General features: G+C 47.3%; 2 protein-coding genes across 2 annotated transcripts in view; one reads left to right on the top strand and one right to left on the bottom strand.

Annotated features, from left to right (window-relative positions):
* Positions 1–3,299, bottom strand: part of LOC122926205 — a 23,147-nt gene extending 19,848 nt beyond the window's left edge. Inside the window, exons 1-2 of the mRNA XM_044277586.1 lie at positions 2,832–3,299; positions 1,060–1,191 (exon numbers count right to left, since the gene is read on the bottom strand). Of these exons, the coding sequence (XP_044133521.1) occupies positions 1,060–1,191; positions 2,832–3,171 (472 nt within the window). The 5' untranslated portion in view covers positions 3,172–3,299. The remainder of the gene's footprint in view (positions 1–1,059; positions 1,192–2,831) is intronic.
* Positions 3,300–24,420: 21,121 nt separating this feature from the next.
* LOC122928839 (nicotinamide N-methyltransferase-like) lies at positions 24,421–77,304 on the top strand. The gene is made up of 3 exons (XM_044282106.1): positions 24,421–24,626; positions 41,617–41,824; positions 74,461–77,304. Exons 1-3 carry the CDS (start codon positions 24,476–24,478, stop codon positions 74,882–74,884), a joined length of 783 nt encoding a protein of 260 aa, XP_044138041.1. The 5' UTR covers positions 24,421–24,475; the 3' UTR covers positions 74,885–77,304.
* The last annotated feature ends 66,875 nt before the right edge of the window (positions 77,305–144,179 follow it).

The raw sequence follows: 144,179 nt of genomic DNA, 5'->3' as shown, positions 1-144,179 counted from the left end.
GAGCTCTGCTACTTTCAGCACGCAGAGGTCATTACCCCCAGCATGGATCACCAGAATCACAGGGGAGCGTGCAAACGTGCTGAGGTGAACCGTTTCCAGCAAAACCTGCGACCAGCGAAGGCCACGCCAAATGACTTCCACATTCCGTAAACCCAGGCACCGACCGCCGGGTCTTGATTCAGTTCTCTGACAAGCCCAGAACAGGTACGAATGCCCCACAAAACAGACCGTGGGTCGAGGGGAATCTGCAAGAAAATTAAAGCAAGTCAGGGCGGACATAAGACACAAAACAATTAGACTTCCAGCGACCAATACGTTGCACTTCAGCATCAGGTAACCCCGCCCTGGCAGCCTCCGTCGCCGCGCCAATCCTGAAAGAATGTGACCCATAATCCCCCGGCAGGCAACCGAGGACAGTTAAGCAGCGCCGAAAAACCGAGCAAAATTGAAAGCGGGTGAGAGGGGAGGACGTTGCATGGCATAAAAACGAGGGGCATGGAGGGCGAGATGCCGCAAATTCCGAGGTCGCCGCGACTGGGCCAGCAGGGCCGGGAATGCGATATAACGACACGCTAGAAACCCGGCCAAAATATCAGTTTTTTTGACCGGCGGAGGCGAATGCGCACCAAGGAATCCGTAATAAGGACATCCTCTTGTAAAACACCCCCTGGCCGGAACTTGGACGGGGGGGGAGGAGCTCGCTTATCCGAAAAGCTCAGAAAAAAATGCTTCCTGCGGGGAAGGGCAAGCTTGTTGCGAGGCCTGAAGCAGTTGGACCAGTAGATGAAATGTAACCGGGCGCCGATGCTCTTTCCGCACAGCCCCCTTTCCGCCAGCCAATAAGGGCCTGGCGGACTAAGAAAAATTTGGTGACGTACGCCCAACCCAATAACCTAAAATAAAAGCTAACCCCGGCTAAGCGGCGATGGATAACGGACGCGGAAACGCCGGCTTTCCTTTCCCTGCAAAATAAGTCGATGGTTACGCTCAGACGATCCGACACAGAGGAATGGACCAGATGGGTCCCTGCTAGCGCTACCCAGCCAGCCCAGGCCTTACCATAACCCGTCCAGGGACTAGGAGCCACTGAGGCTCTGATGAAAGGAGTCACTCGCTCAGCGGGATGTCCCAGAGATGGGCCGGGCACATGGAGCCCTCCGGTGAAGCTGCTGGCACTAGGGTCCGGAACTCCTGCCAATGAAACGAGAAAGCGCATCAGCAGCGCTGTTAATGATACCTGGAACACGAGAGGCACGAAAATAAATATTATCCTGTAAACATCTTAACACCAGGTGCCGAACAAAGCCCAAACCGGGGGGGATGAGGAAGACAACCGGTTAACGCAATGAACCACATATATGTTATCCGTGCAAAAACATACCCTCCTATTTTGTAGCGAAGGTCCCCATAATTCGATGGCCACTATAATGGGAAAAAGTTCCAACAAAGTAATATTGGAACAAAGGCCCGCCGTGCGCCACTCCTGAGGCCAGGGAGATGCGCACCACTGCGTACCTAGGATGGCACCAAAACCGACAGAACCTGCCGAGTCAGTAAACAGGGACAGGTCGGGCTGGAAATATCCGGGAGCTGCCAGCACGTATGGCCGTTGTAAGAAAGCAGAAAACTGCGCCACCTGAAAGTCCCATTTAAGCTGTAAAGAGACTGCCCTGTCAAAGGAAACACAGGAGACTGTAGCGTCCTCCTTAGAAATCCCGTCATTGACAGAATCGCCTTTGGGGAAGGACAAATGATGTCTAAAAACTGCCCAATGGAGAAACCCGGATATTATCAAAAGGAGGGATGAAAAAGGGGCCAACTATTCTACTTAACTCAACCTCCTTCCGAATTTTAGACCGCAAAACCTCCGAATACCGGGAGGCACACGGAAGGTTGCCCGCCCAGCTAGGGCGACAGGATAACCGAAAAGGGATGGAAAAACCGAAGGAAAAACCAAACCTAAGCTCAGCGGAAGCCCTTTTATTGGGGTACAGCTCTAGCCACGGGGACATCTCTGCTACGCTCACTGGGCTCTTTTGCGGTAGAGGATGCGTTGGATCTGGCCGGCTGCTGTTTAGGGCATCGAATGGCCGCATGAGATCCCCCGCAGACGGAACACTCATGTTTGAATTTACATAGAGAGAAGAACCTACAGTGGCCTTCGTTATACATCCAGCAGGATCCTGGCCTGCGGATTGACACAGGCCCCTGACCGCTGGAAGTGAGGCCGGGTGCCGCTGACAGAAAGGGCACAGATTTTTGTGACAGCATCAGCCGCAACCAGAGGTCTGTGGATTTGACACCCCAACCGATATGCGGTTGAAGCGCCAATCGCCTACGGAACTCCTCGTCGTAGCGCCACCAGGCGGAACCGCCGTGAGACTTATAGGCGCTATAAACGGATTCCAAATACAGAAATAATTCACTGCAGCGCTCCGGGTGCTTCTGTGCCATGACATAACCCAAGACCGAGAAGGCCTGTAGCCAATTACCCATGGTGCGCTCCACCTTGGGCCGGCGATCGATGAACCTGTCTGAATTGGGGGGGCGCTCTTTATCGACAGTATGCTGGTCTACAGTAACTAATGACCAGATGTCTATGTATTGGTTAGCCCAAAGTTTCTCCATAGTGTCCATGTCCAAGTGCGCCCCCAGAGGAGACAGGCCACAGAATAGCGATTCTTTATGATCACCTGCCCTAGGCGGGGCAGAAGGAGGGGGCTTACCTGCAGCAGCATTACTCCCGTCCAAGTGCGACAATAAATATTTAAGTACCGGGACCAACTGAGGACCCAAAGAGGCCCCCCAAGCCCCCGTAAAATTCAACTCACCAGTAGTAGAAGGACCTGGAGGTTCGACTGGAGCGATTGGAGGATTCGGATCCTGAACCGCGCTGGCCCGGCTGGCCCCGCGAGAAGACCGTGCAGCTGATGCATGGGCACCCCTTCTGCGTCGTGAATGAGACCTGCCAGCGATATCGCTGCAGGAGCTGACCTCCGATGATGAAGGTGACCGCCAACGAGACGATCTGGAGCGGGCACTTCTGTGGGACCGCCGCGCAGACCGTGAACGATGACGGGAACAACGTGGATGACAAGCTGCCGACCTGCGCCGGTAACGGCGGTCGGATACATCAGATGAGCACCTTCTGGAATTGGGGCGTTCCCCCATATGCGCAATAGGGGCAGAGACCCCAGTAGGGGGCCCTAAATGTGCCAAAAGCGATGAGGAAGTGGTGGGATTGGCTACAATAAAGTCAGGCAGGGTGGCCTGAGTGGAATTGGGGGGTAGGGGGGGTGGGTTGGAAGGAGCATTAGTGCAACTGTTGGCACTCCCAGGAGCCTGTGCCTCGGTAGAGGGGGCATCCCTGGGCTCATCTGCAGATGACACATTGGAATTTCTATTGCCCAATAATACTGGGCTGACAGTCTGCAGCAGGGAGCTGAGGAGAGAGGAGCTTGCCTGCCAGGGAGCGGGAAACTGCTGAGGACTGGAGGGGGGCGGAGCCACAGACCACGCTGCCGGAAGCACTGACTGCACTCCGGCCAGCTCTCTGGAAACATCGCTACCCCGCTCATTAACACAGGTGAGCGCAGCTGTATGCTGCCCTCCAGGGACCTGGGATGCCTGGGCACTTAGTGCCAGAGTGGGGGCAGAGATCACAGCAGATGTGTGCACACTAGCCCTGTTACTAGGCACTAGCTCAGGCAAGGGGACAGAGGAAGCTCGGGGGTTAATGAAAGAAGCAGGGGGCGGGAGACCAGAACGTGCTGCAGGCTGAGCTGATAACACTCCTGCACACACGCTGGAGGCTGAGCACCCCCGCTTTGAACCTCTCCCACGTGGAGGAGGGAGGGAGGGAGAGCTGAGTCTGGCTGGGGCTCTAGTACGCCGTTTAGGGCGGCCAGAAACTAAAGAGTCCCCTGCAGGCATAGCAGGAGGGGGCTCCTGCAAGCCAGCAATGAGGGATGTTAGGAAAGCTGGGTTTTCCTGGACTCTAGCAGCTAGGGCTGCCAGGAGGGCTCTGTCGTCGGCCATACCTTGTTAGGAAGCTTCCTTCCAGAGGTGCCGGAGACTAAGAGGCAGGACACAGGGATGACCCTCCTTTTTATTAACTCTAAGGGTGGTATCTTCACCCATTACCCCGCCCCCCCCAAGGGAGGGGGGGAGCGAACACCAACAACCAGCTATGTAGCTTTAGCAGGAAGACAGTGGGATTTTAACTCCCAAACTGCCAGCAGTGTCTGCAGTCCGGCGCGCCTGCGTTATACACTGTGGCGCTAGTATTCTTGTGATTCTAGCGATCACTATTGATTGAGGCATAACAATGGATAAGGAGCTGGGATTATAGTTTGTAGTGGAAGTTATTTATTATAGCTGCTGCCTAAGCATGTGATCATATAGCACAACTGCTATTTCTACGTAATCACAGGTTGGGTGCTAAGAAAAGGCTTTTAGTGCTGTATAGTTAGGGGAGGCCATGAGTGTTGGTGGTGTGTGGTATTGAGGGGTTAAATAAAATTTTTTTTGCTATGTGACAGAATTTAAATGTTTACTTCGCTGTTTGTCATTCATCTGTTTTTCTGGTTGTCATGTGCATTCATTGTTTGATGATGATTTATATAAACAGAAACCTTCTTCCTCTTAATTAAAAAAGAAATCACCAGATCTTTGTGATATTGTTTCATCTATTTTTAATATAAGTCTACAAACAAAGAAGCTCTTGGTATAAATTTCCCATTTAAAAGGACCCTTACAGCACTTAAACTTTGATGGCTTATTCTTTTTATTACATTTTTATTTCCAATTTTAAAAGGAAAATAAAAAACATGAAGGTACCCAGGGTCTTAGTAAAGTAATATGAACATAGTGAACATGAAAGGCACTGCACTTTAACAACAAGTAATATCAGGCCATGATTTTTCAACAATATTTAAGCTTTGTCTAAGGGAACTCTTTCTCATTATGTGTGTGCAGAAGCCCCTCTGAGTTTCTGGGAAAGATATTAAAGTTAACTTTCTTATCAGGTGGTACAGGACAGCCAATTGAGACATTTCAGCACATGGACATACCCCCTACCTTAGAAATAAACCTGATCTGGCCGCCATTTTATATTCAGTCTTTTGCCAGTGTAAGGTGAGGTTGCTGTGTGGAGCAGGGACAGACTGTTAGGGGCACAAAAAGCTAGCTAATAGGGCCACAAAAGTCCTTTTAAGGACTGATATAGGCGTGCTACCGATAGGTGTGACTTACTGAGGGGTGTAATATATTTATAACATACTTTCTAACATAAAAAGTATATTATAGTGCATTTGTATTGTACATCAGTTGTGTGCGGTTCTGCTGCGATACTGCAGCTACACAGAGTGCCAAACGCTATTGGAACAAATAATTTCTACTGGTGTGATATACCAGTTACCAATGATTGAAACAGGGGTGCTATATACAAATAATATACTTTCTATATAGTGCATTTAGGTAGTGCAGCATTTGTTTGCAGTTTTGCTGTTTTACCGCAGATACACAGCGTGACAAACACTATTGGAACAAATAATTTCTACTGGTGTGATATACCAGTTGCCCCCCAAAAAATTTGATTGAAGCTGTGGTGTTATATACCAATAATATACTTTCTATATAGTGCATTTGGGTAGTGCAACATTTGTTTGCAATTTTGCTGCATTACCGCAGCTACACAGAGTGACAAACGCTATTAGAACTGTGGGCATTCGCTCTGGTAGGCAGGTTAGTGGACGCAGTCACAAAGTCTTTAACTTAAATAGTTCACTGTTTTATTCACACAGAAGGCAAAACAAAATAACAGTTCACAGTCTTGGTGTTTGTTCACACAATGGAAAGTCCACAGAACGCAAACATTCACCTTGTTAGCAGTTTTTCATCATGCGGCTCTCAGCCCTTTTGCACGGCACATATCTTAAGATCCCAAACCACAGAGACTCTACAGCTTCACTGTGAGATGGAGGATAATCCACACCACCTGCTTAATGGTGACTGCATTTTTTATAAGCCTCCCAAGACGGGGCCTGGAACGTGGGGAGTAGTCACCCACCCAGCACTTTGGCTACTCCCAGTAAGAGCCATCCCGGATCGGCTTTACAGCCATACTAAACAGCTGAAGTGTCAGACTGCAAAGCAATAATAACACTTCAGGAAAAAAAACGGCTCTTACCTCACCGAGGCCAGGAACCATTGATGACACGTACCGACCATCAAGGATGGCCCTACATACCTCCCCCCTTTGTTTAACCCTGAGGGGGTGGACACACATTAAACAGTGTACCCGGGACAAAGCATCCGCTTTTCCTAGTAACCAGCTTGCACTGTGTTCCACCAAAAATTGTAAATTTTGCAAAGACAGAACAGAAACCACCCATTTAAGTCCTTGGCCTGGCTCATCCATTTGAGAGGGGAGTGGTCAGTCACCAGACAAAACTTTCTCCCCAACAAATAATAGTGGAGAGACTTGAGTGCCCACCTGATAGCACGGCACCCTCTCGCCACTATACTATACCTGGTCTCGGCTGCGGTAAGCTTCCAGCTAAAGAAGACAATGGTATGCTCCTTCCCTTTGCCTCCTGAGACAGTACAGCACCGAGACCCACCTCAAAGGCATCAGTCTGTACTAAAAACTCCCTTCTGAAATTGGGCATCACCAAAACCGGGGACTCACACAGGGTCGACTCATTATAGTGGACCATCACTAAATTGTGTCCCTTCAAAAGACCTGTCAATGGTGCGGCCATTGTGGCAAATTGGGGGACAAACCTAATATAGTATCCCACCATTCCCAGGAATAACTTTACTTGCCAAGAAGTGACAGGTCAGGCCAATTCCAAATTGCCTTAATTTTGTTCACCTGAGGTTTGATAACTTTGCATCCAATTACATACCCCAGGTACTTGGTCCCTTCTAACCCTATTGCACACTTTTTTGGGTTAGCGGTCAAGCCAGCCTTCCTAAGGGTGTCCACTTCAGCCTGTACTTTATGTAGGTGATTTTCCCAGTTGGTGCTGTGGATAATGATATTGTCCAGGTACGCCAAAGCGTACCGACGATGTGGACTGAGTCTAATGACCATTAACCTTTGAAACGTGGCTGGAGCGCCATGTAGACCAAAGGGTAATACCTTGTACTGATAAAGCCCCTCTGGTGTGATGAAAGTAGTTTTTTCTTTGGCAGCTTCCATCAGGTGAGGTCCAGCACAGAAAAATACCAGGCTTGGCCTAACTTCCCAATAAGCTCATCCACTCGGGGCATGGGATATGCGTCAAACTTGGAAACCTCATTAAGTTTGCAGAAGTCGTTACAGAATCGTAATGTCCCATCCGGCTTGGGTATTAAGACTATCAGACTGGCCGATTCACTTTTTGACTCCTCGATGACACCTAGCTGTAACATCAGCTGCACTTCTTCCGAGATGGCTTGTTGCCGCGACTTAGGTACCCGGTATGGTTTCAACCAGATTCTGGCCTGAGGCTCAGTGACAATGTCATGCTGGATGATAGAAGTGCCTCCAGGGAGTTCCAAAAACACATCTCTGTTTCTGCTGACAAACTCCCTGGCCTCCTGAGTCTGTTTAGAGGAAAGGTTGTCAGCAATCTTTACTGTGGCAACTGCTTCCCTCGTATCAGACCGCGGGACTGGAAACTCTACCCCCAGAAAACCCGGCCGGGGGCTGTTGTCCGTACTGGTCTCCCTATCTTTCCACGGTTTCAACAAGTTTACATGGTACACCTGCTCCAGCCTTCTCCACCCGGGTTGGTGTACCTTGTAGGTTACCTCCCCAACTTTTTAGAGCACTTCGTAGGGACCCTGCCACCTAGCCAGGAACTTACTGTCCACTGTCGGCACCAGAACCAAAACCCGATCTCCCGAGTTAAAATTCCGAACTCGAGCCTGGCGATTATAAACCCTACTCCGGGCTCGCTGGGCTGCCTCCATATGTTTCCTAACCAGCGGAAACACTGTCTCCATCCAATCTTGCATTTGAGTGACATAATCACACTTTTATGCTGTGTGGGTTGATGTTCCCACGCCTCTTTAGCCACGTCCAACAACCCCCTGGTCAGTCAGAATTTCTTTAGGTAGGCCCACTTGGGAAAACATCTCCACTAACTCTTTGGCCTTGAGTTTGGCCGAGGTATCGAGTGGCATAGTCCAGGACTACCACAATGTGTTGGTGCCCTCTAGTGGACTTCGGTACTGGGCCTATGAGATCCATAGCGATCCACTTCAATGGAACCTCAATAATTGGGAGAGGAACCAGGGGACTATGGAAATGTGGCTGTGGGCTAGTTATCTGGCAGGTTGGGCAAGACTTGCAATACTCTTCCACCTCTCTGAACACACTGGGCCAGTAGAACCACTGTAGAATTCGGTCCTGCATTTTCTGGTGGCCCAGGTGTCCCCTAAGAACATGTTGGTGGACTAACTCCTAGATAAGCTTGGGATATGCCTTGGGCACCACCAACTGTTTAATATGCTCACCCCGTAGTTGATTTACCTGATACAGCATCTCCTGTTGAACCACAAAACGGGAGAACATACTCGGCCCCCGGTTGTTGCGGCTCACCCTCAACTACTGCCACATTTTCCCAGGCTTGAGATAGAGTTGGGTCCTGATACTGTGCTGTACCAAAATTATCTCTGGAGACGTTGAGGTCTGCCAACTCTGGACCCGGCATCAAGTCCTTCATGTCTCCCACCATCACACTTAGCGGGGTTGTCTCCTCCTCTTCCACCAAAGTTGCGGTCACACCTACCGCTGGCCCTTCAGTCTCAGTTTCCCAGGGTTCTGGTCTCCCCCCTGAGCCGGGCCACTCTCTCATATATTGGTGACTCTCCCCTGAGGCCACAGTGACGGGACACTGGGGAAGTCTCTCCCAATTATTAGTTCACACTGTAATTTTGTGGCGACGGCCTCCTCATGAGTCCACCTGCCGGCCACTGTTGACAGAGAGACCAGGGCGGTGGGTAGTCCTTTAAGTCTCCATGAAAGCACACTACACCGACTTTTCGGCCACAATACTTTGCAGGCCACAACAGGGCAGCTCTTACTAGGGACACCAGGCTCCCTGAATCCAGGAGTGCCACCGCCAGAGTGTCCCCCACTTCCACCTGGTACAGGTGGCTATTGTCTATAGTCTTGGAGGTACTTGTGGCACACAGCTTCCTGGCATACAATGAGTGGCAGTAGCCATAGTTGGTATCCATGGGTTCAGTCGGCCCTTATGTGTCCAGGGTCCTCACACCGCCAGCAGACCACCGGGGCTGGATCTGCAGGGGGTAAGTCCCGGGCAGCCGCCGGGTCTGGGGTGGAGATTCCCGGGGTTTGACGAGCACCCTCCCAAAAGAACCCCACTGTAGTTTTCTGGTGGCCTTGTAGAGGTCCACCAGGTCGACCATCTCTAAGGCATTGCCAGGAGACACCTGGCCGATCCAGTGCTGGAGAGGGTATGACAAAGCCCTCCAGAACACATCTGCCAACAGACGGTCCAGCATAGCAGTGGGAGTCAATACGTCAGGCTGCAGCCATTTTTGCAACCGGTGTAGGAGGTCATAATATTGTGGTCTGGCGGGTTCAGCCGGGTTAAATTCCCACTGATTCACCCGCTGGGCCAGGACCAATACATTCACCCCAGTCTTGCCAGGATCTCACCTTTTATGGTCGGGTAGTCGGTCGCTTGACCGCTTGGCTGCTTTTATAAGCCTCACAAGGAACCTCGGTGACACGTACCGACCATCAATGATGGCCCCTTGTTATTTTCTACAGAACAAATAATTTCTACTTGTGCGATATACCAGTTGCCCCCGCCCAAAAAAATGATTAAAGCAGGGGGTTATATACCAATAATATTCTTTCTATATAGTGCATTTAGGTAGTGCAGCATTTGTTTGCGGTTTTGCTGCGTTACCGCAGCTATACAGAGTGACAAACGCTATTGTAACAAATAATTTCTACTGGTGTGATATACCAGTTGCCCCCCCCAAAAACTGATTGAAGCAGGGATGTTGTATACCAATAATATACTTCCTATATAGTGCATTTAGGTAGTGCAGCATTTGTTTGCGGTTTTGCTGAGTTACCGCAACTACACAGAGTGACAAACGCTATTGGAACAAATAATAGTTGTCCCCCAAAAAAACTGATTGAGGCCGGGGTGTGATATACCTTCTTCAACAAATACTGCTCTTCTATAGGGACTTTTGTCACAGGGTTATTTTGAAAAAGACAGGCAGAGGAAGAGGCAAGCCATTCTGCAGGGGTGGTAGGGGTCGGGCAGGTGCACCAGGCCGGAGCCTAAGTGGGAAGTTGCAGAAGGTGCGTGCGATTACGTCAAAGGACGCTCCAGATTTGGTTGAGTGGCTCACTCAGCCTTCCACTCTTGCACCCTCCCCATCCTTTCTATCTGCACCCTCTTGACTCTCTGCTGTGTGCACCCCCAAAGACACCACCACCATATCCCCTCCGCTCGAGTCAAGAGGAATTATTTGCCCATCCATTACAAGACCATACCAATGCACAGCCATTCTTGGCATCGGATCAGGAAGAGGAGGTAACCACGGTCACCATCCAGCAGTCTGACGACAGTACCCAGATCAGCCCAAGGAGGGTGGTCCCCGCTGTTACTGCTTACTCTGAGATCTCTAATGTCAGTGGTGGTGAAGGTGACAAGTCCGATGATGATGTGTTAATGGACGTCACGTGGGTGCCCACAAGAGAGGAAGAGGAGGGGAGTTCAGAGGGAGAGATGAAGCAGCAGATAGGGAGGAGAAGCAGTCAGAACTTACAGTGGACAGGAGGGAAAAAGTAGACTGCTAATGTATCTGGAACGAGCCCTCCACCATGCACGGTCACATCTGGCGCTCCCAGGACGCCGGCACACGGGCTCCACAGTGTGGGCTTTTTTTACCATGTCCGCTGCTCACAATAGTGTTGCATCTGCAGCCTGTTCTGTCAACGCATAAGTCGCGGTAAGCCCAACAATCACCTAGGGATGACAGCCTTAAGAAGGCACCTGGCATCCCATCATCGAGCCCAGTGGGAGCAACACCGTCAAAACCCACAAAGCCACACTCCCGGCGCTCCAAGTCTTGCCTTTGCTCCTTCTCCTCTCTCCTCCCATTTGTCCTTCACTCCACCTTCCACCGTGCCGTGTTTATCTGGCAAAAGGCAGGCTTCCATGGCTCAAATGTTCGAGAGTAAAAAGATGATGATGCAGGATAACCCTCTTGCCTAATGACTAACCACTGGCTTGTCAGAACTGCTAGCCTGCCAACTACTGCCATATAAACTGGTGGACTCGGAGGCCTTTAGAAAATTTGTAGCTATTGGCACCCCACAATGGAAGGTACCCGGAAGGATATATTTCTCTCAGAAGGGCAAACCGGAGCTATATGGCCACATTCAGTGGCAAGTGAATGTATCTGTGTGTAGTGTCGGTGCCAAGACACATCTGACCACAGTCATGTGGTCTAGCGAACACAGGCAGGGAAGGTACATAACTTTTACTGCCCACTGGGTGACCCTTCTGACGGCCGTCAAGCATGCAACCCGTGGCACCCGTGTGGATTTGGTGCTACCGCCACGGATTGCATGCAGGCCTGCCTCTTCTTCTCCTCCACCTACTCCATCCTCCGTCTCCTCCTCGGCTGACTCCTACTTTTCCACTGCTACTACCTCTTCCGCTGCGCCCCCCAAGCTCCCCAGAACCTATTCGACATGCCAGGTGAGACATTGCCATGCTGAGCTGTGGTTATTGTGCCTGGAAGCCAAGAGCCACACCAGTCCTGCATTCCTTTCAGATTTGCGGTCATAGGCTGATCAGTGGCTAACCCCGCTCAATTTGACAGTTGGTAAAGTGGTGTGCAACAATGGTGCCAATCTGCTGAGCACGCTGAAACAGGGCAAATTGACACACGTGCCGTGCATGGCACATGTCCTAAACTTAGTCGTGCAGCGATTCGTTACCAAATACTAGGGGATCCATGACATCCCGTGGCAGGCCAGGAAAATCTCTGGCCATTTTAGAAGATCTTACACGGCCATGGCTCGCCTTGCTGATGTTCAGCGGCGACACCACCTGCCCGTCAGATGACTGCGCAACGCACTGGAACTCCACCTTGTATATGCTGCATGGGCTGCTCCAGCATAAACGTGCAGTTAACGACTACTTGTATACTTCTGTGGCCATTTGATGAGATCACCAAACTGGTCAGTTGCAGCCAGGGAGCCATCAGTGACATTGTACGCCTTCTTTCTGGAGCCTACATTGCAAACAAAAAATGGCGGAAATGTTACCACCATCACAGAGGGCTGTCAGAATGCAGCACTTACAGGCCTTGCTTCGAGAAATGGTGCATTCTGGTTTTGTGGGCGCTGGCAGAGGAATTTCCACTCAAAGAGAAACAGTTGCGGATACCAATCCAACAGCGCCTGGAAGAAGAGGGCGGTTTGAAGATGTATTGGTCACTTCGGATATGAGATCAGTTTTTCAGCCAACCCATTGACAGCCGCCATCCATATCCAGCATCAGGGAACGCCTAGACCGACAGGTGTCCTACAACATAGGGTTAACAGCCAATGTGGACACTCTGAGAAACAAGGAACCCCTGGACTACTGGGTGTGCAGGCTTGTCCTGTTGCCATAGCTGGCACAATTTGCCATGGAACTCTTGGGCTGCCTCTTGTCCAGTGTCCTGTCCGAAAGGACATTCAGCGCAGCAGGGGGGTTCGTGACCAATAAGTGCACTCACCTAGCTCAGGACTAGTGAGGACTACCTTACATTTCTAAAAATGAATGAGGTATGGATCTTGGAGGAATACAACACATTTGATGACCATGTTTAATTGAATTTCCTCATGACAGCCCACAAATATCCGCCACCACCCAGAACAAAAAATGGTCCCTAAATACAACGGCATAAAAGGCCTTTTCTGTTTGTTGAATGTCTAATGTTTTGGGCCTCAGAGGAATTCAACACTGTGACAACCACGTGTTTCAACTATTATCATTAGGGTTTTTTTTCAAGAGGGGGGATTTCATTAGTCATGTTTTTAATCCAATTTTATATTTTTTAGTTCTTTTAAATATATGTATTTGACTTGCATTTGTACTGGCCTTCAGTACAATTGATATCCATTGACCGTCTAATAGACCTCCAGCCACATACTTACTTGATATTTTCTGTACACTGAATGCATAATTTCTGGGGCCTGTAGTCTAATGTCCTGCTGTAAAATTGATATCCAATGAAAGTGTAATCTACCTCCAGCCTCATACTTACTTGTTCTTTTCTGTCCACTAAATGCATAATTTTTGGGGTCTGTAGTCCACTGGCCTGCTGTAAAATAAATATCCAATGACCGTGTCATCTACCTCCAGCAACATACTTAGTTGTTCTTTTATGTACACTGAATGCATAATTTTTGGGGCCTGTAGTCCACTGGCCCACTGTAAAATTGATATCCAATGAAAGTGTAATCTACCGCCAGCCACATACTTACTTGTCTTTTCCTTTCTGCTGAATGCATAATTTTTGGGGCCTGTAGTCCACTGGCCTGCTATAAAATTGATATCCAAATTACCGTGTAATCAACCTCCAGCCACATACTTACTTGTTATTTTCTTTCTGCTGAATGCATAATTGTTGGGGCCTTGGAGGAATTCAACTCCAGTGATGACCAGGTGCTATCGAATTTCAACTGTTATCATTAGTTTTTTTTTTTCAAGAGGGGGGATTTCAATAGCCATGTTTTTAATCCAGTTTTATATTTTTAGTTCTTTTAAACATATGTTTTTGACCTGTATTTGTACTGACCTGCAGTAAAATTGATATCCATTGACGGTGTAATATTCTTCCGGCCACATAATCACTTGATCTTTTCTGTCCGGTGAATGCCTAATGTTTGAGGCCTGTAGTCCAGTGGCCTACAGTAAAATTTGTATCCATTGACCGCATAATGTACCTCGAGCCACATAAGCTGAATTTATTTTTTGTCAGGTGAATACCTAATTTTTAAGACCCGTACTCCCGTGGCTCCAACAGGTCACATTTCAGAAAATTTCCCTTAAAGACGCATAAAAATGCCAATTTTGTTGGCATTTTTGTCATTGATCCCTCACTAGTATGTCACTGTCTTAGTGATGAGCGGCAGGGGTAATATTCCAATTCGTGATATTTCGCAAATATTTTGTAGAATATTCGTAGAATATTCGCGAATTAGAATATTCGTTATATTCTACATTCTTTTTTTTGCTTGAAAATCGGCACGGTAATGATCGCGTAATATGCGAATATTAGGCGATGAGTACAGGCGTGGGTCACAAACTCATATATAGCACTATAGAAAATAGTGCTATATATTCGTTTTTAGAACATTCTTTTATAGAATATATTCATTTTTTTAGAATATTCATCATTTTTTCCATCTGAAGTGAATTAGTGATTTTTTTTTATATTTCTACTAGGTATAGCAGTGATAATTCACCCCCAAAAATTTGTGAATTTCACCCGAAAATGTGACAGACCAATTAGTGAAATGACATCAAATAAAATATGTACAAATAAAAATAAAAAAAACTTCGATTTATTAGGTGGATGTCCATATGGAGTAGGAGTTTGAGGAGGGAGTGGATGTAGCGGTGTAGGTGGAAGCGGCGATGGAGGAGGACGAGGTAGCCAACACTGGTTTTTGATTTTTATTATTTTTTTTTTATTTTGTTAGGGTACACCCCAAAATACAACAATGAGCAATTGCGCTGTAGTATAATAATGGCTGGGAAAGGCCGGTATACATGTCTAATCTGCACAAGGTACAGAGAATTCCTGTGGGATCCATGCCTGGTTCATTTTAATGAACGTGAGCTTGTCCACATTGGCTCTGGACAGGCGGCTGCGCTTGTCTGTGATGATGCCCCCTGCCATGCGAAACACACGTTCACATAATACACTGGCTGCAGGGCAGGCCAGCACCTCCAAAGCGTAAAGGGCAAGCTCAGGCCATGTGCCCAATTTGGAGACCCAGAAGTTGAAGGGGTCAGACCCGTCATTCAGTACGTGTAGGCGTGTGCACACATACTCCTCTACCATGTTGATGAAAAGCTGCATCCTGCTAAGATGTTCCATAACAGCTGGTGGTGCTGGTTGTTGTGGCGTGATGACAAAGATTCTCCACATTTCGGCCATGCTAACCCTACCTTCTGAGGTGCTGGCGGTGCCCCAGCTGCATTGGCGTCCTCTTCCTCGTCCTCTGCCTTCGCCTTGTGCTTCCACTGTGCCCCCGCTGTCAGGTGGGAATGCCACGAGCAGTGCGTCTACCAGCGTGCGCTTGTACTCGTGCCTCTTACGATCAAGCTCCAGTGAGGGAATTAAGGACTGTACGTTGTCCATGTAACGGGGATCCAGCGGCGTCGCCATCCAGTAATCAGCACAAGTTAGAATGTGGGCAACTCGGCGGTCATTGCGGAGACACTGCAGCATGTATTCGCTCATGTGTGCTAGGCTGCCCAGAGGCAACAAAAATCTGTCCTCTGTGGGAGGTGTATCGTCTGTGTCCTCTATATCCCCCCAGCCTCGCACCAGTGATGGCCATGAGCTTGTCTGGGTGATACCCTGCTGTCAACATGGTTCCTCCATCTCCTTCTCCTCATCCTCCACCTCGTCATCCTCCAGAACTGTGCCCTGGCTGAACAATTGTGTACCTGGCGTTCGTGGGTGCGGGAACCCACCCTTGGAGCCACTTGTGAATGACTGGCCGGTAACCCTATGATATGATCCCTCTTCCTCATTTTGTGCCACATCCTCTTCCATCATCGCCAGCAGCATTTTTTTCAAGGAGGCATAGAAGTGGAATATGGTGTTGGTGGAGTACTCGAAACAACGCAACAAGGAACCCAGGTCTCACATGGAGGCCCAGTCATTGGTGGTGAAGTGGTGCTGTTCCGCAGAGCTACTCACCCGTGCGTGCTGCAGGAGAAACTCCACTATCACCTGCTCGCACAGGTGATAGTGGAATTCCACCTTGTGGGCATGTCGCATATGAGGTGGTGAGTGGGCCAAAGTTACGCTGCAGCGCTTACAGGCGAGCAGCAGCAGAGTGAGAACGCCAAAAGCGCGCACAGACAGCCCGCACTTTATGCAACAGCTCTGACATATCGGGGTAATTTTTAAGGTATCTATGCACCACTAAATTCAGCATATGCGCCAGGCAAGGGATGTGCGTCAAACCGGTTAGTCCCAGAGCTGCTACGAGATTTCGCCCATTATCGCACACACCACCAGGCCGGGCTTGAGGCTCACTGGCACCAACCACTCATCGGTCTGTTGTTCAAGGCCTGTCTACAGCTCCTGCGCAGTGTGGTGTTTGTCCCCCAAACAGATGCGTTTTAAAACTGCCTGATATTGTTTACCCCTGGCTGTGCTGAAGTTGGTGGTGAAGGTGTTACGCTGACCGGATGAGGAGCCGGTAGAGGATGAGGAAGTGGAGTAGGAAGCAACAGGAGGCAAACTGAAGTGCCCTGCAATTCTCGGTGGTGGAAGGACATGCGGCAAACGGCTATCCGCCTCAGGCCCAGCCGCCACTGCATTTACCCAGTGTGCTGTTATGGAGATATAACATCCCTGACCGTGCTTAGTGGTCCAAATATCTGTAGTGAGGTGCATCTTGATACAAATGGCGTTGCGCAATGCACACCTGATTTAGTCCTCCACTTGGTTGTGCAGTGAAGGGATGGCACACCTGGAAAAATGGTGGCGGCTGGGCACTACATACTGTGGGACTGCCACCGCCATAAGGCTGTTAAAACTCTCCGTCTACACCAGACGGAATGCCAGCATGTCAAAGGCCAGTCATTTTGAAATGCTCGCATTCAGGTCAAGGGATCGCAGCTGGGTCGGGGGTACTTCCTCTTCCGCTCCAGTGTTTGGGAGATTGAGAGCTGAAAGGGTAATACCCCAGTAAACTATCCAGCCAGCTATATCAGGGCTTTCTATTTAATTTCCACTATTGACGATCTTGATTAAAACTGAACCGGATGTAGTACACTTGACCTTTGTACTCCATGTGCGTTTCACTTACAGGAAGTGGACGGCAACATGTCTATTTTGTAGATCATAGAATCTTTATTTTCGATATTATTGACCATAACCTCAACCTGTATTTAATATACATTGTTTATATTGATATTCCTCCATATTTTGATCATCTTTGGACATTTTTGGTAAACACTCACAGGAAGTGACATCACCATTCAGTTCCTCCCCACCATGTGCAAGACTCAAACCATGGACTACTATAAATACCTGCATGTATGTATACCCTTTATGTTTGTCTAATGTTATTGCTCCTGAAGAAGGGGGTGCACTGTATAGCCCCCGAAAAGCGTTGAGCCTAGATTCCAATAAAAGGGAAGTTTCCTGACGTACCCACTTGTTGACTGCTGCCTCTTCCTGTGATTATACATGCGATCCCCTTGTGAAGTGAGTCATAACACAGATTTTCTTGTTTTTACCTTTTGATATGTTTTAAGGTGTTATCTGATAAACTCTATGTATTTGGATTCTTATTAGACAATACTATTTTCTCCAATTTAGTTTTATTCATATAGTACGTTACAGGGTTGGCGCCCTCGAGTCTGGCTGGGCCTACTTTTTTTCTCTTTTTCCAAGTATACTCTGTTTCATGTTAGGCTGCCTTTCCCTCGACCCGTGCTTTATATGCATTTTAAACAACACGGATTACTGGTTGTTCACCCTTCTCAACCCCCGCTACAAAGGGAACTTCTCATTTCTCATTCCTCTGGTGGAGAGGATGAGCAAAATGGTGCAATACCAGAAGATCCTTGTTGGAAAATTGCTTCAAAATTTTCCATCTGACAACACTAGAGGCAAAGTTTTTTTTGGCCAACTGAGAAGGGGAAACAAGGGGAACATAAAGCAGTTTCAACAGAGGCAGGGCAACACTCTCCAAAGCCTGGGACAGTTTCATGACCCCCCGCCAACACTTTCACCCTGATGTGCAGCCTACTGCCACAAGGAGCGAAAATTTTTGGAAGATGGTTAAGGAGTACATAGCAGACCGTGTCAGTGTCCTCAATGATCCCTCAGTGCCTTACAACTACAGGGTGTTTAAGCTGGACACTTGGCACAAACTTGCGCTCTACGCTTTGGAGGTGCTGGCCTGCCCTGCCGCCAGCGTTTTTTTCTGAGCGGGTATTTAGTGCTGCTGGTGGCATTATAACAGATAAGCTTATCCGTCTGTCAACTGAAAATGCTGACAGGTTGACTGATATAAAAATGAACAAGGCCTCGATTGACCATGACTTCTCGACTTCTTGACCATGACTTCTTGACCAGAGGAATGCTGATGAACATAAAGGCACTTTACATGTGGTGTTTTTAATCTAGTTAATAGACTGTATTCCCATGCACCCCTTCCACCACAAACAAGGGTATATGGTTAAATCTTCCTGTTCTCATACTCCTCCTCTTCTTCAGTCATATCAACATGCATTGCTTATTCGTCACATATAATGCCCTCACATATATGGCCTTTGAATATAATTCTTTATAGGGTCCGCTTACTAGCAGGCCCTCACATATAATTTTTTAGAGGGTCCGCTCACCAGCAGGCCCTCACATCTAATTTTTACATCGTCCGTTTACCTACAGGCTGCAACTCAAATCTTTTACAGGGTCAGCTTACCTACAGGCCCGCAAATCAAATCTTTTACAGGATCAGCTCACTTGCAGGCCTGCAAATCAAATTTTTTACAGGGTAAGCTCATCTGCAGGCCCGTGACTCAATGTGAATGAAGCCCTCCTTTATGTGATATACAGGTTGTATCGGAGTGCCTCTTCCTTGTAATTTTTGGCAGCACTTGCACTTTATATACAAGTAAAGATACAGGAAAGAATGTTTTCAATCACTTTTTGCTATAAAATCGATTTTTTTTTACTTTGGTTTTGTGCGTAAAACCTTAATTAGATTGTGAACCTGGTGATCAGTTTAAGGTCTTTTAAGCAGCATCAGCAGCAGCATGTGATAAAAATGAGTGGCAAGGTGACATGGAGTGGAGATGGCAGCATGAGGAGGCCACATAGTGGCACAATGACAGAGTCTGGATAAAAGACTGAGGCCACAGATTGTTGAGAAATATGCAGATGGAAACAAATCTGTAGAGCTGTATGACGGTCACCTGCAGATTAATGCAGCCATCAAAATCAAGTTGGGTTTGTTGGTTCCACCTCAGCTCACCAGCAGGCCCACACCTAAACTCTTTTACTGGGTCAGCTCACCTGCAGGCCCGCAACTCAAATCTTTTACTGGGTCAGCTTACATGCAGGCCCGCTACTCAAATCTTTTACAGTGTCAGCTCACATACAGGCCCTCGCATAAAATTTTTAGGTGATCAGCTTAGCTGCAGGCCCTTGCATATAATGTTTTACAGGGTCAGCTCACCCACGGGCACTCGCATATAATGTTTTATAGGGTCAGTTCATCAGCAGGCCCGCAACTAAAATCTTTTACAGGGTCAGCTCACCTGTAGGCCCACAACTAATGCTGCCTTGCTTTGATGTAGTAACCATAGCCGTTTATCAGGCTCCCTCTCCGAATTGTTAGGCGCATAAAAGAACATCGAAAGTTTATATAAAAATGGATCGTGGATGTCACAGTGACGTGCGATCAGGCAGAAATTATCTAGAGTCAAAGTGGCAGCAGGGCCTCTCCTGTATAACATTTCCTCATCCGAAATACCACAGTGACATTCCCTGTAATTTTGTATTACTTATTCCAATAACAGGGCATCTTAACCACTTTAACCCCCTTAATGACCAGGCCACTTTTTACACTTCTGCACTACACTACTTTCACAGTTTATTGCTCGGTCATGCAACTTACCACCCAAATGAATTTTACCTCCTTTTCTTCTCACTAATAGAGCTTTCATTTGGTGGTATTTTATTGCTGCTGACATTTTTACTTTTTTTGTTATTAATCGAAATTTAACGTTTTTTTTGCAAAAAAATGACATTTTTCACTTTCAGCTGTAAAATTTTGCAAAAAAAACGACATCCATATATAAATTTTTCGCTAAATTTATTGTTCTACATGTCTTTGATTAAAAAAAAATGTTTGGGCAAAAAAAAAAAAAATGGTTTGGGTAAAAGTTATAGCGTTTACAAACTAAGGTACAAAAATGTGAATTTCCGCTTTTTGAAGCAGCTCTGACTTTCTGAGCACCTGTCATGTTTCCTGAGGTTCTACAATGCTCAGACAGTAGAAAAACCCCACAAATGACCCCATTTCGGAAATTAGACACCCTAAGGTATTCGCTGATGGGCATAGTGAGTTCATAGAACTTTTTATTTTTTGTCACAAGTTAGCGGAAAATGATGATTTATTATTTTTTTATTTTTTTTCTTACAAAGTCTCATATTCCACTAACTTGCGACAAAAAATAAAAAATTCTAGGAACTCGCCATTCCCCTCACGAAATACCTTGGGGTGTCTTCTTTCCAAAATGGGGTCACTGGTGGCGTAGTTATACTGCCCTGGAAATTTAGGGGCCCATATGTGTGAGAAGTACTTTGCAATCAAAATGTGTAAAAAATGGCCTGCGAAATCCGAAAGGTGCTCTTTGGAATGTGTGCCCCTTTGCCCACCTAGGCTGCAAAAAAGTGTCACACATCTGGTATCGCCGTACTCAGGAGAAGTTGGGGAATGTGTTTTGGGGTGTCATTTTACATATACCCATGCTGGGTGAGAGAAATATCTTGGCAAAAGACAACTTTTTTCAATTTTTTTATACAAAGTTGGCATTTGACCAAGATATTTATCTCACCCAGCATGGGTATATGTAAAATGACACCCCAAAACACATTCCCCAACTTCTCCTGAGTACGGCAATACCAGATGTGTGACACTTTTTTGGAGCCTAGGTGGGCAAAGGGGCACACATTCCAAAGAGCACCTTTCGGATTTCGCAGGCCATTTTTTACACATTTTGATTGCAAAGTACTTCTCACACATTTGGGCCCCTAAATTGCCAGGGCAGTATAACTACGCCACAAGTGACCCCATTTTGGAAAGAAGACACCCCAAGGTATTCCGTGAGGGGCACGGCGAGTTCCTAGAATTTTTTATTTTTTGTCACAAGTTAGCGGAAATTGATGATTTTATTTTTTTTCCTTACAAAGTCTCATATTCCACTAACTTGCGACAAAAAATAAAAAATTCTAGGAACTCGCCATGCCCCTCACGGAATACCTTGGGGTGTCTTCTTTCCAAAATGGGGTCACTTGTGGGGTAGTTATACTGCCCTGGCAATTTAGGGGGCCATATGTGTGAGAAGTACTTTGCAATCAAAATGTGTAAAAAATGACCTGTGATATCCGAAAGGTGCTCTTTGAAATGTGGGCCCCTTTGCCCACCTAGGCTGCAATAAAGTGTCACACATCTGGTATCGCCGTACTCAGGAGAAGTTGGGGAATGTGTTTTGGGGTGTCATTTTACATATACGCATGCTGGGTGAGAGCAATATCTTGGCAAAAGACAACTTTTCAATTTTTTTTATACAAAGTTGGCATTTGACCAAGATATTTATCTCACCCAGCATGGGTATATGTAAAATGACACCCCAAAACACATTCCCCAACTTCTCCTGAGTACGGCGATACCACATGTGTGACACTTTTTTGCAGCCTAGATGCGCAAAGGTGCCCAAATTCCTTTTAGGAGGGCATTTTTAGACATTTGGATCCCAGACTTCTTCTCACGCTTTCGGGCCCCTAACATGCCAGGGCAGTATAAATACCCCACATGTGACCCCATTTTGGAAAGAAGACACCCCAAGGTATTCCGTGAGGGGCATGGCAAGTTCCTAGAATTTTTTATTTTTTTTGGCACAAGTTAGCGGAAATTGATTTTTTTTTGTATTTTCTCACAAAGTCTCCCTTTCCGCTAACTTGGGACAAAAATTTTAATCTTTCATGGACTCAATATGCCCCTCACGGAATACCTTGGGGTGTCTTCTTTCCGAAATGGGGTCACATGTGGGGTATTTATACTGCCCTGGCATTTTAGGGCCCTAAAGCGTGAGAAGAAGTCTGGAATATAAATGTCTAAAAAAAATTACGCATTTGGATTCCGTGAGGGGTATGGTGAGTTCATGTGAGATTTTATTTTTTGACACAAGTTAGTGGAATATGAGACTTAGTAAGAAAAAACAAAAACAAAAACAAACAAAAAATTTCCGCTAACTTGGGCCCAAAAAAATGTCTGAATGGAGCCTTACAGGGGTGATCAATGACAGGGGGGTGATCACCCATATAGACTCCCTGATCACCCCCCTGTCATTGATTACCCCCCTGTCATTGATCACCCCCCTGTAGGGCTCCATTCAGACGTCCGTATGATTTTTTTACGGATCCACGGATACATGGATCGGATCCGCAAAACACATGCTGACCTTTGAATGGAGCCTTACAGGGGGGTGATCAGCGACAAGGGGGTAATCACGCATATAGACTTCCTGATCACTTCCCTGTCATTGATCACCCCCCTGTCATTGATCACCCCCCTGTAAGGCTCCATTTAGACGTCCGTATGATTTTTACGGATCCACTGATACATGGATCGGATCCGCAAAACACATGCGGACCTCTGAATGGAGCCTTACAGGGGGGTGATCAATGACAGAGGGGTGATCACCCATATAGACTCCCTGATCACCCCCCTGTAAGGCTCCATTCAGACGTCCGTATGATTTTTACGGATCCACTGATACATGGATCGGATCCGCAAAACACATGCGGACCTCTGAATGAAGCCTTAGAAGGGGGTGATCAATGACAGAGGGGTGATCACCCATATAGACTCCCTGATCACCTCCGTCATTGATCACCCCCCTGTAAGGCTCCATTCAGACGTCCGTATGATTTTTACGGATCCACTGATACATGGATCGGATCCGCAAAACACATGCGGACCTCTGAATGGAGCCTTACAGGGGGGTGATCAATGACAGGGGGGTGATCAATGACAGGGGGGTGATCAGGGAGTCTATATGGGGTGATCAGGGGTGATCAGTGGTTCATAAAGGGTTAATAAGTGACGGGGGGGTGTAGTGTAGTGTAGTGTTTTGTGGTACTTTACAGAGCTGCCTGTGTCCTCTGGTGGTCGATCCAAACAAAAGGGACCACCAGAGGACCAGGTAGCAGGTATATTAGACGCTGTTATCAAAACAGCGTCTAATATACCTGTTAGGGGTTAAAAAAATCACATCTCCAGCCTGCCAGCGAGCGATCGCCGCTGGCAGGCTGGAGATCCACTCGCTTACCTTCCGTTCCTGTGAGCGCGCGCGCCTGTGTGCGCGCGTTCACAGGAAATCTCGGCTATCGCGAGATGACGCATGGATGCGTCCAGGAGGAGTAGATCAACCACCTTCCGGACGCATCCGTGCGTTAGGCGGTCCGAAGGTGGTTAAGAGTCCTGAATTGTTATTTATCGTCACTACCTCCACGAGTCGGGAGTGTGTGATTTGCACAACACCCGCTTGCCTTCCTTGGAAGTGTTAGCTGTTTCTCAGGCTCCCTCTCTGGAATCAAACACCGATTCCCCGTTACCCGTAGTTTACAATGGTTTTGATCTGACAATTACATTGAAAGTTGATAGGCCAGACATCCGAATGGATCGTCGCCGTCACCAGGACGTGCCATCGGCCCCCAGTTAACTAGAGTCCCCAAAGCGGCAGCAGGCCACCGCCCATAATTTTTTAAATGGTCAGATCAGCAGACCCTTGTGCCTAATGTTTTTGAGGGTCTCCAGCAGGCCATCAATCATAATTTTTCAAGGGTGTGTATGATGCCCTCCTTTATGTGTAACAAAGGGTGCACTTTATATACAAGTAAATATTTAGGAAATAATGTTTTCTATCAATTTTTCCTCTAAAATTGATTTTTTCCCCCTTGGTTTTGTGCGTATTATTGTCATTATTTAAAAGTGGAGTACTATTTGGACAACATAGTTCCCAGCAGTGACCAGCGAGACCAAGATGCATCCATACATCCTCCCCATGCTGTTACAGAACCATTTCGGTGGTGTTACCAACTATTTCTGACATTTTCTTTTGAACCAGTCACCCTTCCCTCTTCAGAGCAGGGGGTACCTGGTTTAATGCTAGGGTTCTCCCATTAACTTCCATTATACTCGGGTACGCGGTCGAGCACCCGAATATCACAATGTGTTAAGCCCGAGCCCCCGAGCACCCGAGCACTATGGTGCTCGATCAACACTAATCATTAAAATTTATGTAAATTTTCAGGTTACACAGTCGCATGACTGCCTCATGGAGAAAACAACTCATGATCTGATAAGTAATTCTATTATAGAAGGACTTTATAAACACCACCGCTGTGGAGAGAGTCACCATCTGTGACACAAGAGTTGACAATGGATTCCAGTACCCACAAGCTCTATCACAAAGACTGCTTTGATTCCAGAGACCATCTGAACGTTTACTTCTCAGATGAAGATGAAATGGTCTTTCGGGAGGATACCTTGTTATTTCCTATTGAAAATCTTAGAAAAACTTTTGCATTGGGTATGTATTTTTTGTGTTTATTTGGATTTGTTGCTATACTTTTACTATAAAACAGTGCTCATCTCTACCACGCAGTATCTCCCTATTAATATAAACCCAGTACCCTACTGTCCATGAAGAGACATGTACCTACAGCTTCAGAGGAATTTTAAGAATATCATATACCGTATGTGTATATGATTATACTATTATATAGTATTTTGAGCATTATTTTTAGTGATAAGCGAATCGAAGCTGACGAAGTGAAATTCGATCCGAATTTAAGGAAAAATTTGATTCGCACTGAAGTCGAATTTCCTTACGCTTCATGGAAACTAATCATATTTTTTCCTAAGATGGCTGCTGCACGTGTGAGGACATGGAGCAAAGAACTCTGGGAAAGCGGGATCACCAATAATGCCATGCATACAGCCAATCAGCAGCCAGCCCTGTGATGTCACAGCCCTATAAATAGCCTCAGCCATCTTTGATTCAGCCATTTTCCAGTGTACTTAGTGCAGGGAGAGATGTCAGTAGGCGCTAGGGACAGTGTTAGAAAAAACGTCATTGTGCTAAAATAAAAAGATTTGCAAGTGCAGAGAAAGGATAGGGAGCAATCATTCCACAGCATTTCTGTTAAACAGGGTTCAGTAGGGGAGGATACAGCCTGGGTTATAGGAACAATCCTATCACAGCATGCTGCATTGACTGGGCACCCAAATTGCCATTATACATCTCTGTAATTCCAGCAAATCGTTCTTATTACGGTGCAAGTGCTGTTTGGTACACAAATTAACAGGGTTTATTACAAGGAAATATTTCTACATCTTAGGGTACTTTCACACTAGCGTTATTATTTTCCGGCATTGAGTTCCGTCCTAGGGGCTCAATACCGGAAAAGAACTGATCAGTTTTATCCTAATGTATTCTGAATGGAGATCAATCCGTTCAGGATGCATCAGGATGTCTTCAGATCAGTCTTTTTGCCTTTTCAGGACGAAGATAATACCGCAGCATGCTACGGTTTTATCTCCGTCCAAAATTCCGGAACACTTGCTGGAATGCCGGTTCCTGCATTTTTTCCCATTGAAATGCATTAATGCCGGATCCGTCCCCAAGTGTTTCAGAAAAACGGCCCCGGCATTGCTGTCTGCGCATGCTCAGACTGCAAAAAATGGGGGAAAAAATAAATGCCGGATCCGTTTTTCCGAATGACACCGGAGAGACGCATCCGGTATTTCAATGCTTTTGTCAGACGGATCAGGATCCTGATCCGTCTGACAAATGCCATAAGTTTGCATACATTTTGACAGATCCTCTGCCGCAAGTGTGAAAGTACCCTTATTTCCCCCTGTGCGGTGCAGATATATGTTCTAAAGCATTTTTTGTCTTGTATTAGTGGGGAAAAAAGGGCTTATTAGCCGTTGTGTGGTGAAGTGTTAAAATTACAGCCCTTTTTGTTGTGTATTAGTGGTAAAAGTAAAATATATTTGCCGTTCAGCAGTGTAGTTATATTTTCAGAATCCTTTTGTGGCTTGTATTAGTGGAAAAATAAAAAAATATATTTGCCAGTCAGTGGTGCAGTTATATGTTCTAAAGCCCTTTTTCTTGTGTATCAAAGGAGAAAATAAATATTCCGGTCAGCGGTGCAGTTACTTGTTCTAAAGCCTTTTGTGGCGCGTATTTATGGAAAAAGAAAAAATATATTTGCTGGTCAGCAGTGCAGTTACTTGTTCTAAAGCCTTTTGTGGTGTTTATTAGTGGAAAAAGAAAAAAATATATTTGCCTGTCAGCAGTGCAGCTCTATGTTCTAAAGCCCTTTTTCTCGTGTATTAGTGGAAAAATAAAAAATATATTTGCTGGTCAGCGGTGCAGTTATATGTTCTAAAGCCTTTTTGTCATGTATTAGTGGAAAAAGAAAAAAATCTATTTGCCGGTCAGCAGTGCAGGGGAGTGGCAGAGGCCTAAATGTTTCTGGCGCAAGCACAGGTCGCAGAAGAGAAAGGGGGCGCGGCAGCAGGAGTCGCAGCGAGAGGCCTGAGCTCCCGGTGTCATCTAGCAGTCGTGTCTTGACCAGCGACCCAGAAGTTCTCTAATGGTTGACTCGGTCATCTCTGTTTTGGATCCACTCCTGTTTTTTTTGGCATTAGCAATACTGATGGATTACTGACCAAATGCAGATGCTCAACAGAGAATTTGTTTTTTGTGACGGATCAGAGGAAGGGCAAAATAATCAGTGACATTGACACAATCTTACTGCTGACACCCTCTCCACTCTGTCGGGTGCTCTACTTGTATAAGCGTTTAATAGAACAGGTTCTGTAGGCATCTTTGTGGAATAAGCTTACGATGGTGTAAAAGGAGTGTGCTTCTTCTTGATGCTAACATCAACCTGTAAGCCTGAGTTCATACTTGAGTTATTTGGTCAGTTTTGGCCCCGTGACTGCCCAAATAAGTGAAGTGTGCAGTGATTCTAAGAGCAACGCCTGTCATCTGCCTGTCATACTGACTCACAGTATCATTTCACTACCACAGCAGACTCCCTATGCATGTTACTGCAAGGCACATTGTTCTACACCACCATAAAGGCTTTCTGCAGCCAAGAAATAGCAGTTTAAAAAAAAAAAATAATTGGCGTACCGGACAAATCGAATTTTTTAAAAGTTTGCTCATCTCTAATTATATTACTTGTATCCTGCATGTGTAGCAGTTTTCACCTTTTTCTAGCACTCCACCCTTTCCTAATTCTCAGTTGTTCCTGAGATAATTTGTGGAGACTAGCTGCCATAAGGTCTCCCAATCACAGCCCACAGAAGCTAGAGGACATTCTGCTTCACTTTTATTATCTTTATTAGGCAAAGAAGAAGAGGCATATGGAAAACATTATAGAGAATTAATTCTTAAGTAGAGTTGAGCGGACACCTGGATGTTCGGGTTCGAGAAGTTCGGCCGAACTTCCCGGAAATGTTCGGGTTCGGGATCCGAACCCGATCCGAACTTTGTCCCGAACCCGAACCCCATTGAAGTCAATGGGGACCCAAACTTTTCGGCACTAAAAAGGTTGTAAAACAGCCCAGGAAAGAGCTAGAAGGCTGCAAAAGGCAGCAACATGTAGGTAAATCCCCTGCAAACAAATGTGGATAGGGAAATGAATAAAAATAAAAATAAAATAAATAAAAATTAACCAATATCAATTGGAGAGAGGTCCCATAGCAGAGAATCAGGCTTCACGTCAGCCACCACTGCAAAAGTCCACTGTCAGATATTTAGGCCCAGCACCCAGGCAGAGGAGAGAGGTCCCGTAACAGAATCTGGCTTCATGTCAGCAGAGAATCAGTCTGCATGTCATAGCAGAGAATCAGGCTTCACGTCAGCCACCACTGCAACAGTCCATTGTCATATATTTAGGCCCAGGCACCCAGGCAGAGGAGAGAGGTCCCGTAACAGAGAATCTGGCTTCATGTCAGCAGAGAATCAGTCTTCATATCATAGCAGAGAATCATGCTTCACGTCACCCAACACTGGAACAGTCCATTGTCAGATATTTAGGCCCAGGCACCCAGGCAGAGGAGAGAGGTCCCGTAACAGAGAATCTGGCTTCATGTCAGCAGAGAATCAGTCTTCATATCATAGCAGAGAATCATGCTTCACGTCACCCACCACTGTAACAGTCCATTGTCATAAATTTAGGCCCAGGCACCCAGGCAGAGGAGAGAGGTCCCGTAACAGAGAATCTGGCTTCATGTCAGCAGAGAATCAGTCTTCATGTCGTAGCAGAGAATCATGCTTCACGTCACCCAACACTGGAACAGTCCATTGTCAGATATTTAGGCCCAGGCACCCAGGCAGAGGACAGAGGTCCCGTAACAGAGAATCTGGCTTCATGTCAGCAGAGAATCAGTCTTCATATCACAGCAGAGAATCATACTTCACGTCACCCAACACTGGAACAGTCCATTGTCAGATATTTAGGCCCAGGCACCCAGGCAGAGGAGTGAGGTCCCGTAACAGAGAATCTGGCTTCATGTCAGCAGAGAATCAGTCTTCATATCATAGCAGAGAATCATGCTTCACGTCACCCACCACTGTAACAGTCCATTGTCATAAATTTAGGCCCCGGGACCCAGGCAGAGGAGAGAGGTCCCGTAACAGAGAATTTGGCTTCATGTCAGCAGAGAATCAGTCTTCATATCATAGCAGAGAATCATGCTTCACGTCACCCAAAACTGGAACAGTCCATTGTCAGATATTTAGGGCCAGGCACTCAGGCAGAGGAGAGAGGTCCCGTAACAGAGAATCTGGCCTCATGTCAGCAGAGAATCAGTCTTTATATCATAGCAGAGAATCATGCTTCACGTCACCCACCACTGTAACAGTCCATTGTCATAAATTTAGTCCCCGGCACCCAGGCAGAGGAGAGAGGTCCCGTAACAGAGATTCTGTCTTCATGTCAGCAGAGAATCAGTCTTCATATCATAGCAGAGAATCATGCTTCACGTCACCCAACACTGGAACAGTCCATTGTCAGATATTTAGGCCCAGGCACCCAGGCAGAGGAGAGAGGTCCCGTAACAGAGAATCTGGCTTCATGTCAGCAGAGAATCAGTCTTCATATCATAGCAGAGAATCATGGTTCACGTCACCCACCACTGTAACAGTCCATTGTCATAAATTTAGGCCCCGGGACCCAGGCAGAGGAGAGAGGTCCCGTAACAGAGAATCTGGCTTCATGTCAGCAGAGAATCAGTCTTCATATCATAGCAGAGAATCATGCTTCACGTCACCCAACACTGGAACAGTCCATTGTCAGATATTTAGGCCCAGGCACTCAGGCAGAGGAGAGAGGTCCCGTAACAGAGAATCTGGCTTCATGTCAGCAGAGAATCAGTCTTCATATCATAGCAGAGAATCATGCTTCACGTCACCCACTACTGTAACAGTCCATTGTCATAAATTTAGTCCCCGGCACCCAGGCAGAGGAGAGAGGTCCCGTAACAGAGAATCTGGCTTCATGTCAGCAGAGAATCAGTCTTCATATCATAGCAGAGAATCATGCTTCACGTCACCCAACACTGGAACAGTCCATTGTCAGATATTTAGGCCCAGGCACTCAGGCAGAGGAGAGAGGTCCCGTAACAGAGAATCTGGCCTCATGTCAGCAGAGAATCAGTCTTTATATCATAGCAGAGAATCATGCTTCACGTCACCCACCACTGTAACAGTCCATTGTCATAAATTTAGTCCCCGGCACCCAGGCAGAGGAGAGAGGTCCCGTAACAGAGAATCTGGCTTCATGTCAGCAGAGAATCAGTCTTCATATCATAGCAGAGAATCATGCTTCATGTCACCCAACACTGGAACAGTCCATTGTCAGATATTTAGGCCCAGGCACCCAGGCAGAGGAGAGAGGTCCCGTAACAGAGAATCTGGCTTCATTTCAGCAGAGAATGAGTCTTCATATCATAGCAGAGAATCATGCTTCACGTCACCCACCACTGTAACAGTCCATTGTCATAAATTTAGGTCCCGGGACCCAGGCAGAGGAGAGAGGTCCCGTAACAGAGAATCTGGCTTCATGTCAGCAGAGAATCAGTCTTCATATCATAGCAGAGAATCATGCCTCACGTCACCCAACACTGGAACAGTCCATTGTCAGATATTTAGGCCCAGGCACTCAGGTAGAGGAGAGAGGTCCCGTAACAGAGAATCTGGCCTCATGTCAGCAGAGAATCAGTCTTTATATCATAGCAGAGAATCATGCTTCACGTCACCCACCACTGTAACAGTCCATTGTCATAAATTTAGTCCCCGGCACCCAGGCAGAGGAGAGAGGTCCCGTAACAGAGAATCTGGCTTCATGTCAGCAGAGAATCAGTCTTCATATCATAGCAGAGAATCATGCTTCATGTCACCCAACACTGGAACAGTCCATTGTCAGATATTTAGGCCCAGGCACCCAGGCAGAGGAGAGAGGTCCCGTAACAGAGAATCTGGCTTCATTTCAGCAGAGAATGAGTCTTCATATCATAGCAGAGAATCATGCTTCACGTCACCCACCACTGTAACAGTCCATTGTCATAAATTTAGGCCCCGGGACCCAGGCAGAGGAGAGAGGTCCCGTAACAGAGAATCTGGCTTCATGTCAGCAGAGAATCAGTCTTCATATCATAGCAGAGAATCATGCCTCACGTCACCCAGCACTGGAACAGTCCATTGTCAGATATTTAGGCCCAGGCACTCAGGCAGAGGAGAGAGGTCCCGTAACAGAGAATCTGGCTTCATGTCAGCAGAGAATCAGTCTTCATATCATAGCAGAGAATCAAGCTTCACGTCACCCACTACTGTAACAGTCCATTGTCATAAATTTAGTCCCAGGCACCCAGGCAGAGGAGAGAGGTCCCGTAACAGAGAATCTGGCTTCATGTCAGCAGAGAATCAGTCTCAATATCATAGCAGAGAATCATGCTTCACGTCACCCAACACTGGAACAGTCCATTGTCAGATATTTAGGCCCAGGCAAGCAGGCAGAGGAGAGAGGTCCCGTAACAGAGAATCTGGCTTCATGTCAGCAGAGAATCAGTCTTCGTATCATAGCAGAGAATCAGGCTTCACGTCACCCAACACTGGAACAGTCCATTGTCATATATTTAGGCCCCGGCACCCAGACAGAGGAGAGGTTCATTCAACTTTGGGTTGCCCCGCAGTATAATGGTAAAATGAAAATAAAAATAGGATTGAATGAGGAAGTGCCCTGGAGTACAATAATATATGGTTAAGGGGAGGTAGTTAATGTCTAAACTGCACAAGGGATGGACAGGTCCTGTGGGATCCATGCCTGGTTCATTTTTATGAACGTCAGCTTGTCCACATTGGCTGTAGACAGGCTGCTGCGTTTGTCTGTAATGACGCCCCCTGCCATGCTGAATACACGTTCAGACAAAACGCTGGCCGCCGGGCAGGCCAGCACCTCCAAGGCATAAACAGCTAGCTCTGGCCACGTGAACAATTTAGAGACCCAGAAGTTGAATGGGGCCGAACCAGGGGAGGGCTGGGAAGGGGGGCAGGGAGGCAATTGCCCCCCAGGCCGCCCTAAAGCATGTTAAAAAGTTCCGCTGGGCCGTCTTTAACAAATAATATTTTTTATTCCTTAAGAGCCGCACCGCCGATTATTACAGGCGGCGCGGCCCTGGTTCTAGTTGCCGGCGGCGGTGGGGGGACAGTGAGAGATGTGTGCTACCATTGTAGAAGCGCTCATCTCCATATTCATCTGTATCGCCGTCCTCATCGCATCACTGCTGATGGAGGTAAGTAATAGTGTTTTTTGTTTTAGTTTTTTTTCTTTGCAGGGGGCATCTGGCATTTCTTACAGCCCCATTTTTTTTGGGGGTGGCACTCTGGGGGCATTTTTTTTTTGCCCATTTTTGGGGGGGAGGCACTATGGGGGCATTTCTTACTGGCACATTATGGGGGCACCATGGGGAGAGGAGCACTAAGGGGCATCTGGGGGCCCTAAAGGGGCTTTTTTTATTGGCACATTATAGGGGGCACTATAGGGGAGAGCGGCACTATGGGGCATCTGTTGGCACTATAAAGGCATTATTTGGGGGCACTATGGGGAAATGGGGCTCTAAAGGGTCCTTTTTTATTGGCACATTATGGGGGGCACTATGGCATCTGGTGGCACTAAGGGGGCATTTTTTACTGGCACATTATGAGAGGCACTATAGGGGAGAGCGGCACTATGTGGCATTATTTGGGGGCACTATGGGGGAGTGGAGCATTATTGGAGCATCTGGTGGCACTCAGAAGGGGCATTTTTTACTGGCACATTATGGGGGAGAGGAGCACTATAGAAGCATCTGCTGGGGGCACTAAGAAGGGGCATTTTTTACTGGCATATTATGAGGGATACTATGGTGAAGTGGGAGAGGAGCACTATGAGGGCTTTACTGGGGCACTATATAGGAGTATTTTATACTGGCATACATTATGGGGACATTAGCTCAACTGCAGGCACTAAGCGGGAGTAATTCATGTACTGTCATATTATAGGGAAAATTATTACTATAAGGAGGTATTATGCGGAGCTTTACTACTACTGGGGGGCTATGAGGAACATGATTACTAGGGCACTATAGGGGCATTATTACATTAAGTGTGCTCTGGCAGAGAATAATTTCTATTGGTGGGATTTTTGGGGGCACCCTGGCACAGTATCAGCTTAGCACAATTATTTTTGGGGGACATTATCTTTATACTATTAGTGTCTGGGTGCAGTTATTGTTTAGAGCACTGTGTGCCAATAATTGTTAAAGGGGGCACTATCTGTGTGGTAGTAGTATTTACAGGGGGACTGTTTCTCCAGTATAGTATTGGGGGTGGCAGGAAAGGGTGTTCAGAAGATGTGAAGATGATGGAAATGGGGGAAACTAATGTCTGTTTGTCAATCTCTGCAGAGACGGGAGATGGCTGAAAAATTATCATGGCTGCCTGGTCTGAATGGAGAAGATGAGGAAAGAGAACGTCTACAACAAAGGTGACATCACTGCATGTAAGAGGTATGTGGCGCTATGAAGGGGAGGAGATGCTCCATCTCCTCCCCCTGCCATTTGCAAAAGGAGGATTCAGAGCTAGGTGAGGAGGGCCAAAGGGGGCAGCAGGCCACGGGCGGGTGGCAGATGGTGGGGGGAACCACAAGCCTTAAGCAGGATCTGGGGAGGGAGGAGATTCCTGGCTGTAGTCTACTGTTTATTGTATAATGTGAAGCAGGCAGTGCAGCCAGGACAGGCCTCCCCTCTCTGTATGATATGTAGAGACAGGCCTCAACAATAGAATTTCAGCTGTGCAGTGTTTGTTGGGAGTGGCCTATTATACGTAGGAGTGGCTTTTAATAATGGGAGGGCTAGAAATAGGCCACTTGAATGGATTTGCCCCCCAGGACTAAGGCTGCCAGCCCTCCCCTGGGCCGAACCTTCAGTCAGTACGTGGAGGGGTGTGCACACGTACTGTTCCACCATGTTAGTGAAATGTTGCCTCCTGCTAACACGTTGCGTATCAGGTGGTGGGGCAGTTAGCTGTGACGTGTTGACAAAACTTTTCCACATCTCTGCCATGCTAAGCCTGCCCTCAGAGGAGCTGGCCGTGACACAGCTGCCTTGGCGACCTCTTGCTCCTACTCTACCAACGTGCGCTTGTACTCGCGCATCTTCCTATCACGCTCCAGTGCAGGAAGTAAGGTGGGCACATTGTCTTTGTACCGTGGATCCAGCAGGGTGGCAACCCAATAGTTCGCACACGTTAAAATGTGGGCAACTCTGCTGTCGTTGCGCAGGCACTGCAGCATGTAGTCGCTCATGTGTGCCAGGCTGCCCAGGGGTAAGGACAAGCTGTCCTCTGTGGGAGGCGTATCGTCATCGTCCTGCGTTTCCCCCCAGCCACGCACCAGTGATGGGCCCGAGCTGCATTGGGTGCCACCCCACTGTGACCATGCTTCATCCTCATCCTCCTCCACCTCCTCCTCATCCTCGTCCCCCTCGTCCTCCAGTAGTGGGCCCTGGCTGGCCACATTTGTACCTGGCCTCTGCTGTTGCAAAAAACCTCCCTCTGAGTCACTTCGAAGAGACTGGCCTGAAAGTGCTAAAAATGACTCCTCTTCCTCCTCCGGGGCCACCTCCTCTTCCATCATCGCCCTAAGTGTTTTCTCAAGGAGACATAGAAGTGGTATTGTAACGCTGATAACGGCGTCATCGCCACTGGCCATGTTGGTGGAGTACTCGAAACAGCGCAACAGGGCACACAGGTCTCGCATGGAGGCCCAGTCATTGGTGGTGAAGTGGTGCTGTTCTGCAGTGCGACTGACCCGTGCGTGCTGCAGCTGAAACTCCACTATGGCCTGCTGCTGCTCGCACAGTCTGTCCAGCATGTGCAAGGTGGAGTTCCACCTGGTGGGCACGTCGCATATGAGGCGGTGAGCGGGAAGGCCGAAGTTACGCTGTAGCGCAGACAGGCGAGCAGCGGCAGGATGTGAACGCCGGAAGCGCGAACAGACGGCCCGCACTTTATGCAGCAGCTCTGACATGTCGGGGGAGTTGTGAATAAACTTCTGCACCACCAAATTCAGCACATGCGCCAGGCAAGGGATGTGGGTCAAACCGGCTATTCCCAGAGCTGCAACGAGATTTCGCCCATTATCGCACACCACCAGGCCAGGCTTGAGGCTCACCGGCAGCAACCACTCGTCGGTCTGTTGTTCTATACCCCCCCACAACTCCTGTGCGGTGTGGGGCCTGTCCCCCAAACATATGAGTTTCAGAATGGCCTGCTGACGTTTACCCCGGGCTGTGCTGAAGTTGGTGGTGAAGGTGTGTGGCTGACTGGATGAGCAGGTGGAAGAAGAGGAGGAGGAAGCTGAGTAGGAGGAGGTGGCAACAGGAGGCAAAGAATGTTGCCCTGGGGATCCTTGGCGGCGGAAGGACGTGCGCCAAACAGCTCTCCGCCTGGGGTCCAGCCACCACTACTTTTACCCAGTGTGCAGTTAGGGAGATATAGCGTCCCTGGCCGTGCTTACTGGTCCACGTATCTGTGGTTAGGTGGACCTTGCCACAGATGGCGTTGCGCAGTGCACACTTGATTTTATCGGATACTTGGTTGTGCAGGGAAGGCACGGCTCTCTTGGAGAAGTAGTGCCGGCTGGGAACAACATACTGTGGGACAGCAAGCGACATGAGCTGTTTGAAGCTGTCTGTGTCCACCAGCCTAAATGACAGCATTTCATAGGCCAGTAGTTTAGAAATGCTGGCATTCAGGGCCAGGGATTGAGGGTGGCTAGGTGGGAATTTACGCTTTCTCTCAAATGTTTGTGAGATGGAGAGCTGAACGCTGCCGTGTGAAATGGTTGAGATGCTTGGTGACGCAGGTGGTGGTGTTGGTGGTACATCCCATGTTTGCTGGGCGGCAGGTGCCAACGTTCCTCCAGAGGCGGAGAAGAGGCCGAGGCGGCTGCAGCAGCAGAAGAGGCCGAGGCGGCAGCAGCAGAAGAGGCCGAGGCGGCAGCAGCAGAAGAGGTAGCAGGGGGAGCCTGAGTGAATTCCTTGTTTTTAAGGTGTTTACTCCACTGCAGTTCATGCTTTGCATGCAGGTGCCTGGTCATGCAGGTTGTGCTAAGGTTCAGAACGTTAATGCCTCGCTTCAGGCACTGATGGCACAGCGTGCAAACCACTCGGGTCTTGTCGTCAGCACATTGTTTGAAGAAGTGCCATGCCAGGGAACTCCTTGAAGCTGCCTTTGGGGTGCTCGGTCCCAGATAGCGGCGGTCAGTAGCAGGCGGAGTCTCTTGGCGGCGGGTGTTCTGCTTTTGCCCACTGCTCCCTCTTTTGCTACGCTGTTGGCTCGGTCTCACCACTGCCTCTTCCTCCGAACTGTGAAAGTCAGTGGCACGACCTTCATTCCATGTGGGGTCTAGGACCTCATCGTCCCCTGCATCGTCTTCCACCCAGTCTTGATCCCGGACCTCCTGTTCAGTCTGCATACTGTAGAAAGACGCAGCAGTTGGCACCTGTGTTTTGTCATCATCAGAGACGTGCTGAGGTGGTATTTCCATGTCCTCATCATCAGGAAACATAAGTGGTTGTGCGTCAGTGCATTCTATGTCTTCCATCAATGGGGAAGGGCTAGGTGGATGCCCTTGGAAAACCCTGCAAGCGGAGTCTTCAAACAGCATAAGAGACTGCTGCATAACTTGAGGCTCAGACAGTTTCCCTGGTATGCATGGGGGTGATGTGACAGACTGATGGGCTTGGTTTTCAGGCGCCATCTGTGCGCTTTCTGCAGAAGACTGGGTGGGAGATAATGTGAACGTGCTGGATCCACTGTCGGCTACCCAATTGACTAATGCCTGTACCTGCTCAGGCCTTACCATCCTTAGAACGGCATTGGGCCCCACCAAATATCGCTGTAAATTTTGGCGGCTACTGGGACCTGAGGTAGTTGGTACACTAGGACGTGTGGCTGTGGCAGAACGGTCACGTCCTCTCCCAGAACCAGAGGGTCCACTAACACCACCACGACCATGTCCGCGTCCGCGTCCCTTACTAGATGTTTTCCTCATTGTTTGGCCCAATGTATTGAATTCAAATTCAGGCCTTTTTGTACAGACACCTAACACTATCTGGCTATCTATTTAGGTACCGTATTACACTAATAAAGGCACAGCAGTAACAACAGATTTAGCTGAATATAAGTTTGAGCCCTATTGTTTAGGCGCTGGGTGACAGGTATACGTTTACACGCAGAATTAGACTTGGAATTGCACAGTAGCGTGTGTGTGAAGTTATTGAGAATGACCCTATCTGCACCTTGAAACTAATATACCCTTTTAGGGATAGATTTAAAGTAGGCCTGATACAGCAGAAACCACTAATTTAGAGAATTGCTAAATTGGGAATTGTATTTCAACCCAGAACAAAAACTGTGCTTTGACGGACACTAAATAACTTGACCAGCTACAGCAGTAACGACAGATTTAGATGAATATAAATTTGAGGCCTAGTATTTAGGCGCTGGGTGACAGGTATACGTTTACACACAGAATTAGACTTGGAATTGCACAGTAGCGTGTGTGTGAACTTATTGAGAATGACCCTATCTGCACCTTGAAACTAATATACCCTTTTAGGGATAGATTTAAAGTAGGCCTGATACAGCAGAAACCACTAATTTAGAGAATTGCAAAATTGGGAATTGTATTTCAACCCAGAACAAAAACTGTGCTTTGACGGACACTAAATAACTTGACTAGCCTCAGCAATAATGACAGATTTAGATGAATATAAATTTGAGGCCTAGTATTTAGGCGCTGGGTGACAGGTATACGTTTACACACAGAATTAGACTTAGAATTGCACAGTAGTGTGTGTGTGAAGTTATTGAGAATGACCCTATCTGCACCTTGAATCTTATATACCCTTTTAATGAATAGATTTAAAGTAGCCCTGATACAGCAGAAACCACTAATTTAGGAAATTGCTAAGTTGGGAATTGTATTTCAACCCTGAACAAAAATATATCCTTTGCCAGACAGCAGACAGTATTACAATTGGCTGGCCACAGCTGAAACACCGGATTTAGGGTACTGCTATTTTGGCAATTGTATTTCACCCCTCAATAAAATAGCAAGCACAGCCAAGCCCCTGATGTAGGATATAGCCAAAAAATAACCACACTATTGATGGTTAAATGCACTTGGTGACAGCTTGACCCTGATGTAGGATATAGCCAAAAAATAACCACACTATTGATGGTTAAATGCACTTGGTGACAGCTTGAACCTGATGTAGGATATAGCCAAAAAATAACCACACTATTGATGGTTAAATGCACTTGGTGACAGCTTGCCCCATATGTAGGCTATAGCCAAAAAATAACCACACTATTGAGGGTTAAAAGCACTTGGTGACAGCTTGCCCCTGATGTAGTATATGGCCAAAAAATAACCACACTATTGATTGTTAAATGCACTTGGTGACAGCTTGACCCTGATGTAGGATATAGCCAAAAAACAACCACACTATTGATGGTTAAATGTACTTGGTGGCAGCTTGTGCTGGCGCACCACAAGACACAAAATGGCCACCGATCACCCCAGAAAAAAGTGAATGAAAAACGCTCTGGGCAGCCTAAAAACAGTGAGCAATTGAATAGCAGCAGTTCAATGATCCACAGCTGTAGATCGATCACTGAATTAAGTCTTTTGGAGGAGTTAATCACTGCCTAATCTCGCCCTAATGTCGCAGCTGCAACCTCTCCCTACACTGATCAGAGTAGAGTGACGTGCGGCGCTACGTGACTCCAGCTTAAATAGAGGCTGGGTCACATGCTGCACTGGCCAATCACAGCCATGCCAATAGTAGGCATGGCTGAGACGGCCTCTTGGGGCAAGTAGTATGATGTTTGTTGATTGGCTGCTTTGCAGCCTTTCAAAAAGCGCCAAGAAAGCGACGAACACCGAACCCGAACCCGGACTTTTACTAAAATGTAGTATACAGTTTGGGTTCGCTCATCCCTAATGATGACAAAACACTGATGCCAACTGCTGCTGCTTTCTGCGGTATGCAGACCGACAAGGAGGGCAGGGGTAAAGAGTGGGTGGAAGATGGTGTGGAGGATGATGAGATACTCGACGAGTGACCTATCTAGTTCGGAGGAAGAGGCAGTGGTCGCACAGAGGCACCAGCACAGCAAAAGAGGGAGCCGGGTGCAAAAGCGTCTGTTACATTCTTGGGTGACATTTTACTATTTTTGCCGTGAATAATCTCCTGCTCTGCATAGGTGACAGGGACATAAATTTGAAAAAATTGTCAGTTACCTTGTCAGGTGACATTTTAAAAATGTTGCCGTATACAAACCCGTGCTCTGCATAGGTGACAATGACCTAATTTTTGTAAAATCGTCTGTTCAATAGGTGGGTGACATGAACCCAGTTTTGCCGTGAATAAACCCCTGCTCTGCATAGTTGACAGGGGCCGAAATTTAATAAAATCGTGTGTTCCATTGGTAGGTGACATTAACCCATTTTTAGAGATGTAAAACCCTTGATCTGCATAGGTGACAGGGAATTAAATTTCAAAAATGTAACTTTAATTGACGTGCGCCCCCTCCTTTCATTTGATATTTCAACTTTAACAACTTGTCCCACATTTCCGCTCGATCACATTTCATACATTGACCTCCCTTCGATGTGGTATCTCTTTCTCACGCTCCCTCTCCGGTGTGGAACCCTGATTTGCCGTTAACCGTGGTCAACACGGTAGGTGCAGAAAAGAACATTGAAAGTTGATAGAGAAGTTATCCAAATGGATCGTGGACATCACAGGGACGTGCGATCAGGCAGAAGTTATCTAGAGTCAACAAAGCGGCAGCAGGGCCTCTCCTGGCTAACGTTTCCAAATCCAAAATACCCCAGTGACATTCCCTATAATTTTTTATTAATCATTCCAATAAAGTGGTGTAAAGCAGAACAGGCTTAGGAGCCAATAGCAACCAATCAGATTCCACCTTTCATTTTCCAAAGGAGCTATGAAAAATGAAAGGAAGAATCTGATTTGTTGCTATGGGCAACTAAGCCAAGTCGACTTTACACCACTTTGATAAATCTTCCCCACTGACTGAATTTGAACTGAAACAGAGTAGCAGTGCAATAATAAAGTACCAGTAGATAAAAATATACTGCCTAAACATTTTCTAAATCTGCTTCATATCTTTTGTACACTAGAAATTATGAGAATGACAGTAGGTTTCCCTCAATATGTGGACAAATCCTTTACCTGTTTTAAAAAAATAAAATAAAATTGAAATGTAATTCCCTGTCACCTATGCAGAGCAAGGGTTTTACATCGCCAAAAATGGGTTAATGTCACCTGCCAATGGAACAGACGATTTTAAAAAATTTCGGTCCCTGTCAACTATGCAGAGCAGGGGTTTATTCACGGCAAAACTGGGTTTATGTCACCCACCAAATGAAAGACAGGACTGTCGTATATCTGCAGCAGAGGTCCGGAAAAGGTTAACACTCAGCGCAGTAACAGTACGGTGCAGTGATAATACAGTACAGGCTTAAGAGCAAGGAGTACAGCATTGCTTGCTAGGTGTATTATACAGCTTAGAATCTTTGTTTCTCTTCTGTTATGGTCCGCTAGTCCACTCTTTAATATGGCTTCCTAAACTGCTTTAGGAAACCTTAAAGTGTGGATGTACCTTTTGCGTGGGTTTTCAGGTTTCTTTTGAAGGATTCCACTGTATGTGAGAGTCTGATATGTTGGGGTAGTGAGTTCCATAGTATGGGGGATGCATGGGAGAAATCTTGGAGTCGATTGTGGGAAGAGGCGATAAGAGGAGAGGAGAGAAGGAGGTCTTGTGAGGATCGGAGAGTGCATGTGGGGGTGTATCGGGAAAGTAGCTCAGAGATGTAGGGAGGGGACAGATGATGGACAGCCTTTTATGTATTTGTTAGAACTTTGAAGTGAATTCGCTGGGCAATGGGAGCCAGTGAAGGGATTGGCAAAGGGGAGAGGCAGAGGAATAATAGGGTGAGAGGTGGATTAGTCGGGCAGCAGAGTTAAGGATAGATTGGAGGGGTGCGAGTGTGCTAGATGGAAGACCACAGAGGAGAGTGTTACAGTAGTCTAGGCGGGAGATGATGAGGGCATGCACAAGCATTTTCGCAGATTCAAAGTTAAGGAAAGCACAAATGCGGGAGATGTTTTTGAGTTGGAGGCGGAAGGTGGTGGAAAGGGCTTGGATGTGCGGTCTGAAGGAGAGGGAAGAATCCAAGGTCACTCCAAGGCAGCGGACTTTGTTGACCAGGTAAAGTGTGCAGCCATTGATCAAGAAGGGGGAAATAGGATGAATTCTGTTTTATCCATGTTAAGTTTTAGAAAGCAAGAGGAGAAGAAGGATGATATAGAAGATAGACATTGTGGGATTCTTGATAGTAAAGTGGTGATATCTGGACCAGAGAGGTAGATTTGTGTGTCGTCAGCATAGGAGTGATACTGAAAGCCATGGCACTCTAGGAGCTGTCCCAGGCCAAAAGTGTAGATAGAGAAAAGCAGGGGTCCTAGGACAGAGCCTTGCGGGACACCAACAGAGAGGGAATGAGACGAGGAGGTGTTACGGGAGTGGGAGACGCTAAACGTCCGGTCTGTGAGGTATGATGTGATCCAGGAGAGGGACAGGTCAGTGATGCCAAGAGAAGAGAGAGTTTGCAACAGAAGGGAGTGATAGTTAAGTGTCCCCGCAAAAGGTAACTTTGTGATCTGTGTATTTTTCAAGGGTGCCAAATGTGGAAAAATTTTAATACCACCAAATCTACAAGAACATTTGAAGATTTTGCTGCTGTCCTTATTTTTGGACATTTGGAAATTCATGTTTGTATATTTTTCTGGAATATAGATGTAATGTAGACAGGTTTTACAGATATGTTAGACATTTCCATATTTAGAATTTTTTTTTGCAGGTCATATTAAAGGAGAGATCTTGATTGACCTCAGCATTGGTTCTATACCTCATCATCTGTATTCATGCTGTGAGTTTTTCAAAGACATCATAGTGCTCAAGGCCAGTGACCGATGCATCATGGAGCTGAAAAGATGGGTGGACGCACGTACAGGAGCATTTGATTGGAGCCATGCAGCAAAACTTCATGTAGACACAGAAGGAAACAGGTAAAGGATTTGTCCACATATTGGGGGAAACCTACTGTCATTCTCGTAATTTCTAGTGTACAAAAGATATAAAGCAGATTTAGAAAATGTTTAGGCAGTATATCTTTATCTACCGGTACTTTATTCTTGCACTGCTACTCTGTTTCAGTTCAAATTTAGTCAGTGGGGAAGATTTATCAAAGTGGTCTAAAGTAGACTTGGCTTAGTTGCCCATAGCAACCAACCAGATTCTTCCTTTCATTTTTCATAGCTCCTTTGGAAAATGAAAGGTGGAATCTGATTGGTTGCTATTGGCAACTAAGCCAGTTCTGCTTTATACCACTTTAAAAAATCTCAGTATTCTCACCCATAAGTAGCAGCATACCAATAGGTTCTGCTGAAGGGAAGCAATATAACTAGTGTTGAGAGAATAAAAGCATCCGAAGTGAAATTCAATCCGAAGTTTAGGAAAAATTTGATTCGCCATGAATCCAAATTTCCTCTTGCTTCGTGGTAAAAAATGTTTTTTTTCTAAAATGGTGGCTGCGGCCAGGATGCTACTGTTGGCCTGACGGTCCTGCGCCAACACATGTAGGAATTTTACACACAACTAGGTGGTTTATCTGCCCAAACACCAGGAGGGAAGCAGGAGGAGCTGAAGGGTGATAATGAAAACGACACAGATGACCATGACAGACCATGGCAGTATGCAGTACAGATGGAGGCAGGGAGGTCCTGCGAGTCTCTCTCACAAGTGGCCAGATGCAGTGGCGGGAAGTAAGGGCCCCATAGCAAGGATTAAACCAGGCCCCCACACTAGACCGAAGGGTTTCTGCCTAAACTGTTTTCAATGACCCTTGAGCCATTTTTCTGTCATTTGCTAAAAGTTGTTCCTTTAGAGGGTAGAGTCCTGACCAAGTTTTCACCTCCAGTAGAAGAGGAGATAATCCCAAGTACGACTCTTGCCCTGGGCCCCATAGCAGTCACCTGGTCTGCTGCTATGGTAGTTAAGCCCCTGGCCAGATGGATGCTTTCATGTTTATGTAGTGACATCCACATTGTCAGGACTCGTCAGAGGGATGACTACTGGCTGTCCACATTGCTAGACCCTCGCTACTGGTCAAAAATGGGGGCATTTAGTAGAGTTGAGCGAACACCTGGATGTTCGGGTTCGAGAAGTTCGGCCGAACATCCCGGAAATGTTCGGGTTCGGGATCCGAACCCGATCCGAACTTCGTCCCGAACCCGAACCCCATTGAAGTCAATGGGGACCCGAACTTTTCGGCACTAAAAAGGCTGTAAAACAGCCCAGGAAAGAGCTAGAGGGCTGCAAAAGGCAGCAACATGTAGGTAAATCCCCTGCAAACAAATGTGGATAGGGAAATGAATTAAAATAAAAATTAAATAAATAAAAATTAACCAAAATCAATTGGAGAGAGGTTCCATAGCAGAGAATCTGGCTTCCCGTCACCCACCACTGGAACAGTCCATTCTCAGATATTTAGGCCCCGGCACCCAGGCAGAGGAGAGAGGTCCCGTAACAGAGAATCTGTCTTCATGTCAGCAGAGAATTAGTCTGCATGTCATAGCAGAGAATGAGGCTTCACGTCAGCCACCACTGCAACAGTCCATTGGCATATATTTAGGCCCAGCACACACACAGGCAGAGGAGAGAGGTCCCGTAACAGAGAATCTGGCTTCATGTCAGCAGAGAATCAGTCTGCATGTCATAGCAGAGAATCAGGCTTCACGTCAGCCACCACTGCAACAGTCCATTGTCATAAATTTAGGCCCAGCACCCAGGCAGAGGAGAGAGGTCCCGTAACAGAGAATCTGGCTTCATGTCAGCAGAGAATCAGTCTTCATATCATAGCAGAGAATCAGGCTTCACGTCACCCACCACTGTAAGAGTCAATTTTCATAAATTTAGGCCCAGAACCCAGGCAGAGGAGAAAGGTCCCGTAACAGACAATCTGGCTTCATGTCAGCAGAGAATCAGTCTTCATATCATAGCAGAGAATCAGGCTTCACGTCACCCACCACTGTAAGAGTCAATTTTCATAAATTTAGGCCCAGAACCCAGGCAGAGGAGAAAGGTCCCGTAACAGACAATCTGGCTTCATGTCAGCAGAGAATCAGTCTTCATATCATAGCAGAGAATCAGGCTTCACGTCACCCACCACTGTAAGAGTCAATTTTCATAAATTTAGGCCCAGAACCCAGGCAGAGGAGAAAGGTCCCGTAACAGACAATCTGGCTTCATGTCAGCAGAGAATCAGTCTTCATATCATAGCAGAGAATCAGGCTTCACGTCACCCACCACTGTAAGAGTCAATTTTCATAAATTTAGGCCCAGAACCCAGGTAGAGGAGAAAGGTCCCGTAACAGACAATCTGGCTTCATGACAGCAGAGAATCAGTCTGCATGTCATAGCAGAGAATCAGGCTTCACGTCAGCCACCACTGCAACAGTCCATTGTCATAAATTTAGGCCCAGGACCCAGGCAGAGGAGAGAGGTCCCGTAAAAGAGGATCTGGCTTCATGTCAGCAGAGAATCAGTCTGCATGTCATAGCAGAGAATCAGGCTTCACGTCAGCCACCACTGCAACAGTCCATTGTCATAAATTTAGGCCCAGCACCCAGGCAGAGGAGAGAGGTCCCGTAACAGAGGATCTGGCTTCATGTCAGCAGAGAATCAGTCTGCATGTCATAGCAGAGAATCAGGCTTCACGTCAGCCACCACTGCAACAGTCCATTGTCATAAATTTAGGCCCAGCACCCAGGCAGAGGAGAGAGGTCCCGTAACAGACAATCTGGCTTCATGTCAGCAGAGAATTAGTCTGCATGTCATAGCAGAGAATCAGGCTTCATGTCAGCCACCACTGCAACAGTCCATTGGCATATATTTAGGCCTAGCACACAGGCAGAGGAGAGGTTCATTCAACTTTGGGTAGCATCGCAATATAATGGTAAAATGAAAATAAAAATAGGATTGAATGAGGAAGTGCCCTGGAGTCCAATAATATATGGTTATGGGGAGGTAGTTAATGTCTAATCTGGACAAGGGACGGACAGGTCCTGTGGGATCCATGCCTGGTTCATTTTTATGAACGTCAGCTTGTCCACATTGGCTGTAGACAGGCGGCTGCGTTTGTCTGTAATGACGCCCCCTGCCGTGCTGAATACACGTTCAGACAAAACGCTGGCTGCCGGGCAGGCCAGCACCTCCAAGGCATAAAAGGCTAGCTCTGGCCACGTGGACAATTTAGAGACCCAGAAGTTGAATGGGGCCGAACCATCAGTCAGTACGTGGAGGGGTGTGCACACGTACTGTTCCACCATGTTAGTGAAATGTTGCCTCCTGCTAACACGTTGCGTATCAGGTGGTGGTGCAGTTAGCTGTGGCGTGTTGACAAAAGTTTTCCACATCTCTGCCATGCTAACCCTGCCCTCAGAGGAGCTGGCCGTGACACAGCTGCCTTGGCGACCTCTTGCTCCTCCTCTGCCTTGGCCTTGGGCTTCCACTTGTTCCCCTGTGACATTTGGGAATGCTCTCAGTAGCGCGTCTACCAACGTGCGCTTGTACTCGCGCATCTTCCTATCACGCTCCAGTGCAGGAAGTAAGGTGGGCACATTGTCTTTGTAGCGTGGATCCAGCAGGGTGGCAACCCAGTAGTCCGCACAGGTTAAAATGTGGGCAACTCTGCTGTCGTTGCGCAGGCACTGCAGCATGTAGTCGCTCATGTGTGCCAGGCTGCCCAGGGGTAAGGACAAGCTGTCCTCTGTGGGAGGCGTATCGTCATCGTCCTGCCTTTCCCCCCAGCCACGCACCAGTGATGGACCCGAGCTGCGTTGGGTGCCACCCCGCTGTGACCATGCTTCATCCTCATCCTCCTCCACCTCCTCCTCATCCTCGTCCTCCTCGTCCTCCAGTAGTGGGCCCTGGCTGGCCACATTTGTACCTGGCCTCTGCTGTTGCAAAAAACCTCCCTCTGAGTCACTTCGAAGAGACTGGCCTGAAAGTGCTAAAAATGACCCCTCTTCCTCATCCTCCTCCTCCTCCTCCTGGGCCACCTCCTGTTCCATCATCGCCCTAAGTGTTTTCTCAAGGAGACATAGAAGTGGTATTGTAACGCTGATAACGGTGTCATCGCCACTGGCCATGTTGGTGGAGTACTCGAAACAGCGCAACAGGGCACACAGGTCTCGCATGGAGGCCCAGTCATTGGTGGTGAAGTGGTGCTGTTCTGTAGTGCGACTGACCCGTGCGTGCTGCAGCTGAAACTCCACTATGGCCTGCTGCTGCTCGCACAGTCTGTCCAGCATGTGCAAGGTGGAGTTCCACCTGGTGGGCACGTCGCATATGAGGCGGTGAGCGGGAAGGCCGAAGTTACGCTGTAGCGCAGACAGGCGAGCAGCGGCAGGATGTGAACGCCGGAAGCGCGAACAGACGGCCCGCACTTTATGCAGCAGCTCTGACATGTCGGGGTAGTTGTGAATGAACTTCTGCACCACCAAATTCAGCACATGCGCCAAGCAAGGGATGTGCGTCAAATTGGCTAGTCCCAGAGCTGCAACGAGATTTCGCCCATTATCACACACCACCAGGCCGGGCTTGAGGCTCACCGGCAGCAACCACTCGTCGGTCTGTTGTTCAATACTCCGCCACAACTCCTGTGCGGTGTGGGGCCTGTCCCCCAAACATATGAGTTTCAGAATGGCCTGCTGACGTTTACCCCGGGCTGTGCTGAAGTTGGTGGTGAAGGTGTGTGGCTGACTGGATGAGCAGGTGGAAGAAGAGGAGGAGGAAGCCGAGAAGGAGGAGGTGGCAACAGGAGGCAAAGAATGTTGCCCTGCGATCCTTGGCGGCGGCAGGACGTGCGCCAAACAGCTCTCCGCCTGGGGCCCAGCTGCCACTACATTTACCCAGTGTGCAGTTAGGGAGATATAGCGTCCCTGGCCGTGCTTACTGGTCCACGTATCTGTGGTTAGGTGGACCTTGCTACAGATGGCGTTGCGCAGTGCACACTTGATTTTATCGGATACTTGGTTGTGCAGGGAAGGCACGGCTCTCTTGGAGAAGTAGTGCCGGCTGGGAACAACATACTGTGGGACAGCAAGCGACATGAGCTGTTTGAAGCTGTCTGTGTCCACCAGCCTAAATGACAGCATTTCATAGGCCAGTAGTTTAGAAATGCTGGCATTCAGGGCCAGGGATCGAGGGTGGCTAGGTGGGAATTTACGCTTTCTATCAAATGTTTGTGAGATGGAGAGCTGAACGCTGGCGTGTGACATGGTTGAGACGCTTGGTGACGGAGGTGGTGGTGGTGGTGTTGGTGGTACATCCCCTGTTTGCTGGGCGGCAGGTGCCAACGTTCCTCCAGAGGCGGAGGAAGAGGCCGAGGCGGCAGCAGCAGAATAGGCCGAGGCGGCAGCAGCAGAAGAGGTAGCAGGGGGAGCCTGAGTGACTTCCTTGGTTTTAAGGTGTTTACTCCACTGCAGTTCATGCTTTGCATGCAGGTGCCTGGTCATGCAGGTTGTGCTCAGGTTCAGAACGTTAATGCCTCGCTTCAGGCTCTGATGGCACAGCGTGCAAACCACTCGGGTCTTGTCGTCAGCACATTGTTTGAAGAAGTGCCATGCCAGGGAACTCCTTGAAGCTGCCTTTGGGGTGCTCGGTCCCAGATGGCGGCGGTCAGTAGCAGGCGGAGTCTCTTGGCGGCGGGTGTTCTGCTTTTGCCCACTGCTCCCTCTTTTGCTACGCTGTTGGCTCGGTCTCACCACTGCCTCTTCCTCCGAACTGTGAAAGTCAGTGGCACGACCTTCATTCCATGTGGGGTCTAGGACCTCATCGTCCCCTGCATCGTCTTCCACCCAGTCTTGATCCCTGACCTCCTGTTCAGTCTGCACACTGCAGAAAGACGCAGCAGTTGGCACCTGTGTTTCGTCATCATCAGAGACATGCTGAGGTGGTATTCCCATGTCCTCATCATCAGGAAACATAAGTGGTTGTGCGTCAGTGCATTCTATGTCTTTCACCGCTGGGGAAGGGCTAGGTGGATGCCCTTGGGAAACCCTGCCAGCGGAGTCTTCAAACAGCATAAGAGACTGCTGCATAACTTGAGGCTGAGACAGTTTCCCTGGTATGCATGGGGGTGATGTGACAGACTGATGGGGTTGGTTTTCAGGCGCCATCTGTGCGCTTTCTGCAGAAGACTGGGTGGGAGATAATGTGAACGTGCTGGATCCACTGTCGGCCACCCAATTGACTAATGCCTGTACCTGCTCAGGCCTTACCATCCTTAGAACGGCATTGGGCCCCACCATATATCGCTGTAAATTCTGGCGGCTACTGGGACCTGAGGTAGTTGGTACACTAGGACGTGTGGATGTGGCAGAACGGCCACGTCCTCTCCCAGCACCAGAGGGTCCACTAACACCACCACGACCATGTCCACGTCCGCGTCCCTTACTAGATGTTTTTCTCATTGTTATGGTTCACCACAACAACAAATATATTATTTGGCCCAATGTATTGTATTCAAATTCAGCGGGATATAAATTTGAGGCCTAGTATTTAGGCGCTGGGTGACCGGTATGGATTTAGTGACAGAATTAGACTTGGAAATGCACAGAAGCGTGTGTGTGAAGTTATTCTGAATGACCCTATGTGCACCTTCAATATGATCTACCCTTTTAGGGATAGATTTCAAATAGCTCTGATATAGCAGAAACGACTAAATTATGAAATTGCTAAATTGGGAATTGTATTTCAACCCAGAACAAAAAATGTGCTTTGACGGACACTAAATATCTTGCCCAGCAACAACAGGACAGCGGTAACGAGAGATTTAGAGGGATTTAAATTTGAGGCCTAGTATTTAGGCGCTGGGTGACAGGTATGGGTTTAGTGACAGAATTAGACTTGGAAATACACAGTAGCGGGTGTGTGTGAAGTTATTCTGAATGACCCAATGTGCACCTTCAATATTATATACCCTTTTTGGGATAGATTTCAAATAGCTCTGATATAGCAGGAACCACTAAATTATGAAATTGCTAAATTGGGAATTGTACTTCAACCCAGAACAAAAAATGTGCTTTGACGGACACTAAATATCTTGCCCAGCAACAACAGTACAGCGGTAACGAGAGATTTAGCGGGATATAAATTTGAGGCCTAGTATTTAGGCGCTGGGTCACCGGTATGGATTTAGTGACAGAATTAGACTTGGAAATGCACAGAAGCGTGTGTGTGAAGTTATTCTGAATGACCCTATGTGCACCTTCAATATTATATACCCTTTTAGGGATAGATTTCAAATAGCTCTGATATAGCAGAAACCACTAAATTATGAAATTGCTAAATTGGGAATTGTACTTCAACCCAGAACAAAAAATGTGCTTTGACGGACACTAAATATCTTGCCCAGCAACAACAGTACAGCGGTGGGTAACGAGAGATTTAGAGGGATTTAAATTTGAGGCCTAGTATTTAGGCGCTGGGTCACCGGTATGGATTTAGTGACAGAATTAGACTTGGAAATGCACAGAAGCGTGTGTGTGAAGTTATTCTGAATGACCCTATGTGCACCTTCAATATTATATACCCTTTTAGGGATAGATTTCAAATAGCTCTGATATAGCAGAAACCACTAAATTATGAAATTGCTAAATTGGGAATTGTACTTCAACCCAGAACAAAAAATGTGCTTTGACGGACACTAAATATCTTGCCCAGCAACAACAGTACAGCGGTGGGTAACGAGAGATTTAGAGGGATTTAAATTTGAGGCCTAGTATTTAGGCGCTGGGTCACCGGTATGGATTTAGTGACAGAATTAGACTTGGAAATGCACAGAAGCGTGTGTGTGAAGTTATTCTGAATGACCCAATGTGCACCTTCAATATTATATACCCTTTTAGGGATAGATTTCAAATAGCTCTGATATAGCAGAAACCACTAAATTATGAAATTGCTAAATTGGGAATTGTACTTCAACCCAGAACAAAAAATGTGCTTTGACGGACACTAAATATCTTGCCCAGCAACAACAGTACAGCGGGTAACGAGAGATTTAGAGGGATTTAAATTTGAGGCCTAGTATTTAGGCGCTGGGTGACAGGTATGGGTTTAGTGACAGAATTAGACTTGGAAATACACAGTAGCGGGTGTGTGTGAAGTTATTCTGAATGACCCTATGTGCACCTTCAATATTATATACCCTTTTAGGGATAGATTTCAAATAGCTCTGATATAGCAGAAACCACTAAATTATGAAATTGCTAAATTGGGAATTGTACTTCAACCCAGAACAAAAAATGTGCTTTGACGGACACTAAATATCTTGCCCAGCAACAACAGTACAGCGGGTAACGAGAGATTTAGAGGGATTTAAATTTGAGGCCTAGTATTTAGGCGCTGGGTGACAGGTATGGGTTTAGTGACAGAATTAGACTTGGAAATACACAGTAGCGGGTGTGTGTGAAGTTATTCTGAATGACCCTATGTGCACCTTCAATATTATATACCCTTTTAGGGATAGATTTCAAATAGCTCTGATATAGCAGAAACCACTAAATTATGAAATTGCTAAATTGGGAATTGTACTTCAACCCAGAACAAAAAATGTGCTTTGACGGACACTAAATATCTTGCCCAGCAACAACAGTACAGCGGTGGGTAACGAGAGATTTAGAGGGATTTAAATTTGAGGCCTAGTATTTAGGCGCTGGGTCACCGGTATGGATTTAGTGACAGAATTAGACTTGGAAATGCACAGAAGCGTGTGTGTGAAGTTATTCTGAATGACCCAATGTGCACCTTCAATATTATATACCCTTTTAGGGATAGATTTCAAATAGCTCTGATATAGCAGAAACCACTAAATTATGAAATTGCTAAATTGGGAATTGTACTTCAACCCAGAACAAAAAATGTGCTTTGACGGACACTAAATATCTTGCCCAGCAACAACAGTACAGCGGTAACGAGAGATTTAGAGGGATTTAAATTTGAGGCCTAGTATTTAGGCGCTGGGTGACAGGTATGGGTTTAGTGACAGAATTAGACTTGGAAATACACAGTAGCGGGTGTGTGTGAAGTTATTCTGAATGACCCAATGTGCACCTTCAATATTATATACCCTTTTAGGGATAGATTCCAAATAGCTCTGATATAGCAGGAACCACTAAATTATGAAATTGCTAAATTGGGAATTGTACTTCAACCCAGAACAAAAAATGTGCTTTGACGGACACTAAATATCTTGCCCAGCAACAACAGTACAGCGGTAACGAGAGATTTAGAGGGATTTAAATTTGAGGCCTAGTATTTAGGCGCTGGGTGACAGGTATGGGTTTAGTGACAGAATTAGACTTGGAAATACACAGTAGCGGGTGTGTGTGAAGTTATTCTGAATGACCCAATGTGCACCTTCAATATTATATACCCTTTTAGGGATAGATTCCAAATAGCTCTGATATAGCAGGAACCACTAAATTATGAAATTGCTAAATTGGGAATTGTACTTCAACCCAGAACAAAAAATGTGCTTTGACGGACACTAAATATCTTGCCCAGCAACAACAGTACAGCGGTAACGAGAGATTTAGAGGGATTTAAATTTGAGGCCTAGTATTTAGGCGCTGGGTGACAGGTATGGGTTTAGTGACAGAATTAGACTTGGAAATACACAGTAGCGGGTGTGTGTGAAGTTATTCTGAATGACCCAATGTGCACCTTCAATATTATATACCCTTTTTGGGATAGATTTCAAATAGCTCTGATATAGCAGGAACCACTAAATTATGAAATTGCTAAATTGGGAATTGTATTTCAACCCAGAACAAGAAATGTGCTTGAACGGACACTAAATAACTCGCCCAGCTACAGCACTAGGGACAGATTTAGCTGGATATAAATTTGAGGCCTAGTATTTAGGCGCTGGGTGACCGGTATGGATTTAGTGACAGAATTAGACTGGGATATGGCCAAAAAATAAACAGACTATTGCTGGTTAAATGCACTTGGTGTGACAGCTTCACCCTGATGTAGGCTTTAGCCAAAAAACAACCACACCATTGAGGGTTAAATGCACTTGGTGACAGGCGCAGCTTGCCCCTGATTTTGTATATGGCCAAAAAATGAACAGACTATTGCTGGTTAAATGCACTTGGTGTGACAGCTTCACCCTGATGTAGGCTTTAGCCAAAAAACAACCACACCATTGAGGGTTAAATGCACTTGGTGACAGGCGCAGCTTGCCCCTGATTTTGTATATGGCCAAAAAATGAACAGACTATTGCTGGTTAAATGCACTTGGTGTCACAGCTTCACCCTGATGTAGGCTTTAGCCAAAAAACAACCACACCATTGAGGGTTAAATGCACTTGGTGACAGGCGCAGCTTGCCCCTGATTTTGTATATGGCCAAAAAATGAACAGACTATTGCTGGTTAAATGCACTTGGTGTGACAGCTTCACCCTGATGTAGGCTTTAGCCAAAAAACAACCACACCATTGAGGGTTAAATGCACTTGGTCGCAGCTTGTGCTGGCGCACCACAAGACACAAAATGGCCGCCGATCACCCCAGAAAAATGAGACTGACAAACGGTCTGTGCAGCCTAAAAACAGTGAGCAATTGAGGATCAGCAGCTCAATGATCCACAGCTGCAGATCGATCAGTTAATCAAGTCCTTTGGAGGAGTTAATCTGCCTAATCTCGCCCTACTGTCGCAGCCGCAACCTCTCCCTACGCTAATCAGAGCAGAGTGACGGGCGGCGCTATGTGACTCCAGCTTAAATAGAGGCTGGGTCACATGGTGCTCTGGCCAATCACAGCCATGCCAATAGTAGGCATGGCTGTGATGGCCTCTTGGGGCAAGTAGTATGACGCTTGTTGATTGGCTGCTTTGCAGCCTTTCAAAAAGCGCCAAGAAAGCGTCACAAAAGCGCCAAGAAAGCGACGAACACCGAACCCGAACCCGGACTTTTACGAAAATGTCCGGGTTCGGGTCCGTGTCACGGACACCCCAAAATTCGGTACGAACCCGAACTATACAGTTCGAGTTCGCTCATCCCTAGCATTTAGACCTTCTGAGAGGGATGCAAAAATGGACTACTATAGAAACATGCTGTGTAGTCAGTTGGTTGATGCCTACTAGTTTTGATCGTGAAAATTCTAATTGTGAATTTTTATCGCGAATATCAGCACTTTGAGAATTGGCATAGAATATAGTGCTATATCTTTGTAATCACGAATATTCTAGATATTTTGCTCTTGCTTGTGGGCCAATGAGAAGGCTGCAATATCTTTGTCAGAGCTTAGCAACATCCCTAGCAACCAATAGGAAAGTTGCCTACCCCTTTACTATATAAGAACCTCCCCAGCAGCCATTTTCTGCAGTTTTTTTGCAGTTCTGAGAGAGACAGCAGTGACATTGCTGAGCTCTGTGCTTTCATCTGGCTCATATTCCTTATCTAATTACATTAGATAGTTAGTTAGCTCATATATATAATACAGATAGTTAGTGGGAGATAGTCAGTGTAGGTTAGATAGTAATATAGTGTAGATGATAATGTGATGGGAATTACAGTTTCTCTGCTGTCCATACATACATGCTACAGACATAGTGCTGTGATGTCACAACAATACTTAGTGCACCAATAATCAGTAATCTCTACTCAGACCTGATAAAATGTGAAGTTGCATCTATTGCGCATCATTAGTGCCGATTTGCGCAATTGCGAAAATAATGAGTGGAATTCTAGAATTCGCGAATTTATAATATTGCCTATGCCGCTCATCACTAATGCCTACAAGCACCATAACCTGTCCTCATGAAGGTCTAACTGGAGGGACCCTCTGCACTCATACTCCAATGTCAGGACGGGGGAGGGGGGCGGCAGCCATACCAGCTCCATACGCAGCGACTTCAGTCTGAATTCTATGATGAGACATTTTCTTCAGCCGCCCACTGAAGAACCCTCCCAGCAGCAACAGGAGATGCAGCAGATCCTCAACCAGCAGGTGGCGGTATACTTGGACTGCACTCTGTCACCCATAATTCAAGATGTCATGTAAATGAAAACTTAAAGTGTGGCCGCAACTGGCCAAGATTGCTATGGACGTGCTTTCCTGCCCGGCCAGGAGTGTGGCATGAGAGCAGGTGTTCAGTGCTGCAGGGGGATGAATCAGGCGTGGATCCACCATGATTTCCAGACGCTGGTGCCTGATGCAACAGAGTAAATCATTCTTTGATGACTAATGATCATACTGTAGTGTGCTGCCACACTGTTATAGTCTGCAATATGGGCCATCGCTACTGGTCACATCCTGCAGCCACTATTCTGAAGCTGCCACCCGCCTGATACTACCCGCCTGATACCTCTACTGCCATTCTTACAATTGGGCTTCTTGGCCTACTAATATGTACATGTTAATTTTTTTTAAAGGATAAGCATGCCAATGGGCCTTGTTATCTCGCAGCTTTTTTTTTTGTTTTCCTACTACAGTGATCTGCCACCATCTTGTGCTGTATGCTACTGCTGCTGCTCCTCCTCCCCAATCTGGTATGGGGCCACTATTGTCCCTGTTACTGCCACTGCTGTTGGCCCCCATCCCCAATCGGTTATGGTGCTGCTATTGTCCCTGTACCTGTCACTGCTGTTGGCCCTCACCCCCACTCTGTTATGGGGTCACTATTGTCCCCGTTACTGCCACTGCTGTTATTCCCACTCTGTTATGTGGCCGCTATTGTCCCAGTTACTGCCACTGCTGTTGGCCCTCATCCCCACTCTGTTACGGGGCCACTATTGTCCCAGTTACTGCCACTGCTGTTGGCCCTCATCCCCACTCGGTTATGGGGTCACTATTGTTCTGGTTACTGCCACTGCTGTTGGCCCTCATCTCCACTCCACGGTTATGTGGCCACTATTGTCCCTGTCTGTCCATGTTACATTGCCGTTTATTTTTCTGCTCTTCTTAGGCTATTTTCACACTATCGTTTTTAGTGGATAACACTTCCGTTACTGATAATACAACCATCTGTATCCGTTTATGAATGGATCCAGTTGTATAACATTTTAAGACGGATCCATCATGAACTTAATTGAAAGTCAATGGAGGACAGATCCGTTTTCTATTGTGGCAGAGAAAACAAATCCATCCCCATTGACTTGCATTGGGGGTCATGCCGGATTAATCTTGCTCCACATCCCAGGAACTACAACATGTTGCGGTTTGCTGTCCGTTATGGGAAAGCAACTAAACGGAACGGAATGCATGTTGGTGCATTTTATTCTGTTCAGTTCAGTTTTGTCCCCATTGACAATAAATGGAGACAAAACTGAAGCGCTTTTTTTCCGGTATCGAGCCCCTATGATGGATCTCAATACCGGAAAACTAAAATACTAGTGTAAAAGTAGCCTTATCTGTCTGAAGAGCAGAAAAAAAAAAATTATGAAAGGATCCTGCATTTTGAGCATCTGTACGTCCTCTTTCACACAGTCAGTATTTTGTATCAGCATTTGATCAGAATTTTACAGGCCAAAAGCAGGAGTGGGTTCAAGACACAGATGAGATGCAAATATTTCCATTACATTTGTTTTGGCTTAAAAATATTGATGCAAAATACTGACTAAATAGCGGCCACTTGAAAGAGGCCATTAAAGTCCTGCATGCATTTCAGACATAAATGGTCAAAGCTGATACAAATTCAGCTTAAGGCCTCTTTCACATGATCAATATTTTACAACACTATTTGATCAGTATTTGCTACCCAAAAGCAGGAGTGGGTCCAAAACACAGAAGAGATGCAAACATTTCTATTACATTTTATCTCTGCTTTGGACCCACTCCTGGTTTTGGCCTACAATTACTTCTCAAATACTGAATTTCTGAAAGAGGCTTTATGGATGCTCAAAATATAGGATTCTTTTTTTCAATTTTCAGCTCTTCTGACAGATCTGAAGAACGGAAAAATAAACAGTGATGTGAACACAGCCTCACTGCCATTGCCACCCCTCCCCCCCCACACACGCTTTCATGGGGCCACTATTGTCACTGTTACTGCCATTGCTGCTGCTGCCACTCTCCCCACTCTCTTATGGGGCCACAATTGTCACTGACACTGCTGCTGCTGTCACCCTACCCTCTCTGTCCATGGCGATAAATTAGACCTGACACAAACATTGACCTGTAATACTGATGCACAGTAAATCTACAGCTAACAGAAGGGATTAAAAGCATGTGTTTGGACTGCCACAACATGGACAAAGCTACTGCAGGGGCGCACATGGGTTTTTGGCTCTACTGAAGGGATTAGCTATGAATTTTGCTGCACTGCACAGTGATGTAGATGGCAATAAATTACACCTGCCAGTGATACTGATGGCAAAGTACCTACAGAACGAATTAACTATGAATGTGGGTGCACCAGAACTTAATGCAGATGGCAATATACTATCCCTGCAATTTATGTTCACACTGAGATTGGGCCACAAAGTGGGATGAATATGATTAGGCATGGTTATACCTGATTTATCGATTTATGCCAAATTAGGCTACTTTCACACTAGCGCTTGATCGGATCCGTCTGCATTAATAACTTAGAAAAATTTCTAAGTGTGCAAGATGCCTGAGCGGATCCGTTCAGACCTTCAATGTAAAGTCAATGGGGGACGGATCCGCTTGAAGATTGAGCCATATGGTGTCATCTTCAAGCGGATCCGTTCCCATTGACTTACATTGTAAGTCTGAACGGATCCGCTCACCTCCGCACGGCCAGGCGGACAGCTGAACGCTGCAAGCAGCGTTCAGCTGTCCGCCTGGCCGTGCGGAGGCGAGTGGAGCGGAGGCTGAACGCCGCCAGACTGATGCAGTCTGAGTGGATCCGCTCCATTCAGACTGCATCAGGGCTGGACGGAGGCGTTCGGGTCCGCTCGTGAGCTCCTTCAAACGGAGCTCACGAGCGGACCGACGAACGCTAGTGTGAAAGTAGCCTTAATTTGTTGAAGTTCGTTAAATCAGCTGAATCAACATTTTCTAAACTTTGCTCATCTCTAAGGCGTCTTTCAGACGGGCGAGATTTCCGTGCGGGTGCAATGCGTGAGGTGAGCGCATTGCACCCGCACTGAATCCAGACCCATTCATTTCTATGGGGCTGTGCACATGAGCAGTGATTTTCACGCATCACTTGTGCGTTGCGTGAAAATCACAGCATGCTCTACTTTGTGTTTTTTTTCACGCAACGCAGGCCCCATAGATATTAATGGGGCTGTGTGAAAATCTCAAGCATCCGCAAGCAAGTGAGGATGCAGTGTGATTTTCACGCACGGTTGCTAGGAGACGATCGGGATGGGGCCCCGATCATTATTATTTTCCCTTATAACATGGTTATAAGGGAAAATAATATCATTCTTAAAAGTAAAAGTAAAATAGGGCTGGAGGAGTTTAAAAAAAATAATAATCACAGTGATGGATCATGTGATGGACCATGTGATGAGCGCAGTGACGTCACCACAGGTCCTTTTCCTCACAGATGAAGACAGAAGAGAAGCCGGGCTGCGCAAACAAGTGGATTAAGGGGAGTTCAATTATTTTAGAATCTTTTTAACCCCTCCAGTCCTAATTTACTAAGCATTCTGTATTAAGAATGCTATTCTTTTCCCTTATAACCATGCTATAAAGGGAAAATAATTACATCTACACAACCTTTAACCCAAACCTGAACTTCAGTGAAGAATTCGGGTCTGGGTACCACAGTCAGTTTTTTTATCACGCGCGTGCAAAACACATTGCACCAGCGCGATAAAAACTAATTAACGGAACGCAATCGCAGTCACAACTGACTCCAATTGCGTACCAACTCGGCGGGTTTGCCGCAATGCACCCGGGACGCATCCGGGAGCCAAAATGTAACGCGTTTTTACTTTCCAGTATTGGGTTCCATCACAGGGGCTCAATACCGGAAAAAAACTGATCAGTTTTATCCTAATGCATTCTGAATGAAGAGCATTCCGTTCAGTATGCATCAGTTCAGTCCCTCTTAAGTTTTTGGCCAGAGAAATTACCGCTGCATACTGCATTTTTCTGTCCGGCCAAAAATCCTTGTCGGAATGCCGTCATTAATTTCCATTAAAATGTATTAGTGCCGGATCCGCCATTAAAATTGCCGCATTGACGGATCCATTCTTACGGTCCACGCATGCACAGACCTTTAAATTTGTGGAAAATAAAATACTGGATCCATTTTTCCGGATGACACCGGAGAGAAAGATCCGCTATTTTAATGCATTTGTCAAATGGATCCGCATTCGGATCAGTCTAAAAAATGCCATCCGTTTGCGTCCAGATTTCCGGATCCGGCAGGGAGTTCCGGCGACAGAGCTGCCTGCCGGAATCCTCTATGAGAAAGTAACCTAACTTAGTGTATAAGCCATGCATGTATTCAAGTCTTTACCTTGGACTAGAAAACAATAATTCATATTTAAAAGGGTTGACTCATCTGGACATTTATTGCATATCCACAAGATATGCCTTAAATGTTTAGCTCCTATCTCAAGAATAGTGTTGAGTGCAAATATTTGAATCGCGAATATTAATCGCGAATATTGGCACTTTGAGAATTTGTGAATTTTCAAATATTCTAGATTTTTTTTTTCATAAGTAACCTCCCTTCTTGCTTTGTGGCCAATGAGAAGGCTGCAATGTCTTTGGCTGAGGTTAGCAACATCCCTAGCAACCAATAGGAAAGTTGCCTACCCCTTTAGTATATAAAAACCTCCCCAGCAGCCCTTGTTTGCTGTATTTTTCAGATCTGAGAGAGACAGCAATGTTATTGCTGTGCTCTCTGCTTTTTCTGTGTCATTACAGTAGATAGTTAGCTTATATATATATATATATATATATATTTATATATAACTAGCAGCAGAACCCGGCTTGGAATGGTTATATTTAATTTCATGTTTACGTGTGGCGTAAAAAGATATAAACTGTTTACCCAATAACAGTGACCTCTACAGTACCCACCCGTTAAGCAGTGACCTCCACAGTGAACCCTTTAACAGTGTCCGCATCTTTAACAGTGACCTCAACAGTGCGTGCCTCTTTAACAGAGACCGCCCCTTTAACAGTGACCTTCACAGTGCCCGCTCCTTTAACAGTGACCTCCACAGTGCCCACCTCTTTAAGAGTGAATGCATCTTTAACAGTAACCCACAGAGTGCCTTCCCCTTTAATAATGACCTCCACAGTACCCACCTCTTTAACAGTAATTTCCACAGTGCCTGCCCCTTTAACAGTGACCTCTGCACTGCCTGCCCCTTTAACAGTGACCTCCACAGTGTCGCCCCTTTAACATTGACCACCCCTTTAAGAGTGACCTTCATAGTGGCCCCCCTTTAACAATGACCTCCACAGTACCCGCCTCTTTAACAGTGACTGCCACAGTCCCTGCCCCTTTAACAGTGACCTCCGCACTGCCTGCCCCTTTAGCAGTGACCTCCACAGTGTCTGCCCCTTTAGCAATGATCTCCATAATGCCCGCCCCTTTAACAGTGACCTGCAAAGTGCCGGCCCCTTTAACCTTGACCACCCCTTTAACAGTGACATTCACAGTGCCCACCCCTTTACAGTGACTCTCACGGTGCCCACCCTTTTAACAGTGACCCCCACAGTGCCCGCCATTTTAACAGTGACCAACCTTTTTAACAGTGACCTCCACAGTGCCTGCCCCTTTAATAGTGACCTCCACAATGGCTGCCCCTTTAAGAGTGACCGCCCCTTTAACAGTGACCTCCACAATGCCCGCCCCTTTAACAGTTACCGCCCCTTTTAACAGTGACCTCCACAGTGCATGCCCCTTTAACAGTAACCTCCACAGTGCCTGCCCATTTAATAGTGACCTACACAGCGCCTACCCCTCTAACAGTAACCTCCACAATGCCCGCCCCTTTAACAGTGACCTCCACAGTATCTGCTCCTTTAACAGTGAACTCCACAGTGCAAGCCCCTTTAACATTGACCACCCCTTTAACAGTGACCTTCATAGTGGCCGCCTCTTTAACAATGACGTCCACAGTACAAGCCCCTTTAACAGTGACTTCCACAGTGTCTGCTCCATTAACAGCGACCTACAGAGTGCCTGCCCCTTTAACAGTGACCTCCACAGTGCCCACCTCTTGAACAGTGACATCCACAGTGACCGCCCCTTTAACAATGACCTTCACAGTGTCTGCCTTTTTAACAGTGACTTTCACAGTGCCTGCTCCTTTAAAAGTGACCTCCACAGTGCCCGCCTCTTTAAAGGTGACCACATATTTAACAGTGATGTACAGAGTGCCTGCTTCTTTAACAGAGACCTTCACAGTGCCCGCCCGTTTACAGTGGCCTCCACATTGCCTGCCCCCTTAACAGTGACCACCCTGTTAACAGTGACCTCCACAGTGCTAGCCCCTTTAACAGTGATCTCCACATTGCACGTCCCTTTAATAGTGCCCACCCCTTTAACAGTGACTTCCACAGTGCCCGCCCTTTTAATAGTGACCTCTACAATGCCCGCCCCTTTAACAGTGACCTCCACAGTACCTGCCCCTTTAACAGTGACCTCCACAGTTCAAGCCCCTTTAACATTGACCACCCCTTTAAAAGTGATCTTCATAGTGGCCACCCCTTTAACAATGACCTCCACAGTACCCACCTCTTTAAAAGTAACTTTCACAGTGCCTGACCCTTAAACAGTGACCTCCAAACTGCCTGCCCCTTTAAGAGTGACATCCACAATGCCCACCCCCTTAACAATGACCACCACAGTACAAGCCCCTTTAACAGTGACAGTCCCTTTGGCTACTTAAAGGGACACTGACAGGCCCAATAACCATAATTAGCTGTACATATGCATGCACAGGTCTTCTAATGTGCATTAAAAACATATAAGTATCCCCCCTGTCCACATTATGAATACAGTTAACTCGCGTTTTATAACCTGATCTAATCGCTGTTCTTTCTGCCCAAGGGGCGTGGTTTCAGCTTCTCTTGCGCCCAGCCAGCATTAGCCCAACCGCCGTTTTTGAAGCGCCGCCCAGCTCATCAATATTCACTTAGCTGGGCAGCTTCTGCAGTCCCCGACCTTCCGAGATCCGGCGCATGCCCAATAGAAAGCTATGGGCATTGGACTCGCTTTCAGCTTCTGCGCATGCGCCCGGCACCCATAGCTTTCTATTGGGCATGCGCCGGATCTCGGAAGGTCGGGGACTGCAGAAGCTGCCCAGCTAAGTGAATATTGATGAGCTGGGCGGCGCTTCAAAATGGCGGTTGGGCTGATGCTGGCTGGGCGCAAGTAGAGCTGAAACCCCGCCCCTTGGGCAGAAAGAACAGCGATTAGTTCAGGTTATAAAACGTGAGTTAACTGTATTCATAATGTGGACAGGGGGGATACTTATATGTTTTTAATGCACATTAGAAGACCTGTACATGCATATGTACAGCTAATTATGGTTATCCTTATACTGCGATATATCAATATATAATGCTCTTACTCATTTTCGTTCTTGCTGGTAGCAGCCGCATCCTCCTTTCATAAAGACGCCCCCTCCTCATGTTGATTGACAGGGCCAGTGAACTCGCTTGTCCTCTGGCTAGCCCTGTCTGCGTTCAAAATCTGGCGCCTGCACCATACCAGTCTTCAGTCGGCGCAGGCGCACTCAGAGGAGGACGCTCGCTCGGTCGCTCCTTCCTCAGTGCGCCTGCGCCGGGTGTAGATGTGACGTCATCGGCACACGCGCATTGAGGATGGAGTGGCCGAGCGAGCATCCTCCTCTCAGTGCGTCTGCGCCGACTGAAGATCAAATTTGGTGAAGATTGGTCAAGTCGTTTGGTCGCGCATGAAGAAAAGACAGAGACAGACAGACAGAAACTTATTTCTTATATATATAAAAATGAGTTTCTGTCTGTTCTTTATGCGCGACCAAACGACTCGACCGATCTTCACCAAATTTGGCACACAGGTACATCAGGTGTCCGGGAAGGTTTTAGACCGGGTCTCGGCTTTCTAGGATGTACCGTTCCTGAGATATTCCCAAAAAATGAGCCCCCCCCAAATACAAGCATGCAAGTCTTTCTCTTCAAATCCCAAATGTCATAAACACAGTTTTACTTTAGGTTTCCATAACAACCCAGCCATTTTTCTTTACTGCTTAAAGGAGCGGGTACTGCGGAGGTCACTGTTTTTAAAGGGGTGGGCACAGTGAAGGTCACTGTTTTTAGAGGGGCGGTCACAGTGGAGGTCAAGGTTATTTAAGGGGCGGGCACACTGAAGGTCACGATTATTAAATGAACGGACACTGTGGAGGTCAGTGTTATTAAAGGGTTGAGCTCTATTAAGGTTCCTGTTAAAGGGGCGGTCACTGTTAAAGTCACTGTTAAAGGGGCGGTCACTGTGAAAGTCTCTGTTAAAGGGGCGGTCACTGTGAAAGTCCCTGTTAAAGGGGCAATGACTGTGAAAGTCACTTTTAAAGGGGCTGCCACTGTAAAAGTCACTGTTAAAAGGGGCGGTCACTGTGAAAGTCACTGATAAAGGGGCGGTAACTAAGAAATTCACTGTTAAAGGGGCGGCCACTGTGAAAGTCACTGTTAAAGAAGTGGTCACTGTTAAATGGGCGATGACTGTGAAAGTCACTGTTAAAGGGGCGGTCAATATGAAAGTCACTGTTAAAGGGGCGGTCACTGTGAAAGTCACTGTTAAAGGGGCGGTCACTATGAAAGTCACTGTTAAAGGGGCAGTCACTGTTAAAGGGGCGGCCACTGTGAAAGTCACTGGTAAAGGGGCGGCCACTGTGAAAGGGACGGTAACTGTAATGGGGCGGTCACTGTTAAAGGGGCAATGACTGTGAATGTCACTTTTAAAGGGGCTGCCACTGTAAAAGTCACTGTTAAAAGGGGCGGTCACTGTGAAAGTCACTGATAAAGGGGCGGTCACTAAGAAATTCACTGTTAAAGGGGCGGCCACTGTGAAAGTCACTGTTAAAGAAGTGGTCACTGTTAAATGGGCGATGACTGTGAAAGTCACTGTTAAAGGGGCGGTCAATATGAAAGTCACTGTTAAAGGGGCGGTCACTATGAAAGTCACTGTTAAAGGGGCGGCCACTGTGAAAGTCACTGGTAAAGGGGCGGCCACTGTGAAAGGGACGGTAACTGTAATGGGGCGGTCACTGTTAAAGGGGCAGTCACTGTTAAAGTCACTGTTACAGGAGCAGTAACAGTGAGAGTCACTGTTAAAGGGGCGGGCACCGTGGAGGTCATTGTTAAAGAGGCGGGTACTGTAGAGGTCATTGTTATGGGGAAACTGTCAATATCTTTTTGCGACACACCGAAACATAAAATGAAATAGATGAAATATACCTGTGCAAAGGCGGGTCCTTCTGCTAGTTTTTATATATAAGAGACTAGCAGAAGGACCCGGCTTCGCACGGGTATATTTTATCTATTTCATATTATGTTTTCATGTGTCCTAAAAGATATCAACAGTATCCCCCATAACAGTGACCTCTACAGTACCCGCCTGTAAAGGGGGAATATTAATCACCAATATTTATGCAAATATCGATAATTATTAATAAATAGGGAGAGCCGTCTATTGATGACTCCGCCTATTTATGCCTTTATATAATAATTACAATACCTTCGCTATGCTTTACACTGATCGCTACACTAGCTGCATGCGCATTACTGAACTAACTATCGCCAATAACTACACGCTACACAGATAGTTACAAGTAATACAGTATTTATTACTTACAATACACTACGCACACAATATACTAACAATACAGCACTAAATATACAATCCTAAACTACACTACACGTTCCCAAATTCTACCCATAAACTAACTATACAGTTCACACATACAAGTAATAACAACAACCCACCCATCTAGTTCTATACTATCCCTATGGGGTACGCAGAGGGTTAACAGTGGTCTTACAGGGGTGTAAGCCGACCACAAACACAAAGGGTTTACAATGGGGATAATATCAGAACTGTACAGCAATGCAGGGGTTAAATACCCTGCAAGTGTACAGTGGGGGGGGGGGGGTGGCAGGGTTTAAGCAGGTGTTACAACCAGGGGTTAATCAGGGTAGGGAAAGGGTAAACCAGGGGGGGATAATCGTAATCTAATTATACGCTATATCTATATGCAGCATACGGGTAGGCTACCCGACACTGCTAAGATTTGAGTGCGTAGTTCCCTTTAAGCCAGTCAGGCCGGTTACCGGCAATCCTTATCACAGCCAGCAGAGGGAGCCCCCAGTTCAGTATAAATAGGCTAGGGCCTAGCTCAGGAAGTTTAGAAGTTTCCAGACTCAGTGCAGAGAGGGTTCCCTCCTGAGTCCGTATGCATAGAAGTCAGAAGGGCATAGCTAATCAGCCTGAAGACACAGAATACCACAGAGGCCGATCAGACAAAGCAAGAGGTACTCAAGATAACAGAGGAGGTACTAGATAAGGACAGCTTCAAGGGTACGCCAGATAAAGGGCATTAGACCTTGGAGAGAAAGTCACATGTAGCAGGACCAGTCAGGAATAGTGTGCAAGCCGCCTGTACTGCATCTCCTGTAATCCAACACTCTGTATAATGCCTTGCTAAGACCGGCCATTCTGTACTCCCAAGAACCAGCTGTATTCACTGATATTCAGTAAATGTTCCAGTTTTTGTTGGCTATCCTATGCTTGCTTCATTCTTCTACAATACCATACACGGCGTGTCACCGTTTAATTGACACTGGCGTCACGAACTGTTAAATACCTGCCTGTTCCAGTATTTGCCCCAATTGAAGACGACAGTGGATCCCAGGTTAGTGGGTCAATCTGCACTACAAAGCCCAGCATACACTACTGACCCCCTGGGACACTGCATCGCTCTTTTTGGCGTCACGAACAGGATCCGCATACTTCTACAGTGCAGAGAAGTGTGAACTGTGTGCTTTAACTATTCCACCACCGTATTGCGAGGACTGTACCCTTTATTTCCAAGCCGGTGGATTGAAATTGTGCCTGGGAGGAATCAGAGACGCTGTACTGTGTTGCGCTACCCCCAGAGAGAAAATCGTATTTGTGGACTGTGATTTATTGGACTTTGCAACACCCTGCTTGCTGTCAGGGAATCGTGATCAAGATGGCCACCGGCCGCCTGGAGTAAAGTTTCCCGCGCTGCTGAGGACCTCCGTGGGCGGATCCCTTCAAAGACACAGAGAATCCCGCCCCTCTTCATCATCACACCGCCGCGGCCCTGCTTTTCCTGCGTCAGCAACGTCACCGCGTACACAGGACGTCCGGAGTCTCACGAGATTTGGCCTGCGCGAACCCGGCGATACCGGTAGGAACTTGTATCCGGAGGGAAGGGGATTGTTCCGGCCCCTTTAGTCACCAGCGGCCACCTCGTAATAAGTTAACATGTCAGATCCGGGAGTTGCCGAGCGGCCGGACCCGGGAGAGCTTGCGGCTCCTAATCATCCTATAGCCCCCAGCATGATGCCCTTTACCATGCCTTACTATTTTGGGGCCCCATGGTTTCCCCGCTATAACGGAGAGGCCCATACCCTAAGAGACTTTAAAGAAAAGTTGCTGGCCTTATTCAAACTGTACCCCATAAATGCCGATCAGCAAATGGAAATCTTGCTAGCGCAACTGGAGGGGGCTGCCCGCAGAGAGGTATTATCCTGGCCTGCTGCTGAAAGGAGTACTCTGGAGCAGATATTCACCCGCCTCAGGGCCACTTTTGAAACGAGGACTGCCTCAGAGATAAAGATGCACTTCTTTGGCAAGAAACAGAAGTCCGGTGAGTCCCTCCGTGACTATGCCCTATCACTTCAGGAGGCTTTGGGGGCTGTAATCCAGATAGATCCCAAGGAAGCTGATAACCAGGATCAGACCCTGAGGGAACAATTTATTACCGGAGTGTCTAGTGAGCAAATAAGGACCCAATTAAAGATGCTGTCCGCCCAACACCCTAACAGTACCTTTCTGGACTTTAAAGAACTGGCTATAAAAATTCTGGGGTCAGCAGTATCTACAGAGTTGAGCACCCCACCTGAGTTATCAGCCTGCAGGTCAAAACCGTTTATTATTAACCGAGCTGAGGCCGGTCAAGCTGTTCAAGCTACAGCTACCGATACTATCGCCATGCTGACAGAGCAAGTAAATCACCTCACTAAAAGCCTAGAGAGAGTGTGCAGAAAAATGGAGGAATGGGAAAAACCTATGATGTCAGAAGAGGAGTTCCTGTCACCCTCTAAGCCGTTCCCACCTCCATACCAAGAGACTCACCCCAGGGATCCTGGGAGGCGCAATAGGGGTCGCAAGCGGCCCGTGTGTACATACTGCAAAAAGATGGGACACACAGAATCCACTTGCTGGCAGTTAAACGGGCAACCCCTGAGGCTGAGGACCACCCCTCGGGAGGTAGAACACTAGGTCCAAAAGATCCAAATTGGATGCCACGGTATGTAGGATCCCATCCTAAAATCAATGTGGAGATTAACGGGGTCCCCTTTGAAGCCCTATTAGATACTGGGTCTCAGGTCACTACTATTCAGCTGCCCGCCTTTGAAAGATTCTGGGACACCAATCAATTGACCCAGCCGCCTGAATCCTGGGTAGAGATTATCGCCAGCAATGGCAAACCGGTAAAGATCCATGGATACTGGGAACCCACCCTGCAGGTGGGAGAAGTAACCTTGCCTCAACAGGGGGTGATAGTAGTACAGGCCGGCGACAGAGGAGGACATCCTGTCATTCTAGGCACCAATGTCTTCAAAAACTGTTATGCTGAAATACTTGCCGTATTACACCAGACTCTGCCCACCGCTTCCTCTGCGTCCAAGAGGGTGATTCAAAAGACTATCACTGTGTTAAGTGCCCAGCAGAGGTTTGCTAACGGGAAAGGAGAAATTTGTACTGCCAAGATTCGTGATAATAAGCCTGTGACTTTGCCTCCTAATTCCCAAACTCTCTTATGGTGTCGTGCTGTCCTGGGAGTCCAAGGCCAAGATTATCCAGCCCTGGTGGAGCCAATCCAGATGGAGAACTACCCTTATGTGAGAGCTGCCAAGTGCCTGGTGAACGTCTCCCAAGGTAAAGTACCTGTCCGTCTGATTAACCTGAGTGATCATCCTGTTGCGCTTACTAAGCATTACCCTGTTGCCCAGCTTTCTCAGGTGTTCTTCCAAGACATCATCCGTCTTCCAGTGACAGAAAAGCCGCCAGCTGCAGGCAGCGGATGTCCGCCGGTGCCCCAGTCACAGGTACCCTGGTGGGAAGAGCTACATGTCGGGGACGAGACTACCCCCCAACATCAACAAGAAGGGATACTACGGCTTGTCAAAGAGCACCACCAGGCCTTCAGTAAACATGCTGCTGATTATGGAGAGGTTAGTGCCATACAACACACCATACCTACTGGCTCTCATCCTCCTATCAAGGAGAGATACCGACCCTTACCGCCTACTTCATATCAGACTGTAAAAGAAATGATCCAAGAGATGAAAGACTCTAATGTAATCCGGGACAGTCGTAGCCCGTGGGCGGCACCCCTGGTCCTTGTAAAGAAGAAGGATGGTGGTATCCGTTTCTGCGTGGACTATAGAAAAATTAACCAAATAACCCACAAAGACGCGTACCCACTGCCCCGCATTGAAGAGTCACTAACTGCTCTGGGCTCCGCTGCCTATTTCTCCACATTGGACTTGACCAGTGGCTACTGGCAAGTACCCATGGCCCCGGCAGATAGGGAAAAGACTGCTTTCACCACTCCCATGGGCCTGTTTGAATTTAATTGTATGCCGTTCGGGTTATGTAATGCCCCAGGAACTTTCCAGAGACTAATGGAGCGGTGTTTGGGTCACAAAAACTTCGAAACAGTGCTGCTGTATCTAGATGACGTCATTGTGTACTCAAAAACATATGAAGACCACCTGAAACACTTAGCAGAGGTCTTTGAAATCCTTGTCAAATATGGCCTGAAGGTAAAGCCATCTAAATGCCACTTGCTCAAACCTGCGGTAAAATACCTGGGGCATGTGGTAAGCGGAGAGGGCGTACAGCCTGACCCTGATAAGTTAGCGGCTGTCCGTAACTGGCCGGTACCCACTACCGTCAAAGAGGTGAGGGGTTTCCTGGGTTTTGCCGGCTACTATAGACGTTTCATCCCCCATTTTGCTCAAATAGCCGATCCTATCCAGGAACTCTTGAGGGGGCAGCCCAAGAAAAGTCCTAGAACTCCAGTGCTCATTGAGTGGAATGAAGAGAGAGAGATAGCGTTCCAGTTGTTAAAAAAGAAACTGACCGAGCCTCCCGTGTTAGGTTATCCCGACTACAGCAAGCCCTTCCATCTGTATACTGATGCTAGCAAGCGAGGCCTGGGGGCTGTGTTAGCCCAGATTCAAGAGGGAAAAGGAAGAGTGATAGCTTATGCAAGCCGCTCCCTGAAAGGAGCTGAGAAAAATGACCAGAATTATAGTTCCTTCAAACTAGAGTTCCTGGCATTAGTGTGGGCAGTGACGGAAAAATTCAAAGATTATCTAGCCGCTACCCCATTCATTGCATTCACTGATAATAACCCTCTGGCACATCTAAATACAGCTAAATTGGGGGCTTTGGAGCAAAGATGGGCCTCTCGCCTCGCCAACTATGATTTCTCTGTAAAATATCGCGCTGGACGTACTAACGACAATGCTGATGCTTTATCCAGACTTCCCACAGAGACAGCTCCTGATGATGTGCGAGATGCTTGGGAAGATGTAGAAATGCCGGCCTTCTACCATAAATTTGCTCAACAGGATCAGGCTCGGGCTACCAGTAACAGAGCTGCAGTTCCTTCACCCCCCAGTAGGCCGGAACTCAAAGAAGAAAGGTGGGTGAAACTACAGTCTGAAAGTAGAGTGCTGGGTGAATTGTTGGACTTCATTACCAGTGGCAGAACCCCTGAGAGGATTCGGCGTAAGAGTACAGATCCTGAGCTCATCAAACTGTGGAGACAGCGCCATCAACTCTTCATACAAAAGGGCCTGCTGCTACGGAGAAGCCTAGACCCAGTGTCCAACGAAAGAGTGCATCAAATTCTCATACCCCGACGAGATGCAGGTATGGTGTTGGAGATGTACCACAATCAATCCGGTCACTTTGGGGTCCAAAAGACTGAGGCAAATATCCGCCAGCGGTTTTACTGGGTGGGCATGAGAGAAGACATGGAGAAGTGGTGTCGGGAGTGTGTAGCCTGTGCCTTGAAACGAGGTGAACACCATGATCAGAGGGCACCACTGAGACCCATTGTAAGTACTCGTCCTCTTGAACTTGTCGCCATCGACCATGTGAAACTGGAGCCTAGTCGCTCAGGGTATGTGTACGCTATGACTATTATTGACCATTTCACTAAGTTTGTTGTAGCGGTGCCTGTGAGAGACCAGACGGCCAAGACTACAGCCGAACTGTTCTGGAAACACTTCCTCCTGCCCTACGGTTGTCCAGAAAAGATCCTCACCGATCAAGGTCCTGCTTTTGAGTCCCACCTGTTCCATGAACTGTGCCGCCTGCACAACTGTAAGAAGATCCGGACGACGGCCTACCATCCGCAAGGTAATGGATTATGTGAAAAAATGAATCAGACCTTGATAGAGATGCTGAGGACCGTGCCTCCTGAAACCAGGGGAGATTGGCCTAATCTGTTGCCACAGCTCATGTTCACATACAATCATACCATACACTGTTCCACCGGGTATACCCCCTTTTATTTGATGTTTGGGCGCCAAGGGTTATTGCCTGCTGACCACTCCTTGGATGTACTCGTACCTGATTGCATCAACCCATTCCCTAATACCGACTGGGTTGCTGAACACCAAAGGCGATTGAATACGGCCCAAGCTATTGTTCAGGAACGTATGGACTATGCTAGAGACCGGCAGCAGAGAGACTATGACCAAGCAGCCCATGCAGAACCCTTGACAATAGGGGCTGTGGTATGGTTAAAAAATAACCGCCGTACCAGTAAACTGGACAGTAAATGGGAGCAAAGTCCTTATGTTGTCACTGCAATCCCAAATGTTGGAACTCACACTTATGAGATCACCCGGGAGGGCAGGGGATCCCAAATTGTACACCGAAACCGGTTAAAGCTCTGCATGACACCAGGACCCAGTGCCGAGAGTTCTATATCTGAAACCCCTGTGTCAGAGTCATCGATACGGCCCGAGGATCCTATGCAGGCTGTCCGAAATCTAAGGTATGACGCTGATCCCATGCATTGGCTTCTGACACCATGGTTGAACTTGTTGGTGCCCGCTCCGGCACCTACTGTACCTTTACTTCCAGAAGAGCCGGTTCAAGATGCCCCGGATCCAGTTCCCCCTCTAGTGGATCCTGTTGTTCCTGTTGTTCCCGTTGTTCCTGACCAAGGTCTCACGGATGGAGATCCTCCTGTTGCTCCTCTCTCTTCTACCTCGGTGCTAAGGGAAGAGGAAACCCCTGTGTTGAGAAGGTCCACCCGGATGACCAGGGGACGTCCGCCAGTCCATTTAAGAGACTTTGACTATGCTGGTGGTGTCTCCTCCCGAACAGTTACTATCGGAAATAGCCTGCTTGATGTTTGTGCGCAAGAATGGACTCCTCCACGTGAGCCCTTGCCTGTTCTACACCCACGGGGAAACCCTGTGTAGTTCCCTATTATACTTCAGTCAAGAAAAATAGACTAACCTGGTTCACCTTAAGTCCGCTGTGCCAGGTCAGCGGCCGTGCCTAAGAAGAAAGAAGACGCCCCTTTTTCTTGCGTCATTTGTTGCAAATGTTATATTTTTGTGTGAAATAGTTGTTTATCATATTTATAATGTCATGTTTAAATTACGCATCAGCTTATGTTGGTTCAGGCATGTGTGTGAGTACGAGGCCTTACTCACGTTAAAGTCTGGGGGTGTGCAGCATACGGGTAGGCTACCCGACACTGCTAAGATTTGAGTGCGTAGTTCCCTTTAAGCCAGTCAGGCCGGTTACCGGCAATCCTTATCACAGCCAGCAGAGGGAGCCCCCAGTTCAGTATAAATAGGCTAGGGCCTAGCTCAGGAAGTTTAGAAGTTTCCAGACTCAGTGCAGAGAGGGTTCCCTCCTGAGTCCGTATGCATAGAAGTCAGAAGGGCATAGCTAATCAGCCTGAAGACACAGAATACCACAGAGGCCGATCAGACAAAGCAAGAGGTACTCAAGATAACAGAGGAGGTACTAGATAAGGACAGCTTCAAGGGTACGCCAGATAAAGGGCATTAGACCTTGGAGAGAAAGTCACATGTAGCAGGACCAGTCAGGAATAGTGTGCAAGCCGCCTGTACTGCATCTCCTGTAACCAACACTCTGTATAATGCCTTGCTAAGACCGGCCATTCTGTACTCCCAAGAACCAGCTGTATTCACTGATATTCAGTAAATGTTCCAGTTTTTGTTGGCTATCCTATGCTTGCTTCATTCTTCTACAATACCATACACGGCGTGTCACCGTTTAATTGACACTGGCGTCACGAACTGTTAAATACCTGCCTGTTCCAGTATTTGCCCCAATTGAAGACGACAGTGGATCCCAGGTTAGTGGGTCAATCTGCACTACAAAGCCCAGCATACACTACTGACCCCCTGGGACACTGCATATATACATTTATAGATCAATGGTTATAAATATATATATACATATAGACGTACACACCACAATACAAACCTAGCTACACTAGACAATTCCCAATTCCACCCCCCACTCTAGCTGTACATACATTCCTTAGCAGCCCACCCCAAAACACACACTCAGCTGCTACTGGAGTAAGCAGGCAGCAGTGAAGGGATAGGCAGGGAAGGGGTGAATATGGTTGGCACTGCAAGGGCAGAGGTACAATGCCATGCCAGCGTATACTCAGCCATCTCCAGGGGCATATGGGCCTCTCTTCCTTCAGGCAGCAGTCCCCATGTGTCTCTGAATGTAGTCTGGTTGCAAGAGACCCCTTCCTTTGTCTTGGACTGATATATAAGTCACTCTCACCCCCCCCCTTCCCCCATCCAAGGTGTAGGGAAATGACATCATCGTGTGCGTGTGACGGAATGCATGCACTCAGATTGCAGCAGACAACTGGCTGGCCCCCTGAGGCTCACAATCTGTACAGCCAAAGACACCATGGCACCACAAACACACACACCCATGTCATAAACAGTCCCTAGACAGAAGGTGGGGGAGCCCTGCTGGGCATGTTTTAAATAGCTCTATTGATCTTCTGAAGTGACCAGAAACTGGACAATCTAGCCATCTGGTGCCATCACCCGCAGGTATGCAGGAGGAGGCGGGGGGAGGGGCTCCATGGCTGGGGGACATAACTGGCCACATGCATATAAGACAATTGGGGCATATCTATATATACCCAACTCTAATGTAAAGTATAACTGGACATGTGTGCAGATACAGGGGCATACAGACATATCCACATATACAGACATAACACTATATTTTGGGGTGCATATGACTTTTTGATCGCTTACTATTACACTTTTTGTGACGCAAGATGACAAAAAACTGCTTTTTTTACACCGTTTTTTTTTTTTTTTTTAACGATGTTCACCTGAGGGGTTAGGTCATGTGATATTTTAATAGAGCTGGTCGATACGGACGCGGCAATACCTAATGTGTATACTTTTTTTCTTATTTATGTAAGTTTTACACAATGATTTTATTTTCGAAACTAAAATAAATTATGTTTTAGTGTTTCCATAGTCTAAGAGCCATAGTTTTTTCAGTTTTTGGGCGATTATCTTGGGTAGGGGATGAGATGATGGTTTGATTGGTACTATTTTGGCATACATGCGACTTTTTTGATCATATTTATTACCTTTTTTGGGAAGTAAGGTGGGCAAAATTTCAATTTCCTCATAGTTTTTATTTTTTTATTTTTATGGCGTTCACCTTTTTTTACCCAGACCCACTTGGCTCTTGAAGATCCAGTGGGTCTGATGTCTGTATAATACAGTACAGTACACTATATAGTGTATTGTACTGTATTTTACTTATACTTTGTCTGAACAGATCTATGCCTTTAGCACAGATCTGTTCAGCACCATGGACAGCAGGATGCCTGAGAAGTCGTCCTGTTGCCATGGGAACCTGCAGAAAGCGCTGCAAACCGCAGGTCTGAATTGACCTGCGGTTTGCGGCGATCGCCGATGCGGGGGGTCATATGACCCCCCTGGTGTTGTGACAGGATTCCCGCTGAATGATTTCAGCGGTCATCCTGTTCCAATTAACCCCCGCATTTCCGCAATCCTGTTTTAAACTCATGACGTACCGGTACATCATGGGTCCTTAAGGACTCGGCAAAACATGCCGTACCGGTACGTTATGCGTCCCTAAGGGGTTAACAGTGACTTTCACAGTGACTGCCCCTTTAACAGGGACTTTCACAGTGACCACTTCTTTAGCAGTGACTTTCACAGTGACCGCCCCTTTAACAGGGACCTTCATAGCGTCCGCCCCTTTAATAACAGTGACCTCCACAGTGCCCGCCCATTTAATAACAGTGACCTCCACAGTGCCCGCATATTTAATAACAGTGACCTCCACAGTGTCTGACCTCCACTGTGCCCGCCCCTTTAAAACAGTGACCTCCACATTGCCCGCCCCTTTAAGCAGTAAAAAAAATGGATAAGTTGTTATGGAAACCTGGAGTAAAACTGTGTTTATAGCAGTTGGGATTTGAAGAGAAAGACTTGCAGGCTTGTATTGGGGGGGCTCATTTTTGGGGGATATCTCAGGAACGGTACATCCTAGAGAGCTGAGACCCGATCTAAAACCTTCACGGACACCTGATATACCTGTGTGCCAAATTTGGTGAAGATAGACAGACAGAAACTCATTTATATATATATATATATATATATATATATTACTAATACTTAGTGCACCAATCACTAATAAGTAGTCAGACCTGTTAAAATCTGAAGTTGCACGTATTGCGCCAAAATATTAGCATAATTAGTGCCGATTTCGCAATTGCAAATATATTGGAGTAGTCTATCTGCATATAAAGCTATTGTAATGTTCTGCCGTGCCAACTATTTTCTCCAGTTTTAGTAAACTTTTAGCAGCTTGAAAAATGTAGCTATAGAGATCCACGCCTTTATTTTGCACGCATTAAATAATCTTGAATTCGCAAATATATGACGAATATTCTACCAAATATTTGCGAAATATCGCAAATTTGAATATTGCCCCTGCCGCTCATCACTACTCAAGAATAGGACCCTACTACATACATGCATTGTGCATTGCTCTCTCCATTCAGTACTACAGTACTTCCAGATATAACCGAGTAAGCATACCCAGCTATTTTCAGAAGTGCCATAGCAGTTAGAAAGAAACATACAAGAGCGGCTATGACTCCATTTGGGGCAATGTACATGAGGTCCTTTTCTAGTGATAGGTGTGGTTTCAAAAGGAAGAACCCGCACCTATTGGACATTTAAGACATATCATGTGCATATGCCCTAAACGTACAGATGGGAATAACCATTTAACTACTTAAATGATGTAATATTAATTTAGGCTCTGGGCTATTAAATGTCTTACTTTCTCACATTTTTTGCAGTGATGAATTACAGGAGAAGAATGAAAAATTGAAATCAGCAATTCATCAAATAGTAAAATGTGACCTTGAGAAGCCAAATATCACAGGTCTGATAGTCTTACCACCAGCAGATTGTGTCATCAGCGCTTGGCTCCTGGATGTTGTCTGCAAAGAGAAAGAAGATTACAACAGATATCTCTCGAAGTTATCAGGTTTACTAAAACCTGGAGGACACCTCATATTAATTGGGGTTGTAGATGCAACATTTTTCACAAATAAGAAAGAAAGGTTCCATGTATTCAACTATAATGAGAGGTTTGCCAGGGAGGCTGTAGAGGGAGCAGGCTTTGTTATTGATTGTTGTCAGGTTAAGGAAAGAACAGCTGTTAGTGACCTTGCTGACTATAAGAGCATGATACTCATTGCAGCTCACAAGGGGCAGTAGAGCTGAGTAGAAACTTACAATTTAAGTAACTGAAATAAACCATTTTTATGGCGTATATCTTATGCAGATTCTGTCGCATGCGTTGTGACAGAATCTGCAACTTCTTCCCCATTCATGCCAGGTCTCAAAAAGTGGGCATGGTGTGGGTAGGAAGGCCGGCCTGTCTCATTTATCATTTTCTATGCCTGGTTTAGGCATAGAAAATGGTTTAAATGTAAGACTGCAAGGAAACTGCCTTACATCAGGTGGTGGATAGGCCAAAATTATGTAGAGGCTATGCTCCTAATGCCTCATTCACATTTCAGTGTTTTTGGGCAGTGATTTTCATCAGTGATTGTGAGCCAAAACCAGGTGCAGCTCTAAACACAGAACAGGTGCAGATCTTTCCCTTAGGCCTCATTCAGACAACCATATGAATGGGAATCCATTCCCGGCATCCGTTCCGCAATTTTATGGAAGGGGTGCGGACCCATTCATTTTAATGGGGCCGCAAAAGCTGGGGACACCGTGTGCGGTCCACATCCGTAGTCCTGTTCTGCTGTCCCACAAAACAGATAGAGCATGTCCTACTGCAGACAAGAATAGGCATTTCTATCATAGTGTTGGCCATGTGGGGTCTGCAAAATTTGGAACGCACACCGCCGGTATTCTTGTTTTGCGGACCCGCAATTTGCGGAACACAAAACACTACGGCCGTATGAATAAGCCCTTATACCTTATATCTGTGGAGGCTCCAATCCTTGTTTTGGCTCACATTCACTGATGGAAATCACTGATGCAAACACTGACGTGTGAATGAGGCTTAAGTCTTTATGTCAAGAGCACACAGTGTATGTAAAGCTTTAAACCAGGATTAAAAAGAATCTGTCACCAATTTTATGCTGGCCTTTCTGAGAGAAGCATTAACTGCCAAAGAGATGTTAGTTTAAATAAGGGGGCACTTACTTGTATTTAGCATGCGTTTTTCTTAAAATGTCTATTAGACGTCTTCAGTGCAAGTCAAGTGATGAAGTCTCCTTTAGACAGTTTAAGGAGTCCTTGTATTCAGGAGGACCTCTCAGCTCTCCTCATCAACCACCACTAGTTGACAGTGTTTATCCTATTCACACTATATAAAGAGAGCAATCAATTGTGGGCAGGGGAGAGGCCGGACAGAGCAGAAGAATATCCAGTTTCCAGCACTTGTCACATATGTTTGGTTAAACAAATTAAATGACCAAACATTTTACCAGCTTTTGCTTCTCCCAAATAGCAACAAGGTGACAGATTTGCTTTAATAATGAACCAGGATTTCTTCTATAATCTTATTTACCAAAATAATTTATAGAGAAACCTTTTGCTTGAGCAGAGTCTATGTTATCGAACCATAATCAGGTTCCACTGATTATTATGTGAAATCCAAATTAGTAGAGTTACGAGGCATAATCAGTGTCCAACAAGATGATTCCACGTTAATGAAGCAGGGTGTAAAATGACATAATACTTACAGATAACGTTGGCAGATACATGCCAACCTTCATAAACCATAATCATGACATTTGACATTTACACTCATCCTAAACTATGTTGTCTCCTTGTTCACTCTTTGGCTGCAGGTCCAGAGCTGGCATGCTTCCCAGAATCATGACTAGATAGTCTGCAGAGCATCTGCAGACTATTTCAAGGCTAAAGATGACAGATGAATATAATTTTAAAAGGAAGTTAATACTGAAACAACATATAATATGATGCGGTGATCTGCATGAGCCCTAAGGCATAAAGGTGGCTTCACACTCTACAAATTGTGTGGCAAAAAATTCTGCAACTGAAAATTAGTTCCATTCATTTGAATGAGGCAGCAAGCACATGGATTTCTGCAAGCCCCGTTAAGGTAAAAGGGACTGATTTGCAGTTGCAGAATTTTCTGCCGCGTATGAAGGCACACTAATAGTTTCATAATTACATTTATAAGAAAAGTGGATTCTTCATTTTCTCATTCAGAGCTTCAACCCTCTGCTGCCACCACTAGAGGGAGCTTAGGAGCTCAGATTATGTTATTGAATTCTACGATAGTTGTACACAAGCTTCTCCAGAATTTTGCCACTAAAATCCATGGCTAAAAATTGAATTAGTAAAGCATTGATGAAAATATAGAAAACAGAATGGTACAAGATTGGAAATTTCTTGCTCCTTACAGTTCTTAATATGCACACAATGATTTTGGTCACTGAAGCATACATTTTTTACAATGAAATATTAAATTAGTTGGTTAAGATTAATTAGATTAATAGCTTTTTCACTCATTTTAGTTTTAAGGTTTTCTTTGGACTGTTAATAGTTTCAGGACCTGGTTTGATCGCATGGTGCATTATGGGATATTATAAGGCCACTTGCATTATATAAATATTGCAATAAAGGGAATTATGTAGCATTAAACTGTGTGCTTTTCTTGGGTATTGTTGTTCTTTTCTTACTTTTTAGGGCTCATGCACACAACCGTTGTTTTTTTTGCGGATCGGACGCTTAAGCATTTACTTCAATGTCATATTGCGGACAAGGATAAGAAAGTTCTATAGAGGGTTGGATGTTCCGTTCTGCAAAATGAGAACGTTCTATAGAGGGTTGGATGTTCTGTTCTGCAAAATGCAGAATGAACATGGGTGGTATTTATGTTTTGCAGCTCTGCAATTTGGGCACCACAAAAACGGCTATGGCTGTTTTTATGAGCCCTAAGCATGAAATTTCATAAGCCTTTTGCAACATTATGGGTTTATATTAAAAAAAATATGTGCCATTTGCATTTTCGCAGTACTCAGTGGCATAACTACAGGGGTAGAAGGGAAAGTAGCTGCTTTGGGGCCAGAGTGGAGAAGGGGCCTTGCAGCAGTGTCTTTCCAGTACTATTTAGATAAAGAACAGAAAAGAAAATTTGGAAGTTAATTCAGACCCGTAGGGATCACAATGTATCCCAAAGGAATGAAAAATTGGGCGCCGACAGGGGTGGTGTTGAAATGGTAATAGCAAAAGGGGAGGTGAGGCAGCTCAAAGGGTGTTTGTGACTACAGACACTTGAAGGATAATGAACAGGTGTATAGGGTAATAATCTACAGTGTTGGAGAGTCCATCACTTGTAGTTTAGACCCCAAAAAATAATAAAAGAGAGAGAGCGCCAGACCTCGTTTCAAGTACAGTTAAAAAGGAGTAAAGAATACCACTGGACAGTGATAGTTACTACAATGAGCAGAAAAGGAAGCAATGGTGTGAAACCTAGATGGTGGGTGCTCCAGGTGGAAGACCCTAAGTATACCCTGCTCCGCAGGAGAGACCGTCTAACAGCCCAATAGTCAAATGACGATGTGGTTGACAAAGATGGAAACTGATAAAAATGAATGAAAATTAATATGAAAGGATAAATTACAAATGAAATATAAAAGGTAAATAATAGAAGTGAGAGATGCCCAACACAGGACAAAATCACACTCTTAAATAACACTCACTTCACTGGGGGGGTAGTCACCAGGATAAGCATAAAACACCTGTGACTTGAACCCCCCCGGCCAGGATCGCATGTAGAGTCGTAGTGATGAAGGCAGCAGGTAGTCTGGTGCTTCTGATCAATCACCTTTATTGTGAAAAAATGGCTCAACGCATTTCGGGGACAATAGATCCCCTTCTTCAGGAGCATTACATAGTCAAGTAGTAGTAAGACAAACAATTTATACATCATTGGCCCTCAAAAAGGCGCGTTTTTCAAAACCGGAAGTGGTAAAGCCGTACTTCCGGTATTTGGAACGCATATGTGTTCCACAATCGAATGGATGGATGAATCTAAAAAATATAAAAAAGTGTATGTATAATTAAATGTAAATACAAATATAAGTATATCGTCTTGGTCATTTTTGCTGATGACACAAAGATATGTAACAGGGTTGATGTTCCTGGAGGGAAACGCCAAATGGAAAAGGATTTAGGAAAACTAGAAGAATGGTCAGAACTCTGGCAACTGAAATTTAATGTGGATAAGTGCAAGATAATGCACCTGGGGCGTAAAAACCCAAGAGCAGAATATAGAATATTTGACACAGTCCTGACCTCAGTATCTGAGGAAAGGGATTTAGGAGTAATTATTTCAGAAGACTTAAAGGTGGGAAGACAATGTAATAGAGCAGCACGAAATGCCAGCAGAATGCTTGGATGTATAGGGAGAGGTATAAGCAGTAGAAAGAGTGAAGTGCTTATGCCGCTGTACAGAACACTGGTGAGACCTCACTTGGAGTATTGTGCGCAGTACTGGAGGCCATATCTCCAGAAGGATATAGATACTCTAGAGAGAGTTCAGAGAAGAGCTACTAAACTAGTACATGGATTGCAGGATAAAACTTACCAGGAAAGGTTAAAGGACCTTAATATGTATAGCTTGGAAGAAAGAAGAGACCGAGGGGATATGATAGAAACTTTTAAATACATAAAGGGAATCAACTCGGTAAAGGAGGAGAGCATATTTAAAAGAAGAAAAACTACCACAAGAGGACACAGTTTTAAATTAGAGGGGCAAAGGTTTAAAAGTAATATAAGGAAGTATTACTTTACTGAGAGAGTAGTGGATGCATGGAATAGCCTTCCTGCAGAAGTGGTAGCTGCAAATACAGTGAAGGAGTTTAAGCATGCATGGGATAGGCATAAGGCTATCCTTCATATAAGATAGGGCCAGGGACTATTCATAGGATTCAGATATATTGGGCAGACTAGATGGGCCAAATGGTTCTTATCTGCCGACACATTCTATGTTTCTATGTTTCTATGTCATAATAGATAATGCAAACTAGATGCATGTAGATATATGTGTACAGCAGAGGGGCCGGATCGAGCCTGTCAGACCGGATGGGGTCCCACTTCCGCCCCGTGGAACGCATAACGATGCGTCTCACCAGAAGGAAGTAGAGGTGGACTGCTAGGTGGTGATAACTTACAATAGTTAGAACAAATGTCCGGCTCGGCTCCTTGGGGTGCCGCTGGTAGCTCCACCATCCTGCGGCGTCCCGGACCGGAAGTAGGGCCGACTTCCGCTCGGTGGAACGCACCTACTGCGTTCCAACAGAGACAGGAGCCGGGGTTTCCGGTCCACGGCAACGAGGCTCTGGTGGAACGCACAGCGAGAGCCAGTAGGAGCCTGTGGTGGTCTGCACATGCAAGTTGAAGAACCAGTGTTGTGGGCACAAAACTGGTTATAAACAACAACATAATATGCTAAAGGTGAATATAAAAAATATATATATATAAAAAAGGCATATAAGAAAAAGAGAAGAAGCATGTGTGCTCACAGCAAATTGATGCGCACATATATACATATATATGAATAAAATATATACATTCAAAATGCTAACTATAATTAAATACAATATAATTCAATTCATATTCCTGTAAAAAATTATTGATGATGAATTAATAAATAATAAATAAATACGATGGATCATACATTAAATTGGGTAATGAAGGAGAGAATATAGGGAGTATATAATAATATAAAAAATATATATACGAGACCTACATGTAGAAGTTAAATATAGAAGTTGTCAATAATGAATGAATGATAATGAATAATAAATAGATGCATAAATACGATGGGTAAAATATTAAATTAGGAGAGAATATAAGGAGTATATAATAATATAGAAAAAATATAAAAAAAACACATAGAAAAACGAGGACTACAAATGGAAATTATATATAGATATTGTCATATGACATTCCTCTTCGGGCATTAGTCCCCTAATGGAGGTGGTAAGTCCAGGTAATGGACATAGTGTATCGATGGAATATACTAGATACATAATTCAAAAAAGTTGATTTCGAAATTGATAGTTAGAGTTTTGGATATTGAATATTTAGGTTTTGTATATGGATGGAGAATGGCCAGACATCTTAGTGGTTGGACTTTAGTAGTTGGAGTGTTCCAAGGTTTCGTTCAGTCCGAACGGGGTCAGAGTATTTAATTTAAAAATCCAAAACATCTCCTTACGGCAGAGAGTTTGGTAGGAATGAGGTACCCACTCTAATGGCGTGACACGAAGTGAACTCGGGTCCCCATCATGATGGATTGAGAAATGCCGGGAGACGCTGTGGGTTACCACTTTACGGTGGATATTTGAACGACGTTCGTTCATCCGTTCGCTTAAGGATTGTGTAGTGCGACCTACATAGTAGATATGGCAAGAGCAATACAATAAGTAGATAACAAACGATGTACCACAATTCATTTATTGTCGCAGGGGGATCGTACCTTCCAACTTAATGAGGGATAGCACTTTGGTATTATGGGAAATCATGGCGCAACATTTGCACCGGGCCTTCCCACATCTGAAAGACCCTACCCTAGTGGGGTGGGCTGTATTTCCTAGGAATTTCTCAATGGTGGTTGGTTTTACTGTCTTGCCAATTTTAGGACATGAGGGGGCCAGAATTTCTTGTGCAGACTTGTGCAGACCACCACAGGCTCCTACTGGCTCTCGCTGTGCGTTCCACCAGAGCCTCGTTGCCGTGGACCGGAAACCCCGGCTCTTGTCTCTGTTGGAACGCAGTAGGTGCGTTCCACCGAGCGGAAGTCGGCCCTACTTCCGGTCCGGGACGCCGCAGGATGGTGGAGCTACCACCGGCACCCCAAGGAGCCGAGCCGGACATTTGTTCTAACTATTGTAAGTTATCACCACCTAGCAGTCCACCTCTACTTCCGCCCGCTGGTGAGACGCATCGTTATGCGTTCCACGGGGCGGAAGTGGGACCCCATCCGGTCTGACAGGCTCGATCCGGCCCCTCTACTGTACACATATATCTACATGCATCTAGTTTGCATTATCTATTATGACCAAGACGATATACTTATATTTGTATTTACATTTAAACATACATACACTTTTTTACATTTTTTAGATTCATCCATCCATTCGATTGTGGAACGCATATGCGTTCCAAATACCGGAAGTACGGCCTTACCACTTCCGGTTTTGAAAAACGCGCCTTTTTGAGGGCCAGTAATGTATAAATTGTTTGTCTTACTACTACTTGACTATGTAATGCTCCTGAAGAAGGGGATCTATTGTCCCCGAAATGCGTCGAGCCATTTTTTCACAATAATGGTGATTGATCAGAAGCACCAGACTACCTGCTGCCTTCATCACTACGACTCTACATGCGATCCTGGCCGGGGGGGTTCAAGTCACAGGTGTTTTATGCTTATCCTGGTGACTACCCCCCCAGTGAAGTGAGTGTTATTTAAGAGTGTGATTTTGTCCTGTGTTGGGCATCTCTCACTTCTATTATTTACCTTTTATATTTCATTTGTAATTTATCCTTTCATATTAATTTTCATTCATTTTTATCAGTTTCCATCTTTGTCAACCACATCGTCATTTGACTATTGGGCTGTTAGACGGTCTCTCCTGCGGAGCAGGGTATACTTAGGGTCTTCCACCTGGAGCACCCACCATCTAGGTTTCACACCATTGCTTCCTTTTCTGCTCATTGTAGTAACTATCACGGTCCAGTGGTATTCTTTACTCCTTTTTAACTGTACTTGAAACGAGGTCTGGGGCTCTCTCTCTTTTATTATTTTTTGGGGTCTAAACTACAAGTGATGGACTCTCCAACACTGTAGATTATTACCCTATACACCTGTTCATTATCAGTACTATTTAGGGCAGGCAGGCCCCCAGTGTGACTGTATCTGAAGGGGACCAGCGTGGCCTGAAATGTACTAGAAAAAGTATACATACCAGTAGGAAGGACCTTTAGAATCCAGTAATGGTAGGCCAAAGGACCTAATGTAATCATGTCACATGATCATAGGGCCTTTAGCCTGCTATTTTAGCATTCAAAAGGTACTTTAGCCTTCAAAAGACATCAGAGGAGAAGGAGAATGGAGAACCTTCAGCCTGTAAGTAAATATCTGTGTGTATATACAGTATATATATATATATATATATATATATATATAGTGACACAGTGAAGGGTTGTGTCTGGTAAGGCAGGTATTTTCCTCCCAGCATGTGCAGCGCTGGGCTGGTTTTCAGCCAGTTGAGGTCAAATACCGGACCGGAGTGCAGGTCCGGGTTTTGGCAGCACCTCGCTGTCCTTAAATAGGCAGCTACGCTTAGCAGAGTTGTCTTTGTTTTGGGATCTGAGGCTTGGTGCCGTGCTGGAGAGCTGAGAGCCGCATGCTGGTGAAACAGGCCCCCTAAAGCCTGCTGTAGACTACTGGAGGCAGAACTGCCAGCAAGGTGACTTGTGTTAAATAAAATTTCCATTGTGTGTGAACTAACACCAAGAGTGCAAAGTTACGTGCTGTTTTGTGCAACTGCCTGACGTTTAGAGTAAAGAACTTGTATTTTGCCTCTGTACTGCGGCCGCTTAACGTATCTACCAGAGTGAAACCCCAAAATTGGTGGACGATGCGGGCAAGAGCAGTGAGAGTGGCGTGAACGTCAATATTTTTGGATTCTGCATTTTTCAGGTACGGTTGTATGTCGTACATTAAGCCAGCTATATTATAACCCGTGCCCCACGACAAAATGGAGGCTGTTGTGAAGGCGCTCATGGAGGCTAATCTGCAGCAGCTAGAGACAAACCTGCAGCAACGCAAGACTAATAAGCAGAAGCAGGAGTCTAACCATTTGCAGCTACAACATGTGATGGCTTTGCAGGCGACAGGAGCAACCCCGAGTGTCCACGATGCCCGGAAAGAAGACCGTGCCATGATTCCTAAGATTACCCCTGCAGACAACATCGAAACCTACCTGGCGATGTACGAGAAAGTGGCCATCAGGGAAAATCTACCCCGTGACCAGTGGGCTGAGGTCATCGCTACATTTCTGGCATCCGATTCCCAGCGGGTGTATTTAGACTTGCCAGACGATCAAGCGGACGACTACCAAAAATTAAAGGGTGAGATTTTGGCAAGACTGGGGGTAAATGTGTTGGACCGGCCACATCAGTGGGGGTTTAAGCTGGCTGCACCTGCAAGGACGCAGTATTATGACTTACTCCACCTCTTGCAAAAGTGGCTACAGTCCCACGGCTATGCTGGATAGACTATTGGCTAATATGTTCTGGAGGACTCTGCCACCCCTTCTCCGGCACTGGATCGGCCAGGTGTCTCCTGGCAACGCCCTAGAAATGGTGGACCTGGTGGAGCGCTACGAGGCTACTAAGACTGTTACAGGGGGTTCTTTGGGGGCAGTCAACCCCATATATCTCCATACCAGACCCGGAAACTTGTACCAACCAAACCCACCCAGGGTGTACCATCTAGGGGACTGACTCCGATAGTCTGCTGGCGGTGTCAGGAGCCGGGCCATGTAAGAGCTTACTGTCCACATCAGGAAAAAACCCATGGATACTAACTATGGCTACCTGAAGTCACTATATGCCAGGAAGCTGTGTGCAGCAGGTACCCCAAAAACTCTAAACCACCTGTGCCAAGTCGAGGTAGGAGACACTCCAGCGGAGGCTCTGCTGGACTCAGGGAGTCTGTTGTCCCTAGTAAGGGCTCCCCTGGTATGGTCAGTGGAGTATACTGGCCGAAAAGTATGGGTCATGTGCATCCATGAAGACTTAAAAGACTATCCCACCGCCCTGGTGTCTCTACCCACAGGGGCTGGCAGATGGACTCACAAAGTGTTAGTTTCGCCAAATCTACACTATGAACTTATAATAGGGAGAGAATTCCCGGGCTTCCCTGCACTGTGGCCTGCTATGAGAGTGACTGATACCCATGAGACAGGGGTAACTCTAGCAGAGTGGCCCGGCTCAGGGGGGAGACCAGAACCCTGGGAACCTAAGACCGAAGGGCCAGCAGTAGTGGTGAGCATCACTCCGGTGAAAGAGGGGGAGACAACCCCGCTAAGCGTGATGGTGGGAGATGTGGATGACTTGCCGCCGCGTCCTGAATTGGCAGACCTCAATGTTTCCGGGGATAATTTTGGTACCGCCTAATGTCGGGACTCAACCCTATCATGCGCCTGGGAAAATGATTCCCCGCTTTGTGGTTCATCAGGATATATTGCATCAGGTAAACCAACTATAGGGTGAGCCTACTGAACAATTTGTGGTCCCCAAAACTTATCACAAGCTTGTGTTAGATCTAGCCCACCAACACCTCGGGGGTCACCTGGGGCTGCAGAAAAATCAGGATTGTATTCTACAGTGGTTTTACTGGGCCAGCATATTCAAAGAAGTGGAAGCGTTTTGTAAGTCTTGCCCAACCTCCAGGATAACTGGCCCCCAGCCACATTTCTGTAGTCCCCTAGTACCTCTCCCAATTATCAAAGTACCGTTTGACCGAATAGCTATGGACCTCATAGGCCCAGTACCGAAGTCCGCCAAAGGGCATCAATATATCTTAGTAATTCTAGACTACGCCACTCGGTACCTAGAGGCGGTGCCACTGCGACATACATTGGCCAAACTCATAGCTAAGGAGTTAGTAGGACTACCGAAAGAGGTTCTGACCAACCAAGGGACCCCTTTTATGTCTAAGGTGATGAGGGAACTCTGTAAGTTGCTGCACATAAAACATCTACGGACGTCCGTTTACCATCTGCAAACGGACTGTCTGGTAGAACAGTTTAACCAAACATTAAAAAATATGTTGAAAAGGGTAGTGTCTAAAGATGGGAAGGACTGGGACCTCCTTCTGCCCTATCTTATGTTCGCAGTGCGAGAGGTACTCCAGGCCTCTACTGGGTTCTCACTCTTCGAACTGCTATATAGCAGACACCCTCGAGGTCTCTTGGACGTGGCCAAAGAGGCGTGGGAACAACAACCCACTCCACATAAAAGTGTCATTGAGTACATTACCCAGATTAAAGATCGTATAGAGACATTGTTGCCACTTGTTAGGGAGCATAGGGAGGAAGCTCAGTGAGCCCAGAGTCGGGTATATAATCGGCAGGTGAGGGTCCGGATCTTTAACCCGGGTGATCCGGTTTTGGTTCTGGTGCCGACCGTGGACAGTAAGTTCCTGGCTAGGTAGCAGGAACCCTACGAGTTACTTGAGAAAATTGGAGATGTAAACTACAAGGTACACCAGCCAGGGTGACAAAAGCCGGAGCAGGTTTACCTTGTGAATTTACTCAAACCGTGGAAAGATAGGGAAACCTACAGATGCAAGAAAAAGTATGTGAACCCTTTGGAATGATATGGATTTCTGCACAATTTCCCATGACCAGTTTTCTAGCATGATCTTAAACTCATGCAACTGCTCGGGCGTCATTGAGTCCATCAAACTGATTAGGCTTAGCCCATGATGGTAGTTTGGGCTGCGTTGAAACGCCGACTCCGCCCCCTCCCAGCGGCGAATCAAGTCAGCACCAAACTCCATCTGATGTTGGGCAAAACGTTCTAGAGCGTCGGAAACGACCTCTACAAGGTTTGCATAATCAGCTCAATTTGGCCTACCGGATCTCTGCCCGGTCACCAGGGCTCTAAAATTTTGACGAAAACCTAAGAGCCTCTGTTGAGCGGATGGACCCGGTAGGGGACCCGGATTATCCTGAGCCGATACATGAGGGACAGGAGGGCTGGCGCTTGCGACCTGTTCCGGTTCCGCCTCAAGAGGTTGGTCAGGCTCCCGAGTGCTGCTGGCACTTCTGTAGGAAAAAAATAAGGAAAGTTAGGAATTGTTCTTTAAATTAAATATCCATGTTCTATGCTATGTCTACCGTATACCATAGGGGGCTGGCCAAAACAGGGGAGCCAAATGCTCCACTGTCTCAGACAGCCCCTTACAGTCAGACGGAGAGTAAAGTTTTGCCTCTGACTGTAGGGGGCTGGCCAAAACAGGGGAGCCAAACGCTCCACTGTCTCAGACAGCCCCTTACACTCAGACGGAGAGAACAGTTGTCCATCTGACTGTAGGGGGCTGGCCAAAACAGGGGAGCCAAACGCTCCACTGTCTCAGACAGCCCCTTACACTCAGACGGAGAGAACAGTTGTCCATCTAACTGTGGGGGGCTGGCCAAAACAGGGGAGCCAAACGCTCCACTGTCTCAGACAGCCTCTTACACTCAGACAGAGAGAACAGTTGTCCATCTGACTGTGGGGGGCTGGCCAAAACAGGGGAGCCAAACGCTCCGCTGTCTCAGACAGCCCCTTACACTCAGACGGAGAGAACAGTTGTCCCTCTGACTGTAGGGGGCTGGCCAAAACAGCGGAGCCAAACGCTACCCTGTCTCAGACAGCCCCTTACACTCGGACGGAGAGAAAAGTTGTCCATCTGACTGTGGGGGGCTGGCCAAAACAGGGGAGCCAAATGCTCCACTGTCTCAGACAGCCCCTTACACTCAGACGGAGAGAAAAGTTTTCCCTCTGACTGTAGGGGGCTGGCCAAAACAGGGGAGCCAAATGCTCCACTGTCTCAGACAGCCCCTTACACTCAGACGGAGAGAACAGTTGTCCATCTGACTGTGGGGGGCTGGCCAAAACAGGGGAACCCAACGCTCCGCTGTCTCATACAGCCCCTTACACTCAGACGGAGAGAACAGTTGTCCCTCTGACTGTAGGGGGCTGGCCAAAACAGCGGAGCCAAACGCTACCCTGTCTCAGACAGCCCCTTTACATTTTATATTTTTAACAGTTGTTAAAAATATTTACCTTCTTGGTGCCATTGCCTTTTGTAGGAACCCCAAGGCTGCCGTATGGATGTAGGTGGTCCCTGAGGTTCCTCCGGAGCCACTCGGGGCCTGACCCTCCTTGTTATAATCCCTTCTGAAGCGGTCCCAGGTAGATCGCCAACGCGTTGTAACCAGTTTGACTATAGAAAAAAACAATAAAAACTAAAATCAGCATGATGAAAGGAAAAGAACAATATTTTAATGTATTAAAATACATATTGTTTTACTTACCATATTTCTCCTGAGCCGCCGCATTTAGATCCCCCCAGATCTCGAAAATTTCAGCACAGATGTCCCTCCAGAGCCGTTGGGTCCGACGATGATCGGCGTGGTGGCGGTCGGAGTGGTCCCATAATGCTGGACGCGCCTCCACCAGTTGGATGAGGAGCAGATTATCGATGGTCGGAACCCCGAACTCCTCATCTTCCCTGGTGGAGCCTACGGAACCCTGAAAAAGAGGAAATACTAAATTTAATGTAAATCCTAATACAAAATGCAAATTAAAACTACTTAATTCAAGAGTTACACGTCTACGACCGCCACGCTCATTCCCGCGGACTCTGGAGGCGACTGGGGGATCCTCGCTGGCGGCTCTAGGTGCAGATTGCTAAAACCCCCCAAATTTTTTTAGAAGACTGTACTTAAATAGAAAAAAAAAAAGATATATATATATATATATATATACTTACTTCTTAACAGCCTCGGTCCAGGCTTGGTCCACCTCCCCTGGATGCTGGTGATGAGGCAGGTGAGCTGGCCCCAGCAGCGCCGGCCACTTCCGGAGAGCTCTCCGCAGATGAAGAAGAAATCTATAATAAGAGCACATACTGATTAATGCAACGAATCAAACAGTAAAAACTCCAAGTGTTAATTTTATGCTTACCGGCCACTGGATACGACGTCGCCTTCTGGGTGGGTTTTTCCAGTCTATTGTTGTCTTCTTTGATGACATCTGTACGCAACAGAATACCAGACAAAATGCAAATAACGTTAAAGGAACTTGTAGAGGACTATTTCCTCATATATCAACATTTTTTTTTTTTAATACTTACTTTTAAAAATATAGATTAGTGCTTGCCCACCGCAGATGTTTCTTTAAATAAAATGATTCACAAAATTAATCCGACAGGAGCCATAATCCCCCCCCCCAAGTGCCATAAACACCCCCAGAGACAGCAGCCCCACATAGTGCCAGCAGCCCCCCACAATGACATCAGGCCCCCAGTTCCAAACAACCTTCCCACAGTGCACTCAGCCCCCCCAATGCCAGCAGCCCCCACAGTACCAGCCAGAAACACACCCGCAGTACCAGCAGATCCCCCAGTTCCAGCCACAAACACCCCCGCAGTGCCAGCAGCAACCACAGTTTCAGCCACACCCCCCCCCCGCAGTGCCAGCAGATCCCACAGTTCCAGCCACAAAACCCCCTGCAGTGCCAGAAGCACTGCACAGTTCCAGCCACAAACACCCCTGCAGTGCCAGCAGCAACCACAGTTTCAGCCACACCCCCCCCCGCAGTGCCAGCAGACCCCACAGTTCCAGCCACAAAAACCCTTGCAGTGCCAGAAGCACCACACAGTTCCAGCCACAAAAACCCCTGCAGTGCCAGAAGCACCGCACAGTTCCAGCCACAAACACCCCTGCAGTGCCAGAAGCACCGCACAGTTCCAGCCACAAACACCCCCGCAGTGCCAGCAGCAACCACAGTTTTAGCCACACCCCCCCCCCCCCCCGCAGTGCCAGAAGCACCGCACAGTTCCATCCACAAACACACCCGCAGTGCCAGAAGCACCGCACAGTTTCAGCCACAAACATCATTGCAGTGCCAGCAGACCCCCTAGTTCCAGCCACCCCCCCCCCCCGCAGTGCCAGCAGCCCCCCCAGTGCCAGAAGCCCCCCATAAAGGCAGCCCCCACCACCAGTGCCAGCGGCCCCCACTGTTCCAGACACACACACCCCTTCCCAAGTGCCAGCAGCCCCCCCACCCTAGAAATAGAGAGATAGATAGATAGATAGATAGATAGACGATGAGGTGGAGGGACAGGAAGTTACTGGGCATGCACAGAGACATGAACGGTTTCTAACGGATACGTGTCAAAGCGGAGCCAGGACAGACGCATCGGTCCCCATTGACTTACATTGTAAGTCTGGACCGATCCGTTTGGCTCCGCACGGCCAGGCGGACACAAAAACGCTGCAAGCTGCGTTCGGGTGTCCGCCTGCTGAGTGGAATGGAGGCCAAACGGTGCCATACTGATGCATTCTTAGTGGATCCTTATCCACTCAGAATGCATGGGGGCTGGACGGATCCATTCGGGCCGCTTGTGAGAGCCTTTAAACGGAACTCACAAGCGGAGCCCCGAAAGCAAGTGTGAAAGTAGCCTAAGTCACAACAATAGACAATCACAGTCTGCTTAAACTAATAACACACAAAGAATTAAGTGTTACCATGTTTTTATTGAACACACCATGTAAACATTCACAGTGCAGGTGGTAAAAGTATGTGAACCCTTGGATTTAATAACTGGTTGAACCTTCTTTTAGCAGCAATAACTTCAACCAAACGTTTCCTGTAGTTGCAGATCAGACATGCACAACGGTCAGGAGTAATTCTTGACCATTCCTCTTTACAGAACTGTTTCACTTCAGCAATATTCTTGGGATATCTGGTGTGAATCGCTTTCTTGAGGTCATGACACAGCATCTCAATCGGGTTGAGGTCAGGACTCTGGCTAGGCCACTCCAGAAGGCGTATTTTCTTCTGTTCAAGCCATTTTGTTGTTGATTTACTTCTAGGCTTTGGGTCGTTGTCCTGTTGCAACATCCATCTTCTGTTGAGCTTCAGCTGGTGGACAGATGGCCTTAATTTCTCCTGCAAAATGTCTGGATAAACTTGGGAATTTATTTTTTCTTTTGATGAAAGCAATCCGTCCAGTCCCTGACACAGCAAAGCAGCCCCAAACCATGATGCCCCCACCACCATACTTCACAGTTGGGATGAGGTTTTGATGTTGGTGTGCTGTGCCTCTTTTTCTCCACACATAGTGTTGTTTCTTCCAAACAACTCAACTTTGGTTTCATCTGTCCACAGAATATTTTGGCAGTACTGCTGTGGAACATCCAGGTGCTCTTGTGCAAACTGTAAACGTGCAGCAATTTTTTGGGGACAAAACAACAGTGGCTTCCTCTGTGGTATCCTCCCATGAAATCCATTCTTGTTTAGTGTTTTACGTATCGTAGATTCACTAACATTGATGTTAGCATATGCCAAAGACTTTTGTAAGTCTTTAGATGACACTCTAGGATTCTTCTTCACCACATTGAGCAGTCTGCACCGTGCTCTTGCAGTCATCTTTACAGGACGGCCACTCCTAGGGAGAGTAGCAGCAGTGCTGAACTTTCTCCATTTATAGACAATTTGTCTTACCATGGACTGATGAACAGCAAGGCTTTTGGAGATACTTTTATAACCCTTTTTAGCTTTATGCAAGTCAACAATTCTCAATCGTAGGTCTTCTGAGAGCTCTTTTGTGCGAGGCATCATTCACATCAGGCAATGCTTCTTGTGAAAAGCAAACCTAGAACTGGTGTGTGTTTTTTATAGGGCAGGGCAGCTGTAACCAACACCTCCAATCACATCTCATTGATTGGACTCCAGTTGGCTGACACCTCACTCCAATTAGCTCTTGGAGATGTCATTAGTCTAGGGGTTCACATATTTTTTCCACGTGCACTGTGAATGTTTACATGGTGTGTTCAATAAAAACATGGTAACATTTAATTATATATGTGTTATTAGTTTAAGCAGACTGTGATTGTCTATTGTTGTGACTTAGATGAAGATCAGATCACAATTTATGACCAATTTGTGCAGAAATCCATATCATTCCAAAGGGTTCACATACTTTTTCTTGCAACTGTATATAGAAAACAGCCCATGGGCGGGTTTTCTAGGGGATGCAAGAGAGGTGGCTGCCACAGTAAAAATTGCTGACAGCCTCTCCTCTAAACAGACTCAGGAGGCCAGGGAGTTTGTTAGTCGGAACACGGATGGGTTCTCGGACCTCCCTAGATGCACTTCTATAATCCAGCATGACATTGTCACTGAGCCTCAGTCAAAAGTCAGATTAATACCATACCGGGTACCCGAGGCTCGGCAACAAACCATATCGGTGGAGGTGAAGCTAATGTTGCAGCTAGACGTCATTGAAAAGTCAAAAAGTGAGTGGGTCAGTCCTATAGTATTGATACCCAAGCCGGAGGAGATGTTGTGGTTTTGTAATGACTTTTGAAAACGTTACAGTTCGGGTTCGCTCAAACCTACTCGTTAAGTTTGGGTTCGTACCGAATTTTTGGATTTTTAGACCATGGACCTGAACCCGAACTCTTCAGTAAAAATCAACAAGCGTTTAACTCTTTTGCCCTTAGAAGCCATCACAGCCATGCCTACTAATGGCATGGCTGTGATTGGCCAGTGTAGCGCTACACGTCACTCTGCTCTTACTAGTGTAGGGATACGATGCTGCTGTGAGGGAGAGAATAGGAAAGAATCTGTTATTAGAAGTGCTTGTTAACTCAGCGATCTACAGCGATTTTGTTTTGTGGGTTCATTTTTTTTACCCTGTCCTGAGACCAGTGACACAGAAAAATAACGTTTATCCGTCTGTTATTTAGGTGGGCATCGGTGGCCATTTTGTGCAAGTTCAGTTCACCAGCACAGCATATGTGCATTTGTCACAGTCAAAATGTTTAAATACTGCAGTTATATTCTGGGTTTAAAAAAACACCCATTTTTCGCAAGACCCTACATCTGGGGCCTTTGCTGCATTTGTCACAGTGAAATACAAGCTTTAAATACTGCAGTAATATACTGGGCTTAAAAAAATGCCAATTTTTTGGAAGATAATACATTTTGGGTCCTTTGCTGAATTTTGTTTCAGTCAAATACAAACTTTAAATTCTGCAATTATATTCTGGGTTCAAAAAAACACCAATTTTTGGCAAGACCCAACATCTGGGTCCTTTGCTGCATTTGTCACAGTGAAATACAAGCTTTAAATACTGCAGTTATATACTGGGCTTAAAAAAACACAAATTTTTTGGAAGATAATACATTTTGGGTCCTTTGCTGAATTTGTGACATTCAAATACAAGCTTTAAATACTGCAATTATAATCTGGGTGTAAAAAAAACCCCTACATTTTGGGCCTTTGCTGCATTTCTGACAGTGAAATACAAGCTTTAAATACTGCAATTATATACTGGGTTTAAAAAAACACCAATTTTTTGCAAGACCCTACATTTTGGGTCCTTTGCTGAATTTTTGACAGTCAAATACAAACTTTAAATACTGCAGTTATATTCTTGTTTTAAAACAACACACATTTTGGGCTAGATAATACATTTGCAGCCTTTTCTGCATTTCTGGCAGTCCAATACAAGTGTTAGATACTGCTTGTAACGGATCTCCTGGCACCCCGACTGGGTACCTCCGTTGATGGATGCTCCTAGTGCTTCCCGAGGACTCCAAGCACTCCGCTCTACACCGTAACCACCACAGGAACAAGGAACAGAAACAGCTTTTACAAGAGCTAAGGGTTATAGCCAGGGGAGTATACAGCGTATAGCAATCCCCACACACATGAGACGAGGCTCTATTGTGAATCTAAAACAGGAACTCTTTATTGGGTTATTTTTCAGCCTTTTATGCAGGTCTCCTAGCAAGGGACACTCCCTCTGGGGACCTTGTAGAAGACTGTGACAGTTTATATATTAGCTAATCACATGCATTTACAGTATTGAAACCTTCCCAGCAATTGTACACAAAACCCTCTTCCCTCTGTCTGTAACGCAATTAAAAAAATACAATGTGCATTGTCTTTGATGCAATCAACAAAATACAATTGCCAAAACACAATAGGCTCTGCCTGTGATGCAATTACCAAACATAATGGGCTAACTTAATCACTCACAGGCAGAAAACACACATTTTTCCCAAAACACAGAAAACTCCTCAAAACCTCACATATCCCCATAATATACGTCCATGGATAGCTCTGATCTGGGTGAACAGTATATCCAAAAATCACCCAGATCCGAGCAGGGGATTCCAAATTCCATGGAAATTACATTTGGCCGACCGCAAGCATGGCTTTCCTGCCCAAAACAGTTCCACAGATTTAGGCTGTGCGGCCGGTCTGTCTTCTCCTTAAAAGTTAGTATATGGGCCATAATCCTGAGGCAAGAGGTTGGCAAACAGTCCCCTCCAAAACCCAGTGGCGAGGTTATTTTCGCCACTCTGTGGTTATATTCTGGGTTTAAAAAAACACAAATTTTTGCAATACCCTACATTTGTCGCCTTTGCTGCATTTGTCACTGTGAAATACAAGCTTTAAATACTGCAATTATATTATGGGTTTAAAAAACACATATTTTTGGCAATACCCTACATCTGGGGCCTTTGCTGCATTTGTCACAGTGAAATACAAGCTTTAAATACTGCAATTATATTCTGGGTTTTAAAAAAAACATACATTTTTGCAAAACCCTACATCTGGGTCTTTTGCTGCATTTGTCACAGTAAAATACAAGCTTTAAATACTGCAATTATATACTGGGTTTAAAAAAACACCCATTTTTTGCAATACCCTACATTTGGGGCCTTTGCTGCATTTGTCACTGTGAAATACAAGCTTTAAATACTGCAATTATATTATGGGTTTAAAAAACACATATTTTTGGCAATACCCTACATCTGGGGCCTTTGCTGCATTTGTCACAGTGAAATACAAGCTTTAAATACTGCAATTATATTCTGGGTTTAAAAAAACACACATTTTTGCAAAACCCTACATCTGGGTCTTTTGCTGCATTTGTCACAAACTTTTTGCAAGAACCTACATTTTGGGTCCTTTGCTGTATTTGTGACAGTCAAATACAAACTTTAAATACTGCAGTTATATTCTTGTTTTTAAAAAAAAACACACATTTTAGGCAAGATAATACATTTGTGGCCTTATCTGCATTTCTGGCAGTCCAATACAAGTGTTAGAACTGTTGTTATATTCTGGGTTAAAAAAAAAAACAATCATTTTTTGCAAGACCCTACATTTGGGTCCTTTGCTGCATTTCTGACAGTGAAATACATCTCAGATGTATGTAGATAACATAACCATATGATTTTAAATTGTTTAACTGTTTGGTATGTCTAAAACAAATTTCTATATGTTTTTATATCACGGGAGAAATGTTTGCACAGGTGCCTTGCATGGTTCTGATTGTTTTGGCGCCCAACCCACCTCCCCAGAACTCCTCTTGGGGGCGGGATAGCGGGAACTGGACCCTATTTCAGTGATCACCATGCAAGACACCTAGATCATGACTAAGGACACTAGTGTCCGAAACGCGTTGATTGCCTGGGATTAAGCGGGAGCATGTGCCACTGATTGCTGTATATATGAAAATTGCTGAATAAAGATTGGGAATTTTTTCTACGTCCACGCTTGTTGCCGGAGCCTCTCTTTTTTCAATTGAATCTACCACACGGACTGACTTGGGTCCGCCCCGTGCACAGCTACATTGGACATGTGAGGTGAGCTGGCTTTTCTTCCTTTGCATAAGCTTTAAATACTGCAATTATATTCTGGGTTAACTCCTTAAGGACAGGGCTCATTTTCACCTTAAGGACCAGGCCATTTTTTTCAAATCTGACCAGTGTCACTTTATGTCAAGATAACTTTTAAACGCTTTTACTTATCCATGCCATTCTGATATTGTTTTCTCGTCACATATTGTACTTCCTGACAATTAAGTAAAAAAAAATTATTTATAAGAAAATACCAAATTTACCAAATTTCAATTTCTCTACTTTTATAATAGATAGTAATACCTCCAAAAATAGTTAATACTTTACATTCCCCATATTTCTAATTCATGTTTGGATAATTTTGTAAATGACATTTTATTTTTTGGGGACGTTAGAAGGCTTAGAAGTTTAGAAGCAAATCTTGAAATTTTCCAAAACCTACTTTTTAAGTAGAGATGTCGCGAACATAAAATTTTCCGTTGGCGAACGCAAATTTCTGCAAATGTTTGCGAACGGGCGAACCGGGCGAACCGCCATTGACTTCAATAGGCAGGCAAATTTTAAAACCCACAGGGACTCTTTCTAGCCACAGTAGTGATGGAAAAGTTGTTTCAAGGGGACTAACACCTGGACTGTTGCATGCTGGAGGGGGATCCATGGCAAAACTCCCATGGAAAATTACATAGTTGACGCAGAGTTGGATTTTAACTCATAAAGGGCATAAATCACCTAACAATCCTAATTTTTTTTTATCAACGTGGTTTAAAACATCCAGTGTGTGTATACGATCAGGTATGAAGTTGTATCAATCAGGTAGTGTAAGGGTTACGCCCGCTTCACAGACATTGACAGACCAAACTACCCTTTTAATGCGCCGCAAACAACCGCAAACAGTCCATTTGCCCAACCGCAAACTTCCCTTTTGCACAAGGTTGGATACCAAGCTAGCCATGTCCCGTTGATGTCAATGAAGGTTTCTTCCTCCACCCAGCCACATACAACACCAAGGGTCCCCGAAAGGTGAATTGAATAGATTTTTCGAATGGGGGATGGTTAAAAAAACACTTGCTCCCTCCCCTTTGTTTGAATCCACGCCACGGTCATTGCGTCTGCGCCGTGCAATTAACTGTCACACCCGATATGAGTGGTATTTTCTGTAGTACTATTCTCATCAGTTTAATCCCTGTTACGTGATGTCCCCAATCTGGGGTCCATTTATTAAATAGATTTTTTGAACGGGGAGATGGTTAAAAAAAACGCTGGCTCTCTTCCCTTTGTTTGAATCCACGCCACGGTCACTGTGTCTGCGCCGTGCAATTTACTGTCACACCCGATATGAGTGGTATTTTCTGTAGTACTAGTCTCATCAGTTTAATCCCTGTTACGTAACGTCCCCAATCTGGGGTCCATTTATTAAATTGATTTTTCGACCGGGGAGATGGTTAAAAAAATGCTGGCTCCCTCCCCTTTGTTTGAATCCACGCCACGGTCACTGCGTCTGCGCAGTGCAATTTACTGTCACACCCGATATGAGTGGTATTTTCTGTAGTACTATTCTCATCAGTTTAATCCCTGTTACGTCCCCTATCCGGGGACGTGTGTCGAATTGATTTATCATTGTTGAATTAACGACATCCTGAAATAATTTTGTTCTGAGCTCTGTACTTGCTTTGTATTGGAATTGATGGGGATTTTTTAAATTGTCTGCATTATTTCTAATAAAAAAATCATAATCAATTCGCTTAATAGTTTATTTTATGTATTAAAAACCCATACAACTTAAAAAAAAAGAAAAATAATGTTTTTTCTATGAAAAATTATCCAGCCGATCGCTTTTAATCTGATCATAATGAATGATAATGACGACCTTATCTGGGGTGTGTCAACATTGCCAACACACTCATAGAGGTGATGATCGCTTCATTGTGATACGCAAGCCCCTTCACCACAACAAGGTACCGATCACGAAGGGGAATTGAGAAATGTATGTGCCTTTTTTTTGTTTTGTTTTTGCAGCCACAGTGCAGCACCAGAGGCCAGAAAAATTAGGCATGTACACATGCCTGAAAAATTAGGTATTGTGGCAGCCGCTGCTGTAGCAGAAAGGTGACTAAAACATTGCGGCTTGAACCCTAGTTGGTGGCGGAGAATTCACGAAAGTCATCCGGGATGCAGACATTAAATACAGCAGCGTAGGGACCATTTTGAGGCCAAGGCATGTCATCAGGCCTTTTGTTAGTCAAACGTATCCCCCACTGTCAGTCCCTTCGGGATCCATGCCTCATTCATCTTAATGAAGGTGAGGTAATCAACACTTTTTTGACCGAGGCGACTTCTTTTGTCAGTGACAATGCCTCCTGCTGCACTGAAGGTCCTTTCTGACAGGACACTTGAAGCGGGACAGGCCAGAAGTTCTATCGCAAACTGGGATAGTTCAGGCCACAGGTCAAGCTTGCACACCCAGTAGTCAAGAGGTTCATCGCTCCTCAGAGTGTTGATATCTGCAGTTAAGGCGAGGTAGTCTGCTACCTATCGGTCGAGTCCTTCTCTAAGGCTGGATCCCGAAGGGCTGTGGCGATGTGTAGGACTAAAAAAGCTCTGCATGTCCTCCATCAACAACACATCTGTAAAGCGTCCTTGCCGCCATGGTCGTGGTAGGAGGAGGATTACTTTCACCTCTTCCCGTGTTAGATTCCCGTTGTGCTTTGACATCCCCCTTTTTTAGTTTGGTTTTGAACTGCTGCATCCTTTCTAAACCTCCGGTAATTTGGTAACATTTCCGCCACTTTCTGCTTATACCGGGGGTCTAGTAGTGTGGCCACCCAGTACAGGTCGTTATCTTTAATCCTTTTTATACGAGGGTCCCTCAACAGACATGACAGCATGAAAGACCCCATTTGCACAAGGTTGGATGCCGAGCTACTCATTTCCCGTTCCTCGTCCTCACTGATGTCATTGACGGTCTGTTCTTCCTCCCAGCCACGTACAAGACCACGGGTCCCAGATAGGTGACAACAACGAGCACCCTGGGATGCCTGCTGTGGTTGGCCGTCCTCTTCCTCAAAGCGACATTCCTCCTCTGACTCCTCTTCCTCATACTCCTCTTCCAGCGATGCTGCAGCTCCGGCAAGCGATGATGACAAGGCTGTTTCTGGTGGTGATGGTGACCACAACTCTTCCTCTTCCTCTTCACGCTCAACTACAGCCTGATCCAGCACTCTTCGCAGGGCACGCTCCAGCTCCAGGAATCAAACAAATAAGATGAGGTTGCTGATGGTGCCTTCGGTGCGACTGACTAGGTTTGTCACCTCCTCAAAAGGACGAATGAGCCTACATGCATTGCGCATGAGCGTCCAGTAACGTGGCAAAAAAATACCCAGCTCCGCAGAGGTTGTCCTAGCACCCCTGTCATACAAATACTTGTTGACGGCTTTTTCTTGTTGGAACAGGCGGTCGAACATTAGGAGTGTTGAATTCCAACGTGTCGAGCTGTCGCAAATCAAGCGCCTCACTGGCATGTTGTTTCGGCGCTGAATGTCTGAAAAGTGCGCCATGGCCGTGTAGGAACGCCTGAAATGGCCACACACCTTCCTGGCCTGCTTGAAGACGTCCTGCAAGCCTGGGTACTTAGACACAAAGCGTTGTACGATGAGATTCAACACATGTGCCATGCACGGCACATGTGACAACTTGTCCAAATTCAATGCCGCCAACAAATTGCTTCCATTGTCACACACCACTTTGCCGATTTCCAGTTGGTGCGGGGTCAGCCACTGATCCACCTGTGCGTTCAGGGCGGACAGGAGTGCTAGTCCGGTGTGGCTCTCTGCTTTCAGGCAAGTCAACCCCAAGACAGCGTGACACTGGGATGTGGAATAGCCCTTGGGGAGCTGGGGGGATTCAGTTGATGTGCAGCCAGACGCCGCAGCAGAAGAGGACTCAGCCGAGGAGGTTATGGAAGAGGATGGAGTAGGAGGAGTAGAGGAGGTGGCAGTAGGCCTGCCTGCAAGACGTGGTGGTGTCACCAACTCCGCTGCAGAGCCACGCATTCCATGCTTGGCAGCCGTCAGCAGGTTGACCCAATGACCGTGCTTTGCAGACCAGGTATCAGTGGTCAGATGGACTCTTGCCCCAACACTGTATGCCAGAGATGCCATGACTGAGTAGAGGTTTGGGATTGCCTTATTTGAAAAAAAAAATTGTCCGGGTACCTTCCACTGTGGTGTCCCAATAGCGACAAATTTTTTGAAGGCCTCAGACTCCACCAGCTGGTATGGTAAAAGCTGGCGGGCTAAGAGTTCCGCCAAGCCAGCTGTCAGACGCCGGAAAAGGGGGTGACTCTGTGACATTTGCTTCTTACACTCAAACATTTCCTTTACAGACACCTGACTGTTGGCAGATGAGATGGAACTGCTGAAGGTGAGAGGCGGAGTGGCGGGTGGTTGAGAGGGGGCAAGGAGGACAGCAGTAGTTAACATGGCTGAAGATGTTGGAACAGGAGGAGGATGGTGGCTTTGAGCTTGTGTGCTGCTTCTACTCGTCATCATGTGTTGATCCCATAGGCGTTTTTGATGTGCGATCATGTACCTTCGCAAAGCAGTTGTACCTAGGTGGGTGTTGGATTTCCCACAACTCAGTTTCTTTTGGCAACGGTTGCAAATGGTATTGTTGTTGTCAGAGGCAGACACACAAAAAAAATGACACACTGCTGAGCCTTGCAATGACGGCATTCTGGTGGTGACAACAGCATGCGTTGATTGGCGTGCTGTCTGGCTGAACCCGGGTGCCGATACATGCTGTCTAACTGTGCCACTAGCTCCTTGCGATGACCTCCCCCTGCTTCCAACTCGTCTCCTCCTTCTCTCTGTCTCCCCTTCTGAACTTTCCCCCTCTTCTTCTTCTCTTCGAGCAGACACCCACGTGGCATCCACGGACACATCGTCATCATTAGGGATGAGCGAACCAGAACTGTATAGTTCGGGTTCGTATCGAATATTGGGGTGTTCGTGACCGAACCCGAACATTGTCGTAAAAGTCCGGGTTTGGGTTCGGTGTTTGGCACTTTCTTGGCGCTTTTTGAAAGGCTGCAGAGCAGCCAATCAACAAGCGTCATACTACTTGCCCCAAGAGGCCTTCACAGTCATGCCTACAATTGGCATGGCTGTGATTGGCCAGTGCAGCATGTGACCCAGCCTCTATTTAAGCTGGAGTCACGTAGCGCCGCACGTCACTCTGCTCTGATCAGTGTAGGGATATTATGCAGCTGCTGCTGTTAGGGCGAGATTAGGCAGGGATTTACTCTTCCAAAACACTTAATGAAGTGATCGATCTACAGCTGTGAATCATTCAACCTCTGCTATTTAAATAAATGCTCACTGTTTTTAGGCTGCCCAGAGCGTTTTTCTGTCAATTTTTTCTGGGGTGATCGGCGGCCATTTTGTGTCTTGTGGTGCCACCAGGTACATTTAACCAATAGTGTTGTTTTTTTTTTTTGCTATATCCTATATCAGGGGCTTGGCTGTGCTTAGTATTTTATTGAGGGGTGAAATACAATTGGCAAAATAGCAGTACCCTAAATCTGGTGTTTCAGCTGTGGCTAGCCAATTGTAATACTTTCTGCTGTCTGGCAAAGGATATATTTTCTTCTGGGTTGAAATACAATTCCCAAATTAGCAATTCCCTAAATCAGTGGTTTCTGCTGTATCAGGCCAAGTTTAAATCTATCCATAAAAGGGTATATTACATTGAAGGTGCTGATAGGGTCATCCTCAATAACTTCAGACGCTACCGTGCATTTCCAAGTCTAATTCTGTCCGTAAACGTATACCTGTCATCCAGTGCCTAAATAATAGACCTACAATTTATATTCAGCTAAATCTGTGGTTACTGCTGTGGCTAGTCAATTTATTTAGTGTCCGCCAAAGCACAGTTTTTGTTCTTGGTTGAAATACAATTCCCAACTTAGCAATTCCCTAAATCAGTGGTTTCTGCTGTATCAGGCCAAGTTTAAATCTATCCATAAAAGGGTATATTAGATTGAAGGTGCTGATAGGGTCATCCTCAATAACTTCACACGCTACCGTGCATTTCCAAGTCTAATTCTGTCTGTAAAAGGGATACCTGTCATCCAGGGCCTAAATACTAGGCCTACAATTTATATTCAGCTAAATCTGTCGTTACTGCTGTGCCTGTATTAGTGTAATACGGTACATAAATAGATAGCCAGATAGTGTTAGGTGCCTGTAAAAAAAAGGCCTGAATTTGAATTCAATACATTGGGCCAAATAATTTTTTTCTTATTGTGGTGAATGGTAACAATGAGGAAAACATCTAGTAAGGGACGCGGATGCAGACATGGTCGTGGTGGTGTTAGTGGACCCTCTGGTGCTGGGAGAGGACGTGGCCGTTTTGCCACAGCCACACGTCCTAGTGAACCAACTACCTCAGGTCCCAGTAGCCGCCAGAATTTTCAGCGATATTTGGTGGGGCCCAATGCCGTTCTAAAGATGGTAAGGCCTGAGCAGGTACAGGCATTAGTCAATTGGGTGGCCGACAGTGGATCCAGCACGTTCACATTTTCTCCCACCCAGTCTTGTTCAGAAAGCACACAGATGGCGCCTGAAAACCAAGCCCATCAGTCTGTCACATCACCCCCATGCATATCAGGGAAACTGTCTGAGCCTCAAGTTATGCAGCAGTCTCTTATGCAGTTTGAAGACTCTGCTGGCAGGGTTTCCCAAGGGCATTCACCTAGCCCTTCCCCAGCGGTGTAAGACATAGAATGCACTGACGCACAACCACTTATGTTTCCTGATGATGAGGACATGGGAATACCACCTCAGCACGTCTCTGATGATGACGAAACACAGGTGCCAACTGCTGCGTCTTTCTGCAGTGTGCAGACTGAACAGGAGGTCAGGGAGGAAGACTGGGTGGAAGACGATGTAGGGGACGATGAGGTCCTAGACCCCACATGGAATGAAGGTCGTACCACTGACTTTCAGAATTCGGAGGAAGAGGCAGTGGTGAGACCGAGCCAACAGGGTAGCAAAAGAGGGAGCAGTGGGCAAAAGCAGAACACCCGCCGCCAAGAGACTCTGCCTGCTACTGACCGCCGCCACCTGGGACCGAGCACCCCAAAGGCAGCTTCAAGGAGTTCCCTGGCATGGCACTTCTTCAAACAATGTGCTGATGACAAGACCCAAGTGGTTTGCACTCTGTGCCATTAGAGCCTGAAGCGAGGCATTAACGTTCTGAACCTGAGCACAACCTGCATGACCAGGCACCTGCATGCAAAGCATGAACTGCAGTAAAGTAAACACCTTAAAAACAAGGAACACACTCAGGCTCCCCCTGCTACCTCTTCTGCTGCTGCCGCCTCTGCCTCTTCTGCTGCTGCTGATCCGGACTCTTCCTCTGCCTCTGGAGGAACGTTGGCACCTGCCGCCCAGCAAACAGAGGATGTACCACCAACACCACCACCTTCGTCACCAAGCATCTCAACCATGTCACACGGCAACGTTCAGCTCTCCGCTCTCCATCTCACAAACATTTGAGAGAAAGCGTAAATTCCCACCTAGCCACCCTCGATCCCTGGCTCTGAATACCAGTATTTCTAAACTACTGGCCTATGAAATGCTGTCATTCAGGCTGGTGGACACAGACAGCTTCAAACAGCTCATGTCGTTTGTTGTCCCACAGTATGTTGTTCCCAGCCGCTACTACTTCTCCAAGAGAGCCGTGCCTTCCCTGCACAACCAAGTATCCGATAAAATCAAGTGTGCACTGCGCAACGCCATCTGTGGCAAGGTCCACCTAACCACAGATACGTGGACCAGTAAGCACGGCCAGGGACGCTATATCTCCCTAACTGCACACTGGGTAAATGTAGTGGCGGCTGGGCCCCAGGCGGATAGCTGTTTGGCGCACGTCCTTCCGCCGCCAAGGATCGCAGGGCAACATTCTTTGCCTCCTGTTGCCTCCTCCTCCTACTCGGCTTCCTCCTCCTCTTCTTCCACCTGCTCATCCAGTCAGCCACACACCTTCACCACCAACTTCAGCACAGCCCGGGGTAAACGTCAGCAGGCCATTCTGAAACTCATATGTTTGGGGGACAGGCCCCACACCGCACAGGAGTTGTGGCGGAGTATAGAACAACCGACGAGTGGTTGCTGCCGGTGAGCCTCAAGCCCGGCCTGGTGGTGTGCGATAATGGGCGAAATCTCGTTGCAGCTCTGGGACTAGCCGGTTTGACGCACATCCCTTGCCTGGCGCATGTGCTGAATTTGGTGGTGCAGAAGTTCATTCACAACTACCCCGACATGTCAGAGCTGCTGCATAAAGTGCGGGCCGTCTGTTCGCGCTTCCGGCGTTCACATCCTGCCGCTGCTCGCCTGTCTGCGCTACAGCGTAACTTCGCCTTCCCGCTCACCTGCCTCATATGCGACGTGCCCACCAGGTGGAACTCCACCTTGCACATGCTGGACAGACTGTGCGAGCAGCAGCAGGCCATAGTAGAGTTTCAGCTGCAGCACGCACGGGTCAGTCGCACTGCGGAACAGCACCACTTCACCATCAATGACTGGGCCTCCATGCGAGACCTGTGTGCCCTGTTGCGCTGTTTCGAGTACTCCACCAACATGGCCAGTGGCGATTACGCCGTTATCAGCGTTACAATACCACTTCTATGTCTCCTTGAGAAAACACTTAGGGCGATGATGGAAGAGGAGGTGGCCCAGGAGGAGGAGGAGGAGGAAGAGGGGTCATGTTTAGCACTTTCAGGCCAGTCTCTTCGAAGTGACTCAGAGGAAGGTTTTTTGCAACAGCAGAGGCCAGGTACAAATGTGGCCAGCCAGGGCCAACTACTGGAGGACGAGGAGGACGAGCATGAGGAGATGGTGGAGGAGAATGAGGATGAAGCATGTTCACAGTGAAGTGGCACCCAACGCAGCTCGGGCCCATCACTGGTGCATGGCTGGGGGGAAACGCAGGACGATGACGATACGCCTCCCACAGAGGACAGCTTGTCCTTACCTCTGGGCAGCCTGGCACACATGAGCGACTACATGCTGCAGTGCCTGCGCAACGACAGCAGAGTTGCCCACATTTTAACGTGTACGGACTACTGGCTTGCCACCCTGCTGGATCCTCGGTACAAAGACAATGAGCCCACCTTACTTCCTGCACTGGAGCGTGATAGGAAGATGCGCGAGTACAAGCGCACGTTGGTAGACGCGCTACTGAGAGCATTCCCAAATATCACAGGGGAACAAGTGGAAGCCCAAGGCGAAGGCAGAGGAGGAGCAAGAGGTCGCCAACGCAGCTGTGTCACGGCCAGCTCCTCTGAGGGCAGGGTTAGTATGGCAGAGATGTGGAAAATTTTTGTCAACACGCCACAGCTAACTGCACCACCACCTGATACGGAACGTGTTAGCAGGAGGCAACATTTCACTAACGTGGTGGAACAGTACGTGTGCACACCCCTCCACGTACTGACTGATGGTTCGGCCCCATTTAACTGCTGGATCTCCAAATTGTCCACGTGGCCAGAGCTAGCCTTTTATGGCTTGGAGGTGCTGGCCAGCCCGGCAGCCAGCGTTTTGTCTAATTGTGTATTCAGCACGGCAGGGGGCGTCATTACAGACAAACGCAGCCGCCTGTCTACAGCCAATGTGGACAAGCTGACGTTCATAAAAATGAACCAGGCATGGATCCCACAGGACCTGTCCATCCCTTGTGCAGATTAGACATTTATAACTACCTCCCCTTAACCATATATTATTGAACTCCAGGGCACTTCCTCATTCAATCCTCTTTTTATTTTCATTTTACCATTATATTGCGGGACAACCCAAAGTTGAATGAACCTCTCCTCGGTCTGGGTGCCGGGGCCTAAAAATATCTGACAGTGGCCTGTTCCAGTGTTGGGTGATATGAAGCCTGATTCTCTGCTATGACATGAAGCCTGATTCTCTGCTATGGGACCTCTCTCCTCTGTCTGGGTGCCGGGGCCTAAAAATATCTGACAGTGGCCTGTTCCAGTGTTGGGGGACATGAAGCATGATTTTCTGCTATAACATGAAGCATGATTCTTTACTATGGGAAATCTCTCCTCTGGCTGGGTGCCGGGGCCTAAAAATATCTGACAGTGGCCTGTTCCAGTGTTGGGTGACATGAAGCCTGATTCTCTGCTATGACATGAAGCCTGATTCTCTGCTATGACATGAAGCCTGATTCTCTGCTATGGGACCTCTCTCCTCTGTCTGGGTGCCGGGGCCTAAAAGTATCTGACAGTGACCTGTTCCAGTGTTGGGTGACATGAAGCATGATTCTCTGCTATAACATGAAGCCTGATTTTCTACTATGGGACCTCTCTCCTCTGTCTGGGTGCCGGGGCCTAAAAATATCTGACAGTGGCCTGTTCCAGTGTTGGGTGACATGAAGCCTGATTCTCTGCTATGACATGAAGCCTGATTCTCTGCTATGACATGAAGCCTGATTCTCTGCTATGGGACCTCTCTACTCTGTCTGGGTGCCGGGGCCTAAATATCTGACAATGGCCTGTTCCAGTGGTGGGTGACATGAAGCCTGATTCTCTGCTATGACATGAAGCCTGATTCTCTGCTATGGGACCTGTCTCCTCTGTCTGGGCGCCAGGGCCTAAATATCTGACAATGGCCTGTTCCAGTGGTGGGTGAAGTGAAGCCTGATTCTCTGCTATGACTTGAAGCCTGAATCTCTGCTATGGGACCTCTCTCCTCTGTCTGTGTGCCGGGGCCTAAAAATATCTGACAGTGGCCTGTTCCAGTGGTGGGTGACATGAAGCCTGATTCTCTGCTATGGGACCTCTCTCCTCTGTTTGGGTGCCGGAACCTAAATATCTGACAATGGCCTGTTCCAGTGGTGGGTGACGTGAAGCCTGATTCTCTGCTATGACATGAAGCCTGATTCTCTGCTATGACATGAAGCCTGATTCTCTGCTATGACATGAAGACTGATTCTCTGCTATGACATAAAGCCTGATTCTCTGCTATGACATGAAGCCTGAATCTCTGCTATGGGACCTCTCTCCTCTGTCTGTGTGCCGGGGCCTAAAAATATCTGACAGTTTCCTGTTCCAGTGGTGGGTGACGTGAAGCCTGATTCTCTGCTATGACATGAAACCTGATTCTCTGCTATGACCTGAAGCCTGATTCTCTGCTATAACATAAAGCCTGATTCTCTGCTATGACATGAAGCCTGAATTTCTGCTATGGGACCTCTCTCCTCTGTCTGTGTGCCGGGGCCTAAAAATATCTGACAGTGGCCTGTTCCAGTGGTGGGTGACGTGAAGCCTGATTCTCTGCTATGACATGAAGCCTGATTCTCTGCTATGGGACCTCTCTGCTCTGTCTGGGTGCTGGGGCCTAAATATCTGACAATGGCTTGTTCCAGTGGTGGGTGACGTGAAGCCTGATTTTCTGCTATGACATGAAGCCTGATTCTCTGCTATGACATGAAGCCTGATTCTCTGCTATGACATGAAGACTGAATCTCTGCTATGGGAACTCTTTTTTATTAGAAAAATACAAAACTTAACAGACAAAAAAAAAAAAAAAAAACCAGAACAGCTTCTCAGCTGGCCCAGCCTCACTCATACTCACATTCATACCAATACCCTATAAAAACTATATACAAACTATATACAAATGCTAAAAAAGAAATGAAACTTACTTAGCCGGTTCAGCTGTAAAACCCAAAAAAGAAAAACTTGACTACTCGTCAATAAAACAAAAACGCAAATAAGACTAATAAAACAATAATAACAATAATAATAATAATAATAATAATAATAGTACAAAACAAACAATATATATATTTAAAAAAATAAATAAAAAATTTCCATCACCATTATTATTATTCTTTATATTACCTTTTAATTAATATAACACATAAAGCAAAACAAACCTCACCTCGCTAATCTACCCTAACCCCCACTACCTACTCCATCACCCTTCACCCAAGGCTGACCTTCGCCTCACGTCTCTTTTGTGTCCGCATAGTCCAAGGCCAGCGCCACCTCCACCACCCACATCTAGCCCCTCGCCCCATGTCCACCCATGTCCGCATAGTCCAGTGCTAGATGCAGGCCTCCCACTTCAATACACACATAAAACACTTAAAAGCACAAATAAAAAACCCCTTCCCTCACCCACCCAACCTAACTAGCCCCAACTCATTCTATCCTAATAAACAACATAAACAACATAACTATTTAACACACACTGCAAAATATTTTAATATACAGAATTACCCGAAGGCCCAAGCTCGGTCTGTGTAAGCCTTTCTTCAAAGCTCAACATCCCACAAAACAAAAATCTACGGTGAAAGCATCAGCCCACCACCAGGAAACGTATGACTAGGTTAGGGTACGCTAAAAGCAAAGCCTCTCCAGAGGAGACAGGCCCTACTGGTACCCAGTCTCTCATACTCCAAAGAACGCACCTTCACCAGGTCACCCAGAATGTTCCTACATACCACATCCACTGGGAGGACTTTCTGCTACGTTGAAACTAAGCACCGTGCATTCCACGTGTAGAACCTAACCACTATACTGACTAAAAAACATGTGCACAGGTCCCTTCTACCAATGTCTCTGAGCACTCCATAAGCCCACTCCGCGTAGGAGAGGCTGGATAGCCTAGGCCAGCCAATGGAAGCTCCCACCCGTTAAAAACCTCTGTATTAAAGGGACACTGAAGCAGGAAGTGATCCATACTTTCCAGTATGGAGCCACACTCCTCCCGGGGACAACCCCTTTCATCAGAGTTCCTGTATTTCAAGTTGTCCCTCACATACAGCCTCCCGTGAAAGCAGTGCCAAGCCAAGTCCCAAAACTTCAAGGAGATCCTTGCAGAATTTAGCAACTGTAACCCCTTGTCTAGATCCCGGCTTGTGCAATCCCTGAGGGCCAGGGGCTTCTGGAAGTGGGACAACAAGACCCTCTCGTCAAGGGACCTCCTTGACAGAGTCCTGATCTCCCTCACCTCCAAACCCCACCGGCGGATCACCTTCAGAATCAGGGTAACGTAAGTCGGAAGATATCCGTGAGGCATACGCAAGTCCTTCACTTGCCCTCCTGTCTCCCATTCCTGGAAGAAAGGCCGAAACCACCCCCGGCAGGAGACTACCCACGGAGAAGCCCTCTCCATCCAGAGGTTCGCCAGATTCGCTTTAACAAAGGTGTTTACAAGAAACACCACGGGGTTGACCATAGATAACCCCCCTAGTCTCCTCGTGCGGTAAGTCACTTCTCTCTTAATCAGGTTCAGTCTATTCCCCCATAAGAGCTGGAAGAACAGACTATAAACCCGAGTCCAGAGAGGCTCTGGCAAGATACACACACTACCCAAATAGATAAGCAAATGGAGTAAGTAGGCCTTGATCAGGTTTACCCTTTCCCTGAGGGTCAAAGACCAACCCTTCCACTGGTCGACCTTCTGAGCGGCGATCTTAAGCCTGTCATCCCAATTTTGATTGGGATAGTCCCCATGGCCAAAATGGATGCCTAGGACTTTGGCTGACGACTTGGGCCCTGGGAGGGTGTCCGGGAGATCAAAAACTGGATCACCCCCTCCCAGCCAGAGAATCTCACACTTATTCCGATTGATCATGGACCCGGATGCCTCCGAGTAGCGATCCACTTCAGACATCACGTACTCCGCCTCCCCTCTCGAGGATACGAAAATGGTGACATCGTCAGCATTCGCTACTACCCTCAGAGTGGCTTCCGGCGCCGTCCGATCCATCCCGACTCCCGCCAACGGTCCACGATCGATCCGCTTAAGAAAGGGATCAATCGCGAACACATATAAAAGCGGGCTCAAAGGACAACCCTGGCGGACGCCAGACCCAACCTCAAAAGAGCAGCCAGACCAACCGTTCAGAAGCGGGAAACTCTCTGCCCCTGCATACAAGATCTTTAACCAATCGACAAACCCCCCCGGCAGGCAATACTTCAGAAGGACCGACCAGAGGTACTCATGGTTCACCCGATCAAACGCCTTTGCTTGATCTAAGGACAGCATGTACCCCCTCCAGTAGCCTGCTCTACTCTGCTCCACTGCCTCTCGGACACCGAGTACAGCACTAAAAGTGCTGCGGCCTGGAACCGAGCAATGCTGAGCCACCGAAAGGAGTTGGGGTGCAAATTTTACCAGCCTATTAAAAAGTATCTTGGCCAGAATCTTTCTGTCCATATTAACAAGTGCTATGGGACGCCAGTTCTCAATACGGCTCGGATCTTTACCCTTTGATAGAAGGATCAGAGCTGACCTCCTCATTGACCGAGGCAGAGTGCCCGAGGATAAACACTTATTGAATACCTCAGTCAAGAGGGGACATAAAGAGTCCTTATAGGTCTTATAAAACTCAGATGTTAAGCCATCCGGGCCTGGCGACTTCTTCAGAGCTAACCCTTCCACCGCCAGGATAACTTCCTCCTTCCTGATCTCTTCTACCAAACCGTAAAAAGAGAGGTGAGCTCCTGACTCAGGGGTGACCCCAGCCAGGAAAGCCGACATCCTGTCCCGATCCAGATCCCTCCTCCCCAAGAGGCACGAGTAAAAGGATCTAACGACTTCCAGGATCCCTGATCTGGACCTGCTCAGAGATCCCGTACTATCGACCAGTCCTGTTATTAACTTACTCTTTACTGACATCTTACAACTTCTGTAGGGGTCGGGCGAGCGGTACCTCCCAAAGTCCCTCTCAAAAACTAAAGATGTGTGCCTATCATACTGGCACCTCTTGAGCAAAGATTTCACCCTGGAGATATCCTCGTGGCTGCCACCAGTCGAGACCAGATGCTTGAGTTTCCTCCTCAGACCCTGATACAGGCGGTACCTGTCCAGGGACCTGAGGCTCGAGAGCCGGCGGAAGAACTTTGCAGCCCGATCTTTGAATATCTCCCACCACTCTGACTTAGTATCACAGAGATCCAGTAAAGGTACCTGACTCTGAAGGAAGTCCTCAAAGGATTGTCTCACCTCTGCTTCCTCCAAGACACCCGAATTCAGCTTCCAATAACCTCTTCCCATTTGGGGGGATTCTGAAATATTCAGAGAAAACATAATCAAACAGTGATCAGAGAATTCCACCTCCACAACCCTTAAGGGCGAAAAGGTAGCCTCCTCCTTCAAATAAAACCTATCTATTCTAGACCTGACCTGACTACCTCTATAGAAAGTGAAACCCCCGTGGCCTGGGGTATAGAAACATAGAAACATAGAATGTGTCGGCAGATAAGAACCATTTGGCCCATCTAGTCTGCCCAATATATCTGAATCCTATGAATAGTCCCTGGCCCTATCTTATATGAAGGATAGCCTTATGCCTATCCCATGCATGCTTAAACTCCTTCACTGTATTTGCAGCTACCACTTCTGCAGGAAGGCTATTCCATGCATCCACTACTCTCTCAGTAAAGTAATACTTCCTTATATTACTTTTAAACCTTTGCCCCTCTAATTTAAAACTGTGTCCTCTTGTGGTAGTTTTTCTTCTTTTAAATATGCTCTCCTCCTTTACCGAGTTGATTCCCTTTATGTATTTAAAAGTTTCTATCATATCCCCTCTGTCTCTTCTTTCTTCCAAGCTATACATATTAAGGTCCTTTAACCTTTCCTGGTAAGTTTTATCCTGCAATCCATGTACTAGTTTAGTAGCTCTTCTCTGAACTCTCTCTAGAGTATCTATATCCTTCTGGAGATATGGCCTCCAGTACTGCGCACAATACTCCAAGTGAGGTCTCACCAGTGTTCTGTACAGCGGCATAAGTACTTCAGTCTTTCTACTGCTTATACCTCTCCCTATACATCCAAGCATTCTGCTGGCATTTCGTGCTGCTCTATTACATTGTCTTCCCACCTTTAAGTCTTCTGAAATAATTACTCCTAAATCCCTTTCCTCAGATACTGAGGTCAGGACTGTGTCAAATATTCTATATTCTGCCCTTGGGTTTTTGCGCCCCAGGTGCATTATCTTGCACTTATCCACATTAAATTTCAGTTGCCAGAGTTCTGACCATTCTTCTAGTTTTCCTAAATCCTTTTCCATTTGGCGTTTCCCTCCAGGAACATCAACCCTGTTACATATCTTTGTGTCATCAGCAAAAAGACAAACCTTACCATCGAGGACTTTTGCAATATCACTTATGAAGATATTAAACAAAATTGGTCCCAGTACAGATCCCTGTGGAACCCCACTGGTAACATGACCTTGTTTTGAATGTTCTCCATTGACTACAACCCTCTGTTGTCTGTCACTCAGCCACTGCCTAATCTACTCAACAATATGGGAGTCCATGCTCAATGACTGCAGTTTATTGATAAGTCTTCTATGTGGGACAGTGCCAAAAGCCTTACTAAAATCTAGATATGCGATGTCTACTGCACCTCCACCGTCTATTATTTTAGTCACCCAGTCAAAAAAATCTATAAGATTTGTTTGACATGATCTCCCTGAAGTAAACCCATGTTCTTTTTCATCTTGCAATCCATGGGATTTTAGATGTTCCACAATCCTATCCTTTAATAGGGTTTCCATTAATTTGCCTACTATTGATGTCAGACTCACTGGTCTATAGTTGCTCGATTCCTCCCTACTACCTTTCTTGTGAATGGGCACGACATTTGCCAATTCCAATCTTCCGGGACGACTCCTGTTACTAATGATTGGTTAAATAATTGTGGACATCCTCCAGACGAGCCTCACTAGCTACTCTATTCAGAAAAATACTATCATAAGTCAGCCGGTTTCTGGTGCCTCCCCTGTCTTGGGGCCTTGTGACAGTATTAAAGTCCCCACCAAAAACCACCTGCCGGCTTGTAAAAAGGAAAGGCTTAATACTCATAAAGAGACATTTCCTGTCCCACCTGGACTGGGGCCCGTAGATATTAATCAGGCGCAGTTCCTGTCCCTTCATGAGGACATCCAAGATCAAACACCTCCCCATTTCTAATTCAATTACTCGTCGGCATTCTACCGGTGCGGTAAAAAGGACCGCCACTCCGCTATACAGCTCAGCCGCAAGAGACCAGTAGGAGGGCCCTGGTCTCCACTCCCTCTTGGCTTTATAAATCGCTGCCAAATCTGGCAGCCTGGTCTCTTGCAAAAACAAAATGTCAGCTTCAACACGGCTGAGAAAATCGAAGGCTGTGAAACGAGCCGCATCCGACTTAATGCTGGCGACATTAATGGTCGCCAGAGTCAGCAGAGCGGGTACCGCCATAAAGAGTAGTTAGATTAGACGGCCTTCTTCCCATCCTTCTCCCCCCTCCCAGGGCTGCCTTCTAGAGCAGCACGACCTCTCTTGAGGGAGATAGTGGTATCCATTTCTGCCACCACCACCTCCCTCTGCGCACCACTCCTGGCTTTCTCAGTCTCAGGGCCCGGTTTTGCCACCCCTCCTGAGGACCTTGCATCCCCACCAGAGGGGGGCGCGGGGCCCCCTGAAGGCCCTCCCTCCTTCGCCCCGGCCCCTCACCTTCTACCTCCTCCTCAGCAGAGGAGGCAGAGGTCTCATCCAAGATGAGGTACCGGTTGGAGAGCTCCAGAGGGGAGCCGGTTACACCTTCCCTGGCAACTTTGGTCGGGCTAGATCTTTTTTTAGTACGCAGTTTCCGTCTACTTTGGGACTCTGCCCCACTACCCTCTGCAGAACTTTCGTAGTGCGAGGACAGAGTCTCTTCGGCCCGATCCAGTCTCTCAATCTCCTCCTCCAGCTCGCTGCCCCCTAGGGTCTCGGATTCAGGAGGGGCAGTCATTTGGGAAGGAGCGGGCATCACCCCAGGACGGGGTTCCTCCCCCTCCCTCTCTGCCTGACGCCTCTCTCTCCGCCTCTGCCGGGACGGGTTGTTCCGGTTCCTCACTGACCCCTTAACTCCACTGCCTTTGCCAGTACCCGCCTCAGCCGAAGGGACCTCCCGGCCCGCTCCTGCATGAGCTCGGGCCACATTGGCCTCAGAGAGAGGACAGCGACTGAAGGGGTGCCCGAGCTCCCCACACAGGTTGCATCTAATCTCCTCACAAGATGCAGCAAGATGACCTGTCCCCCCACACAACGCGCACTTCTGCACTTGGCAGCTGGCGCTGAAGTGTGTGGGGCTGCCGCACTTGTGACAGAGCTTAGGCTGCCCCCTGTAGAAAACCAAGATCCTGTCTCGGCCGATAAAGGCAGATGATGGAATGTGGGAAACTGTACTACCCAGACGCTTAAGCTTGATATTAAACGTCCAGGCACCCGACCAAATGCCAAACTCATCCAGGTTTTTAGCTGGTATTCCCTGGACCTCTCCGTACCTTCCCAGCCAGGTCATGATGTCAATACAAGAGAGCGACTCGTTACGGGTCAGCACGGTCACTCTCTTGACCTCACTCTGGCGGGTTATCGCTTTTGCAACGAAACCACGCCAGTCCGGCATGTTCTTCACAAGCTCATATCCGGACCAGAAGAGCTCAAGCCCCTCCGGCCGGACAAAGCTGATGTCAAACTCCTTGGAGCCAAAAGGATGGATCAAGGCAAAGATGTCGGTTGCCTTGAAACCCATCCCAAGCAGGAGCTCCACTACCCTCTTTCTAGTAGGGCAAGCTTCATCGCTACTCCACTTGAGACAGACCACATTCCGTCTGGATCCAGGGCCGGTTGTGGGTGAAGACCAGCCGGTCTCGCCCCCGTTCTGTTCTCGGAAGGTCTGCACGCCATGTCTGTTGAACCAGAATGAACATTCCACCTTCTCTCCCTCTACGGAAAAGGAGCTCACCCCCTTTTTGAGGGCTTCCAGCAGTCGCCGCTGCATGTCACCATTACCAGACCCTGAGAGCGAGGAAGCCAAAGAAGTCAGCCCCTCCCCCCCTACAGCCGCAGCCACACTGGCATAACTTCTGCCAGGCGCCACGTACGCAGGAGGGGCAGCAGAACCGGCTCCCCTTCCCCTACCTGTCACAACTGACATGCCGGACCCCGCCACCCTCCCAGCAGCAGGACAACCCCCCGCATCCACCCCCCCATCAGGATCCGGAGCGACCCCTAACCTAACCCTCCCACTGTAACCACTTTTTTAGGTAACTACTTTATCAGTGGTCACCTCCATCTCCTCTCCCACCCCCAAGCACTCCGCTGGGCCAGCAGGGACCATAACATTCTTATTAATATTAACATTAGCATTCACATTCTTATTCTTTGCCTCAGCCTCAGTGGCCCTTGTCGCCACTTCCTTGGCTTCATTGGCATCATTTATATTGTGGTGGACCATGGCCTCCGCCACTATCACCCTCCTCCCCCCCTCTTCAGAGGAGGACAGAGAGGATGCAGCGGCATCCACAGCCCTGAAAACCTTGTACCTCTGGTGTTTTGCAAGCTTAGCCAGCTTTTTTTCACTTAACTTAGTCTTATCAGCAATTTTTTCATGTCCTTGACAGTTCCTGTGAGCAAGTGCTCCATGTTGGCTCCAGCTGGGAGGCCACTCTTGGCCACGCCCCTGGCCACGCCCCCGGCGGCGCGATCTTCCCCGATGCACCCCCGACACCCCGCTCCACCCCCCCATCCCCCACCCCCCCACCTGCCCACACACAGCAGGGGGAGGGGTACCGGGGACCCCAGGAGCAGAGGGGGCAAGGGAGCCACGGCGGGAGCCGCAGAACCGGCGGGACCACCCTCCAATTTGCGGGCAGACACAGGGGAGGATGAGGTAACCCCACCACACCGCCGCAATTCAACAGAGCACTTTTCCAGTGCTATAGCTGATGCGACGGTGGGCGGAGCCACACCGGATGTAGCCACGCCTCCCCCATTGACTCCTCACTGTTCGCCTTTTCAGCCGCTCCACCCATAAACATCAAACCGCCCTTGTTACTGCAAACAAGGACGGCGTCCTGCGCCATCTTTTTAATAGTTATATTCTCCCCACTCCCACGCTCTGGTCTCACTTCAGAAACCAGGCTAGGGGGGGTAGTGGGGTTAGCCCCCTGGACTGACTTTGCATCCAGTCCAGAGGGCAGTGGGTGAGAAACATAAACCAACTTAATTTCTTTGTTCTGTTCTTGTTTCTTTGCCTTTTTCCTCTTCTTTTTTCCTGCAGGCTCGTCCTCCAGGAGCTCATTCCCGAAAACAAAGTCTTCAAGGTGAGCCCGGGGGGATTCTAGGTGGCGTATCTGCTCCATTAATTGCCCCCCTACCCCACTGCTCTCACTATCCTCCTCCTCCTCTGAGCTCGTGGGGGGGGGGGACAGACCTGCTCAGGCTGGATCCCTGAGTCCGCAGGCCCTGCAGACTGGCCCCCCAGGCTCACCACAGACCTTTCCTCCTCATCATCTGAGGGGTCCAATACTTTCTCCTCCTCCAGTTCTCCTTTAAATCTTTTCTCGTTTCTCAGTTTTTCCTCAAAAGGACCACTATTTTTGAGGATAGCGGCCCTCTTGTCCTCCAATATACATATCTCCTCTTTTAGGGCTCTAATCTTAGCTGATATTTCTGGCCTCTTCGCCTTAGAGGCTCTGTCCGCTTTCCGCCTTTCACACTTTAGCTCGCCTCTGAGCCTCTTTAAGACTTTTCCAGCCTCCTCGTACTCCTGGAGGTAGGCTGCTATACGGGAGCTATATATGGCGACAGGCTCCCTGGGCCCCATGCAGCCCCAGTCGGCCTCCACCGCTCCCAACCCACCTCCAGGAGCACCCCGCGTACCTTTTGGAGACTCCATTCTCCTGGACTTGCCGCCGATCTTCACGGCTTCACCCCTGGGGGCCACAGGGGACACATCCACATGACCCCTGCTGGATCTTCTGACCCCCGGGGCGGCAGATGTAGCAGAGGCCGGTAACTCACCTCCCCTACTGCCCGCCGGCCTACCCCGGGAAGCAGGATCCTGGGCCTTGCCTGAGCGCATGGCTCAGGCCCTTACCAGCTCCCTAGGGAGAGGCAGGGCCTGGGCTGGGGAGAAAGGTGGAAAACCTCCACACAAGCCTGGTCCCTCTCAGGGGATTAAGGTGATGAAAAATCTCCCAGGGGCCTTAACGAGGAGGAAGTCTCCAGGAGCTGCTGCACGCACACCTTTCCACCTCAGCTGCAGGAAACAGAAACGCCCATGCCTGAATCTCTGCTATGGGACCTCTCTCCTCTGTCTGTGTGCCGGGGCCTAAAAATATCTGACAGTGGCCTGTTCCAGTGGTGGGTGACGTGAAGCCTGATTCTCTGCTATGACATGAATCCTGACTCTCTGCTATGACATGAAGCCTGATTCTATGCAATGGGACCTCTCTCCTCTGTCTGGGTGCCGGGGCCTAAATATCTGACAGTGGCCTGTTCCAGTGGTGGGTGACGTGAAGCCTGATTCTCTGCTATGACATGAAGCCTGATTCTCTGCTATGACTTGAAGCCTGATTCTCTGCTATGACTTGAAGCCTGAATCTCTGCTATGGGACCTCTCTCCTCTGTCTGTGTGCCGGGACCTAAAAATATCTGACAGTGGCCTGTTCCAGTGGTGGGTGACGTGAAGTCTGATTCTCTGCTATGACATGAAGCCTGATTCTCTGCTATGGGACCTCTCTCCTCTGTTTGGGTCCCGGAACCTAAATATCTGACAATGGCCTGTTCCAGTGGTGGGTGACGTGAAGCCTGATTCTCTGCTATGACATGAAGCCTGATTCTCTGCTATGACATGAAGCCTGATTCTCTGCTATGACATGAAGCCTGAATTTCTGCTATGGGACCTCTCTCCTCTGTCTGTGTGCCGGGGCCTAAAATATCTGACAGTGGCCTGTTCCAGTGGTGGGTGACGTGAAGCCTGATTCTCTGCTATGACATGAAGCCTGATTCTCTGCTATGACTTGAAGCCTGATTCTCTGCTATGACATGAAGCCTGATTCTCTGCTATGGGACCTCTCTCCTCTGTCTGGGTGACGGGGCCTAAAAATATCTGACAGTTGCCTGTTCCAGTGGTGGGTGACGTGAAGCCTGATTCTCTGCTATGACAGGAAGCCTTATTCTCTGCTATGACATGAAGCCTGATTCTCTGCTATGACATGAAGCCTGATTATCTGCTATGACATGAAGCCTGAATCTCTGCTATGGGACCTCTCTCCTCTGTCTGTTTGCCGGGGCCTAAAAATATCTGACAGTTGCCTGTTCCAGTGGTGGGTGACGTGAAGCCTGATTCTCTGCTATGACATGAAGCCTGATTCTCTGCTATGACATGAAGCCTGATTCTCTGCTATGGGACCTCTCTCCTCTGTCTGGGTGCCGGGGCCTAAAGATCTGACCGTCGCCTGTTCCAGTGGCGGGTGACATGAAGCCTGATTCCCCGCAATGGGACCTCTCTCCTCTGTCTGGGTGCCGGGGCCTAAATATCTGACAGTGGCCTGTTCCAGTGGTGGGTAACATGACGCCTTATACTCTGCCATGAGACCTCTCTCCAATTGATATTGGTTAATTTTAATTTATTTTATTTTTATTTTTATTCATTTACCTATCCACATTTGTTTGCTTGGGATCCACATTTGCTTTGCAGCCCTTTAGCCCTTTCCTGGGCTATTTTACAGCCTTTTTAGTGCCAAAAAGTTCGGGTCCTTATTGACTTCAATGGGGTTCGGGTTAGGGGCGAAGTTCGGGTCGAGTTCGGATCCCGAACCCAAACATTTCCGGGAAGTTCGTCCGAACTTCTCGAACCCAAACATCCAGGTGTTCGCTCAACTCTACTGGTAAACTGTGTTAAAATTTTATATAAAATGCCTGCAGTATTCGTTTGGTCAGTAGATGGCAGCATAGGACCAATTAGCATTGGAGTTTACCATAGAGAAAGTGTATTACTGTCATAATGGTTCTTTAAGGCAGCAGCTAAGTGTTGAAGTGACACGCCCCTTATGATGTCAGCCTGCCTCAGTGTGAGCAGGAAGAAGGAGGAAGAGAGACTTGAACTGCAACTGCTGCCATATTGGAAAGATAGAAAACAAGTTCTGTGTTGTGTAAAACGTGTGTGGAGATACTAAAGGACTTCCCTGTGCAGCCCAAGCCAAGCTGTGTGAACTTCGATCTACAGACGGATGGAGTACAAAGAAACCGTGTATTTAGTGAAGCCAAGTTAAAAAGGACTGTGTGCAGCAACTAACCTGTGGAGCCGACATTGGGCTGAGTGAATTGCCAAAAACAGTAAAGAGACTCATAGTGCTGTTGAGGTACCGGACAGTAACTGTAAAATTCTGGATTATATTCAACTGTTTTTCCGGCCTGCTGAGGAGGACTTCTTAATTGCGGATCCTGCATTGGTTAAAGGAAAAGGATGACATCTGGCCCCACCGTGCACTTCCACAAACTGTAAGAGGTCCACTTGGACCACTGGAATAAGGGGGGTGTGCACCCGCTTGAAATTTAGGGTCAATTAGGGACAGTTTCTGGGACTATTATTTCTTAGTGTCTGCACTGCGAATATGGACACAGTAAAGGTGAAAATTGTTGCAGTATTTGACTTGTATTGTTTATACTGTTTTGAATATTATGCTTGTCTTTACCTCTGTAACTTTACTGTTAACCTGCTTTTATTAATTTATAGTAAATGCAATTTTCTTAATCTTGACTTTTGCGTACGCACTCTTTTCTGGTTGCGGAGTCAAACCATCTGCCTTGCTCTCGGTGCACAAATTGGCGTAGGCCGCAGGATCCGCCTACCAGAATGTCAGAATAGCAACACACCCGTTAGGAGGGATGGTGCTGGAGGATGAATGCCAGCAGGGGCTGTAATGAGTCAGTTATAATGTCACTGGGGCCAACTACCTAAAATATAACTTTTAATGGTAAATACTAAAAATATACACACAGAGGTCCCTCACATGGGGACTAATAGACATACGACAAATACAGACAGACAATAAGAGCCAATTAAAAGGATCAGACAGGGAGGCTAAATATGGTGGCACACCGGGGCAACAACCATATGGGTCCCTATTGTGTCCCTATAGTGTCCCTGACTTTATCTCAGCCCAGAGATGCACCCTAGTGGTGGGAGCACTCCGTCCCCGTACCTAACCTGCCTGTCCTTAAAATGCCCTTATAGCACATTGACCCATATGGATGTCCGGGTCCTGCAACAATGAATTAACAAAATATTACGCCTTAATTGAAGATCCAAAAAAATATCTGGACCTATCAACAAAAAGCCGCAGTTAACAGAGATGCTTATAATACTGTGAATTAAGTCTCAGTCTCTTGACCCATATGGATGTTCGGGTCCAGCAACAATGATTAACGAAATATTACGCCTTAATTGAAGATCCAGATAAATATCTGGGTCTATCAATAAAAAGCCACAGTTAACAGAGATAGTTATAATACTGTGAATAAAGTCTCAGTCTCGACGCGTTTCCCCTTAATGATGTGGTTCATCAGGAGACCATAAAAGAATATAGACAAGTACGTTGCTGCTACAATATAGCGGCTACATAACAACGGTTCAAGTAGACCCATGATCCAAGTCCAAAAGGAAAAAAAGAGATTTCTAGAGCACCTGAGGCGGTGTTCCACTGTCAGAGACCAAACATCCAACGCATGAACAATAAAAGTACTAACGATAATTATAATGTACTTATCCGGTCCTGTGGATCCGGTCCATACAGTGGTCCGCGGTCAGGGGTGTCACGAACTATGGATCCGATCGCTCCGGATCCCACAGCTGTGACGTAGTGGTCTGTGACGGAGTCTGCGCACACACAGAGACCTCACGTGACCGGGGTATTACCATCCGGCTAACACCCCCCACTATACTTCGGTAACTGCCACCACGTGGGTTCCCGGTCCACGAGCCGACTATCCGGGTCATTCACTATCACACAGATCAGTGGATGAACCGGATATCACTTACTGACCAACCGCAGTCAATCACCCCCAGCTACAATTCCTAAATGCAATTTAACTAACTACCTGGTAACGTCTCTTCAAAGGCAAGGTACGTTGTTCAGCAGCTTAGAATATGGAAGACTTGGCCATTTAGATTTTATAATCTTTAATAAGCGGTAAAAAGCAGTGCATACAAGTCTAATGAAAATGACTATAAATCTACAGAATAATAATAACAATATAAATAATCACGACAGTTCAAATGAAAGGGAAAAAGATGAAAGAATACTTAGTTTCTCTGGAGGGTTTCAGATGGTCGTTCATATGTCCTTTTTGAATCCTTGCAAACCCCTTTTCAGTATGTATCAGGGGAGACCCTCAAAGTTCTTCTGATACAGGGATATGCCGTCAATGTCCAATTAAGTGTCTGGTGATGTTCCATGGGTCTCTCTCCTCTGTCCTTGTGCATGGATTTTTATGAACTCTCCCATGGGCAGGAGACTTACTCCTGTCAGCCAATGGCAGCAGAGTGACTGTCAATCCTAGGGATTGGCCCCAAGTGTTTTATGACCCCATCAAAGTTCAGTTCCTACAATGAGGATTATACTTAAGCCCGTATCTCCCTGATACATCGGCATATTTTTATACAGAATACATATTTGCGATCCTTATTTATTTACCTACAGAATGAGACCACACACGGTAATGCTGGGACCTGTAGTTCTTCTACCACCCATAGGTCAGCTAAGGAATCACATCCTCTAGTCATATTTGATACCCAATTAACCACAATACTCTGTAGAGCCTGGATCTGGTGTCAGAAAGGGCATAAGTTGATTCATAAATGAAATATGAAAGTGGACTGGTTTTATGCCCAGAGCTAATTAAGGGCTATTAGCTCTCCTCAAACCAGACCTGGAAATTAATGACGTCGCGCTCCAGCCAGGCTTGACAGCGAGCTGATCTTATCTAAAGGACAGGATGAGCTGGGCCTGGTATAGCCTTTATGACCTTTTATAGCCGGCCTCACAGAGTAGTGGTAATAAAAGTGTCCATCTATATCATAGGCGACCCAGGCTTCAGGAAGATGAGAGTTCACAGTTTTTTACATAGGCCAGAAGCATATAAGATGGCTACCCAGAGGAATTATGTATGTATGCCGGCACACCTCCCTCTTTTAAAAGGTTGCCTGGGGAAATGGCCACAAGCCTATTCCACAGCAACCCAGCCGTCTCCGGACGATTCTCCCTGCCGCGACAACCCGTCGGCATTTCCATGTAAACTACCTTTTCTGTGCTGCACGGTGAAGTTGTACTGCTGCAAAATCAGGCTCCATCTCAGCAGTTTCGCATTGTCTCCTGCGAGACGTGCCAACCAGCTGAGGGGATTGTGATCAGTGATCACTGTGAAATTGCGTCCATACAGGTAGTGTTGTAGCTTTTGCAGGGACCACACAATAGCTAAACACTCCTTCTCTATTGTGGAGTAGCTGGTCTCCCTGGCCAGTAACTTACGGCTCAGGTATAGTACAGGATGCTCCTCCCCGGCCTGGTTCACCTGACTCAGGACTGCACCCAGACCAAAGGCGGAAGCATCCGTGTGGACCACAAACTTCCGAGTGAAATCTGGGGCCTGAAGCACAGGAGCACTGGCTAGTGCATCCTTCAGGGCCTGGAAGCCTTGCTCGCATTCCGGCGTCCATGACACCATCCTGGGCAGCTTCTTCTTGGTCAAGTCTGTCAGAGGCTTGGCCAGGGCGCTATAGTTCGGGATGAACTTCCTATAGTACCCGGCCGTTCCCAAGAAAGACATGACCTGCTTCTTGGTGAGAGGTGTTGGCCATCTCGTAATGGCTTTCACCTTCTCTATTTCAGGCCTCAGTGTGCCTCCTCCTACTCTGTGGCCTAAGTAAGTGACCTCATTCATGCCCAGCTGGCACTTGCTAGGCTTAACAGTTAGTCCAGCCGCAGCAAGTTTGTCCAGTACTTGCGACAGGTGCACCAGATGCTCCTTCCACGTGGGGCTATACACGGCAATGTCGTCTAAATAGGCGACAGCACATTCTTCTAGTCCTTCCAGCAAGTCATTCACAAGCCTTTGAAAGGTGGCTGGCGCATTCTTCATCCCAAACGGCATTACAGTAAATTCGTATAAGCCGAAAGGGGTGATGAAGGCCGACTTCTCCTGAGCCTCCGAGGTCAGGGGAATCTGCCAATACCCCCTGCTCAGGTCCATGATTGTCAGGTAGCTGGCTCCTGCCAACTTATCTAACAGTTCATCAATCCTGGGCATGGGGTAAGCATCCGAGGTTGTGATGGCATTCAGTTTCCGATAATCCACACAGAACCTGGTTGTCTGATCTTTCTTCGGGACCAGAACCACCGGTGAGGCCCAAGCGCTGTGGGATTTCTGAATGACCCCGAGCTGCTTCATCTCCTCGATCTCCCTCCTGAGGTCTGCCTGGACCTCCAGTGAGACACGGTAGGCGGACTGCTTTGTGGGAGCATGTGTACCTGTGTCCACATGATGGACTGCAAGGTGTGTTCTCCCGGGTTTCCCTGTAAAAGTGTCACGGTGAGCCGTCAACACTTCTAAGAGCTGAGATCTCTGCTGGGACGAGAGTTGAGGGTTGAGGGTTAAGTCCACCTCCAACTCTCGAGTGTCAGCTAGCAGATCTAGTAGGGGGTCGGCCTCCTCCCTTTCGGGCAGGCTGCAAACCGGCATAACATGTGGCGTTCTCTCGTGATGCTCCTTGAGCATGTTGACATGAAACGTCTTCTGTCTCCTACCTCCCTCTCCAAGGCCCACCACATAATTTACCTTACTCAGACATTTGACAATGGGGTACGGCCCTTCCCATGCAGCTTGCAGTTTGTTTTGCCGCATTGGCAGCAGGACATAGACCTTCTGCCCCTCCTGGTAGATTCTCTCTCGGGCAGTGCGGTTATACCACTGCTTCTGTTTGCTTTGGGCCTGCACCATATTCTCCTGTACCAGACCTACCAGCGACTCCATTTTGTCTCGGAACCTGAGGACATAGTCTACTACAGAGACTTCAGTTCCGGCAACCTTGCCTTCCCAAGACTCTCTGATTAGGTCTAGGGGACCTCTTACTCGTCGACCATACAGGAGTTCGAAGGGCGAAAACCCGGTTGACTCCTGGGGAACCTCTCTGTAGGCAAATAGCAGGTGAGGTAGATATCGTTCCCAGTCCTTCCCTTGCGCCTCCACAAACGTCTTCAGCATCTGCTTCAACGTCCCGTTGAAGCGCTCACAGAGGCCGTTTGTTTGTGGGTGGTAAGGGCTGGCTACGATATGGTTCACCTGTATTTTCCTACAGAGCCCCTGCATTAGTTCAGACATGAACTGAGGTCCTTGGTCGCTGAGAAGCTCAGCTGGGAACCCCACTCTCGTGAAGATCCCCAGCAGGGCGTCTGCAACCTTGTCCGCCCTAATGGAGGATAACGCCACTGCTTCCGGGTAGCGCGTCGCGTAATCCACCAGGGTTAATATGAACCGTTTACCCGAACTGCTGGGGATGGCCAGGGGACCAATGATGTCCACGGCCACCCTCCTGAAGGGTTCATCAATTATCGGTAAGGGATTTAATGGAGCTCGGTGACGGTCTCCTGCTTTGCCAACTCGCTGACAGGTGTCGCAGGACCTGCAGTACTTGGCGACATCTGCCCCGAGGCCAGGCCAGAAAAAATTCTGCATCACCCGGGACTTTGTTTTGGTTATTCCCAGGTGACCAGCTAAGGGGATCTCATGAGCCACTTGCAGTAATTGTTCCCTGAACTGCACAGGTACAATGAGCTGCCTCTTGAGTGGCCCCACCCTACTGTCACTGTGGGAGATGTCCTCCTTATACAGTTTCCCATTGTCCCAACACACTCGGTATTTGTCTCCCTCAGTGGGAGGGCTGGCAGCTAACCCTCTTAGCTGCTCCAAGGTAGGGTCATCTCGCAGGGCCTGCTCAAAGGCGGCACTACAAGTCCCAGCCAGCTGTCCTGTGGCGAACAGGGACAGTGGCTGAGGCTCTGACGCGGTTAAGTCCACGGGGTCCGAACCGGTGGAAGGGGACACTTCCACTTGCTCTTCCCCAATGGAGCGTTCCGCTGCGGCTTTTGCAGCCCTGCGAGTGACGGGCAACACAGGCACAATAATGTCATCACATTTAACATTTGCACAACTTGAATCAGTTAAACACATGTTTGCTACCTGTGTACATACACCCGCCATCCCCTCTACATCTCCTGTCATAGGAGAACTGCTCCCACACACCCCACCTCCCACCTCCCGAGGTCCATCCCCAAGGTTATCTGATGTTACGCAAACATCCTTGCACAGTACCTCGGTATGTCCAGGGACCTCCATAGGGACGGGTGAGTCCTGTGTGCTTCCAGGGGGCACGTAGCACGAGACCAATCGTCCTAGGTCAGTGCCTAATAAAACATTTGTGGGGATCTCCGCAGAGACTCCCACCTCCCTTACTCCACTCCCAGCCCCCCAATCAAGGAAAACACGAGCTAGGGGAACATTAGGGCTCACCCCCCCAACTCCCGTGATTGTGAGGCTTTTGCCGGGAATAAGGTCTTCGTCATCCACTAGTTCAGGCCGAACTAGTGTGACTTCGGCTCCTGTATCGCGGAAGCCTGTGGTGCATCGGTTGCCCACAGTAACCGACTGTAGGTTGTCTGCGGTGTGTCTTGCAGCTCCATTCACTAACAGCACAGATGATGGGTTGCGGGCAAGCTTGCCAGGGGGTGCTGTCTTCTTCTCCGGGCACGAGTGGCTGAGGTGTCCTGGCTTGCCGCACGCATAGCACTTGCGCACGTCTGTCGGTGCTGGCTTGACTCCTTCCTGGTCTTTGTGCAGGCCTGTGAAAGGGTCGCTGGACAGGAACCGACAAAGCTGGCCGGGAGGAAGAAGCAGATGAAGAGGTTCCTCCCAGACGGGACAGAGTGTCTTTGAATGCCCGAGTGCTGGGCATGGCGACGTATTCATCGGCTAGCTCAGCCGCCTCTCGCGCACTCTTCGGCTTGTGCTCACATACATATTTTTGCACATCTGTGGGGCAATTGGAGACAAACTGTTCTCGGACCATCAGATCCGCCAGGGACTGCTTGGTGTCCTCTGTGAGGGGATCAGACCACTGTTGGAAGGTGGTCTGCAACTTGCCCAGATGGTCCATAAAAGTATCTCCGGGCCCTCTCCGCAGGGACCGGAACCGTAAACGGTAAGTCTCTGGAGTCAGCTGGTACTTGACCAGAATAGCCTTTTTGATGACCGCGTAACTGGTACGCTCTGCTAATGGTAGTCCGACCAGGGCCTCCATAGCTTTGCCCTTCAGTGCGGACATTAGATGCCCCGCCCACTGTGGCTCTGGTACCTGGTACTGCTGGCATGAGGTTTCAAAAGCATGCAGGAAAAGATCAATGTCACAGTTCTCAGACTCCATCACAGGCAGTTTTGGCTTGACCATCAGCGATGGGCCTGTGGATGTGGCATGCCGGTCTGACCCCTGAAGCTGTACTCGGGCCAGGTCCAGTTCATGCCTGCGGACAGCTTCCCGTTCTCGTTCTGCAGCCTCGCGCTCAGCCTTGCGCTCTGCAGCCTCGAGCTCAGCCTTGCGCTCTGCCCGACGTGCCTCCAGCAGCCGAAAATATAAGTCCGGGTTACTAAGCATTAGTTGGTCCAGACCATTTTGGGATGGCATAGAGACAGAGTTATGTCCAGCTAGAGGACTGCAAGCCCCAGCAGGCTGTCCTCCTCCCAGTTCATCATCCTCATTCTGGAAGGGGTCACCTGGCTCAGGGGCCCCAGAGTCTCCTCCATTCTCTGAATCCTGCAGGGATGACTCTTGACTCCTCCGTGCACATAACTCCTGGATAAGGACAGTCTTATTTTTCCCATATACTTGGATGCCTTTGTGCTCACACAGAGCTGTGATATCAGCCACGCTCAGGGCGTCATAATTCACGGATTCGGACATTATTGCCAAATAAAAGATAGGACAGAAAACAAGAGAGAGGGGAGGGTACTGTCGTGAATTATTATTCTATCAAAACTAATGCACTGTGCTTCGTCTTCCAGAATTTTTCAATCCTTTAGTACAGAGTTATGGACATAACTTCATGCACTACAGAATCCCGTACGCTGCCACCAGAAAATGTTACAAACTATGGATCCGATCGCTCCGGATCCCACAGCTGTGACGTAGTGGTCTGTGACGGAGTCTGCGCACACACAGAGACCTCACGTGACCGGGGTATTACCATCCGGCTAACACCCCCCCACTACACTTCGGTAACTGCCACCACGTGCGTTCCCGGTCCACGAGCCAACTATTCGGGTCATTCACTATCACACAGATCAGTGGATGAACCGGATATCACTTACTGACCAACCGCAGTCAATCACCCCCAGCTACAATTCCTGAATGCAATTTAACTAACTACCTGGTAACGTCTCTTCAAAGGCAAGGTACGTTGTTCAGCAGCTTAGAATATGGAAGACTTGGCCATTTAGATTTTATAATCTTTAATAAGTGGTAAGAAGCAGTGCATACAAGTCTAATGAAAATGACTATAAATCTACAGAATAATAATAACAATATAAATAATCACGACAGTTCAAATGAAAGGGAAAAAGATGAAAGAATACTTAGTTTCTCTGGAGGGTTTCAGATGGTCGTTCATATGTCCTTTTTGAATCCTTGCAAACCCCTTTTCAGTATGTATCAGGGGAGACCCTCCAAGTTCTTCTGATACCGGGATATGCCGTCAATGTCCAATTAAGTGTCTGATGATGTTCCATGGGTCACTCTCCTCTGTCCTTGTGCACAGATTTTTATGAACTCTCCCATGGGCAGGAGACTTACTCCTGTCAGCCAATGGCAGCAGAGTGACTGTGAAGCCTAGGGATTGGCCTCCAAGTGTTTCATGACCCCATCAAAGTTCAGTTCCTACAATGAGGATTATACTTAAGCTCGTATCTCCCTGATACATTGGCATATTTTTATACAGAATACATATTTGCGATCCTTATTTATTTACATACAGAATGAGACCACACACGGTAATGCTGGGACCTGTAGTTCTTCTACCACCCATAGGTCAGCTACAGAATCACATCCTCTAGTCATATTTGATACCCAATTAACCACAATACTCTGTAGAGCCTGTATCTGGTGTCAGAAAGGGCATAAGTTGATTCATAAATGAAATATGAAAGTGGACTGGTTTTATGCCCAGAGCTAATTAAGGGCTATTAGCTCTCCTCAAACCAGACCTGGAAATTAATGATGTCATGCTCCAGCCAGGCTTGACAGCGAGCTGATCTTATCTTAAAGGACAGGATGAGCTGGGCCTGGTATAGCCTTTATGACCTTTTATAGCCGGCCTCACAGAGTAGTGGTAATAAAAGTGTCCATCTATATCATAGGTGACCCAGGCTTCAGGAAGATGAGAGTTCACAGTTTTTTTACATATGCCAGAAGCATATAAGATGGCTACCCAGAGGAATTATGTATGTATGCCGGCACACCTCCCTCTTTTAAAAGGTTGCCTGGGGAAATGGCCACAAGCCTATTCCACAGCAACCCAGCCGTCTCCAGCCGATTCTCCCTGCTGCGACAACCCGTCGGCATTTCCATGTAAACTACCTTTTCTGTGCTGCACGGTGAAGTTGTACTGCTGCAAAATCAGGCTCCATCTCAGCAGTTTCGCATTGTCTCCTGCGAGACGTGTCAACCAGCTGAGGGGATTGTGATCTGTGATCACTGTGAAATTGCGTCCATACAGGTAGTGTTGTAGCTTTTGCAGGGACCACACAATAGCTAAACACTCCTTCTCTATTGTGGAGTAGCTGGTCTCCCTGGACAGTAACTTACGGCTCAGGTATAGTACAGGATGCTCCTCCCCGGCCTGGTTCACCTGACTCAGGACTGCACCCAGACCAAAGGCGGAAGCATCCGTGTGGACCACAAACTTCCGAGTGAAATCTGGGGCCTGAAGCACAGGAGCACTGGCTAGTGCATCCTTCAGGGCCTGGAAGCCTTGCTCGCATTCCGGCGTCCAGGACACCATCCTGGGCATCTTCTTCTTGGTCAAGTCTGTCAGAGGCTTGGCCAGGGCGCTATAGTTCGGGATGAACTTCCTATAGTACCCGGCTGTTCCCAAGAAAGACATGACCTGCTTCTTGGTGAGAGGTGTTGGTCATCTCGTAATGGCTTTCACCTTCTCTATTTAAGGCCTCAGTGTGCCTCCTCCTACTCTGTGCCCTAAGTAAGTGACCTCATTCATGCCCAGCTGGCACTTGCTAGGCTTAACAGTTAGTCCAGCCGCAGCAAGTTTGTCCAGTACGTGCGACAGGTGCACCAGATGCTCCTTCCACGTGGGGCTATACACAGCAATGTCGTCTAAATAGGCGACAGCACATTCTTCTAGTCCTTCCAGCAAGTCATTCACAAGCCTTTGAAAGGTGGCTGGCGCATTCTTCATCCCAAACGACATTACAGTAAATTCGTATAAGCCGAAAGGGGTGATGAAGGCCGACTTCTCCTGAGCCTCCGAGGTCAGGGGAATCTGCCAATACCCCCTGCTCAGGTCCATGATTGTCAGGTAGCTGGCTCCTGCCAACTTATCTAACAGTTCATCAATCCTGGGCATGGGGTAAGCATCCGAGGTTGTGATGGCATTCAGTTTCCGATAATCCACACAGAACCTGGTTGTCTGATCTTTCTTCGGGACCAGAAGCACCGGTGAGGCACAAGCGCTGTGGTATTTCTGAATGACCCCGAGCTGCTTCATCTCCTCAATCTCCCTCCTGTGGTCTGCCTGGACCTCCATTTAGACACGGTAGGCGGACTGCTTTGTGGGAGCATGTGTCCCTGTGTCCACATGATGGACTGCAAGGTGTGTTCTCCCGGGTTTCCCTGTAAAAGTGTCACGGTGAGCCGTCAACACTTCTAAGAGCTGAGATCTCTGCTGGGACGAGAGTTGAGGGTTGAGGGTTAAGTCCACCTCCAACTCTCGAGTGTCAGCTAGCAGATCTAGTAGGGGGTCGGCCTCCTCCCTTTCGGGCAGGCTGCAAACCGGAATAACATGTGGCGTTCTCTCGTGATGCTCCTTGAGCATGCTGACATGAAACGTCTTCTGTCTCCTACCTCCCTCTCCAAGGCCCACCACATAATTTACCTTACTCAGACATTTGGCAATGGGGTACGGCCCTTCCTATGCAGCTTGCAGTTTGTTTTGCCGCATTGGCAGCAGGACTTCTGCCCCTCCTGGTAGATTCTCTCTCGGGCAGTGCGGTTATACCACTGCTTCTGTTTGCTTTGGGCCTGCACCATATTCTCCTGTACCAGACCTACCAGCGACTCCATTTTGTCTCGGAACCTGAGGACATAGTCTACTACAGAGACTTCAGTTCCGGCAACCTTGCCTTCCCAAGACTCTCTGATTAGGTCTAGGGGACCTCTTACTCGTCAACCATACAGGAGTTCGAAGGGCGAAAACCCGGTTGACTCCTGGGGAACCTCTCTGTAGGCAAATAGCAGGTGAGGTAGATATCGTTACGCAGTCTTTCCCTTGCCTCTCCACGAACGTCTTCAGCATCTGCTTCAACGTCCCGTTGAAGCGCTCACAGAGGCCGTTTGTTTGTGGGTGGTAAAGGCTGGCTACGATATGGTTCACCTGTGTTTTCCTACAGAGCCCCTGCATTAGTTCAGACATGAACTGAGGTCCTTGGTCGCTGAGAAGCTCTCGTGAAGATCCCCAGCAGGGCGTCTGCAACCTTGTCCGCCCTAATGGAGGATAACGCCACTGCTTCCAGGTAGCGCGTCGCGTAATCCACCTGGGTTAATATGAACCGTTTACCCGAACTGCTGGGGATGGCCAGTGGACCAATGATGTCCACGGCCACCCTCCTGAAGGGTTCATCAATTATCGGTAAGGGATTCAATGGAGCTCGGTGACGGTCTCCTGCTTTGCCAACTCGCTGACAGGTGTCGCAGGACCTGCAGTACTTGGCGACATCTGCCCCGAGGCCAGGCCAGAAAAAATTCTGCATCACCCGGGACTTTGTTTTGGTTATTCCCAGGTGACCAGCTAAGGGGATCTCATGAGCCACTTGCAGTAATTGTTCCCTGAACTGCACAGGTACGATGAGCTGCCTCTTGAGTGGCCCCACCCTACTGTCACTGTGGGAGATGTCCTCCTTATACAGTTTCCCATTGTCCCAACACACTCGGTATTTGTCTCCCTCAGTGGGAGGGCTGGCAGCTAACCCTCTCAGCTGCTCCAAGGTAGGGTCATCTTGCAGGGCCTGCTCAAAGGCGGCACTACAAGTCCCAGCCAGCTGTCCTGTGGCGAACAGGGACAGTGGCTGAGGCTCTGAGGCGGTTAAGTCCACGGGGTCCGAACCGGTGGAAGGGGACACTTCCACTTGCTCTTCCCCAATGGAGCGTTCCGCTGCGGCTTTTCCAGCCCTGCGAGTGACGGGCAACACAGGCACAATAATGTCATCACATTTAACATTTGCACAACTTGAATCAGTTAAACACATGTTCGCTACCTGTGTACATACACCCGCCATCCCCTCTACATCTCCTGTCATAGGAGAACTGCTCCCACACACCCCACCTCCCACCTCCCGAGGTCCATCCCCAAGGTTATCTGATGTTACGCAAACATCCTTGCACAGTACCTCGGTATGTCCAGGGACCTCCATAGGGACGGGTGAGTCCTGTGTGCTTCCAGGGGGCACGTAGCACGAGACCAATCGTCCTAGGTCAGTGCCTAATAAAACATTTGTGGGGATCTCCGCAGAGACTCCCACCTCCCTTACTCCACTCCCAGCCCCCCAATCAAAGAAAACACGAGCTAGGGGAACATTAGGGCTCACCCCCCCAACTCCCGTGATGGTGAGGCTTTTGCCGGGAATAAGGTCTGCGTCATCCACTAGTTCAGGTTGAACTAGTGTGACTTTGGCTCCTGTATCGTGGAAGCCTGTGGTGCATCGGTTGCCCACAGTAACCGACTGTAGGTTGTCTGCGGTGTGTCTTGCAGCTCCATTCACCAACAGCACAGATGATGGGTTGCGGGCAAGCTTGCCAGGGGGTGCTGTCTTCTTCTCCGGGCACAAGTGGCTGAGGTGTCCTGGCTTGCCGCACGCATAGCACTTGCGCACGTCTGTCAGTGCTGGCTTGACTCCTTCGGGTCTTTGTGCTGGCCTGTGAAAGGGTCGCTGGACAGGAACCGACAAAGCTGGCCGGGAGGAAGAAGCAGATGAAGAGGTTCCTCCCAGACGGGACAGAGTGTCTTTAAATGCCCGAGTGCTGGGCATGGCGATGTATTCATCGGCTAGCTCGGCCGCCTCTCGCGCACTCTTCGGCTTATGCTCACATACATATTTTTGCACATCCGTGGGGCAATTGGAGACAAACTGTTCTCGGACCATCAGATCCGCTAGGGACTGCTTGGTGTCCTCTGTAAGGGGACCAGACCACTGTTGGAAGCAGTGCATACAAGTCTAATGAAAATGACTATAAATCTACAGAATAATAATAACAATATAAATAATCACGACAGTTCAAATGAAAGGGAAAAAGATAAAAGAATACTTAGTTTCTCTGGAGGGTTTCAGATGGTCGTTCATATGTCCTTTTTGAATCCTTGCAAACCCCTTTTCAGTATGTATCAGGGGAGACCCTCCAAGTTCTTCTGATTCCGGGATATGCCGTCAATGTCCAATTAAGTGTCTGGTGATGTTCCATGGGTCTCTCTCCTCTGTCCTTGTGCACAGATTTTTATGAACTCTCCCATGGGCAGGAGACTTACTCCTGTCAGCCAATGGCAGCAGAGTGACTGTGAAGCCTAGGGATTGGCCTCCAAGTGTTTTATGACCCCATCAAAGTTCAGTTCCTACAATGAGGATTATACTTAAGCTTGTATCTCCCTGATACATTGGCATATTTTTATACAGAATACATATTTGCGATCCTTATTTATTTACATACAGAATGAGACCACACACGGTAATGCTGAGACCTGTAGTTCTTCTACCACCCATAGGTCAGCTACAGAATCACATCCTCTAGTCATATTTGATACCCAATTAACCACAATACTTTGTAGAGCCTGTATCTGGTGTCAGAAAGGGCATAAGTTGATTCATAAATGAAATATGAAAGTGGACTGGTTTTATGCCCAGAGCTAATTAAGGGCTATTAGCTCTCCTCAAACCAGACCTGGAAATTAATGATGTCACGCTCCAGCCAGGCTTGACAGCGAGCTGATCTGATCTTATCTTAAAGGACAGGATGAGCTGGGCCTTGTATAGCCTTTATGACCTTTTATAGCCGGCCTTCAGGAAGATGAGAGTTCACTGTTTTTTACATATGCCAGAAGCATATAAGATGGCTACCCAGAGGAATTATGTATGTATGCCGACACAAGGGGTGCTCCAGGGGGCAAAAAAGATGAGGCTCCAACTTGCAGACCGATAATGTGACTAGTTATACCCTAAAAAGGGTGGTACCCCATTCTCGTGCACCAACCACCATGCCTCATTTGATCATGTGACCCTAAATACAGATGTAAGTAAATGGGGCCTAAAAGATATAGTAGCCTGGCTTGTTAAATATCCCAGTCAATGTATATGTTAGACCTTCTTTAATTCTCACCGATCACAGGAGAATCCCTATGTCAATGCCCAGCTATTTACTGTGCTGGATCGTGGGTGGAACGCACGCCGAGGTCTCCAAGATGGCCGTGCGTTCCACCACAGACAGCCAATCCCGACCTGCCTGCATCATCACTGCGATGCAGGCCTATGCGCTTGCGTTCCACAGCGGCACGGAAGGGGCGTGGTTATGCGTTCCACCGCCAAATCAATGCAGCTCTGGTCTCAATTTGCCGATGGGGTGCTCATACTGGCATCGAATTAATAGGGTGAGGGTGCTGGTCGATCATTCTCACATATGGATTAATAAATAAGCAAATGTAGGCCTCAATATTATATATAAGAAATGTCATGAAAGGTGCACTTGGCTGGTCATTGTCAAATTGGGTCAGGGAATGGTGGACAGGAGTCTCATTAGTGAGCAACCATAGACGGGGGATATATGCCATGGTGAGATCACTAATGGCCACTCCATGGTGATACATATGAAGTAGGGATAAGTCACATATCGGATTACAAACTGTCTGCAATTGATGAGACGTATATAAGTAACTGATACAAGAAGATAGGTGATCAGCGGACCATCCTAGTGTAGATTAGTCCTAAATTCTATATGTTGACACTTCGCGTGTCGATAATCTTTTTATTTCATATGAGGACAAAGTCGCGGGTAAAGACAAGGATAAAAATACTGGGGGGCCAGATGCAAGAAAACGTAAGCTGTTCGTTCAGTCCCGCTGGAGATTGCTATTGTCTGTCTGTATTTGTCGTATGTCTATTAGTCCCCATGTGAGGGACCTCTGTGTGTATATTTTTAGTATTTACCATTAAAAGTTATATTTTAGGTAGTTGGCCCAAGTGACATTATTCTCAGATACAACTACCCATTAGGAATTTATTCGGTTTAACGCTGTAATGAGTCAGTTAGCAAAGTTTGATGGCAATAATATGTCTGTGAGTGTGTGGGCAGAGCAGATACGAATGATACAGTGCATGTACCAGACCGCACCAGAAGTACTAGTAGAGCTAGCCATATTGACGTTACAAGGAGATGCTAAGACTACAGTGATATTGCGGCCATTTGAACAAAGACAGACATTTGAGCAAGTTGTCCAGATTCTAGAAACTATTTATGGAGAAACCGCATTGCTGGGGTCTCTGCAGGCACGGTTCTTCCAGAGGGTACAAAAGGAGAATGAAAGTCTCCCTCAGTATGCAAATGCCCTACAAGAACTGCTCCGAGATATTCAAGGGAAGGAAAGAGGGGGCTCATCAGCCTTCTGTAACCCTGATCGGACACTCCGTGACCAGTTTGTTCTGGGGATCCGTGATGGCAGTTTGACTGTTGCTATGCAATGGGAGACTGATGCTAAATTTCATGACGTATAGGTAGAGGCCATCTCATGTGCCAATAGTATGGTTCAGAAGCCTCAGACTGCAGTTGGAGTTACATTGTCGCAGGGGGCTAGCTCTGGCCCAGAAACAGTGGAAAAAGGGGCAGTTAAAGAGATACTTACAGTAATGCAGAAATTGCAAGAGGAAATGGAACACCTACAAACCTGTTGTAATGAGAATTCTATGAGAATTGCAGGCCTCCAGAAAACTAGAGACGAAGGGGTGGGCCGTTCTTATGAGAGACAGCCGTTAAACTGAAATCCCCTGCTGCAGTAGGGAGTGTAGTAGTGGAGACTATGAGGGGAGAATGCCCTAAAGAGGACCCGATCGCTGCAAGTCCCATCATACATATGGAATTGGAAAGTATTCCGGTTACCGGGATGATTAACACAGGTTCCCAAGTAACGACCCTGAGTAGAGACTGTTACGAACTGTACTTTCAGCAACATGTGAAATATGATCCCCATACATTTATACGAGTGGTCGCAGCTAATTAGTTACTAGTACCGGTGGTGGGAGTGGCCTGGATGAATGTCAGATTATGTGGCCAAGATCTAGGCCAGAAAGGCCTTGTGGTGGTACAGGAGTCAGATGAAGTAAAGGTCCCTGTCATCTTGGGGATGAATGTGTTAAAAGAATTGGATCAGATTCTCTTTGAAAAGAAAGGTCACGGTTATTGGAAAGAAACCACTAGCCATCGGCCTACTCAAACGACCTTCCAGCGGCTGGTCCGAACATGTGGCTTACAGAAAAGTTCAGATGCACAGTGTCCTCTTGCTCGAATTTCTGTCCCTCTGCACACAAAAGTTATGTTGCCACCCAGACGGGAGATGATAGTGTTCATGCCTGTAGGCACCTGTAGGAAACTAGAAGGCATAGCTGTGTTGATAGAACCACTGCCGACAGCCGGAAGAAGTGTTGATCCGCTAGTAGCCCATTCCTTGGCAGTAGTCCGCAATGGGAGAGTACCCCTCCGATGTGTGAACACCCAGGATCAGAGTGTAGACCTAGCCCCAGGAAGGCTTCTGGCTAACCTCTAGGTGACTCCGGAGGAAGTGAGGAAAGTGACCCCGATGCAGTTGAGGCCGGTTGAACTAGGTAAATGGACCGTAACCGTGTCTATGGGGGAAGGCAAGAACCCCACCCCTAAATGGAATGGCGGTGCAATTTGAGAACAGATGAAGACAGCGACTTCTTCGTGTTCTCTGGAACAGATCCGGAAGGAAGATGATCTGTTATGGGAAAACCACACAATCTCTGCATGTCATGACACCCCTCCAATCAGAGAGCGCTACCGACAAATTCCTCCACAGATGTATCAGGAGGTGAAAGAACTGTTGACCCAGATGCTGCAGAGTGGGATCATTCAAGAAAGCCAAAGTCCCTGGGCAGCTCAGTGGTACTAGTAAAGAAGAAAGATGGGTCCATTCGGTTTTGCGTAGACTATCGAAAGTTGAACACCTGCACCGTACAAGATTCCTACCCCTGCCTCGGATTGAGGAGTCCCTTTCGGCACTCGGAAGAGCCCGGTACTTCTCCTCGCTAGATCTGGCTAGTGGGTATTGGCAGTTGCTAATGGCCGAGAAAGATAAGGAAAAGACAGCCTTTATCTTGCCCATGGGACTATACAAATTTAACAGGATGCCCTTTGGGTTGACAAATGCACCTGGAACGTTTTAACGATTGATGGAGAAATGTCTTGGTGACTTCAACTTTGAGTTTACGCTCATCTATTTGGACGACATTATAGTGTACTCTGCAACCTTTGAGGACCATCTCCACCAGTTGGGACAAGTATTTCAATGATTGCAGGAACATGGGGTCAAAGTGAAACACAGTAAATGTTGGTTGTTCCAATCTGAAATTCATTACTTGGGTCATTGTGTATCAGGAGAAGGGGTAAGGTCGTCGAGGGACAAGATAGCGGCTGTTCAAGATTGGCCGACACCGACTACCCTGAGAGAGGTGAGAGCGTTCCTGGGAGTAGCCGGCTACTATCAACGGTTTATTAAGGACTTTGATAGGGTAGCAGCACCACTTAATGCTCTCCTACGAGGCACCTCCATGTGTCCGAAGAACCGGTCCGTGAAATGGGGCCCTGAACAGGAACACGCCTTCCAGGCATTGAAGGATGCTCTTACAACAGCCCTAATCTTAGTGTATGCTGATTACCACTTGCCCTTCCAGCTATATACGGATGCAAGCCTGTATGGTCTCGGAGCGGTGCTTTCTCAGTTCCAGGATGGCCAAGAGCATGTCATAGAGTATGCCAGCCGATCTTTGCAAAATTCTGAAAGAAACCCTGACAATTATAGTTAATTTAAGTTAGAACTGTTGGCACTGGTATGGGCCATGACTGAGAAATTCTCTGAGTATTTGACCAGAGCCGAAGTCTTAGTACCGACTGACAACAACCCATTAGCTCACCTGGAAAATGCCAAGCTTGAGGCTTCGGAGCAGAGGTGGATAGCCCGAATGTCTAAGTTCAATTGCTGCATTAAGTATCAGTCCAAAACAGAGAACCAAAATGCTGATGAACTTTCTAGGGTAACTACCCAGACCCCCAGCGGGGACGTGGATCATGAATTAGAGCATGTGGAGGTGCCTGACTTCAGCAGAATTTCACAAGCCTTGGTCATTACTATGCAGTGTGCAGTGGAAGGGACTGAAATGGCTCCTTTCTTTGGCCCCTCACGACAGGAATGGGTGCAAATACAGCAGGCCCATGAGGGGCTGGTGAAAATGATCAAGTGTGTTGAGAAAGGCAAGAAGCCCTGTAAAAAGGAAAGAGAACGACTGACACGTGAAATGCTATCAGTCCTGAGTCAGTGGGAAAAGTTAGAGATGAAAAATGGAGTGCTATGCCGAAAGGTATATCTACCTTCTGAAATCGACATTCGTTACCAAATCGTAGTGCCTAGTTGACTGGCTCAATCATTGGCTCTTGAGGCTCATAATAAGAATGGAGATTTTAGTCATGAGAAGACCTTTCGTTGGCTACAGCGACTGATTTACTGCCCAGGCCTCCGTCAAATGGTCAAAGAAGTATGTCATAGATGTTGAACTTGTGAGATCCATAAGGCGATAGAACAAAGAGCTCCCCTGAAAACCATAGTGACCCAGGAACCTTTGGAGATCATCATGATAGACTACCTAATGGTGGGCCCATCCAATAACTGCCTCATAATGGTGGACCACTTCACCAAATTTGCGGTGGTGACCGCCACCAAGGACTAGACCAGAGTCGGCAGCTCGAGCCCTATGCCAAGATTTCATCCGAGTGTACGGGTGTCCACAAGGCATCCACTCTGACCAAGGGGCTTGCTGTGAGGGACATGTAATAAAAGAGGTTCAATGTATCTGCGGGATAAAGAAGTTGCACACAACTCCATACCATCCCCAAGGAAACAGAGCCTGCAAACAATTCAATAGAACTCTGCTACAGATGGTGCAGACTTTGAAGGAGGATAAGAAGTTACAGTGGCCTCAGTTCTTGTCTGAGATGGTGTGGGCCTATAACAATCAGGTCCATTCTACAACAGGGTATTCTCCTTATACTCTCCTCTTTAGACAGTCTGGGCGAAGTGTCGGAGAGCTACAGTTAAATGATGTGGATGGGTTCCCTCCAAGAGATACAGCCTCCTGTGTGCGGGCACACTGGCAGAGACTTGAGACAGTTCATCGATTGGTGCGGCAGCGTCTGCAAGAAAATTCTCATCCTGATAAGACCCCGGTGCAAAGGGCACCATTGCAGCCAGGTGACCTGGTGCTGGTATGTGTCAAGAAGCCTCAAGTAAAATTGGAAAGCAGGTGGGAGGCTGTGCCGCATCGTGTAGTTGCCCGCAAGTATGCAAATGGACCAGTGTACGAAGTCCAGAAGGAAGGAACTGATTGTGTCTGAGTACAGAAATATGTTGCGCCTGTGTCAATCTGAAGAAGCAAATTGTGATGGAACTGATAATGTCAACAAGCTCCCACAGTCAGAGACTGGTGGTGTGGAATGGGCTTATGATGATGAAGATGATTGTTGGCCAATCCCTACTCCTTAGGATGTTCCACCTGGGACTACTGTGCCCCCAGCCTGTGCCCCCTCTGATGCGGAGTCTGCTGGTCCTTCTCAGCCTATGGCTACAACACCCCAGAGTATACCAGTGGTTCTCAGATGCACCACTAGACAAAATGCAGGCACTCCCCCTGTTCGGTATGCGCAGGATGAGTTTATTTGGCCTGCCATACAACAGTACATTACCACTCTACGTATAAGAGTACAGCCCTCTGGATATTCAGTCATTGGCAGGGACTGCCAATCTTAAAGTGGGGGGAGGGAATATGTAAGAAACAGTCATGTAATGTCTCTAAGTTTCATTATCCTGGTAAACTGTGTTAAAATTTAATGTAAAATGCCTGCAGTATTCCTTTGGTCAGTAGATGGCAGCATAGGACCAATTAGCATTGGAGTTTACCATAGAGAAAGTGTATTACTGTCATACTGGTTCTTTAAGGCAGCAGCTAAGTGTTGAAGTGACATGCCCCTTATGATGTCAGCCTGCCTCAGTGTGAGCAGAAAGAGGAGGAAGAGAGACTTGAACTGTAACTGCTGCCATATTGGCAAGATAGAAAACAAGTTCTGTGTTGTGTAAGACGTGTGTGGAGATACTAAAGGACTTCCCTGTGCAGCCAAGCTGTGTGAACTTCAGTCTAGAGACGGATGGAGTACAAAGAAACCGTGCATTTAGTGAAGCCAAGTTAAAAAGGACTGTGTGCAGCAACTAACCTGTGAAGCCGATATTGGGCTGAGTGAATTGCCACAAACAGTAAAGAGACTCATAGTGCTGTTGAGGTACTGGACAGTAACTGTAAAATTCTGGATTATATTCAACTGTTTTTCCGGCCTGCTGAGGAGGACTTCTTTGTTGCGGATCCTATGTTGGTTAAAGGAAAAGGACGACGTCGGGCACCACTGTGCACTTCCACAAACTGTAAGAGGTCCACTTGGACCACTGGAATAAGGGGGGTGCGCACCCGCTTGAAATTTAGGGTCAGTTAGGGACAGTTTCTGGGACTATTATTTCTTAGTGTCCGCACTGCGAATATGGTCACAGTAAAGGTGAAAATTGGTGCAGTATTTGACTTGTATTGTTAATATGTAAGAAACAGTCATGTAATGTGTCTAAGTTTCGTTATCCTGGTAAACTGTTAAAATTTAATGTATATAATGTATAATGCTACTCCAGTAATACAGATAAATGTAAATGCCTGCAGTATTCGTTTGGTCAGTAGATGGCAGCATAGGACCAATTTGCATTGGAGTTTACCATAGAGAAAGTGTATTAATGTGATAGTGGCTCTTTAAAACAGCATAAGTGTTGAAGTGACACGCCCCTTATGATGTCAGCCTGCCTCAGTGTGAGCAGGAAGAAAGAGGAAGAGAGACTGGAACTATAACGGCTGCCATCTTGGCAAGAAAGAAAACAAGTTCTGTGCTGTGTAAGACGTGTGTGGAGATACTAAAGGACGTTCCTGTGCAGCCAAGCTGTGTGAACTTCAGTCTAGAGACGGATGGAGTATAAAGGAACCGTGCATTTAGTGAAGGCAAGTTAAAAGGACTGTGTGCAGCAACTAACCTGTGGAGCCGACATTGGGCTGAGTGGATTGCCCCAAACAGTAAAGAGACTCACAGTGCTGTCGAGGTACCGGACAGTCACTGTAAAATTCTGGATTATATCCATCTGGTTTTCCGGCCTGCTGAGGAAGACTTCTTTGTTGCGGATCCTGCGCTGGTTAAAGGGAAAGGACGACATCGGGCCCCACCGCGCACTTCCACAAACTGTAAGAGGTCCACTTGGACCACTGGGATAAGGGGGGTGCGCACCCGCTTGAAAGTTAGGGTCAGTTAGGGATAGTTCCGGGGACTGTTATTTCTTAGTGTCCGCACTGCGAATACGGACACAGCAAAGGTGGAAATTGTTGCAGTATTTGACTTGTATTGTTTATACTGTTTTGAATATTTTGCTTGTCTTTATCTCTGTGATTTCACTGTTAACCTGCTTTTATTAATTTATAGTAAATGCAATTTTCTTAATCTTGACTTCTGCGTACGCACTCTTTTCTGGTTACGGAGTCAAACCACCTGCCTTGCTCTCGGTTCACAAATTGGCGTAGTCGGCAGGATCCGCCTACCAGAATGGACGGTGACGCACCCGTTAGGAGGGATGGTGCTGGAGGAAGAATGCCAGCAGGGGCTGTAATGAGTCAGTTAGCAAAGTTTGATGGCAATAATATGTCTGTGAGTGTGTGGGCAGAGCAGATACGAATGGTACAGCGCATGTACCAGACCGCACCAGAAGTACTAGTAGAGCTAGCCATATTGACGTTACAAGGAGATGCTAAAACTACAGTGATATTGCGGCCATTTGAACAAAGACAGACATTTGAGCAAGTTGTCCAGATTCTAGAAGCTATTTATGGTGAAACCGCATTGCTGGGGTCCCTGCAGGCACGGTTCTTTCAGAGGGTACAAAAGGAGAATGAAAGTCTCCCTCAGTATGCAAATGCCCTACAAGAACTGCTCCGAGATATTCAAGGGAAGGAAAGAGGGGGCTCACCAGCCTTCTGTAACCCTGATCGGACACTCCGTGACCAGTTTGTTCTGGGTATCCGTGATGGCAGTTTGACTGTTGCTATGCAGGACTTTATACGACGGGAGACTGATGCAAAATTTCATGACGTACAGGTGGAGGCCATCTCACGTGCCAATAGTATGGTTCAGAAGCCTCAGACCGCAGTTGGAGTTACATTGTCACAGGGGGCTAGCTCTGGCCCAGAAACAGTGGAAAAAGGGACAGTTAAAGAGATACTTACAGTAATGCAGAAATTGCAAGAGCAAATGGAACACCTACAAACCAATTGTAATGAGAATTCTATGAGAATTGCAGGCCTCCAGAAAACTAGAGACGTAGGGGTGGGCCGTTCATACCAAGAAGGTCAGCATCACCCACAACCCTACTGGAGGGATGAGGATAGGACCTACCGAAGGGGTCCCAATAATGTAGTACAACTCTCAGGAGAGAACGATGGGGCTTACCGAAGGGGCCCAAACCGATGGCCAGAGCGACGGGAAGTACGCTGCTGGGAGTGTGGACGCGTGGGCCACATTGCTGCTAGATGTCCAGAGCAGCGACAAGCTTATGAGAGACCGCCGTTAAACTGAAATCCCCTGCTGCAGTAGGGCGGGCAGTAGGGGAAACTGAGAAGGAGATTATGAGAGGAGAATGCCCTGAAGAGGATCTGATCGCTGCAAGTCCCATCATACAGATGGAATTGGAAGGTATTCCGGTTACCGGGATGATTGACACGGGTTCCCAAGTAACGACCCTGAGTAGAGACTGTTACGAACGGTATTTTCAGCGACATGTGAAATATGATCCCCGTACATTCATACGAGTGGTCGCAGCTAATCAGTTACCAGTACCGGTGGTGGGAGTGGCCTGGATGAATGTCAGATTATGTGGCCAAGATCTAGGCAAGAAAGGCATTGTGGTAGTACAGGAGTCACATGAAGTAAAGGTCCCTGTCATCTTGGTGATGAATGTGTTAAAAGAATTGGATCAGATTCTCTTTGAAAAGAAAGGTCACGGTTATTGGAGAGAAACCACTAGCCATCAGCCTACTCAAACGGCCTTCCAGCGGCTGGTCCGAACATGTGGCTTACAGAAAAGTTCAGATGCACAGTGTCCTCTTGCTCGGATTTCAGTCCCTCTGCATACAAAAGTTACGTTGCCACCCAGACGGGAGATGATAGTGTCCATGCCTGTAGGCACCTGTAGGAAACTAAAGGGCATAGCTGTGTTGATAGAACCACTGCCGACAGCCGGAAGAAGTGTTGATCCGCTAGTAGCCCGTTCCTTGGCAGTAGTCCGCAATGGGAGAGTACCCCTCCGATGTGTGACCACTCAGGATCAGAGTGTAGACCTAGCCCCAGGAAGGCTGCTGGCTAACCTCTATGTGACTCCGGAGGAAGTGAGGAAAGCGACCCCGATGCAGTTGAGGCCGGCTGAACGAGGTGAATGGGCCGTAACCGTGTCTATGGGGGAAGGCGAGAACCCCACCCCTAAATGGAATGACGGTGCAATTCGAGAACAGATGAAGATAGAGACTTCTTTGTGTTCTCTGGAACAGATCCGGAAGGTAGATGAACTGTTATGGGAAAACCGCACAACCTTTGCACGTCATGCTGAAGATTTTGGATGTACGACAGGGATCTACCATGAGATTCCCACAGGAGACACCCCTCCAATCAGAGAGAGCTACCGACAAATTCCTCCACAGATGTATCAGGAGGTGAAAGAACTGTTGACCCAGATGCTGCAGAGTGGGATCATTCAAAAAAGCCAAAGTCCCTGGGCAGCTCCAGTGGTACTAGTAAGAAAGAAAGAGGGGTCCATTCGGTTTTGCGTAGACTATCGAAAGTTGAATACCTGCACCGTACGAGATTCCTACCCCTTACCTCGGATTGAGGAGTCCCTTTCGGCACTAGGAAGAGCCCGGTACTTCTCCTCACTAGACCTGGCTAGTGGGTATTGGCAGGTGCCAATGGCCGAGAAAGATAAGGAAAAGACAGCCTTTATCTTGCCCATGGGACTATACGAATTTAACCGGATGCCCTTTGGATTGACAAATGCACCTGGAACGTTTCAACGATTGATGGAGAAATGTCTTGGTGACTTCAACTTTGAATTCACTCTCATCTACTTGGATGACATTATAGTGTACTCTGCAACCTTTGAGGACCATCTCCGCCAGCTGGGACAAGTATTTCAACGATTGCGGGAACATGGGCTCAAACTGAAACCCAGTAAATGTCGGTTGTTTCAATCTGAAATTGATTACTTGGGTCATTGTGTATCAGGAGAAGGGGTGAGGCCGTCAAGGGACAAGATAGCGGCTGTTCAAGACTGGCCGACACCGACTACCCTGCGAGAAGTAATGGCGTTCCTGGGAGTAGCCGGCTACTATCGACGGTTTATTAAGGACTTTGCTAGAGTAGCAGCGCCACTTAATGCTCTCCTACGAGGCACCGCCGGGGGTCCAAAGAACCGGTCTGTGAAATGGGGCCCTGAACAGGAACACGCCTTCCAGGCATTGAAGGATGCTCTTACAACGGCCCCAATCTTAGCGTATGCTGATTACCACTTGCCCTTCCAGCTATATACCGATGCAAGCCTGTATGGTCTCGGAGCGGTGCTCTCTCAGTTCCAGGATGGCCAAGAGCGTGTCATAGCGTATGCCAGCCGATCCCTGCGAGATTCTGAGAGAAACCCTGACAATTATAGTTCATTTAAGTTAGAACTGTTGGCACTGGTATGGGCCATGACTGAGAAATTCTCTGAGTATTTGACCGGAACTGAAGTCTTAGTACTGACTGACAACAACCCATTGGCTCACCTGGAAAATGCCAAGCTCGGGGCTTTGGAGCAGAGGTGGATAGCCCGAATGTCTAAGTTCAATTACCGCATTAAATATCGGTCCAAGACGGAGAACCAAAATGCCGATGGACTTTCTAGGGTAACTACCCAGGCCCCCAGCGGAGACGTGGATCATGAGTTGGAGCATGTGGAGATGCCTGACTTCAGCAGATTTTCACAAGCCTTGGTCACTGCTATGCAGTGTGCAGTGGAAGGGACCGAAACCGCTCCTTTCTTTGGCCCCTCACTACAGGAATGGGTGCAAATACAGCAGGGCCATGAGGGGCTGGCGAAAATGATCAAGTGTGTTGAGAAAGGCAAGAAGCCCTGTAAAGAGGAAAGAGAACGGCTGACCCGTGAAATGCTATTAGTCCTGAGTCAGTGGGAAAAGTTAGAGATGAAAAATGGAGTGCTATGCCGAAAGGTATATCTGCCTTCTGAAATCGACATTTGTTACCAAATCGTAGTGCCTAGTGAACTGGCTCAATCATTGGCTCTTGAGGCTCATAATAAGAATGGACATTTTGGTCATGAGAAGACCTTTCGTTGGCTACAGCGACTGATTTACTGTCCAGCTCTCCGTCAAATGGTCGAAGAAGTATGTCGTAGATGTCGAACTTGTGAGATCCATAAGGCAATAGAACAAAGAGCTCCCCTGAAA

The sequence above is a fragment of the Bufo gargarizans genome, chromosome 2, assembly GCF_014858855.1.
Source record: "Bufo gargarizans isolate SCDJY-AF-19 chromosome 2, ASM1485885v1, whole genome shotgun sequence".
Taxonomy (NCBI): Eukaryota; Metazoa; Chordata; class Amphibia; order Anura; family Bufonidae; genus Bufo; species Bufo gargarizans.
The sequence above is the reverse complement of the archived record's forward strand: the minus strand, read 5'-3'. Positions and strand labels throughout refer to the sequence as shown.

Excerpts from the sequence above, each read along its gene's own strand:
- LOC122928839 (XM_044282106.1), top strand. The coding sequence starts at position 24,476 with ATGGATTCCAGTACCCACAAGCTCTATCACAAAGACTGCTTTGATTCC. Across the intron at positions 24,627-41,616 it reads TAGAAAAACTTTTGCATTGG|GTCATATTAAAGGAGAGATC; the intron begins GTATGTATTTTT and ends TTTTTTTTGCAG. Across the intron at positions 41,825-74,460 it reads GTAGACACAGAAGGAAACAG|TGATGAATTACAGGAGAAGA; the intron begins GTAAAGGATTTG and ends CATTTTTTGCAG.